The 119,094-nt window shown below is 44.0% G+C and overlaps 6 protein-coding genes and 1 long non-coding RNA gene across 29 annotated transcripts; 4 read left to right on the top strand and 3 right to left on the bottom strand.

Moving 5' to 3' along the window:
- The first annotated feature begins 3,099 nt into the window (after nt 1-3,099).
- On the top strand, nt 3,100-37,078 carry LOC113578480 (roundabout homolog 3). Of its 8 annotated transcripts, none has more exons than XM_035534424.2 (27): nt 3,100-3,702; nt 7,235-7,561; nt 16,970-17,127; nt 17,501-17,621; nt 17,714-17,852; nt 18,583-18,710; nt 22,445-22,569; nt 23,565-23,736; nt 24,036-24,241; nt 25,994-26,075; nt 26,220-26,388; nt 28,319-28,485; nt 28,602-28,723; nt 28,822-29,038; nt 29,357-29,475; nt 29,561-29,741; nt 31,264-31,482; nt 31,586-31,628; nt 31,769-31,908; nt 32,018-32,230; nt 32,362-32,488; nt 33,300-33,509; nt 34,037-34,152; nt 34,284-34,376; nt 34,480-34,623; nt 35,670-35,821; nt 36,457-37,078. In XM_035534424.2, the coding sequence occupies exons 1-27, from the start codon at nt 3,546-3,548 to the stop codon at nt 36,466-36,468; spliced, it is 4,059 nt and encodes a 1,352-aa protein (XP_035390317.1). In that variant the 5' UTR covers nt 3,100-3,545; the 3' UTR covers nt 36,469-37,078. The 8 variants fall into 8 exon arrangements, with proteins under 8 accessions (XP_035390317.1, XP_035390316.1, XP_035390315.1 ...); XM_035534423.2 differs by having other exon boundaries at nt 35,670-35,827; XM_035534422.2 differs by having other exon boundaries at nt 35,670-35,854.
- Nucleotides 37,079-41,723: 4,645 nt separating this feature from the next.
- LOC145651843 (uncharacterized) lies at nt 41,724-48,231 on the top strand. Its single transcript, XR_014117928.1, has 2 exons — nt 41,724-42,547; nt 42,899-48,231. It is a non-coding gene; the product is annotated as an uncharacterized LOC145651843 (long non-coding RNA).
- A 403-nt stretch (nt 48,232-48,634) lies between these two features.
- hspa8b (heat shock protein family A (Hsp70) member 8b) lies at nt 48,635-52,901 on the bottom strand. The gene is made up of 9 exons (XM_027011707.3): nt 52,793-52,901; nt 51,717-51,933; nt 51,395-51,600; nt 51,010-51,162; nt 50,346-50,901; nt 50,041-50,243; nt 49,721-49,919; nt 49,409-49,641; nt 48,635-49,132 (listed from the first exon to the last, which is right to left on the bottom strand). The coding sequence occupies exons 2-9, from the start codon at nt 51,919-51,921 to the stop codon at nt 48,944-48,946; spliced, it is 1,944 nt and encodes a 647-aa protein (XP_026867508.1). The 5' UTR covers nt 51,922-51,933; nt 52,793-52,901; the 3' UTR covers nt 48,635-48,943.
- A 5,935-nt stretch (nt 52,902-58,836) lies between these two features.
- On the bottom strand, nt 58,837-78,909 carry sytl2b (synaptotagmin-like 2b). Of its 6 annotated transcripts, none has more exons than XM_081699787.1 (23): nt 78,656-78,909; nt 78,311-78,420; nt 76,207-76,372; nt 75,998-76,124; nt 74,378-74,535; nt 74,131-74,221; nt 73,386-73,440; nt 73,165-73,270; nt 72,116-73,024; nt 69,138-71,804; nt 68,613-68,705; nt 68,223-68,294; nt 67,930-68,021; nt 67,095-67,205; nt 66,815-66,984; nt 66,597-66,699; nt 66,342-66,503; nt 66,099-66,177; nt 65,781-65,880; nt 64,880-65,085; nt 60,699-64,175; nt 59,852-59,985; nt 58,837-59,313 (listed from the first exon to the last, which is right to left on the bottom strand). In XM_081699787.1, the coding sequence occupies exons 4-21, from the start codon at nt 76,096-76,098 to the stop codon at nt 64,027-64,029; spliced, it is 5,424 nt and encodes a 1,807-aa protein (XP_081555913.1). In that variant the 5' UTR covers nt 76,099-76,124; nt 76,207-76,372; nt 78,311-78,420; nt 78,656-78,909; the 3' UTR covers nt 58,837-59,313; nt 59,852-59,985; nt 60,699-64,026. The 6 variants fall into 6 exon arrangements, with proteins under 6 accessions (XP_081555913.1, XP_081555916.1, XP_081555918.1 ...); XM_081699790.1 differs by having other exon boundaries at nt 59,852-59,981; XM_081699792.1 differs by having other exon boundaries at nt 72,116-73,021.
- A 1,314-nt stretch (nt 78,910-80,223) lies between these two features.
- picalmb (phosphatidylinositol binding clathrin assembly protein b) lies at nt 80,224-94,213 on the bottom strand. Of its 9 annotated transcripts, none has more exons than XM_081699794.1 (24): nt 93,660-94,213; nt 90,592-90,734; nt 90,376-90,451; nt 89,700-89,802; nt 89,184-89,277; nt 88,780-88,891; nt 86,504-86,610; nt 86,374-86,415; nt 85,273-85,284; nt 85,057-85,142; nt 84,526-84,649; nt 84,270-84,403; nt 84,047-84,138; nt 83,740-83,889; nt 83,084-83,167; nt 82,700-82,789; nt 82,263-82,370; nt 82,004-82,111; nt 81,827-81,857; nt 81,653-81,752; nt 81,513-81,572; nt 81,329-81,409; nt 80,464-80,547; nt 80,228-80,362 (listed from the first exon to the last, which is right to left on the bottom strand). In XM_081699794.1, exons 1-24 carry the CDS (start codon nt 93,787-93,789, stop codon nt 80,348-80,350), a joined length of 2,166 nt encoding a protein of 721 aa, XP_081555920.1. In that variant the 5' UTR covers nt 93,790-94,213; the 3' UTR covers nt 80,228-80,347. The 9 variants fall into 9 exon arrangements, 8 of the variants coding, with proteins under 8 accessions (XP_026867546.1, XP_081555920.1, XP_081555923.1 ...); XM_027011739.3 differs by lacking the exon at nt 80,464-80,547 and adding an exon at nt 80,950-81,061 and having other exon boundaries at nt 80,335-80,362; nt 93,660-94,212; XM_027011745.3 differs by lacking the exon at nt 80,464-80,547 and having other exon boundaries at nt 80,224-80,362; nt 93,660-94,212.
- A 3,922-nt stretch (nt 94,214-98,135) lies between these two features.
- On the top strand, nt 98,136-103,416 carry zpld1b (zona pellucida-like domain containing 1b). Of its 3 annotated transcripts, none has more exons than XM_027011749.3 (10): nt 98,136-98,241; nt 98,354-98,574; nt 98,960-99,141; nt 99,457-99,529; nt 99,759-99,856; nt 100,179-100,259; nt 101,056-101,227; nt 101,839-101,935; nt 102,050-102,079; nt 102,630-103,416. In XM_027011749.3, exons 1-10 carry the CDS (start codon nt 98,136-98,138, stop codon nt 102,788-102,790), a joined length of 1,221 nt encoding a protein of 406 aa, XP_026867550.2. In that variant the 3' UTR covers nt 102,791-103,416. The 3 variants fall into 3 exon arrangements, with proteins under 3 accessions (XP_026867550.2, XP_081556348.1, XP_081556349.1); XM_081700222.1 differs by having other exon boundaries at nt 102,621-103,416; XM_081700223.1 differs by lacking the exon at nt 100,179-100,259 and having other exon boundaries at nt 102,621-103,416.
- A 1,214-nt stretch (nt 103,417-104,630) lies between these two features.
- On the top strand, nt 104,631-107,971 carry LOC118242508 (zona pellucida-like domain-containing protein 1). Its single transcript, XM_035533973.1, is given in 11 exon segments — nt 104,631-104,667; nt 104,867-105,002; nt 105,369-105,449; nt 105,451-105,531; nt 105,749-105,821; nt 105,939-106,073; nt 106,076-106,121; nt 106,423-106,589; nt 107,267-107,307; nt 107,309-107,408; nt 107,732-107,971. Coding segments are annotated over 11 exon segments (1,137 nt in total).
- The last annotated feature ends 11,123 nt before the right edge of the window (nt 107,972-119,094 follow it).

Here is a 119,094-nt window from a genome sequence, read left to right as displayed (position 1 = left end):
AAGTTCAAGAGCATAACAGAGGAGGGCAGGAGAAGGTCTGCATTATTTCTGAGAGGGTTGCACATGGACTAGAGGAACCACGGCACTGGCTCTTTTCATACATCACTTCCACATTCTAGGGATGAAATAAATGATCGTAACTCAGAAATAAAAGTGCCAATATCAGGTAGATCGAGAGTAGTTTGAGAAAGAATGTACAGAGTAAAAAGAAAAAAGGGGGTCCAGACCCTCCAGTGTGATACATCCTCTCCATAGGCTTTGTGCCAGACTGGAGGAGGTCTGTGTAGCATGTCTGTGTAGCAGGTCTGTGCTGAGGGTCTGTGCTGAAGGTCTGTGTGTCAGGTCTGTGCTGCAGGTCTGCACTACTGCAGCATTCTGACTGCCATAACCAAGCTACACTTCCAGTCCACTTCTGGAGACATCTACATGGCAACCACAAATCATTCCTTACATTTTACAGCTTCAATTTTGTCATTTTCTCATACATTAGACTTTCAGCCTTCCAAATGTAACCAGCTACAATACTGATTGATGTCATGACCCTGCATTATTAGATAGCTTTCACGGAGGAATTTCACTTGCCATTAATATCCAGAGATAAACGTGTAAGAATATTTTCTGTACTGTCCACCCTTTTGATACTGTTGTACATCTGCCTCATTTACAGTTGCTGGTAATGTTGATATTCTGCTATATCCACTAGATGGCAGTGGTGTATTGATGCATATATAGATGCAAAACTGTCTTTATGGAAATTCTGGGATTAGGCTGGGTTGAACCAATCTCCCACACTAAATAATGTAGATGTAGATATGTATTTGTGTTTTGTCAGTAACGTGGTTTTCAATATAAAGAAGACATGTTTTGCATCAACATTGACACCAAATTAGAACGGTTTCCCTTATAGTTGAACTCACTGGAGGCCTAACCCAGGAGCGGGTTTGGTTATCATGCGCAGTGTGGTGTGGCCATGACTGCATGTAATGGTCAAACGGTGTGTTCCTATTGAACTACCAAGCAGGCACGTCTGTCTCTCCCCATAAACATCCCGACATCACACAATTTACGCTAGGGACAGACGCCCCCACTTCTGTCCTGCCACAGAGCTATTATTGTTCTTGTGCCAAGCAATAACAAATTGCTGTGAGGCTTTTGTCTTCTTTTAGTGTGTGTGTGGCTCGGGGAGCCTTGGCGCGTCTGGCCAGCAATTCCTTTTGTTCCTTTAAATGTGAGTCTTGCCCTAGAGTGACCCGCAATATGTGGCTTAGGGACCCACCCACACACTGTATACCCCTCTCCCACACTAGAGGCCCCACCCTCCTAAAAGTCTACAACAAACCTGAAAAGGTGTTCTTATGGAACGCAACACCAGATCCACTACAAATGGCCAGAAAACTTCAGTATAAACCGAGCCAGAAGACGCAGGCCTGACGTGACCCTGATCCTGTTTTTTGCTTCTCCAGAAGTGGTCGTTTAACGGTCCTCCAGATTTCGCACTTCAGAACAAAGCATTCCTCCCACAGGTCCACTCCTGTTTGGAAGCATCAGGTGGTACTCTTACAGTGTTCCAACGTTTGCCACTGTCATCTGTTGATTTCTGAGAGATGACTCATTGTTTAGTGAGGGTACAGAGAGCTGCTAGTAAAGCGATGAGAGGGACTGATATACTTCTGTCAGAGCTGTTGGCCTAGAACTGTGGTCTATTTCTCGTGTTTACTCAAACTCTTTCTTTTAAAAAACAAATCAGCAGTACTGACTAAGAGATCACACTTGCAACATAATTCCCTACAAAATGCTGTTCTCCCTCAAATATTGTGTTGGTGACAAAGAAAACCCCTAAGTTTCCATGTCCAGTGAAATGATCAGATAGTTCTCCTAAACCAAATAAGTGAAACTGAGTCTGAATACACACATTGATTCTAGGTCCTGAATGAATGTGCTAATGTATTTATGTCACCTTGTAATCAAGTTTAGTCCAACAACTGATACGAAATAATATCCTACGTAGGCTAGATAAGCGAGTGAAAATGAAAGGCGTTCAAAAACCTTTAAGCACTTATTTTCGTAGGACAGAACCACTCCCATTACGGAGCTGCTTCAGCCATGCAAACGTCAGATATACGCGACAGGATTCCGCCTCATTAGGCCGCGTTTGTGATTAGAGAATGACAAGTTGGTTATGTGGAATGGACATTTTTAGCTGCTGCAGCCAGAGGGTGTGTGCTGCTGCCACGATCCATCACGAAGTTGCGCGTAGACCAGGCTGATAGCGGGCTTCCGACGTCAAAGCATAGCTGTCAGGGAATGACTGGGAGCATTCAGCGTGGATGCAAACTGGGCTCTGCAATTAGACGCACAAAGCATACCTAATTAAAGCTTGGCAGAAGCAAACAAACAAAACTCGGATCTGCCCTTCTGTGAATTCTGTAATTCTAGCCAAAGTTCCCCTTTCCCGCGCCGTGCACTATTTCGCAGCGTGGTCTTTCATTTGAAGCGAAGTTCAATTAAAACTGCCGCGCGCCTGACACGCGCTCCGTGGCCTTTTCTCTCGGGCGTACAAGCGTATCTGTCCAATTTTGTCTTACAGCGGTTGGAACGGGAAGTTTGTTTCACACGAAGACCTCAATTATGTTGACCTCTCTCAGAAGACACAAAGTCATTGCGGTGGGGATAAGGGGCTGCAGCAGCAAGCGAGGGAGAAATAGTGGCGTGCAAGGCTCACCTGGGAGGTCGCGCACCCCCGGGGAGAAACGCGCAGATCTCGGCGAGCTGCAATTGAATGGCGCGTGTATGGACGCTGCTCTCCTCGACATCTCTCCGCATTAAGCGCTTGGGATAAAATACGCGGTGGCGTCTGAAAACAATATGGTAACTCATCCTCAAAGTATATGCCCAACGCCAATAACAGACCGCAGAAACGCTGGGTATGTTTGAATATACTATATGAGTGATAGTCCTGAGCAGCAGCAACAGCCCTGGGACTATCCACGAGTACATTTGTCAAGAGATCGCGCGTCAAATACTTTAAATTATGTAATGGGTCTTAAGAATAAGTGAAGAGTATTTGATGGTTGCCTGTGTACGTTTATTAGGATGGCAGTTGTAACGCCCACCCGAGTACTGTCACTTTAAGGTTTGTTTTGCGCCGCGCGAAGTGTCAGGTTTTGCAGACTAGCTCGAGCGCTGCATGTCTAATCGCAGAGTGGGGCGCGTGGAGACGATGCTGGACAGTGCGAGTAGAGAAGATACCTCGCCAACGCGTGGATCCAGTGGGTAGCAAAGTCTCCGTCATAGCGAAACCAGGGCGTGTGAGGTCAAATGGACACAAAGTCCACCAAGACACGCGGTTCGTCATCCTCCCAGATCCTGACCTCACGTTGCGCGTGTTCGCGGCGGAGCGATTAGTCATACAGCTGGTTTGGAAGTGGCTTAATCTCGTGCGACATGGCTATCGGAAGAGTGAAAGAGAGCTGCGGCGGGTGTGAGCTGTTTAACTGCATGAAATGTTCGAGCACACGTCTTCGTAACTACGCGCGTTTTTGTTTATGCTGCCGGCGACTTTTCGCCTGCTTTTTCTGAACATAGCGCTCAATCACAGCAGCGCCACAAACCTGCCAGGAGCGCGCGGGATACGAGCGACAATGCCGCTGCAGCCCGGACAAACCTTACTGTTGTTGCTCGCGCAGACCTGCCTGTCTGCAGGTAAGTTTAAAAAAGTCACGGAACAAAGTTCATTTTGATTGCGCATTTGACACAAAACAGGCTGCTCACAAATGTTTGTTTTTTTTACTGATACGGTGAAAGCACATCTGACCAATAGAAAGTAACGGCATTTGTTATCTTTGGTTATCGCATTCCTACCCATTTCTACATGGATAACCACTACTGGCCAGTACAGAAACGTGTTCATTACAGTGCACCTAACGATTAATACTTGAGTAATAATGTATTGATTATGATCGACTAATATATATTGATATTATTTATACTGCTCTGAAATTATTGTAATCGTTAATCCTTTATGCTACAGTAATAATATGTGGAGTCTACTGAAAGTGGTAACAAATTCCGCGTATTCCTGAGCCGTGGAGAAAAGCAGGCCTCCAGACGCACGTGAAGTGTCTGTGCCCCGTGGTTTCACTTGTTGCAGTCTCGCGTAACGGCGGAACGGTCTAGAAGCAGAACAGGAGCAGACCTTGCCAAACGCTTCACGCACAAGCCGAAGGAAAAGCCAGAAAGCGTCGAAGCATGCAGTTATGGATATGAAAATCGTTAGGTTTTCTTCCATCATTTCCAATACCTGAAAAAATAGATTTTGTACGCGACACAAAAACTTTTTAACCGCCTTTTAAAGGGTTTGAAAACAGCTGCCTGACCCAGATATTTCCCGTGATAAGCCACGATGTGCTCAATATTAGTGTGGTCTTAGCAGCTTGGACTGGAAAGAGGAGCACGCGAGTACAGTATCATCAGTCTGGTGCATCACGCGCGTCCCCTGCCGCGCCCGACTTAATGGCCTGGTGCATTAGTGGAGACAGAACCTGCTGCATACCGCGCGGTTTAGACACAAACCTGATGCCTCTGGACCTCCAAGCCCGTAATTTGTTAATGGAGCGAAAGGACTGTAAATATAGAACATCGCGAGGGCTATTGTGCAGGTTTGCACGGTTCTGTGCCAGTTACGCATATAAATACAATCTCAGTGAAACACGTACGTGTCGATTCTGTAGGTGGTGTGAAACATTTGTTGAGAAATTGCACTTTTCGACGGGCGTAAGTCAGACGTAACGGGTACTTCATGGTCCAGTTGCTTAGAGATAGGCATACCACACTAAGAAAGCCGTGACAGCACAAATTGTTGTGTTTTTTCTTTTCGTTTTTACGCGATGGATTGCCTACACTTTGTGTCTTTAGTATTTTTCAGATGTCACAAAAGTTGTTTTGCCTCAAGTTATTTGTTTTATTGTTGTTTACTTCAAATAGCCTTTTATTTTTCAGAACAGAATTTCTCTTTGTGTCATTCTGAGTGTGAGGGTAGTCTGAGGGTCAAAGCACCACTGTTCTTTAACAGAGCGCGCAGGATCGTGGCATTTAAAACGCCATTACATAGACACCCAGCAGAGGCAGACCAGTAGCAGAGGGCTTGTACATCTGTGCAGAGTGTGTTCCACTGGTTCTGTAGTCATTGCCAAGACACATACATTCATGACCTTTCCTATAAAGGGCTGGTCTCTTCTGTGGGGGTTGATTAATCGAGTGCCACGCTTATCCCTGCACATTCCTATGCATTCCTATGCACATCCCCCCCCCCCAGAAACATATGTCAAAGGCAAACATCTGAGGAGTGTTAAAGATCCCAGGACCATGCTTAATGTTTATTCATATTCATTGTTAGCAGCTACACACTGCACAGAAGTGCTCGAACCGGTTTTCTCCGGCCAACACTTGTCCTGTGCTCTGTCAGAACTGTGTGAAAGACTCTCTTGGTCTGAAGATTGGTCTCTGTGTTTTCATTGCTATACTTACTGTTACCAATACTGAATTACTTTTGTTCTGGTTTGAAGAAGTTTGAAATGTTTTGTATTTTCAAATGGCTGAATCAGAACCTTCACGGCAAAAACTCAGTATGGTATTAGGAGCCACCGTGTTTAATTAACTCATAATTCATTTGCAATCAGCATGACTTATGTAAACCCGGCACGCGCTGAAGTAACACTAGAGGTTGGGCCGTGTTCCATAAGGAGAGAAGCAGTATCAAACACACCATGCTTTCTGTTTTCTATAGCAGTACTCTTATGTATGTGAGCTCTGGCCGCCAGAATATGAGCTCATCCCAGAGACCCACACTGAGAATTCTCCCGTGGTGCATTCTCAGGGTGTGAACTAGCACTTTTATGCACAGAAAAGCAACAACAAATAGCGTTGATTTAAAGTCAGCAGTGTTTATATATGTCCTGTGGGATGCATATCAATAGAGTAGAGGTTAAATCAACACTTTAGAGTTTAAATCAACACTGTTTTTTCGTTCAATATTATGTCTATTCTGTGTACTCACACATAAAGTGGGTACCTCTGATGTTCAAATTCGTAAAAATCAAACCAATCATTTTTGAGGAAGGGACTGTAGCTCATCCTGTCTCCATGACATTATTAATGACTGTCTAATAGCAGTATTCTTATGTATGTGAGCTACGCGTGAGTGGAGCTTGTCAGTTAATGTTGCAAGTCTTCATTTACCAGCAAGGTAATATATCTCCAGTGGGATATTTTCTCTCTCCTAACTTTAGAGTGATATGACAATTTTTTTATATAGTGGTGACAAATTTTACTTAGATATTAGCAAACGTATATCCAAATTGTAATAAAAGCATACAATGTCTTAGATATTGATGTCCTAACGAAACAGTCTGTGTGAAGAAAACAGGTAACCATTAGCTTTTTCCTGACCCATTTTCTATGCCATTATCTTTAGCTCAGCGATGCCATAGCAACGGTCGAAACGGAATGGTCCATATGCGCGCACATTTCCTGGAGTATATGACTATGAGATGTCAGAGGCTTTCTGCTTGTGTTGCAGGCATTCTCATTTATGTCATCTCTTAAGGAAAGGCCCACAGCCATGCCCTAACTGCCACACGGCAGATGAATAGCAGGTGAACTCCAGAAAGTCCTGGAGTTCAAAGCCAGACCTCACAATGGCAGGCTCTTATCTCCGTCTATAGAATCCTGCTCTAATGGGTCCCGAGAGGGGGGAGCATGGGAGCGTGACCGGTTTGGTGAGCCGCGTTCCCTAGCAGAGGCTGCGCCAAAGCCTGGGCCCAGTGTCACTTTCCATTAACTTCCTCCTGCTCCCGTCTGACCCGCCGCACTCTGGGAAAGCTGAACAGACGCTGAGTCACCAGCTTCTATGCCTCTCTTCCCAGTGCTGGCCATTAGACGTCCACTCCAGGGCTGTTTCCCCAGTCACGTCACTCCAGACTGTTCTCTTACTTTTTAATTTCAGCACAAGGGCCTGTGTGAAATCTGCATAAAGTGACCGTGGAGAGACAAATATATACACCCACAGCACGCCATCCATGTTTCATCTAATTGTTACCTATCAGGCAGTCTGAAAGTTAAAAGCTTTTCGGACCACTTGTCTTACACGTGTGTGTACATCATTGGTGACTTTGGAGTGCAGAATAAGTGCAGAATAACAACCAGAGGTTGAACGGTCTGGGCCGATATCCCACAGGGTCGCGCCCCCGTCTGGAGGACAGCCCGCCGTGGATCGTGGAGCACCCATCCGACTTGATCGTGTCTAAGGGCGAGCCGGCCACACTGAACTGCAGGGCAGAAGGGCGACCCGTGCCCGCTGTGGAGTGGTACAAGGACGGCGAGCACGTGGAGACTGACCGCGACGATCCGCGCTCGCACCGGATGCTGCTGCCCAGCGGCGCACTCTTCTTCCTGCGCATCGTCCACGGCCGCCGCACCAAGCCGGACGAGGGCGTCTACACGTGTGTGGCCAGGAACTACCTGGGAGAGGCGGTTAGCCGCAACGCCTCGCTGCAAGTCGCCAGTAAGTTCCCTTTCTAATGCTGATCTACAGCCAGGAATCTTTTGCTGGATGCGTCTTGCGAGTTGCCTTAAGAGAATTTGAATTGAGTGGATTTTAAACTTTGGCACATAAATAACAATCGAAAGAGCAAAGCATCAGCAGCAAGCAGAAACTGATAAGAGCAAACTCAACAGTGACAAAAATGACAAACGTGCTAAAGAAAAAGAGCAGTACTAGAGGTCAAAGAGAAAAAGCACATATACGAGTAAAAAAAAAACAGTGGGGTTCATTTTCGGCTGGGAGCAGACCTTCGAACCCTTGAGTCATAACCAGATTTTTAAAAAATCTTTTGGTTTCTTCATCACTTTGATGAAAGCATTTCAAAGCAGTGTACTATTTTGGAAAAGTCTTAATCGTTCTGAAGTATGTGGCATAGAGATGCAGAGGATGTTTGAGAGGGCCTTCATTAAATTGGCAAAAAGAGCCTTCTAATACCTATGTGTCATGCCACGTCACAGTGCCGCGCTGTGCTTGTTTGACTCAGACACTTATTCTGGATCCCAGGCTGAGACTCGGCTTGTCTCCGCTGGAGCTACAATGCCGATTAACAAGCTTGTAGATCAGGAAAAGACTGTAAGAAATTAGACTGGCAAAATGTCCTCATTAAAAACACACAACACAGCACTATAGTTTCAGGCTGTCCTCTGCCTGACTGGGCGCCCCTCCCCTCCACTGAGTCAGCGGGATCGCTCATGGCTGCCGGACCTCATTAGGGAGACGCGGTGGAGTGATGTCACACGCTGCCGTATAAAAGGATGGCGTGGTACTGCTGTTGGCTCACAGGTTTAAGGTCACAAACTGTTCTGTCACAGCTGCTAAACGTTCCAAAAACAGTGTCCTTGTCAGCATATCAGTAGTGATGCTTATGAAAGGAAAACTTATTTATGGAAAACTAACTTTGCATGCAAAGGTCATTATGCTCTTAGTTCAATCAATACCCGCTCATGTGAACGTCTAGAAGGGGCAGACAGATTCGTTTTAGGGAGCTTTGGAGAGTCATATAAGATTACGTCTACTGCACTTCAGGAACTGAAACGATACTCCATGAAACCGTAAGAACGTGGTCATCTTGTTGCCCAGATCCGTCTTCATGGTTACTGCTATTTATTTCAGGGAATTATTTTACACCCGAGTGTTGAAGTGAGGACAGCGATGCCATAATTGTGTCGATTTCAGAAATCAGTAGTTGGATCAAGAACAGGTCAAGATACATCACTTCAGAGAATGAATAACATCACTGTTTATTTGGGCATAAAGTCCACTAAATGTATCTGTGTGACTGTGCACAGATCCTAAGCTAAGTGCACATATCCTTAAAAAATGCATAATGTATCTATTGATCCAGACCTGAAAAAGAAATTAATTATTTATATTCAACACTTACAGGAAAATTAAATTGTAGGTGGGGTCATGTTTAACCATCACAATGTATAGACTGTGCATACCTGCCACTTGATGGGCAATATACTCTATATTCAGTAGCCCCTGCGCTGCACAAAATTGAGTGTTTGTCCTTGTGGATGATGAAATTGTGAGAGTGAGCTGGTACATGGCGGACCTCTGCTGCCTGCCTCCTTGCTGGGAACCGTGACTCACGTGCTAATACGGACGGGACAGGGGTCAGGGGACCTGCATCTTGGGGGGAGCAGCTGTGTGAAAGCAGGGGATCGTAGGTTTTGGGATTGCCACCTGTACCCCCGTGTTCCTCACACACCCACCTTTTCAAAATGCGTTTACCTCATCTTAGATTGCAGCAGAAGGAAGATTGAGACAGATAGAAAATATGCTGCCTTTCAGGGAAACATGAAACCTTTGGGGGTTGGCAGGTGAATCTCTGGGGGGTTAGTAGGTAAAACTGGGGGATTAGGAGGTGATACGTGAAACTCGGGGTGGGGGGGAGGGTTGGTGGGTGAAACTCTGAGGGTTTGGTGAAACTGGGAGATTGATAGGTGAATCTCTGGGGGGTTGATAGTTGAAACTTGGTGGTTGGTGATTGAAACTCTGGGAGTTGATAGGTGAGCAGTATTAGGAATGATAACCCTTCACACTTTCCACAGAGTCTTAAGCTTCAGGAAAACAATGCAGTGCTGTCAATCCAACAAAAAAAACTAAATTATTTTTGGCTTGTAATAGCTCAGATAAATATCTAACAAAAATGTATCCAGTGATTACGTACATGACTAAATTACCTAAACATACACTATGTTCTACACATATACTATGTCTGAATCAGTATTCAGTCAGTATTCCACAGAACACAACACACGAAGAAAGTCACACAAGAATATTATGTAATTAAATTATACTTTAAATCATTATATCTAAAAATGTCCCTTCAGTTGATGTGATTAGATTGACTGATTGTAGTGAGCACAAAAAATCTTCAACATTTTTTGAGTTTAGTGGACCTGAAATGAGAGCAGATTTCAGGAAACATGGGAACAACGTGATAGTTCCTTCAGGGCTTTGTGTGCAGTTGAATGGCAGTCAGAGAATGTAGTTTGACTCCAATCTTTGCTGTTTTTTCACTGTTAAAGCATTAAACTGCAAGACTATGCAAGACACATCTCCCACTGAAGCATGTGTAGATGAAACTGAAGGCTCCTTTAACAACAGAAGGGAGACCTTGGTCAGTCGATTCTCTCTTCTGTCCTGGTGTATGTAGTCTTCACAGTAGAAAGCTTCTTTGAAAGACACTAAAATGTGCAAAACCACAAGATCAAGGACAGACAGCATGTTTGCTGAACTCACAGCACAGCCATACTGTCAAGATATTTAATAACTCTGATGCCATGCTAATTCGTTTATATTAGAGATTGCACTATACCAGTACTGTACTTGTCTGATACAGAAATCTTGCATTTGAATATTGCCCAATATGATACCGATCCAATATTGTTTTCATTAAAAACCACTGTCGAGCTGTGGTTCATCTGTTTGAGTAAAACCTAGAGTGTTGGGGATTTTTTGTGTAGTCTGTATTATATATGCTCTATTTATCAGATATCATGCATGGATATGACAGGTAAATCTAAATAAAATTAATAAAACCAGCTAATCTTTGTTTACACCAGGTACTAAGTGAACAGACAAAGAGAGGCTACCTGTACTACAAGTGTGTCTTAACTGACCTCAGTTATGGTTACCAGATGCACCACCCAAAAGAAGTCTAGTTAGAAAAGTGGGGTTAGCTGAATTTAGCTTATTCTCCAGCTTCTTAATCACATTTTCCAATCCACCTTCAGATCTAGCAGGCTAATGGAAAACAGCAGGTTTTTCACTCATGTGCTTTGAATATATTAAAGCCATAGAATAATGTTAATGAGCTTCATGAGTTTAGAGGAGGAGAGTGCTCCTTCTTTCTCCTCTTCTCTTTGGCTCGAGTTCTGTTTCTAAGACCCTTTCTCCTTTCCCTGACCCTACACGTCCTTTACTTCACACTTCACACAGTTGGTCTCGGATCTGTAGTGGTGAGCAGTGCTAAGACACGATTTTGTCTTGTTTAAACGCTCCACTAGAAGGCAGAAAGGTAACCTGTTCCCCCACACTGGGTATCAGAATTACATGATAGCAATGCAAGTCATCACATGTGCCAGTGTATGGATATTTGCATTTGAATATAATAAATTTAATCATTAAAATGTAGAAAATTTGTGTGTATAAACATTGCTCAAACTAACCTGTCTGTTATCACATGACCTGCTTAAAGTAACCTGTCTGTTATTACATGACCTGCTCAAACTATACTATGTCATATCACTAGCCTGCTCAAACTATATGATATGATATCATATATGACTAACCTGGCCGTTATCGTGTGACCTGCAGTGCACAGAGCATGGCCGTGCTGTTTTCGGCCTGGATTTGGGATGGTATTAGATTGGCTTCCTTTAAAATATTTCTCCTGATAATGGCCCAGTATTTTTTGCTGATATCGACCCAGTTCAGATACGTGGTATCGTATTGGTACATCCCTAGTTTATATTCAGTGGACCAGTGCATCAGTCCTCAGGGGTGATAGGATGCGCTCCTGCCATACACCTGCATTTAAAGCAAGTTTGTGTCATATAAAAGGACTTTTATTTGATGCGGTCGATTACAAAGAAATTCCTTACTAGAAATATTTTGCCCATTTACAGATTTAACAAGCAAAATAAAATTCCCTGGAAAACAATCTGTGTGTATCTGCCTGTTGTATTTAGATGTCTAGTAACAGTATCTGATAGCAACATCTAATAAAGACTTGCACTCTCTGCTTTTGTTTGGCTTTGTAAGCAAAGTGGAAACAGTCAGTGCATCCACTCTGTCAAGAGAACATTTTCCCTGGTATTTCTCTATGCATTTACTTAGTAGCGACAATTAGGCAATGGATGTAAAGACATTTATGCCATTTGCCCCCATATTAATTTTTAGTACAGGGTTAGCAATGGTTCCTATTCAGGAGAGAGGACATTTCTTAAGGATTCTGGCTTTTGGACTGCGCATAAGCATGGAGAGGTCCAGGCATTCTCCCCGAGAGCAGCTTTTTTAAGCAGCCCAGTGGAGGTCAGCGGACTGCCGAGAGCACCTGTCCTCTCCTACGGCTGTCACGCTGTCTGGTTACCCTTAGGCCCCATGGTCGAGTTTCCTCTGTCCCCAGTCTTGCACACTTATATGATCCCCGAGGTGTTTATTAAGGGCATGAATGTACAACGCATCTCCCTGCAGGAAGGCTTGTTTTCACACGATAAGACTCTAATCTTTCCAGTAAGTTATTGTTTGGATACACTTTTATTGTCTTTGTAGGTATTATAAGGCTGAATGATGTCAGGTCTATCGATCAGATACCCCTCACGTAAATGGGTCATGAGCTCGTTTGGAGTTTCTGTCGCATCCTTTTACTTTGCAGAGATGAAAAGATTCACCACAATTTATTACAATATGCTTCGTTTTTCATTAGTCTTTCTTTCTTTCTTTCTTTCTTGGAAAGGACGTGACATTGAGGTTTGCTCAAATCTCGCTCTTTCTGTAATACATGAAGTCATGCAACACCAGGCCTCATTATATTAAAGCACGCATCTTCCTCCCAGGAGCACGTCTGTTAAAGGCCGGACTCCCCATCCTTCAGTTCCACTGATGTCTGGATGTGCTTTTCCACCCTTGGGAAAAACACAGGTGTTATGGCCCCAAGCTCTGTAATTCTCCACCTAAAATCTGAATTTACAGCCGTCAGAAGACTTCAGAAACACTTCAAAAGACATCTCACAATGCACTTGTACAGTATTGCTTTCAGATTACAGTTATGTCACTTTTGTCAAGCCTTTTTGTTTTGTTTTCTTTTTCTTTTTTTATTCTCTTATTTCTTCTTATTGTTATTATTAATATTGTTATTGTTGGTGTTGTTGTTGTTGTTGTTGTTGATCGGTACTTGTATCTGTTTCAAAGCCATGACTGCCCTGGCCTGTTCGGGGAGCAAAGTGGCACAGATCCCTGAGCCGGGATTAACGTAAAGTAGGACAAAAAAAATCTAACTCGCTTAAAACTCTTTCAAGCCAGCTGTCTCGCTTCCTCTCCGTGTGGGATTATGAAGTAATGATCCTTTAAATGCAGCAGTATTCCAGCTGTGCCCTCCAGGGGCCAACGGTCACAGGATGTTTCGCACAATCTCAGCGGTAACGGCAAAGCTAGCCCCGTTTTACAACATTTTCCTCTGTGACATCCATGTGCGCATGATGCCAGACACGGAAGCTGACTTCTCTCCTGCTGCATAAAAGGATGTACGTCCATCAGGTTCCACTAAACTTCACGAGATGGAGCCGCTGTGCTCTGGTCGACTTGAACTTTTGTAGGATGGCAAGAAGACGACCACCAGAATGTGAGGAGCTCATTACTGGGAGGTGCTTTTATCCTCCCTCCACATGAGAGGCGGCACGCATGCTCCTGTCGGGTCAGCCCTCCTCTGGAGTGGATTTCTGATGTACGTGGCTCTCCGGCCACCGGAATCAGAGGATCGGGCCATCTCTGTGGCATCTCCCACTAATGCTTCCTGAGAGAGCACACAGCAGAGCACAGTGCCCCCTGCTGCAGATGGCATGCAGCTGCAGGGCTATCAAGTGGTCGTCAGGCAGTTTGTGCAGTGTGTGTTGTAGTTTTTTAAAAAAGTACACACGCATTCCTACTGACGTCTCCATGCTAAAACACGCTGAATGAACACTGGATGCTTTCGGAACCACTGACAGCACACGTCTGAGCTGTTGGGGCGTCTTCCTCTCATGTAAACAGCAAATGTAAATAATTCACAGGGCCTTTCGCAGGGGCCAGAGGTACATGGTAATTCAGCATGGGCACATTAATAATGCACTGCCCAGGAGGCATGCCATTTAGTGTCCCTCCGTGGTCCGTGTGCAGCAGGCTGAGAAGAAAGCTGCTCTGGCCTTTTGAAATGAGATCAACCTGTGTGGGTCCGAGCCAGAGTAACGGCCTTTCATTCCCTGACCAGAGGCTCCGGTGGGGTTGCCACATGGCAGACAGCGAACGCCGCTGGTTTTCATCACGGACACTGAAATTCAGTTAAAGTGCACTTCTCAGTGTCTTGGTGCCTGCTTGAATGTGAGCAATATGGAAGACTGAGCTTTGCTTCTGACTGCATGTGTTGCAGAGATTTCATGGACGAGTGTGAACGGACCCGCACACCAGCTGGTTATGTCACCACGCTGTGCTCCTAGCGCAGGCTGGCGCTGTCTAACGCTGTCTGCGCATGCTCTTCCCGTGGGCGGCTAAAAATAATCCTGCAACTTCGCAGAGGAGGAGGGGCAGAGAGGGGAGGGTGGGAGGGGCAGAGAGGGGAGGGTGGGAGGGTCTGAGAGGGGAGGGTAGGAGGGGCTGAGAGGGGAGTCATTGTCTCATCTGCTTTCTCCTGGCCTGGAGCTCTATTTCACCCCTCCTCCTCTTTCTTAACCAGTGGTCATGGCTTCTGTCTTCTGAGAAATGCAGCTATGTTGGGGCGATAGGTTGGTGTGACAGGATGGGGTGACAGGTTGGGGTGACAGGTTGGGTGATAGTTTGGTGTGATAGTTTGGCGTGATAGTTTGGCGTGATAGGTTGGTGTAACAGGTTGGGTGATAGTTTGGCGTGATAGTTTGGTGTGATAGTTTGGCGTGATAGTTTGGAGTGATAGGTTGGTGTGACAGCTTGGGTGATAGTTTGGTGTGATAGTTTGGTGTGATAGTTTGGCGTGATAGTTTGGAGTGATAGGTTGGTGTGACAGGTTGGGTGATAGTTTGGTGTGATAGTTTGGCGTGATAGTTTGGCATGATAGGTTGGTGTGACAGGTTGGGTGATAGTTTGGCGTGATAGTTTGGAGTGATAGGTTGGTGTGACAGGTTGGGTGATAGTTTGGTGTGATAGTTTGGCGTGATAGTTTGGAGTGATAGGTTGGTGTGACAGGTTGGGTGATAGTGTGGCGTGATAGTTTGGCGTGATAGTTTGGTGTGATAGGTTGGGATGGGAACTGTATGTCCTTGCTCTTACCTGTTTGTTGGCCTCGTGTGAGTTCTGTTTATCTCAGGAGGGGGATTGCCAGCTGTGCTGGATGGGGGTGAGCCCCTACACTCAGATTAACACTTTGTATTTTTGGTCCAAGGCCCATACTGTGACTCGGCCTCACACAGGTTGATCTCATTTCAAAAGGCCAGAGCAGCTTTCTTCTCAGCCTGCTGCACATGGAAACGGGTGCTTGGTAGAGCAGTAGCACACGCCTTTCCACCCAACCCTGCAACTCCTCCGCCCTGCTCCAGATCTCTGGGGAGGTTGGCCATTCACACACACACACACACACACACACTCACACACACACACACACACACACACACACACACTCACACACAGAGCAAGGTGGCATACATTGTCAATGAGAATGGCCTGGGGGTGGGACGGGGCACTCGGTCAGCAGTGCTGGTCACTCACGAGGGAGGCAGTGGATTATTCAGCTAACAACATAATTGAATAAATGTCACCCTCCATTGGTCACTGTAGAGCTGTTTCCTGTGGCCATGGCTGCGCTGGAAGAACACTCACCTTCTCACTCTATTTTTGCTGTACTTAGGTTGTCCTGCTTTTTGGTACATGGGGACTGGAATTACTTTATTGGATACCAAAAACTGAAGACTGACACAAAATATTTTAGGACAAATTTAGGTTCCACATTTCTAAACTTCTTGACTATCAACATTTGTTTAACATATATCTTGGGGGATTTAGTCTAATTTATTACAGCTTCATTGAAGACCTTCAGTGCTAAAACCTTTTCTGATAAAAGGATTAGAGAACAGAATTTGGGTAAAGAGATGTTGAGTTAGGAGTGCGACAGATTGCATGAGGCGTATGAAAGCCCGCAGAGCGCGTGTGTGTGTGTGTGTGTGTGTGTGTGTGTGTGTGTGTGTGTGTGTGTGTGTGTGTGTGGTTCTCAGTCCACACACTGACAGATGACCACTTCAAATGCTGCAGTGCGATATGAGACACGTACTGCTTACAGACGTCCCCCAACCGTTTGTCCCTGCTGGACAGATTTGAATATTCATGCTTCTAAGGAAGCTACGGCAGCTGAAACATTCTGCACCAGCAACGCTCGGAGCTGCTGACATTACCAGAAATCCTTAGGATGATGGACAATGTATGTGAGTAACAGAACTGGATGAAATTCTGATTAGAGTACAGCAGAGCAAGCCAGTACCAAAAAACTGAACAAACTCTGTACTGAATTTGTCATAATCAAGGATTGATGTTTAAGTATATTTAGTTTCATCACGTAAAGTCCAAACAGGAAATGCACAGGAAAAGTCTCATCGTGCTCCAGTGGTAATAAATATCACGAATGCACGTCTAGACAAGGCGGATTTGATGACTGCAGTGTGGTCACTGTGCTGTTCTAGTGCGCATTGATTGTTGAGTATCTCTGACTGGCAGGTGTGGCAGTGTGCATGCGGGGCACTGTGCCGAGGTGTTTGAGTGCTATCAGCTCCAGGAGTTATCTCATTCTTAGATGTGAGAGGCTCAAAGTGCCGTAGTCTCCAGTCACAGGCCAGCAGGCGTGGCCTTACCCTGTCAATCATCAGCAACCAGGCCTGTTTAAAATGCATGTGCATTGTTCTAAAAAGAGTTCATAATTGGCAAACTCAGAGGGAGGGCAGGTGTGCAGGGGGAGGAAACACACAGCACTCACACCCCTCACTGTGTCGAACTGATACTTTCATTTTGTCACAAAAATATTTCCCTCTTTCTTTCTCTCACTCTTTCTGTTACTCTCTCTCTCTCCCTCTGCCATTCTCTCTCTCTTTCTCTCTGTCGCTCCCCGCCTCTCTGCGACTCCCTTTCTCTCGCGCGCGTTTGCAGCGCTCAGGGACGATTTCAGGCAGGCCCCGGGGGATGTAGTGGTGGCAGTGGGTGAACCGGCTGTGATGGAGTGCGTCCCCCCGCGCGGCCACCCGGAGCCCAGCGTCTCCTGGAAGAGGAACAACGTCCGCATCAGTGACAAGGACGGGAGGATCTCGGTGAGTCACCAGCTGACTGCTGATTGGGTGGGCCCTGGGGGGCGGGGTCTGGGAGGTGGCGGGTGGGGGGGGCGGCGGTCAGTTGTGGGTAGCACTGATTACCAAGCGCTGATTACAGCCATGACATCACTTGCGGCTCCTGGGGTCAGTCTAGAGGAGCTTCAAGAAGCACTTGTAGCATAATTTGGAGCTTTTACGCGCAGGATGTCAGTAGATAGGTGTTATTGTCATTACTCTTCAAACTGGGCTCACGAATCTGCAACCAATCACCCGGAGAAGACGAGGGGCCGGTGATTGGTCCACGGGCCTCGCTGGGGGGAGAAAGGTATCCAGGGCCGGGTGCTGGGACGGTGAATGTGCTGTGCTGTCACAGATGCAGGCTGGCAAGCTCCTGATCTCTCACACGCGGAAGAGTGACGCGGGCATGTATGTGTGTGTGGGCTCCAACATGGTGGGCGAGAGGGACAGCGATCCCGCGGAGTTGGTCGTGTTCGGTGAGTCTCTGGTGCCTCCTGTCCATCTCCAGGCTATTCCAGAGTGACGGTCAGACTGTGATTGATGTGTGCATTTGTGTGTGTGTGTGCAGAGAGGCCGGTGTTCATCCGCAGGCCTGTGAATCAGATTGCACTGGCTGAGGAGACAGTGGACTTCCTGTGCGAGGTTCATGGTGATCCAGCTCCCACGGTGCGCTGGCGTCGAGAGGAAGACGAGCTGCCTCGTGGCAGGTCAGAACCATGCTATAAACATGCTATAACCCACTTATGATGCCCTTATAAAGATCCCTGTGTTATAACTCACTTTTGACGCCCTTATAAAGATCCCTGTCAGGTTCAAGGTAAAGGAGGCTGTCTGAACTACATGCAGTAAGAGGTCAAAACACATTTGTTGGAATCGTTACATGTGAGACATAACTGTCATCACCAAAGCTCATATTCCTGCTTTTAAAGCAACTTCGCAGAAGTCGTTTCCTTGGCAGTAAAAATGTTACAAAAACAAAAATGAACAAAATCTGTGATGACACCTATACATAATTTGGATAGCCTACCCAACCCCTTCGCCTTTAAAAACAATAAAATGATAATTACATAAACTAATTTACGTGTTGGCTAGAGAGTCATTAAATTGTTACATAACCTCATAGGAAAAGTAGCGCTCTGTTTTCATGACCAGATATTACTGAAGTGTCATCAAAGTACAAGAGGGTCCAAACTCGTGCTTTCTCACTGAAGGAGAGATCACTCAGAAGCACACTTACGTAACCCTGGCGTTTTGAAACGATGTTTCAGCACCGCGCTGTTGGTCTTAAACACAGCTGTGGAGAAACTTTACGGCCATGGTCAGCGGTACAGGGTAGATGTAGGGCTCACGTAGTACCTGGAGATGAGGAAGAGGACGGTGGCTCTTCCTCTTGGAGGAATGCTCCTAACCGCATGCGTCCCTCCCTGGCGTGGCTAGGTTCGAGATCCGCAGTGACAGCACCCTCCGCGTGCTGAAGGTGCGTCAGGAGGACGAGGGCACTTACACGTGTGCGACAGAGAACAGCGTGGGCAGGACAGAGGCGTCAGCTACGCTGCAGGTGCACGGTAGGAAACGCACACGCGAGCAGGCATTAGACACACACGCATGAGAACACGGAAACACACACACATTAGAACACAAAAACACACACGTTAGAACATGAAACACACGCATTAGAACACGGAAACACACACACATTAGAACACAAAAACACACACATTAGAACACAAAAACACACACACATTAGAACATGAAACACACGCATTAGAACACGGAAACACACACACATTAGAACACAAAAACACACACATTAGAACACAAAAACACACACATTAGAACATGAAACACGCATGCATTAGAACACAAAAACACACACACATTAGAACATGAAACACACATGCATGAGAACACGGAAACACACACATTAGAACACAAAAACACACACACATTAGAACATGAAACACACGCATTAGAACACGGAAACACACACACATTAGAACACAAAAACACACATTAGAACACAAAAACACACACATTAGAACATGAAACACACGCATGAGAACACGGAAAAACACACATTAGAACACAAAAACACACACACATTAGAACATGAAACACACGCATTAGAACACAAAAACACACACATTAGGACACGTAAACATACACACTGATTAGAACACAAAAACACGCATTAGAACATGGAAACATGCACACATGCATTAGAACATGGAAAAACACATGGATTAGAACACAAACACATGCACACAGAAGCATTGGAACACAAAAGCATAAACAAACACCACACACAAGTTCATTAGATGACAAAAACACACACAGGTGCATTTGAACATGAAAACATGTGCACTTTCAAAAACACTCAAAATACATACTTTCAAAAGCAAAAGCACACAAAAACACAAGACACATGCTAACACACACGCACACACACACGCACGCACACACACACGCACACACACGCACAAACACACGCACACACACACACACACACACACACACACACACACACACACACACACACACACACACACACTTCCCCAAGCTTCACGTGTGTACTCCAACACCCGTAGAACATGGATCAGAGAACTGCTACCGTCCTCTGCTCTCAGCTTCCAGCTGATCTGGTCACGGCACTTTGCGCACGGCAGGCGCCATCAGTGCTGTCAGAGTGAAGTCGTGCAGAAGTGTTTAGTGCCTCCATGTCTTTCTCGCGTGCTCCCAGCATGCACCACACTAAAGTGTATGGATTACTGCACCTGACAGGTGTTAGCTAAACAGTGTGGTCTAGATAACTGGTGGATCGCAGAGGCAGTATTTAGAGTGTGTGTGTGTGTGTGTGTGTGTGTCTGTGTGTGTGTGAGTGATCAGGTAAATAAGCTGGATGGAATATTAAAAGCATGCTCAGAGGAGGCTCTTTAGGTCCAAAGCGTAATTCTTTTGGCAGTTGGATTTAGGATGGTGTCAGTCTGTCCTTCATCTCTTCCATGCCGTGACTTCTTCTCTGATGTCTTCTGTCTGCTTGGTTTTCCTCAGTGTTTTGTTTCTTTGTATCATTTCATCCATGCCATCATCCATTGCTCTTCATCGCTCACACATTCTCTCTCACACACACACACACACACACACACACACACACACACACATTTCTGCTCATTCTAGGTCCACACTGCTCAAATCTGCTCCAGTCAGTAAGGTTCCTGTTAGCATACCTCACTGTTGGTGTGAAAACAACATTTGCGTGAGTGTTTGGCCAGTATGTGTAATAGCGTCACACATAGTTTTGTCCTCTAGTAATCTGCTCACCACCAGCAAACAGCCTACAGAAACAAAAGTGGGCATACAGAGACGTATGGAGACCTACAGAGCTGTATGGAGACCTACAGAGACATACAGAGATGTATGGAGACCTTCAGAGAGAGAGAGACTGGCCATGACAGGAGAAGAGGTTTTCCTCCTTCTGACCAAAGCTCATCACCTTTTCGCATGTCCTCTGGCCAGCCATGTCCTGAAATACACCCCAGAGTCAGTGGTGTGATGTCCTCCACTGACTGACCACGCACACAGCTGCTGAGAGCCTTGCTGAGGGTCGGCTTAAAAGAGTGTGTTTACAGCCGGTCCAACAGCTGCCGTATCTCTCATGGCCATGCACAGTTCATCCAGAATGGAACAGAAGGAGAAATGGAGTGAGACACAGATAATACATTTAAACCTTCAATATTTCACCTTTCCAAGTGTGACTTTCTTTATGACCTCAATGGAACGCAGTCCTGTCATGCCAGACCTAGCAGTGAGGCACACCAGGATCCTAACAGACCCTAAAGGCCTAGCAGTGAGACACACCAGGAACCTAAGAGGCCCTAAAGGCCTAGCAGTGAGACACACCAGGATCCTAACCGGCCCTAAAGGCTTAGCAGTGAGACACACCAAGATCCTAACAAGCCCTAAACGCCTAGCAGTGAGACACACCAGGATCCTAATGGGCCCTAAAGGCCAAGCAGTGAGACACACCAGGATCCTAACAGGCCCTACAGGCCAAGCAGTGAGACACCAGGATCCTAACAGCAGTGGGTCACTCACTAGAAGCACTGACCTCCTGTTGTGCTCTGCGTTTCATTATCTCAGCCCCTAAAGCAGATATCCAGTTTGGTTTTGCTCTCTGCATGGCGGGTACACCTGGAGTGCGATTGGGCTCCATCACACTGCCCCACCCCCTTTACGTCTGTGTCTGTGTTCGCCTTCTCACTGCTTATTTGTGTGGGAGTGTTTCTAGCTCTCTCTGAAGGAGTGTGGACTGATCAGAGTCACTTTCTCACTCTTTTTCGTTCTCTCTCTCTCTCTCTCTCTCTCTCTCCCTCTCTCTGGAGCTTAGTCTGCAGTGTTTGTATGCCTGCCTTGAAATTTCTTGAGCAGCAGGACAGAAGCTCCGTCATCAAAACAGTCCCAGACAGTCTGTAATGCCGCCTAGCCTCTGACAGATATATAGGGAGGGTGGCTCCTGGCTGGAGTTTCTGCTGCTCTTTGTGGTCCCTGGAGCCCACAGTGGCCAAGCTGTGTCCTCGTGTGCCCTGGCTTGTAATCTTCCCACTGCCTGCTGAGATTGTGATGTGTAAAGTTGCTGCGTGAACAGATGTTCTCTCTGGATTGTGTTGCCACACAGATACATAGCATTGCCTTGTTTGTCTGGAACTGGATAACTCCGAGTCCTGACTCTAATCCCTGATGAGTGCGGGGAGGCTCTGTGATGTAAGCCAGAGCTTATCACACAAATTTGGAGACCACCGCATTAGCAGAGCTCAGAAGAGGAGTGAACTTACTGTTTGGTGAAATCGTCCCTGAGAACTTGCAATAATACCGATTCACACTTCGTTACCTTCATTAGAAACCTTGTGCTGTAGTCACTGGCTGTTTTATTAGGAACACCAACACATCCAACTGCATTTTTCTGCCTTCGATTACTGAACCTGTATCCACTACCAAATGCTTGTGTTGAGCATCCGAAATTTGGTAGCAAGCTCATCGTTGGTCAGTTTTTGACCAGATGACACTGCTGTCCAGATGTCAACGCCACAGTGACCTAAACTGACCACCTATGAAGAACCGGAGGACAGGCGTCACAAACAGCCGCGCGGCAGCGTGTACACTTACAAGGTGCTTCCAGTAACATGGGAGGTCAGTGTGTATCGGGTCAGGCTGTGCTTGCCTGAAGGACTGTTCCTCATGGGTGTCTAATGGGTAGCAGCAAGTCGGTTAAGCTGCACCTTTTTGCTCCCCTCTGTCCCAGTGCCCCCAAAGATCGTCCATCCGCCTCAGGACCAGATCTCTGCCCAGGGGCACGCTGTCACCTTCCACTGTGGCACCAAGGGCAACCCGCCTCCAGCGGTCTTCTGGCAGAAAGAAGGCACCCAGGTAAGAGCCCAGGTGGCAGTTGCAGGCTGCACTTCTCACTCAGCAAGGCCCATGGGCATCCAGCAGCGCCGGGTGCTGATGAGCTATTGTGTGTGGGTTAGGAAAAACCTATTTATTTGAAGCTCTTCATTTAAATCAGTTTCATTTGCCTCTCGCCGTGTTTATCAGAGACTCGTTCTGTTCTTCCGAGTTGGGAGTGTGCTAGAGCGTTGGAATTGAGACAGGGAGAGACCCTACCTCCAATCCACCCCCCACCCCCCCCACAGTGGCAGCGCTGATTAGCTGTGCCACGCTGATTACATTGAAGATGTGAATGACGGCGTCTGCCTGCTTTAGCTCCTCACACGGATAACAAGGCAGATCTGTGTTCTCAGTGGCAGGATGACATGGCATCGGGGAAAGGCACTTCTTTAGAGAAACCAGGAGCACACAGTGGAGTGAGAGGAGAGATGAGGGAAACAGAGAGTAGAGGGAGTGGGGAGAGAAAGAGAGGGGAGTGAATGAGTCTCAGCTCCTATAGAGCGACACAAATGTTAGTGGTGTGGAACTTGTTGGTACTAACATCTGGGCAGGCAGCTACCCTGCTAATGAACTAACTTAACAAGCTAACTTAAGTACGCCAGCTACACAGCAAGGCCACTTCCTGAACTACCTACGTCAACTAAGCAGTGACTCTTGAGTCCTTAGCTTATTAATTCAGCAGATTTAGTACCAAGACTGGAAAATTTATTAATTATCAGTATTCAAACACAAAATTAATTTGGTAATTATTCAAAAACAATTTTCAAATTTCATCGCTATTGTTTAATATTCTGTAAGGTCACCTCCATCTAACATCTAAGTGTTATATCATCAACCAATCATATGCCGATCTGGACAATCTGGTTATGTTTGAAAATGTTGGTGGTGCCCTGAGTCTGGCTACTGGAGGTCCGGGTTTGGGATTTGGTGACCCGTGTCTGGGTTTGATGACAATTCTGGTACGTGTTGTATAGATGCTGCTATTCCCAGGACAGCCGCCGTCTCAAGCTGGACGTTACTCTGTGTCCATGAGTGGAGAGCTGACCATCACGGATGTCCACAGGGAGGACGCTGGCTACTACTTGTGCCAGGCCATCAGCGTAGCAGGCAGTACCATCTCCAAAGCCCTGCTCCAGGTGGACACTGGTAAACACAGAAATCGTTATGACCACAGAGCATCACGAATGATTCAGAAACCTGAGTGATCCATGCCAGCACACTCCTAAGCCGAACCATGATTGTCCTCTTTGTGGTGACACACGTGCTGTGTACAGGGTCATTTGCTCTCAACCTCTTATCACTTCCGTCTTCTGCAGTACAAATATGGTGTGAAGTTTCCCTCCTCGCCACTGTTAGTCGCGCAGCATCAGGCAAAGGAGCTGCAGTGTCTTCAGGTGGCAGGGATCCTGGAATCAACCAGCTGTGTGTGTGTGTGTGTGTGGCAGGCCCCTGGGACCTGGTCCCTCCGATCATCCGGCAGGGCCCGGCCAACCAGACGCTGGTCCCTGGCTCCAGCGCCCGGCTGCAGTGCCAGGCGGTGGGCACCCCTCCACCCGGCATCAGGTGGGAGAAGGACGGACGCGACCTTCCGAGCGATGGCGCCCGTGTCAAACTAATGGAAAATGGCACTTTACACATCGGCACTTTGCAGGTAGCTTGACGGACGCAGCAGACGAAAGCGCTGTTGTTGTCTTTCATTAGTGGGCCAGAAATCGAAAGCACTTTGGACAGATTGGCCCCTCACTGAACATCTCAGACCAAGTGAGATGTGCACAGAAACGTCTGTGTAATGGCCTCTGCCTGAAGGGATTCAACTGCTGTGACTCACTTGTAGCTGCCTGCTCTGCATCCTCGCTGTGTGTATTTGAGCTGTTTGTATGGAGAATTTGTTGCGTTTTAATTATGATGCAGTTGATTGTTATCTTTAAACATTTCTAACAATTATTACTATTTTTTAACAATTTTTAGATTTTTGAATCTATTTTTTAAATCGTTGCCCATTTGAGAAGCTTTTAACCTCTATTTTAGTATCGTTTTAAAAAAGAATCTGTTTTTTATTTTTTAATCCAATACATTTTCTATAATTTCTGCCAGGACATGTCAAAAGAAACATCACTGAAGTAATGGGCTTTTAAAGACAGCCCAGCATGAATTTGCCTGCTTGTGAACTGGGTTAAAGTGTCATAACTGGTTTACCAGGTGCTGATTTTTACCGAGTATGTTACTTTTTACTGAATGTTTATATTTTTTTCTAGGATCGTTCTTTTAACTGAAGGCTACTTTCACTACCATGATTCACATGAGATTACAGTTTCTCTTTTTTATATCTCTCTCTGTGTCTCTCCTCCATAAAGTAACTTTAATCACATAACTTAAATAAACAAACAAATAAATAAATTCTGATCTTTTCCAAAAACATAAGCGGCTTTAAACATATGGCTTTGACAGGTTATGCACTTGTGTTTAACTCCCTTGAGTCCCCTGTGGTTTGTTGCCTTGAGCGATAGGCTCGCTCATTCACGAACACTCACCGATAGGCTCGCTCATTCCCGAACACTCACCGATAGGCTCGCTCATTCACGAACACTCACCGATAGACTCGCTCATTCACGAACACTCACCGATAGACTCGCTCATTCACGAACACTCACTGATTAGAATTACAGACTGACAGGTGAAGAAACCCTTGCAGTTCCCCCCAGCGCAGCGAGGTTCACGTGCGGCAGCAATCGGCCTAAAGGAGCGTGCTCCACCCCCCGTACGTCAGAACCGGGGCCGATCTGTCACGAGCTGACAGCGGCGAACACGTGAGATGCATTACCCTCTCAACGACTGAAGACAGGAAAGGAACATTTTTCCAGAAGTGAACTGAAATGTTTAATTCACTGCTGCTGTGCAGAGCTGCCTTGAATGCTAAAGTAGCGTGTCCTTCCTCCGAGAGGCCATGTGTCCTACAAAACTACACGTGTCCTTTAAAAGATTCCTTGGCCTTTAATGGGCTTCTTCAAGTTAATAGGACATGTTTTGAGTGTTTATCTTTTTCACACATGGCATATGCAGATTAAGGATTTATGACCTTATTCCTGCAACATGTTGGGTGGGATATGCTTCGGATGCCCTCCAGTAACACGCGTGCCACCGTATACAGTCACAGCTACACACCTTACCTTGTTTACTCATTTACTGAGTTTATTTTGGAAGTTTCTTATATATCATGACCTGATTACAAGACAGATTTTGTTTGTCAGTTGTTTTGGTGCGAGCCTCCGTGACCTCTCCCTGCACCAGCCGCCAAAGCTGAAGCATCCCATTTGATCCACACCAGATGGAGAGCAGTGTCATTCGCAATTATGTCTGTCCTCTCGCATCCATAAAGAGACTGTTTTGCCTTCTCTGTTGCTAGGAGACTGACTCGGGGACATACACCTGCGTGGCCTCCAGTTCGGCAGGCGAGACCAGCTGGAGCGGCGCAGTGACCGTGAGAGGTAAGAGGACAAGCACTATGCCTGGCCGAAATGCTCCGCCCCACGCCCGTGCTCCGCCCACCCTTGCATGCCACCCGTTAGCGAGGTGCCGGCGTGATTGCCACAAGGTCGGGTCCCTTTCACTCTTCCTCGTGTGTGTGGCAGCCATGGGGATGCCTGCCTTCCCGCCGCTCTCTCAGGCCCTGCAGCTTCCCGGTCCTCCCCAGAAGCCCGTGGCGACAGATGTGAGCCAGAACAGCGTCACTCTGACCTGGCAGCCCAACCAGCACGAGGGGGGGGCCGCCGTCACGTCCTACATCATCGAGGCTTTCAGGTAAAACGCGTCTTGGTATGCGTCTAAGGATTGCTCCTTTTTAATGCCAATCATGGCAGGCTGAAGCCAAGCTCTGACTGGTCTTGTGTAAACCAGAGAGGATGTGCTAATGGGTTGTCTGAAATGGGGTTTTCAAACAGTTGTCCTGGAGGGCCACACTATGGCGTTTTCCCTTACTGAGCTTCTTAGCCAGGTACCAAATATTTCATGAGCAGGATAAACTTGCCTTCCAAGACTTTTTTTCTGCATCTCAGGAACTTTTTCCCAACTTATTCAGGGACTGCCTGGCTCTCCGTTTTGCTGGGGGAACAGGGCCAGTTTGGGGTTCCTGTTTACTACATTCTCCTGAAGTTGTGCTTTCCAGTGGGGACTAAACACCCTGAGCACCACATATGCTCATACAGACCAGTATTAATTAACACAGACATTTAGCAACAAGTGCATGCTGTAATTACTAGTGTTTGTGCATCTGTTCTCTGGCTTCTATGTAAATTATATTATTAAAAAATAATTTCAATCCAACATTTCAAAGGTAACTGTCACACTTTTTCATTTAGTGATAATTTAAGCAAAACACCAAAACAATCATGAAATGTTTTGTTCCATTATTTTAATGATTCCGGGAAAAAATCACCAAACATTTCAGAAAAGGTTTAGACACCTATAAAAACAGTGACTTACTCAGCTCAGCCTGACCTTACGCTTGGCGTATGTATGGTGGAGAATACAGGTCAGAATACTGTCAATCACCACTGTTTATATTTTTAGCATCAGGTGTTGCAAAACTGGTATTTATGCTTAACGTTACATAGTCTCCTTTACCTGTTCAGTACTAACGGAGAAGAGCTGTCTGTTTGTTGCGCTCCATCGCAGTGGCCTGTAACATCAGACGGCCTCGGTACCATGAGCTCCAGTCAGGGGTCCGTCAGTGCTCGCGGAGGTCCAGGCTGAAGTGAGGCTGTCTGCGCGAGCCCCACCCGAGCCTCACCTCAGGCTGTGTTTATCGGTGAGCAGTGAGGAGAAGCCTCATGCAGGGCTCAGCTAGCAGGCTGGGAGCAGAGTGAAGTCGTTATTTTGCTCTGCTCTGACATTTTGTTAAAGAGGTGCTCTGGTTTCTTACTGTTACCGTCCTCTGCTCAGAGTCTCACTTGCACGTGTGCAGCCTCAGAAGGCGCGGCTGACCTTATCAACAAAAGGACCCGATTGGCTCAGGCATCCTTCACCCGCTCCCAGAGTGTGTCTAGACTTAGAGTTGGTCAACAGGAACAATTTTTTTGAAACCATGTTAGATTTTTATCAGTAGTAAAAACAAACCAAAAAAATCTGTATAAAACAGAGGTGTCATGTGACATGACAACAGTATTGGATTCAGTGGCAGGATTTATAAAGAAATAAACAAAACAATATTTAGAGGAGTTTATTTAAGTTCAAAGCATGCACAATCAAGCAAAGCTCAATAGCTGTGAGAAACAAGTCCAATTCCGAAGCTTTTAGGCTCAGAAGGCTAAATACAAAGCACTAGAGAAGCACTAGAGATACACAGGAGACACAATGGAGAAGCACTGGAGATGCACTTGAAAAGTACTGGAGATACACTGGAGTAGAACTGGAGATTCACTGGGGAAGAAATGGAGATACACTGGAGAAGAAATGGAGATACAGTGGAGAAACACTGGAGAAAGGCATCTGTGGGGGTTACGAGGATGTGTTTGTGAAGTGGGATTGGTGCTGATGTGAGTGGATGTGACCAGGGCGTGACACTTCACCAATAACTTGGGGGGAAAAAGGCTTCAAAATCCATCAGCAAACTGACATTCTGCTACAGCAAAGGGTTTCATTAACTGTTGTGTATATCAACTTGTAATTGAACAGCACCAGTGGTTTGGGTCCATCTTCACCAGTCATCACAGTGGTGGTATTTTTTGTCCAGTCAGTCGGTGGGCAGCACGTGGCAGACAGTAGCTGACCAGGTGAAACAGGAGAAGCACACCACGCTGGGCCTCTACCCCAATACCGTCTATCTCTTCATTGTTCGTGCGGTCAACTCCTACGGCCTGAGTGACCCCAGCCCAATCTCGGAGCCTGTCCGAACTCAGGGTGGGTGTGAAAAGCATGTCAAAGAATGTTTTTGTTTTCTGTAAATCGCTGCGACTTGCGTGACTGCATGTGTGTGTCCGCATGGACGTGGGAATGTGTGGGCGTGTGTCTTTTAGCTGGTGGTCCTGGAGGTGCAGCTGTCGATCACAGGCGTGTGCAGGAAGATTTAGCCGAGGTCACGGTGCACCTGCACCCTCCGGAATTCCTCTCTCACTCCAGCGTTCGGATGTCATGGACCGTGAGAATGCCACTTCATTATTTGAATTGTCACTCTCCGCCATCTAGCTGTGCCAAAGCCCTGTTTCTTACAGCCCTGCATGTGCTGTGTTGTTTCAGGTCAAGCATGAGCCAGACTATATAGAAGGCTACCGGCTGCTGTACAGGCCAGTGGGCGGGGCCTGGCTGGCTCAGGACGTAAAGGCGGGGCCAGATAGCACAGCAATCTTATCGGAGTTGCGCAGCGGCATGGAGTACGAGCTTAAAATAAGACCGTACTTCCGAGAGTTCCAGGGCTCAGACAGTGAGCTGACAGTGGTTTCCATCCCGAAAGAGGGTGAGGCTTGCTCTGATGTTCAGACATTCACACGTGTGCTTATGGCTGGTGTGTTAAATATGTATACCTCCTAAAGCTAGACATGACACCATCTGTCTCCTGTTTGTTCTGTGTTACCTATATTGTCAGCTTCAACGTCTTAGGCAAGTCCAAGACACAGAATGGATTTCATACAGCTTGTCTGGCTTGGGAGTCCATATTATTGAGTCATTTCATGTTTAGCCATGTTTAACAGGTCAGAATGAGCTAATTAATGGCTTCGTGATGAACTAGTGAGTGGCATTAAATCAGGGCCGTCCTGATTGTCTGTTCCTCCAGTGCTGTGCGGCCCCCCCCAGGCTGTGAGCGCAGTCCAGCTGGGAAACAGCTCCACCGTGCGTGTGTCCTGGGAGCCTCCCGTTGCCGTCACCCTGGCAGAGCCCGTGCTGGAGTACAGGGTAAGAGCTGCGCCTCCCTCAGCGCAGACAGCCAGGAGCCGGAGCACCGAGTTAAGCGCCCTCCCCGTGCTCCGTCCCCACGCAGGTGTGGTGCGTGTGGGGCAACACCTCCGGTGCGGAGCAGCAAGTGAACCAGAGCGCTGCCGGCCACCAGCACTGGACGCTGCTGGACGGCCTGGAGCCCGAGCTGCAGTACCGCGTGCAGGTGTTAGCCATGACCCGCGATGGCGCTGGAGCACCCAGCCACCCGATCTTCATCCGCCTCGGTGAGGGGCATCCACCCACACCTGCCACTCACTGCCTGGGTCTGTAGGTCCTAGCCACTGACTCCTGCCACCACACAATGATCAAATTTGAGTGATGTTCCAAGTATTAAGTGGAGTTTGGTATTTTTTTCGAGCTCCACAGCTGATGACAGATTAAGACACGTGATTGTTGTGTAGTCCTGCAGTAGGCAGACGAGCTCTTCCTGAAGTCTAGTATTCAGCACCTGTTAGGATGAGTTGCCTTATGCACACTGCTGCCCAGATGTAATTGGACTTCGATGCGATTTTGGCTGTTTTGGCTGCGTTTACGACAAATGTAGATGAGCCCATCACACACTGAGCCCCATGCCCACCGCAAAGCATGGCGGCGTCTGCCTGAAGCTTTTAGCTGGATGCTCTGTGGCACGGCATAATTCCTGGAAAAAACACACTAATATAATGTAATAGCATAACAGAACGTACAGAAATGCCTGCTGCAGTAAGATTAATGCCACGGGGTCGCCCAGCTAAAGCCTGTAATTCCCACTGAGCGTCTGGAAAACGTTTTGAAAATTGATGCTTACTTATGGTCCCCATCCAACTCAATCCAGCGTGAGTGGTTTTGCCAAGAAAAATAGACAAAAATTCCAAAGTCAGCATGTGAAACACTGATAGTGACTTTCTCAAAGATACAGATGACAGTCTTAACAACTCCAGATGAATACTTGTACATTCAGGTTATTTATTTTTGTTTTTTTGTAGTTCCTTTGAAAAATGCATTTTCATTTTGATATTAGAGCAGGTTTTGAGTTGATGAGTGACAAAAGCGCAGCAGTGCTCTGTGGTGGAACGCCGGGGAATGCCTCGCACCGCCATCGCACTGCTCAAACCAGTCGCACATGGAACACTCTTTACTGGCCAAGTCAGTCAGCCGGCCTGAACCCCACTAAGTGCTTTCACGAACGAAAATCAAGGCTAAAAGCAAAAAGCCCTCGAAAAAAACTGGAATGGAAAATGGCCCCAGTGCCAGCCTGGCCAAGCAGTGGCAGGAAAGAAACTGCTGATGATGGGTGATGCTCATATTAGTAATATTGTGTTTTAATATTTAGTCCAGTTATTTTTGGTTTCTCTGAAGCATGTATAAAAGAGTTGAGAGGCCTATGTGAGTCGCCCACTTTAGATGCAAATGCCCTTGAATCGGACCTGGCATTTCTTCATTTGAACCTGAGTTTCATTTGGAATCCACAGTGCTGGCATCCCCATTGGACTTGTGACTGGTTTTGATTGGTCTTCCAGTGTAATGGGAGCCAGTTCTCATTTAATGGGTCTTTCTTCTGGTGCACAGCTACTTTGACACAATATCAGCCTACCATTCCCACAAACTACCCTAGACATATTTCAGCCCACTCAGATAAGCATATATATGTGTGCAACTTAGATCAGGATACATTACATTGACTGATATCTTCTCCATCCATAATGTCTCTCTCACACACACACCCCCCCTTCTGTCTCTCTCCATCTCTCCCTCTCTCTCTCTCAGGAGCCACTGTGAAGAACCCCCCATTACCTGGGCTGAAGGACGAGAGCGTGGGCCTCTCTGAACAGATCTCGGGGGTGGTGCGGCAGCCGGCCTTCATCGCCGGCCTGGGTGCGGCTTCGTGGCTGGTGCTGATGTGTTTCAGTGCCTGGATCTACTGCAGACACCGGCGGAGTAAAGAGCTTGGTCACTACGTCGCCTCCTTCGCCTACACGCCTGCAGGTAGCCTCGGGGGAGCTGGAGCGCCATCTTTCTCCCTCCGCCCTTAAACTGCTCCAGTCACACTAGAGATTACAGTATGCGTAATTCTCCCTTTCTGATTTAGTTGGGCTCTCCCATAGCGATGGATCAGGACTGGTCAGTGGAAGGTACAGATCAGGACAGACACTCCATGTCCTTTTTATGTCCATTTATGCTCTTAGTTTTGTATTTGCTTCTTAAAACTGGAAATATATATTCACATATTTTCGTATCAATTGAAATAACGTACACCGACCTTTCACCGTAGGCCGTGCATGGTTGGATCAAACATGGGTACCCACCCCTGGCTGGCAGACGCCTGGCCTTCGGCCAGCTTCACTGCTGCTGGCAAAGACACCGTGAACTGCTGTTCAGGCAGACATGACTCCTCAGAGAGATACTACAACAGTGAGCGCTCTCTCCCAAGTCCACGCATATCCCTGCACTTTAGCAGCCCGACATTCCATGGCTGACATTCCGAATATAGTTCATCTAATAGCCGTTTCTCATTCCCAAGCCACAGGGATTCCCAGCGTTTTGAACCAGAGCGATACGTGCAGCCAAGCATCCAACGAGGGCCCCATCTACAGCACAATCGCGCCCATCGACGAGGACCTGAGCAGTCCATGCTCACGGGACCCGGAACCAGGGCTCTCCGAGCTGGAATTGCGCGACCCAGACCGCAGCGCGGCCCAATACGCCAGGCTTCAGTACCCGAGGATGGACCACGGTATAGCAGCTTAGCTTCGCCCCCTTCCTTAAGTTAGTAGATGCCCACACTTGCAAGGGTAAGAGCAAAAACGTTTGGACTTGCTGACGGGTGGAACGGGGACCCTGACTGGGAGGGCGTTGTCGTTGCAGCTAGCGCAGGAGTGCAGGGCTCGCCAGGGTCACAGGGGTCGGTGGGTACCTGCCCCTGGTCTGAGGTGCTGACCCTGCCTCGGCTGAGCTCCAGAGAGCAGTGGCTTCACGAGAGACAACAACACAGGTATGACCAGCCACAGCGGCACCCCGGCACACACGGCAGAGCTCATGGTAACCCATGGTAACAGGGAAAGAGTGAGAAACATTACAACCCTGCGTGACTGTGTTTTTCCATAATTAAGGTTATGGTTTATTTTTGTAGTTCAGGTCTCTTGGTCCAAACCAAACACAAAGATGATACATCGTTGCATTTCAGTCCTAGTTTGTGCATTCACACTGACAAATTTACCATTGAACCAAATGATGTAAACAAAAGGTGATGTGGATATGTCAGATCCTGATTGGACAGTGTGTATAATGTATGTTTTGCGACAATATCTATAATAATGCCAAGCAAACTTTCAAAACAATACTGTATAGTGATATGTTTACCAGTTGAAAACTCACCAAAAACAGCACCAGGTATTCCTCTGTGCCTTGTGACTTCACATACTGGGTTTGGACCATTTGGTCAATTTGGTCTGGACTATGTTGAAACTTCAAATAAATTGCACTATGGTTTGTATGGAAGTGCACCAAGACCAACCTGCTCGGGGGTGTCGGTCGAACGGCAGCATTCCTCTGCTCAACAGACGGCACTAACAGCAAGTGCACCAGGGTTTGTTTTAATCGAACCAACACAAATACTGAAAGATCCGACTTTAAGCTACTTAAAATTAGTTTTTGACCATTTTTAAATCTTGGGCAGACGGAGTTGGGGCACAGTATTTGAGTCATAAGCATCTGATGTTTCTGTTGATCTGGAACTCACAGTCCTTGAGACCTGTCTGTGACCTGTCTGGTGAGTTTTACTGTGTTCCATGTGTGTGCTGTAGCTCTGAGGACGATGGGGACTGGTGTCCTCCGCTGCCTGAGAGGATGTATTTGATGGAGGGTGTGGAAAGTTCTGCCACTCTGCCCCTGAGGGGGGAGCAGGTCTGTCGAGTCAGCACCTACGGCCGACAGTCTACACACGGCATCGCCCCTGCAGTGCATGACGAGCTGCAGTCTAACCCACAGCTGCTGCAACCTGACCTGCTACCGAGGTACTCACACACACACACACACACACACACACACACACACACACACACACACACACACACTCACACACTCACACACACACACACACACACACTCACACACACACCCACACAGACACACACATACACACACCCACAGTCCCCCACACTCACTAAGAGTGTCATGTCATCAGATCAAAACCACACCACTGACCAGGTACTAAGAGTCACTCAGGTTGTAGCAGCGTGCTGGTGATAGTATGATAGTGTAACCGTGTCACTGCTGGGTGAAGTGATGCTAAAATTATGCTTGGCAAATGGTGGGCTATACTGACTATACACCTACAAGTAAAAAAACACATAAAATATATTTACACAGGCACATGCACACACACGCACACACACACACACACACACACACACACACACACACACACACACACACATATATAGTGTTGCTACCTTTTCATGTCAATTTAAATATCTTTGGGTTTATGTATGCCCAGCAGTAAGACACCTTACATACTCGTGACCCAGTTAAATTTGTTCAGCCCAAATCTGCTAACCAAGCTGGAGTGTCATAATGGAAGCCCGGCGCGTGCGGCAGGCCACTGGAGAGACTTTAAAAAGGACGTGCTGTTCACAGACAACAGTGAGCACTTCACAGGTGAGTACTTCGCCAGCTGTGTGCGCTCGGCTGTCCGAAACACTAGAGGTATTGCAGGACCTTCGTGGACTCATATGTTATATATTTTCGAACATTGTTGCATTTCCACCTCTGTTTCTGTCCCCAAACAGGACCGTTTGATCATTCTACTCCATCACATCCCAGACCTAAAAAGAGATCCCTCAGAGAGCGACCACGAAGGAGAGAAATCGTACAGTCAGGAGGTCAGGAAAAAACACCAAAATGTAGTGCTGCTACATGTTGTGATAGGTACCTCTGCTCCATAGAGCTGCTGCAGATAACACTCTCCTCCACCTACTTGCGCAGACCTGCCGCCTCCACCCGAGCCTCCTCCTGTAGAGGAATCCCTGAAGCAACTGATGAAGAGACTGGAGAGCAGCAACTACACGCCCCCAGACCGCAGACACACCAGTGCAGTCGGCCAAGCTGGCAGCCGGGGGGGTGCAGTAGGTCCGCCCCCACACCACCTGCACATCACCCTCACACCACACCCACACCACCCTCACACCACCCTCACACCACAACCACACCACACCCACACCACCGCCACACCACCCTTACACCACACCCACACCACCCCATACCACCCTCACACCACAACCACACCACCCTCACACGACACCCACAGCACCCTCACACCACACCCACAGCACCCCATACCACCCTCACACCACAACCACACCACCGCCACACCACCCTTACACCACCCTCACACCACACCCACAGCACCCCATACCACCCTCACACCACCGCCACACCACCCGCACCCCACACGGCCCTGCCCCCGCACCACCCCCGCACCTCCCTCACACCACACCCACTCCACCCCCAAACTACACCCCCACCGTCCCCACACTGCCGCCACACCACATCTGAAATGGATGTAGATGAAACGGATATGAGGAACTGTCCAGGTACTGAAAGTGTTTATTTAACAACATGACATAAATAAAAGTCCCTCATCATCAGGCCTTGCTGCTTCTGTCGGTTCAGATAGCTCCTCTAGTAGAGCAGCTACCTTTTTTCCCTTAATTTTTATTTTGATAAAATTATGGCATTAGAGATATGATAAAGATTTTATGAAAATAATAGAATAACTAGAATTGTGGTTGTTAGATCAGCTTCTAAAAGCCACTGAGTTTAAAACACCGATGTTTCCCATCATGCATTTAGCCCGTCCAGTTCTTAAAGAGCAACCTCAGAGTCTGACGTTGAAAACCACCTACGTTTGGCTCTTCCAAACAGCAAACAAAAATAACCCTTCTGACAGGTGATCGCACCAGCTGGCATTGATCATAGGTGACCAGTGATCTCAAACAAGCCCCATCACTACAGGAAGGGACATGTATTTAGCCTGTCCTGTTTATGATTACAGTGTAGCTCAACAGAAAACTTTATTACTAACAACTCTCTAAAGTAAGATCCCTCATGTGACTCTCTCCCTCTGAAGCAATGCCTTTGTATGGTCTGTTAATGCTAAATGGTCCTGCGTGCAGATGTGCAGCCGATCCAGCACGGATGGGTGACTGCGGTGTTTAGGAGCTCACGGCCCAGCCGCTGTTTCCCCGCAGGAGGTCCATCTCCCCTCTCCTACACAGCCAGGAGAGCCAAGGAGGTGTGGAGAACCCGCCACAGCAGCTGTGTGGGGGTGAATGTGTGTTCAAGGAATACGCTGGGGCTGGTGAATCACACTGCTGAATTCAAACTAATTCAGGGCTACTTAAATGCATGTGCATCTCATCCTTACACACACACACCCATACTCAGGTTTGTGTTTATACACATGTTTTCACACCGCTTAGTTCAGTGGGTATAAATGATTTAATTACAGCAGTTAAAGCTGAATCAGACAACGCTCACCTAGAGTTCGATGAAGAACAGGACAGCACGGCATTGTAACCCTGACATGACAACTTTCGGAGGACACACAGGGTTTTATTAGCAGTTGTCCGGGTGACACGGCAGTCATTTGCGTAAAAACATAGACAGGCAATCAAATCCAAGGCTTATGCGTAATCTCAATAGAAAATACACAAACCGCGCGTGTAAATCCACAGGAAGGCATCGAAGCTTACACGTGTAATGCACTTCTCTACGTCACTCTGGATAAGAGCCTCTGCCAGGTGCCATAAATGTAAATATAAAATACCACAGTCGTTCACTCGGCTCATGAGTAGACAGCACCATGCCTGAAGGTACATCACCAAATAACCCAGCCCAGACAGGGAGGTCGCGCTCGCTCGACACAGCAATTTATGTAATCGTGTGCTTGTTTGCTTGCAGAACGTGATGTGAGTGTACCACCCTGCTGTGTCCTCTCCAACCTACCACGCGCAAGAAGAACAAGAACCCTACAAGTGGATGTCATGCACAGCCACCTCCCCGTTTATTTCAATTAATTCATTTATTTATTTATTCGTTTATTTATTTATTGTGTTGTGTAAGCTTTTGTTCTGCGTCCCTTTACTTTCCTGCCTTTATGTGTATATTGATAATTTAACTATGTTATGTGTGAGAATAACAAAGAGGCAGCTTGTCTCTCCAGTCCAGTGCACTACTGAATGTGCTTACCATTTACATGTGTAACGTGATGTTTACATGCAACACCAAGGATTTATGTTGTGCTAAACAGTAGTGCAGCCAACAGAAGACCCAGATGGTCCTGACAGCAACAACAACAGATCAACAACAACAGAAGACCCTGACGGTCCTGACTGCAAGGGCTCCTTTGGATGCCTAAAGAAAGATTTTGATCAAATGAAAACCAGTAAGGTTGCTGACAGTGAATGAAGTTTAGCCTAGCCTGTTAGCATTGTCTGTTAACTGAACTAGCATTAACCTGATTGTGACCCACCAACATGTTTGGATTGTACAAGAAAACACAATAAAACAGATATCTAAGTCATTGTGTTTAGCACTATGGCGTTCATTGTTTTCTACAAACACTCAGCAGTTTGAATGAACAATTTTAGCAGAATGAACACTAAATGATCGACATTATCTGAAAACACCTGAAAGGACAATTGAATTCTTACTTATTAATTCAATTTAATGCTTATTAGTGCAATTAATTACTTTCTTTTAAGCAGCAATGTTCTTAAGTTTCCTTTTTTAACATCCTGACCATCCCTGAGGGGCCAGGGGCCAGCACTTGTTTACTGTGGCATTTATACTGCCTGTCTACACACTGCTGGGGCAGCTGTGCTGTGCCTCAGCCTCCTTGGAGAACCACGTCCATGTGGCCTGATCCTACCAGCCTCCTCTCCCAATTAGAAGACAGCCGAAGGCCACACAGCACAGCTGAGACTCGAATCTAAAGTGCACGACCGCGCCTATGTATCGCCGCCAGCCAGTCCCTCCAGCGCTTTTAAATCACCGTTTATGATGCACGATGCACGTCCACAGGAGTTGTTGGGGGGGGGGGTAGTTATTTTTAGGGGGAATAGCTTTAAGATATTGTCCGTGCGCCAGGCGGAACAATACGACAGATGGCAGCCTTAGCGTTTCATTCGAATTTAAAATCTAAAGACATCAGTGTTTGTAGCTGGCAGCTGATAAAAGCGACATGACAACGCGTCTTCCTGCACGATCAGTCTACGCTGGACGTCGCAAACGCATTTGCTGTGGCTTGGTAGGTGAGATGGTAGCTGGAACAGACTGCGTGACCGAAAGCGGCGAGAGGTGAAAGAAAGTTGTGTGTGTGCGCGCGGGGGCGCGACCCGACCGAGAAACGAGGAGTCACGTGTGAAACATTAAAGCTGAGGAACGCGCCCACAGACACACCAGAGCTCGCGGATGCCGTGGTGCTTCCGAGTTTGACCCCACTCGCACCGCGCACGTTGCAGAGCGAGCGAGCTGCGAACACTCGCAGGTTAATTGATACACGAGCGTTGCGCAAAGGCCGCTGCCATGGTGCATGCGGTCAAATACGGTCCAGCACGCGGGATGGCAACCACCTCGGTCGCTTAATATTTTTCAGTTCAGTTCAGCCCAACTAAAGGCCATTGCTGCAGAATCTGTAATGGAAAAACCGCACATTGGCTAATACCCCTCGGACATATGTGAATAATAATTTAGCGCAAACGAACGGGTCATCTTGGTCTAGTGGACTGCAGTATTATCTTAATGGATTTGTACTGTATGTTAGATGAATGACACAAAGTCGTAAGGTACTGCAGTACTCGGAGGGGATTCAGTGAGTCGCTATGATCAGGCTCTAATCTAAATGGGCCATTTGTTGGAATGTGGGCTGTATCGCTATCGATCAGGCTTTGAGGCCGTGCCTGGAATGAGCAACGGTTTTGGCTTTTCGCCTGCTATAAATCCACTACATTTATGCCAAACGCTTTAAGCAGATGCGTTATGTTGTTCTGTTTTGCACCACCATCATCCGTTTTTCTGATGGCCTGATGGATTAAGGGCTTGTGCAGACACGACCAGCCCTTCAGAGCAGGTGCAAAGACTCTCTGACAAATACATGTCATGAGTCATTAGCTGCAAATCACTACAGATTATAGCCGAAGAGCTGCGGAGAGACGCGGCGGATATTTTTATAGTGAAGAAAATTCTCTGAATTTTTTACAGGAGCGCACACACGGAATAGCTTGTAACTTGTATAACACTCTGATCCTCAGGTCTTCACTCTTACTCAGGTACGCGTTATATATCCCTGTACAACATATTTAGAAGAACAGTGGAGATACCATATGCAGACTCGTCTGACATATTCCAGGTAGGTTCTAGTTTAATTTTCCAAGTACTGAGATAACAAAATCTTCCATCCAGACGTTCAAGATGGATTCATTCCAGGGCGTAGGACGCGTGGTTTTTGATAGGGCCGCGGAGGTGCTGCCATCTAGTGTTGGGCCACTGACTTTACACATTTACACAGACGGCGTCGCGGCACAAATACCGAAATAAGACAAAATAAGATTCTATCGTTAAAGAACAGCAAGTACAGTGATTAAACTGAATATAAACCGAGTAAAATTCGGCTGCACCGATAGGTCTACTTTAATTACCAGCCTGGATATAAACTTCAAATATACAGATACAGGTGAAACATTTTGTTTACGTTTACGGCATTTAGCAGACGCTCTTATCCAGAGCGGCTTACAAAAGTGCTTTGTCATTTACTCATAGAACACATCCAAGTACAGTACAGTAGGTCAGAATTAAACATACCAATGAAATAGAATACTGTAGAATACAGGGATGAATGCTGATACCTAGAAGTGCAAAATACATAAAGTCTAGCTTAAACAATGATACGTGCTATAAACAATAAGTGCTAGAGTTTGTTAAAAAACACACAGTGCCCTACAATAAGTACTAAATTAGTCAGCCAATAAGGGAGCAGTGTCAATTGTCCTTTAAATATTCTGCAAATAGACGGGTCTTCAGTCTGAGTTTGAAGACTGCAAGGGACTCTGCTGACCGGACAGCAAGCGGGAGTTCATTCCACCATCTTGGAGCCAGGACAGAAAATAGTCTCGATGCTTGTCGTCCATGAGACCAGAAGCAAGGTGTTTCAAGCCGAGCCGTATTTGAGGTTCGTACTCGAGGTACGGATCGGGCTTTGACCATTGACCTCATGTATGAAGGGGCTGGTCCATTTTTGGCTTTGTAGGCAAGCATCAAGGTTTTAAATCTGATGCCTACAGCTACAGGGAGCCAATGAAGGGAGCGCAGCATTTTGTGTATGTTAATCCTCAATATTGTAGCAGTTCTTCAAACTTTTAATTTATGTGTGTCATTTATGACACAGTATACCTTTAAATTTGATTTGTGGATAAAGTCTGCATACCAGACCGTTGTCCCATGTCCTGTCTTGTGCGTTCGGGTGACTAACTATTGTTGTTATGATGTCGCTTGCATTGCTGCTCAGGGATAGAACATTTGCATTGGGTTTGTGTTCTTCATCTCATTCTGTTGCTCCTGCCCAGTGGCTCTGCTGAGGGCATGGCTGTCTACCCACACACGTTTCACAGTGTGGACACTTGGCTTTGAACACCAGTTGTAGGGTTTAGGAGGTAATAGTTGGTTGATTGTGTCTTTGCAAATACCAACAATTTTGTTCTCCGTGAATACTCATTACATTGTAGAGTGTTTTGTTTATGCTGTAAACACTCAGACCAGTTTTCTGTTTAACTGATATAGGTTAAGCCAAACAAAAAATAAACATCAGTCTAAAACAATCTCCTCCAATTCACAAGGTTAATTATTTTTATACAGGACAAAATAAGGGAAGTGAATGACATCATCATCATCATCATCATCTTGTACAAAATTAGATACTGAAACAGTTTTATGCAGACTGAGAATATGGAATGCTGATCCATTAAGAGAAGCACTGCTTGTCTTCTTAACCTGGTTAAGTTAACGGCCTTACCGAGAGCTGGTTAATTATATGTACTGCTCTAATTCCCTTTAAAAATGATCTTGAGAGGGGGGGATGCTGGGATGCCAGACCTCACTGTTCAGCCTTCTGGGGGTGTTGTGGGCGTGTACCTGGCAACCCTTGAGAAGAGTGCATGACGTTGTGGTTGCTGGAGTGAAGAGAGTGTGAAGCTCTAATGGATTAGCACAGGATATTTTTTACATCTTGTCCTGTGTGTAAATAAAATGAGAAGAGGAATAGGAAACGTAATCATTTGCACCTGCATCCTATGACACGCTGTGCTGGATGTCTGTGCCTGCTTAACCAGACTCCAATTCCCAGCATTCCAGCCACACCTATTGTTGCCTTGGTAAATCACCAGTACCTGGTGTCAGTTCTCTCCAAACAGATGTCTGTTTTCTCTGTGATTCTAAGTTTTGTTTTTGTGTTGCTGTCTCCTCATAGTGTCTCTCTTTTAATGTGCCCTTCTTTTTTACTTTTATCTGTTTACTGGTTTGTCGTCGGGTTACAGACTCTCATTATTAAATCATTAGTTTCATAGACCTGCACGCCGCATCTAACACTGGCCGTTTTGTACCTGGTTATTGGGCTGAACTGTAGCCGTGTGCTGTGTAAATAACCGGATTTACACCCTGGGATCTTGGAACGGTTCGTCAGATGTTGTTTATTTAATGTGTACGCACGTCAACATCTTGTTTACCGACAAACGCTAACGCGAGCCGTGCTTCTGAGGTGCGCGCGCGTTTGATCGTCTTTCGCTATGGCTCGCGGTCACGAGCCACAGCAAACGGACCGCCGCCCGTGCGCGTGAATGTTTTCACGCCCGCCCACGCGGTTCGTGGACTAGGAGAAGTGACGTTTGCATTTATGCCTTTAAGACCCAAGGGCGCGTTTTCTCTGAATGCAAGATCGAATTAAGTTGATGATGATGATGATTTCTTTTATATTAATAGAAAATGCAGAATTAATGTATAAAGTTTGTATTTTGGGTCTCTCTCTCTCTCTCTCTCTCTCTCTCTCTCTCTCTCTCTCTCTCTCTCTCTCTCATTATATATATATATATATATATATATATATATATATGAGTCACTGGTGGTAATTCTGGACCTAATTTTTCCATTTTAAAATTTTTTGTTTGAAACAACAACGCTTTTGACCGTGTGCTTGACAATTCAACTGAAATGTTTTTAAACAAACAAGTTTAAAAGAAATGATCTTGTCTCGTCGTTTGCGTTACAGAGATGTGTAACTTACTCCAGCATGTGCAGTCGCAAGGAAGAAGAACAAGTAGTACCACCACACTGAGTTCTGCTTGAAGCTTGGCGTGCTTCGGCAGCTGTTCTTCCATTTTCCGTGGTAGTGAAGCGGATAAGTGCCCCATACCCCGCCTGATCGGCTGCTCTACAGCTTGCAGGAAGCCTTCTCTTTAGCGGTTATTTGCAAAGCTGGAAAGTACAGTGTGGTATGAGTGCAAGTGTGCATTTATGTTGATCATTTGTTGAAGTGGGACTCTGATTTGAATTGACCTCAGAAGAGCCCAAGTCTGCTCCGGGTGCACTAGAAGATTTGATAGCACATCTGGCTGTAAGACTTGGATCCTGAAGATGTGGGTGGCCTGGGTGTGATTATTCTGGGATGTAAACTCCAGGGAAGCAGATGAAGAGCACCAAGGCATCACTGAATCACACGTTCACTTGCATTTTCCTTTAAGGATCAAATCGCAAAGATGCAGGATGCAGGAATGAATGCTTCCTGCTAAGTGTGTTTCACATGCTCTTAATGGACTTCTGATCATGCATGAAGTGTGTGGATGCAGTGTGTGTCTATCCTCTGTGCAGGGCATGGACCAAGCAGGCTCCTGGTCCTCATGACCCCTGTGCCTTGGCTTAGTGACGACTCCTCCCTCTTGTGCTGTCTTTCTGATCACAGTTATCCAGCAGCTAACACACAACTGTTATCAGGATTGTGAAGGAGGTAATGTTCCATTGAGGTCTTCAGAGGACTGTTTTTAGCTAAGGTTGAATAAGGTTAAAGGAAATAATTAAGGTCTACTGGAGGGCATAGTTTATTATGGTCCATTAAGGGTCCATCTGTGTGTTCCATGAAACAGCCTCATCGCATGGTCATTTACTTGGAACAAGGCCTCGGTGGGCAACAGGGAAGCGGGAGATGCAGTGATTTAGTGCACCGCAGTCATTAGCAGAAGCCTGGTGCATCATTAATCTGCTCTCCTTTGCTCTATACAAGATGTCCCCTGAGATGCCTGGTTAAGGAGAAAGCTGTATGTCACTTTTCATTTTCCTCTGCTGTTTTTATTTTGTTTAGTTTGCTCATACTCCAGTCTTATGCCTGGCATTGCAAATGCACAGGCAGCACAGTGAAGTGACTGCACAAAAACCTGATTTTGGAGGTTTATGGCTGACTGGAGGCTTTTGATGTGAGCACGCCGGATCGGAGGAGGTCCATGAATGGTGAGAAAGCTGTGCAAGTGCCATATCAGCTGATTTGGACCACACGGCATCCTCGTCGACAGCAGGCAGCATTCACCCCTGCTCTGCCTCTCACGGCTTTGTGTGTGTGTGTGTGTGTGTGTGTGTGTGTGTGTGTGTGAGAGAGGGAGAGACTGACTAAATATAGCCTGTACTATCAGTAATGTAGCCTGTCAGATGATGTTTGGTGTATTTCTGGTATAACTGGTATCACTCCCTTTCTCAGATGGTAGAGAATTCTGCTGTTTGTCAGAAAGGAAAAAAATTATTGGATAAATTCAACTGACTGTTTCATTTGCTTTGCTGTTTTCAGGGTCATTATGACTGGACATACCTGCTCTCATCATGTCATTAAATGTTTGTTGGTATTTTGAAGTAGATCTCTACCACTCCCCTAAAATAGCAAAAACAAAACAAATCTTTTGGACAGAAAAGGGAATTGGTTTTCTCCTCGACTATGACAAGTCATCATCCAACTCCTCATGGCCAAACTATGTGCATGGATGGGACTGTGTCTATGTATGTCCAGTGATGGTTGGTGCCGTGTTCTGGCCTTAACCACCTCCTCTTCCCCTGCACCCTGTGGAGTCCACCAGGGAGCTGTAGGTTTTATTAGAGAGTACACTGTGCACAAATTGGCAACTGCTTCTCATTTGTGTGAGTGTTTGAAAAAGCTGAAATCTGCCTGTAAAGTGGCCTTGAGTCTGAGAAAGGTGCTATATAAATGTAAATAATAATAACAATAATATAGTTTGCATGACATCACCAAATATAACTAGGAACTCCATATTGGTCAGTTGCTTTGTCAACGTTTGTCTAGTAAAAAGATAAATGGCGCCCTCTTATGGTCATAAACAGTATTAGAAAAGGCATCGATCATATTGCGTTCATAAAGTCTTGCTAACAAGTGCAAAGCAGGATCTTCCATGATCTTCTGCTCAATCTCTTCGGACCATAGCTGAGGAGGAGAACGCTCATTTTACTAGACTGAGGTTGAAGCACATGTTGAGCGCGCAAACCTCTCACCGAGCATTAGTGACACACCCTGACGGAGAATGTCTGTAATCACGCATTTGCCTGAAGCCAAGAGCATTAGCATTAACAGTATGACACACTTTTCTTTCACTTGTACCTACATGTGATTTCTACAGTCATATTTTATGTGAAATTAATCTACTTGGAAAAGGTCTTAGACTTGTTTGTTTGTTTGTTTTTTGTGGCGTTTAGACATCTGCACTTTCTTGCTGTCCAGTTCTGTTGACGGTTTATCACTAAATGTATGGTACAGAGATCAGATTGGTCATTATTTGGAAAATTACCTATGTCCTGGCAACTTTCATAAATTACTGTGTTTTATATACAAAAGAATATCATCTCTTTTTTAGTTCCAAAAGTTCAAAGCTTCAGTAAAGAAAAAGTTGTAAACAAACAAAAAAAATTATGTATCTATTATATTACTAAATTGTCACTTGAAAGTGTGTATGGGCCTCAAGTGCTAAATGCTTTTATGTTTTCAGCAGACTCTCCTAAATGTGCTTTTGGCCACAGTGATTGGCTACTGCTCTGACCTTACTGACCCTCAGTGTTGTCGTCATAGCGTCCCGCACACAAACTAAAACACACCTGAAGCACATCTGTCTACACTGGTAAAAGTGAGTTACAGAATATTTAATTTGACAAAAACAAAAAAATACATAAAATCATAAACAAAGGTAGGTTGTCATTGTTTTTATAGTTTTATGCTTGGTGTATATATATATCTGAAAAATGCTGTAAGCTTTATTAAAATTGATACCAAATATCTGATATTTGTGAAAATACATAATGTGTAATGCTCAAACACCAATTATGTCAAGAATATACAGACTACACAAATTAGAATATATATTTTTAAAAAAAGTAATGAAACCCTAAAGTAGAACAATTAAATCAGTTCAGAGCCTGCTTCTTTGGCCTGCCCCTGGTATTATGGACTTCATCGGTTGCTCCTTCTTCAATGACGTAGACATCCTTCCAGTGTGCTTCAAAGAATCCGTCATCGTTCGCATGCCCAAGAAACCCAAGCTAGCCTGCCTCAGTGACTGTCGCTCCGTTGCATCACATCAGTCGTGATAATGTGCTTTGAAAAGGTGGTCAGAGGCTTCGTCACCTCTTCACTGCCAGACACCATGTAGCCACAACCACTCTACTGATGACTCCATCACTCCTCTGCTCTGCACAGCACTGACTCACCTGGACACTAGGAGGGGTAATTGTGGTAAAATGTTGCTCATTGAGTACAGCCACTATCCCATCCAAACTCATCACCAAGCTGGAAGGTCTGGGGCTACAGTGATCCCCTGTCACTGGATCTCCAACTTCCTGAAGGACAGATCGCAAGCAGTGCGGGTAGGCAAACATCTCTCACCCACCGTCCCCAGGGTTGTGTTCTGAAACCCCTGCTGTACTCACTGTACAACTATGACAGCACTTCCAACTATACTACCGTTGTCAAGATTATTGTCAACACTGGTGGTGGGCCTAATCTCTGGTGATGAATAGAGGACCTACCTGGAGCAGATTAAACACCTGGAGAACTGGTGCCAGGACAACAATCTCCTCAACATCACCAAGACAAAGGAGCTGATGGTGGACTGCAACAAGAAGCAAGCGAGGAGATACCACTCTGTATGGATCAATGGACCTGCTGTGGAAAGAGTAGACAGTTTCAAGTACCTTGGAGTTCACATCTTGCTCGACCTGTACGTGATCTTACCAGCATCTCTACCACCTCAGACATCTAAGGGAATTCAGACTGCCCTCCAAGGTACTGTGGAACTTCTACACCCGGTACAGTACACCTGCACCATCACAACCTGGATTGGGAACAGGACAGATAGCCTCTCCAGACTGTGGAGAGGGCATCAGTCAGACCAAGACACCTAACCTTCAGATTATCTACTCCAAAGAGGTGCTGAACCAAGGCCAGGGAGTTTGAGAGCCTAGCCTGCCCAACAAGACAAAGGAGTGATTCTCTGGGCTATTCTCTCTATTAAGCTCAGGGAAGCACTTCCTGCTGACCATTCAGGCTGTGAACCAAGACAGCAGCTAGGATTACCCCACCCACACACACATCATGCTTTACTATTATCCACTTCACACACAACTATGTTCATCCCTACACTGCACTACTGTCAGTTACTATATTTCAATTTATTTTACATTTAGCTGACACTTTTATCCAAAGCAACTTTGGAATTCTGACTGAACACAACTTGAGCAATTGAGGGTTAAGGGTCTTGCTTAGGGTCCCAACAGTGGCAACATGGTGGGGTTTGAACTAGCAACCTTTTGATTACTAGTCAAATACCTTAACCACTGCTCCCATGCCATTACACTACGTTTTTTTTATCTTTAGTCTACCAAATTACACTCTTCATTCATGGATGAAAAGGTTGTAGCCTCTCAACTATAGTCTTTCTTAAATACTCAGGCTCTATTCAAACATTTCCAGTCTGGCTTCCATCCTACACACAGTACTGAGACAGCCCTCTACATGTGCTCAATGACCTTCTCTCTGCTGATTCTGGTGACCTGAGTATTCTCTTCTGTTTAGATTTAAGTGCTGCATTTGACACATTTACAGCATTTAGCTGATGCATTTATAGAAAAAAAGACTTGACTTAATACAACTTGAGCAATTCAAGGTTAAATGCATTGATCAGGGGCACAACAGTGGCCATTTTGTGCTGGTGGGGATTGACCTGGCAACTTTCTAATTACAGATTAAGTACCTTAACTACTGAGCTACCACTGCCCTATGATTAACTGTGACACACGATTAACCATAACATACTCATCGCCTGCCTCTCACTCATTGGCATTACCAATACGGTCCTTGAATGGTTCACCTCCTATATGTCTAATGGATGACATTTTGTTGTTTTGGTAAACACAAACCGTACACTGCTACTATCACTCAAGGTGTTCCCCATGGATCTATCCTTGGCCCTCTCCTGTTCATAATCTATTACCCCTTGGTTAGATTATCCACTGTTATGCGCTTATATTTATATTTATATTTATATTAACACCAAGGCTGACACCACCCTACCACCTCCTGTTTTACTCTCTTGTATCCAAGATCTCAAACAGTGGATGAACAAAAACCTCCTAAAACTAAATCCTGACAAAACAGAAGTTCTATGTATTGATTCTAAATCCCAAATCTCAAAATTCTCTGATTTTAAATTTAATCTGGACGATGTCTTGGTCAAATCCTCGTATGCAGTTTGGAGCCTTGGTGATTTGATGTACTTTTTGAATTCTCAGTCTTTCAACTCCACACCATGTCACTGGTTAAAATGCCTTTTTTCCTCTCTGTAATATCACTACACTTAGACCCATGATCTCCAAACAAGACGCTGAGTCTCTGGTTCACGCTTTCATTACCTCCCGTCTTGATTACTGTAACTCTCTTTGTTGGCAACCCAACCAAAACCATCCACTCACTTCAATATGTTCATAATTCAGCTGCCAGAATTCTCCTACATTGGAAAATCAGCCCACATCACCCCACTTTTATATCAGTAGAAATATCAGCTCCCCATTCCTAAACGCATTCAGTATAAACTCCTCCTGTTTACATACAAACCCCTGGACAGTCTTGCACCTGCCTACCTAGATAAATTCCTACACTCAATGCCCCACCCGTACACTTCGGTCTTCTGAGTCAGGTCTCCTCCCCATCATCAGGTTTAGACTGGTATCTGTAGGAGGCAGATCTTTCAATGTCATGGCCCAAATTATGGAATACACTACCTCAATCTCTCCATCTCTGCTCTTCACTTTCCTCTTTCAAACTTAAAACATACCTCTTTTCTTAACATTTATCATATCCTTTTTTCCTATCATATCCTTTTTCCAGTTAATTAATGTGTTGAATGTGTCAATTTCTTTTTATCTTTACTCTTATTGTAAAGTGACCTTGACACTGAAAGGTGCTATATAAATTAAACTTATTATTATTATTATTATTATTATTATTATTATTATTTTCTTTTGGCTAGAGTTTGTTGGGACTTTTATATTCTTATGTGAACAGGGCAGCTGGCTAAGCAATTCACTGTTAGTTGTACTGTGTATGACTGTATGTGACAAATAAACTATTATTTGATTTCTTTTTTTAAACCGCAGGTTCTCCTTGTCATTAAAAAAGCTCAAAGATCCTTATTTAAGAGAAGAGTTAACAACTAAAGCATAATAACTGACTGATCTCCCGTCACAGGTACATTCTACTTGTATGGACCAGGCAGCCCTCTGTCATGACAGAGGTCATTCTAGCTCTGCTGATCAGTGTCCGTGTGAACCTGCAGACGATCCAGCGTCCTTGTATTTTAAAACGGTCATTGGGTTTTTTGGTGGTTTAATTTATTTGCGGGAGAAATGGGACATTTTCTGCTCAAATTCACAATAAGACCCCCTCAGGAAGTAGTCAGTCTATGGATGACTTTGTACTGTTTGCCTTAACTCCATATTTATTCACTTTAAAACACTTACACACTATGGTTTCAAGACAGAGAGGGGAAAAAGCTTCAAATTTCTGATTTAATCTCAGGACAAACATGAGCACATGAACTCAGTCTTATAAGCTGTTTGCTCTAAATATTTTACAGAGGAGAAAGTGAGACCGAAACATTAGTTGTCAGTTACATCTGTGAACGAACATGCTTCTCCACCAGTGGGCAAAATGACAAATGGCCGTGAAACACATCCCTGGACTTCTGTTCCTTTGAAACAAGTAATTACCTCGCGGTCACAAGCAAAAAGGTCTGAGCAGTATGAGTTTAGAAACATGCCACCAAAGAAAAACAACCAGCGCTCTGCAAAACAAGTTGAAGCTTTAGTCGACTTCCTCGATGGTTGGTCCAGATCCTCCTCCTCCTGGCGCGGCGCTGGCCCCGGCCCCTGGGAAGCCCCCGGGCATACCCTCGGGCATGCCCCCTGCGCTCTGGTACAGCTTTGTGATGATGGGGTTGCACACTTTCTCCAGCTCCTTCTGCTGGTGCTCAAATTCGTCCTTCTCAGCAGTCTGTCACAAGGATGAAAAAGAGCAACAAGCTAATCAAAGCAAGGTCATGGTGATGAGGCATTTTTGTGAGCGATGCTACAGCTCCCCTCCAGCTGACGTTTACATTTTAAAACCACTGACAACGGTTTAATGATCTACTTATCTGAGGACTGTACTTTCAACATTGTGACATACTGGAATACAGGATAATTATTTACGGCTAACACGAGTCCGTTCTATCTTCTTCCATCATTAGCTTTACTGTGTAAGTATGAGGTGCTAGAGCCTGGTTCTTGCCTGGTTCTTGTCCAGCCAGCTGATGACCTCGTTGCACTTGTCCAGTATCTTCTGCTTGTCCTCATCACTGATCTTGCCTTTAAGCTTCTCATCCTCCACCGTGGACTTCATGTTGAAGGCGTAGGACTCGAGGCCATTTTTGGTGGACACCTTGTCACGCTGGACGTCATCCTCTGCCTTGTACTTCTCGGCCTCCTGCACCATACGCTCAATGTCCTCCTTACTGAGGCGGCCTAAGGACAAGATGGCCATCAGCAAACATTTTGATGCAGTGAGGCAGTGAGTCAGTCAAAGTCATGGTGGCTATACTACCTTTGTCATTGGTGATGGTGATCTTGTTCTCTTTTCCTGTGCTCTTGTCTACCGCAGAGACGTTCATGATGCCATTGGCGTCGATGTCGAAGGTGACTTCGATCTGAGGAACGCCACGAGGTGCAGGGGGAATACCTGTTAGCTCAAACTTCCCAAGCAAGTTGTTGTCCTTAGTCATGGCTCTCTCCCCCTCGTACACCTGGAAGACAACATCAGAATCATCTGTATTTTTGCCTATGTAATAAGGCCAACATCATAGGCTGACCCTCAGTTTCACAGGGTCAACTGCGTAAAGGGCCAATGTGTCATAGTCGGCTCACCTGAATGAGCACACCGGGCTGATTGTCAGAATAGGTGGTGAAAGTCTGCGTTTGCTTGGTTGGGATGGTGGTGTTGCGTTTGATCAGGGTGGTCATGACTCCACCAGCCGTCTCGATACCCAGGGACAAAGGAGTGACGTCCAGCAACAACAAGTCCTGGACATTCTCAGACTTGTCTCCTGACAAAATTGCTGCCTGAACAGCTATGGAAGAAAAAAAACAAAAAACACCCAAGTTATTTATCTACTATGCAAAAGTCATCAGAAGGCATGTCCAATCAGAAAGACAATAAGCTTCCAGGTTACCTGCTCCATATGCGACAGCCTCATCAGGATTGATGCTCTTGTTGAGTTCCTTCCCATTGAAGAAGTCCTGCAACAGCTTCTGGATCTTAGGGATACGGGTAGAACCTCCGACCAGGACGATGTCATGGACCTGGGACTTGTCTAGCTTGGCATCACGGAGGGATTTCTCGACAGGGTCCAAGGTGCCCCTAAACAGGTCAGCATTGAGTTCCTCGAAACGTGCCCTGGTGATGGAGGTGTAGAAGTCAATGCCCTCGTACAGCGAGTCGATCTCGATGCTGGCCTGCGTGCTGGAGGAGAGCGTGCGCTTGGCGCGCTCGCAGGCGGTGCGCAGCCGACGGACGGCCCTCTTATTGTCGCTGATGTCCTTCTTGTGTTTGCGCTTGAACTCGGAGATGAAGTGGTTGACCATGCGGTTGTCGAAGTCCTCTCCACCCAGGTGAGTGTCCCCAGCAGTGGACTTAACCTCGAAGATGCCGTCTTCAATGGTGAGGATGGACACATCAAACGTGCCACCACCAAGATCAAAGATCAGGACATTCCTCTCTGAGCCCACCTGCACATGAAATGTTAAATATAACTCAACATTTGTGCATTGTTGGTCATTGCAGCATCCTACAGTTTCTTTTCTAGAACTGCTGCGACAGAATGACAGCACACTCACTTTCTTGTCCAAGCCATAGGCAATAGCAGCAGCTGTTGGTTCATTAATGATACGAAGAACGTTCAGTCCAGAGATGGTCCCTGCATCCTTTGTTGCTTGTCGCTGAGAGTCATTAAAGTACGCAGGCACAGTAATGACTGCATTTGTGATGGTCTGCAGGAAAAAAAAACAATGTAAACAAGTGGCAAAACAGGTGAAAGTTTCATTTACACTGCAAACAACTGGGTGTGGTTCTGCTAATGTTTACAGCTTTGATATGTGCTAATATTTCCTTTAACAGGTGTCCCTGACCTACAAGTAATTTCTAGGAACTAAGTTAAACATTTATCTCAACGTGATCAGCAGCAGACTACGTTACAGAGAATATGAAAGGGTTCATTCTCACTTTGCCAAGATAGGCCTCTGCAATTTCTTTCATTTTTGAAAGCACCATTGAGGATATCTCCTCAGGATAAAATGCCTTTGATTCTCCTTTGTATTCAACTTGAACTTTGGGGCGGGAAGAGTCATTGATTACTGTGAACGGCCAGTGCTTCATGTCCGCTTGGACAACTGTATCATCAAATCGTCGTCCTATCAGTCTCTTTGCATCTAGACATGACAAGCAAGAAGAAGAATTATAAATATAGAAAGTGCACAAGATCCACTTAGTCGCTCGTAATTTTCCAAAGTGGAAGTAACACTGCAGAAGTGTGCGTACTGCTTACCGAACACCGTATTTGTAGGATTCATAGCCACTTGATTTTTAGCGGCATCTCCAATCAATCTTTCTGTGTCTGTGAACGCAACATAGCTGGGTGTGGTCCGGTTACCCTGGTCATTGGCAATGATTTCAACCTTGCCGTGCTGAAACACTCCCACACATGAGTAGGTGGTCCCGAGGTCAATGCCAACTGCTGGTCCCTTCGACATGATTTCTGCCTCCTGTAAATTCAGAGTTATTTTAGGTGTGTAGTGTTTGGATATGACAAAATAAGGCATAGCATATTCATGGAACTGTTTTGATGCCTTTTCTCGTAAGATCTTTATTTATACTCTTATTTATTCTCTAATCCACGCATGCAGAAGTCTATTCCTGAGTGTGTGATGACAGGTGAACTAAGCCTGGGCGTTTTGGTCCCCCACTCACAACACGTCAGCTGGCTTCATCTCTCATTGAGTCAGCACCTGTTCCCAGCGTCTTAACAAGGCCTTTAAAAAGGCCGGACAGTTGATGCGTAAGAATATTTGACTTGCTAAGACAAGCGGCGCATGTACCACTATACATATAATTATTTCACTTATTTCCTCAACGCAGTCTTTGCAGCGTTAACGACACAAAAGCCTTTCGGTTTAATTTGAGAGCGATTCCATGATTGTAAGTTAACCGATAACATCTGCGCCAATGATCAGTTTGCGTGTTTAGTGAGCGAAGTTTCGTTTTCCAGTTAAACGTTTATCTTAGTCCAGTACAGACAGGAAGAATTCCCTGCGAATATTACATAACAAGAATTGGGAGTGCCTTGCACGGGCAGTTTTCGAGGCAACTGAAGGTGTCCTCTAGAACATTCTGTGCATTTCGCTAATTAACGACTTTCCCCCGACTTACCTAAACCCAAAACTACCAAGCCATATCCAGCTACATATTTGGTATTATTTATATAATCCTTCACTACATCCAGTCAAGCTATATGACCAATCAACAAAACTACACATTAATTGGTCGAAATGTTATTAAAACTTTATAAGAATCTCCTTGTTGCCTCCAGTCTAGTCAGTCCAGACAAAATGATATTTGTCTTACCTGATAAAACTCTAATGTTGGACTTTATAAGCGGACACGATGCTACTCTGCCGTGCCAATGCCTCAAACCCCTCTGAGCTGGTCAGGCTGCCGCATCTTTTACTCGGTGCGGCGCATTTCCTGCGAGAACAGAATGGAAGATACAGCCAATCACAGCGCGCCGGCGTGAAAGACGTGTGAGAGAGCCAATGAGAACGCAGATGTAGTCAGGCTCTCGGCGCTGCGCCTCAGCGCTGGGTACAATATTAAAACGTTTATGTGACTTCTGCGGCGGGGTGTGTGGCGCTGAAAAGACGTTTCCACGGGTTTCTTGCTGCTTTAAGCAATATAGTCTGAACATTTTTGGCTAAAATGGGTTAACTGAGCCGAATATAAACTCTGAGAACAGCCTTAATAACTATTTGTGTATGGTCGAGTCATTGTTCACCCATGAACGATGATAAAGCCGCGATCTGAGTCGGCGCGTATCGATCGCCTATTGATCGCAGGTTATTTCTGCGCGTTAACTTGGAGCTGTAGGCTGGAGCAAACGCGTGTGCCACGCCATCGTGCAGGCGGGCTGAGCGAGTACATGTATATGTTTGTTTTATATACTACATACAGTAGTTTTGTGTTGTGGCAGTTTTTGCGGTGTGATTTGGCACATTCAAACACACCAGGACGGATTAACAGTCGAGGTACGCACGCTTTAAGGACAGGCTATCTTGGCTATGTTGCGACTTATAAATATCTACATATAGGAAGTATATGAGCATATAAAATAAGAGTACTGTAAATACAGAACTGTACGACACATGTACTGTACATATAAGAGTACTGTACATATAGGAGGCATACGTCATATAAGTAAACGTACACTAAATGCATTAGGCGTAAGATAACAGCTTATAAAGGACATTTGAGAAGTTACGTGCCCTGGAACACAGTTTATCTAGACACTACACTACTACTGCAATCGCGCCTATTTGCACGCGTATGTAAATCTGTACATGGTGCGTTTATAATAACTGTATATGGGGAAGTAGCTACCTGAGGGTGTTCCATATCATTCTGCGATATTTATGTGTAACTTGGTGTACTTCTTATATTGTTTATATTGTATTGTGATTTACCATGCTACTGGTTGCTAATATATATATATAGATTCTGAATGTCCAGTCTGGGTTCTCATATGTATGTAGAACACAGAAGGTGAAGTGAAATCTCCAACCCTTGGAGAAGAAGTTAAGCCAGGTTCACACTGCACTGCCATGAACAGTGGTTTTATACACTTATTGCATTTCACACTGACATATAATAAAGATGTATGGTGATGAACCTACGATGCTAGAAAACTACAACCCTCTGCTTTTGTCATCCAGGTGCAACTTCTTTTTGCCTAACGCCTCAGAGGAGACGTAAAAGCATCGTCTGTGTTGCCACAAACATCTTTTGGCGTCCCACACGGTTAGTTTTTGTTTCTTCGTGGCTGCTGTTTATATTATGGCTGTTGCAGGAATTCCAAGCCACTCTGTGTTGGTTGTTTCTATACCAGCCACACTGAGATTTCAGAGAATAATGTTGTAACACTACGAGAAGATAACTGCAAACTGTCTTTGCTCACAGAGGCACTAAATCTGTTTCTGTGGAGTGTGACGCATTACATGCTCAAAGACCACATTTGAACTCATGACCAAAAAATTATTTCATGATTTATGATTGTCATCTGTGACAGCATAGTATAAATTCAGCATTAAGGATCAAGAAAGATGTGCATCTCAGATTTTCTTGACCTACAGGCTTACTCTGGAATGAATAGCTACTATTCACATTTAGCTGACATTTTTACCCAAAGCAACCTACAATTATGGCTGAGTACACCTTGAGGGTTAAGGGCCTTGCTCAAGGGCCCAACAGTGGCAGGGCTTGAACTGGCAACCTTCTGATTACAAGTCAAGGCCCTTAACCTCTGAGCTACCACTGCCATTGAGGTTGTTTTCAGGCCTTGACATCTGTGCTAGGCCCACTTCATCGCCTTCTTAAGAGAGGTGTCACACGGACTTGGTGGAGTGAATAGTGTGCAGCATCTCATAAGCCTGTTAACCCAGCAAGCTAACACGTTTACTGAAGACATTCCTGGAGTGAGTTATAGGCTGTGACATTGAGTCATTGGCTGAGATGGTTGAGACATTGGCTGAGACATTGAGGCATTGGCTGAGATGACTGAAGTATTGGTTGAGACGTTTGAGTCATTGGTAGAGTGTCAGGAATCTTTTCATATCAAAAGTATGAACCTAATTTTTTAAAGTGTTTTGATATTTACAAGCAACATTTCCATACTGTTTTGATTTGACCATTTGGGACCTTTCTCAACCTCAACTGTTGTTTGTCGTAGCCGTAGCTGTATTACATAATAACATTGACATTGCACATTTATATTGTTGCATTCTGTGTCCCCTTATGCATATTGTGGAAATTTATTCCTTTATTCATATAATACTCAACTGTCCTTACTGGAAAAAGAATGAATAGCAACAAGAGTAACATTTCAGCTAGCTATGTGTGGTAGGTTTATATATGATATGAAGAAAAACATAAAGTCTTCTCTGTGTAGTCAGGTTTTGAATAGTTTCAGAAAATGGCCATCTTAGTTACCTCTTTTCATATTCAATATGAAATTTATCAAATTGGTTTGTCGGGCAACCCTTTATTAACCACCCTCACTATTTTAAATCATCATTGTACCTCTATCTTTTAATTACTAAACTAATTTCAGTACAAACATTCATTAATTTTCTCCCAGGGTTGTGCATGTACCCTCTGATAGCTTGGCACCCTGCCCAAGGTTGTGCATGTACCCTCTGATAGTTTGGCACCCTGCCCAGGGTTGGGCATGTACCCTCTGATAGCCTGGAGCCCTGCCCATGGTTGGTGCCCCTTTGCACAGAGTGCTGATCAGATAGGCTCTGACCCTCTGTGCATGCTCTATATACTATGCAGTTACAATAAGTGCAAAAATACCACAGTTTTTGATTACTATACTACAAGTTCTTTTGGGAGAACCCCTCCAGTGGACAAACTTGGTTATGGCTTGACGGAAATGTGTTCACTTTAGGAAGGTTGTTTTTTTTTGTATGCCTGTCTCTATCTTCACCATTGTAATGTGTAATTTATCCAAAACTCAAAAACTATGACTATACGATCCTAAAATTTCAGTGCACATTATTTGTATATGTGCATTGTGCATGTGTAAATTTTGTTCTTTTGTTCTTTGTAATCTTTTTGTTCTTCATATTTAGGTGCAAAAATGAGATGAATTGTTTTTCTTTTGTTTATTTAAAGATTACATTTCAGTGCTGATGCAGATCACTGCCTACGCTCTGGTACCCTGCCTATACTCTGGTACCCTGCCTACACCTTGGTACCCTGCCTACACTCTGGTACCCTGCCTATACTTTAGTACCCTGCCTACACCCTGGTACCCTGCCTACACCCTGGTACCCTCCCCTCTACTGGCTTCTCTCCTGCACCTACATATCTGTCAGACCTTCAACAGCAGTAGCTGCTAAAACAGAAACACCTGTGACTTTTGATATATTTCACATTTCCACCCTGAAAAACACCTGACCTCCATGATGATATATCTTCCTAATAAACTTGTACTGCTGTTTAACCCACATTTGTGGGTTTTTAAAGGCAGAACCTCTGTGTGTACAGTTAAGATTTTGGCTTTTTTATGAATATGAATCTGAACAACCACAAAGAGAAAAAAAATGACGCCACTTTCTGCCCTCTAGTTTGTAAAATGTTAGGCACTAGGTTAATCAATTTACTGCTTTTTTTATTAATTTCCTTGGAGACAACCACTCAAGCAACAAAGAACTGTGCTTTTGGAATATATGACATTTCACTGTGTAACATGAAACTTGAAAAGGGGAGTGATGCGATAATTCAAAGCAGTCACATTACAAAAGGCACCGATCACACAAAAGGGTGGAATAGATAAGGTGAAACGGTTGCATGTTTTCTTTGTTTTTGTGAGCAAGAAAGAGCTGTGTGTCCTCGTCCTGCCTCCTGATTATTTCCTCCATCTCCTGTCCCAGACACATCACAGTTGTGCTGGGTTTGGCTGCATGTACGTTGCCATGGATTCCTCTCTGTTGCTCAACCCTCAGTGGCCAGGAACAGATACAGCATCAGGTGCTCCTGAAGCTACAACATGAACACCTGCCAGCTCAGGTCTTAGGATGACAGCTGGGTGGTACTCTGGAGAAGCCTAGCTCACAGCCTAGCAGGGGAAGGTAATCCTTCAGTGGCACTCACAGCAGTTCATCCTAATGTTCAAGGAGTTCAACCTTTGCACATAAGAATAAAAAATAAAAGCTATTCAGCTAAAACAGTTACAAACTGAACTAGATCATAAAGTAAGACTTTAAAAACCTTAGGAGACTACCATGTATCTAGTTCCAGTTCACTGATGCGCAATAGCTAAAAGCAGTTACTTGGCTCAGTAAAAGCTCAGGGAACTTGAAGTGTAGGAAAGTCATTTGAGTGGGTTTGATAGTCTTTCACAATGATCATGGAGATCATACACTCTGGCTAGAGATCATCCGATACTAGATTTCCTGTACCAATCAGATACTGAAATCTTGCATTTACACTGCCTGGCCAAAAAAAAGGTCACACACACTAATATTTAATTGTACTGCCTTTAGCTTTGATTACGGCACGCATTCACTGTGGCATCGTTTCCATAACCTGTCACAACATTTATTTCTGTCCAGAGTTGCATTAATTTTTCCCCCAGGATCTTGTATTGATGATGGGAGATTTGGACCACTGCGCAAAGTCTTCTCCAGCACATCCCAAAGATACTCAATGGGGTTCATGGCTGGACTCTGTGGTGGCCAATCCATGTGTGAAAATGATGTCTCATGTTCCTTGAACCACTCTTTCACAATTTGAGCCCGATGAATCCTGGCATTGTCATCTTAGAATATGCCCATGCCATCAGGGAAGAAGAAATCAATTGATGGAATAACCTGGTCGTTCAGTATATTCAGGCAGTCAGCTGACCTCATTCTTTGGGCACATAACAGTGCTGAACCTAGACCTGACCAACTGCAGCATCCCCAGGTCATAGCACTGCCCCCGCAGGCTTGTACGGTAGGCACTAGGCATGATGGGTGCATCACTTCAGCCGCCTCTCTTCTTACCCTGATGCACCCATCACTCTGAAACAGGGTAAAGCTGGACTCATTAGACCACATGACCTTCTTCTATTGCTCCAGACTCAAATCTTTATGCTCCCTAGCAAATTGAAGCCATTTTTGCCGGTTAGCCTCACTGAAGTGGTTTTCTTAAGGCTACACAGCTGTTTAGTCCAAATCCCTTGAGTTCCCTTCACACTGTGCGTGTGGAAATACTCTTACTTTCACTATTAAACATATCCCTGAGTTCTACTGTTGTTTTTCTACGATTTGATTTCACCACACGTTTAAGTGATCGCAGATCACGATCATTCAAGATTTTTTTCCGACCACATTCCTTCCTCGAAGATGATGTTTCCCCACTGTCCTTCCACTTTTTAATAATGCGTTGGACAGTTCTTAACCCGATTTGAGTAGTTTCAGCAATCTCCTTAGATGTTTTCTCTGCTTGATGCATGCCAATAATTTGACCCTTCTGAAACAGATTAACATCATTTCCACGACCACAGGATGTGTTTCGTCATGGTCGTTTAACAAATGAGAAGCTACTCACTGCATCAGTTAGGGTTAAATAACTTGTTGCCAGCTGAAACATAATCACCCATTCAGTAATTGTCCAATGGGAGGCTCTTACCTATTTGCTTAGTTAAATCCAGGTGGTGACCTTTTTTTTGGCCAGGCAGTGTATATGTCGCTTGATACTGATCTGACTTTGTCACCAAAACCACTGTGGAGCTGTGCTTCACTTGTTTCATCGAAACTTGGATTGCTGGGGGTGTTTTTGTGCAAGATGCATGTTTCAACCTGGTCTAGGCAACAAATCATAACCACAATGAGAGACAGTGAAAATGGGGGTAGTTTTAATTACTGAGTAATTTATTCATAGAGGGTGTGAGTGTTAGGAGATGGCAAGGCCAAAATAACAAACAGAAAAAAGAAGCAGCTAAACTTGCCTCCAATAAACCAAAAAAAAAAAAAAAAAAACCTAACCAGACTCCCTGCACACATACAGAACAAAACCACAGTGATCAAAATAAATAGCTCCAACTCCCTATTTCCCAACTACACACAAGATGTACAACAACAAGATCCAATAGAGGAAGCAGTAATTGTAAACAGTATAATGAAGCCAAGGTCAAAACAACAGTTCACTGGCAAAAATGCAAATCACAATTGTTAAGGTCTACAGCCTAAACAAAACTTTGTCCATGACTATCATTATACACTGGGATGAGGTGAGGCAGCCAGTTAGGATAAAGGTCACATCAATTAGGAAGGACAGTCTACACCTGAAGTACCGTGAATAGGAATGAGAGGCAGGAGTCACAGAACCTGGAACACAGGAAAACACAAACAAAACCCAGCCATGGTAATAACATGTTTTATATATGCTATATTTTCACAGATATTACATGTGGATATGACAGACAAATTTGTTTACAAGACTAAAGCATTTAATTTTCTTCCTTCCATGTCCATGCTGTATCTCTCTTAGTGAAATGATAGTCATTGCCTTGGTCATCACCTGCCTGGTTTTCAGCAGTACGTTAACCCCAGCGGACATGTTCACTCTCTGTGTGTGTGGTTGTAAGTGTCTGGTTCTGTCCATGTGTCTGGTTGTGTGCATGCACTTTAGTGTGTGTGTGTGTGTGTGTGTGTGTGTGTATGTGTGTCTGCTCAGTGTAGTCATCTCACTCACTGACTCCTGAAATTACACTATAGTTAGATTTTTTTTCCCCCCCTGACTACTGAATGTCCTTGTAATTTCCCTCAGGTACTACCATGCCCCTATTAGCTACGCCCCCAAGAGCAATCCTCCAATCAACCTCGCCGGTCTACTACTTCCTGGCCATGCCATGCAGTCGCACACCTGTGGTTCATTAGCTGTACTCAAACGTCAGGCTCATGTCTCCAGGTGTCCCAACTGGGTTCTTGGTTGGGACCCGGTGGCAGTCCCCATCGTTCCAAATACGCGTGGGGTCCATTTTCGCCTGTACTTTCTACCTAGAAACAGTACAAGCTTGAATATTCTTGTTATATCATGCAATCTAGGCAAGTAGTCAAAACCGAAAATAGCTAGCCTAAGATATGGTTTTGTTCAGCACTGTTAATACAAATTTATCCAGAACTGTCTACTCTTATGAACATTTTAACCTTTCGAAAGAAAATCATGACATGTTATCTGAACAGATGCTGTTTTAGATTAAAAAGAAAAAACGACGTCACCGTTAACGAGTTATTACCAGATATTTTCTTATTGTTCCCACAAGAGTAGTTGCATAAAGCTGCCCCGTTGCCGTTCCCACTGCGGGAAAAGCTCACACGGACTACTGCCGAAAAAGTCCTTCACTGTGCGCCATATGCATGCACTACTGCAGGAAAACGTCCTTCACTGTGCCCCTTACACACGGACTACTGCGGGAAAAGCTCTGCACTGTTCCCCGTTCACACGGATTACTGTGGTGGGCGAGTCCGAGAATTTGTAACCGAACGCTGTCCAGTGCGCGGTGGCCTTTAACTAATGCCTTTATAATCATAAAGGCGTTGTAATCAGTTGAAATGAATCATAATGTCCATGCAGAATTAGCAAGGCGTATAATTTCCATGCATCAGCTAACGCAATGACTTAACACAGCACTAAATTATAACGTTACCTACTGTGCCGGCACGTTTTGAAAGCACTTAAGCGAGAATTTGCTGCTACATTTATTTATTACCCGTGCCTAGGGAAGACTGCTGCTGTTTGAGGGTCTCATTCTCTTGGTCCATGATTTCTTAACTGAATAGATTCTGAGTGCAGACTAAAATATGTTTTCATTTAATAATAATAGATGTATTTTGTTGGAGTCGGATCTCCTACATCCAGGACTTCCTCTCCCAGTTTACCCTCTAGAATACTGAGGAAATGCAGTCTCACGCTTACACACAGCACAGAAATATCTCCAGTGTAAACACCTACACCCTTTCCTTTTTTCTTTTTTTTACTCCTAACAATCACCAGTGCACACAAACCCTTCAGATTCCAGAAACTGGGCTGCAGTTGAAAACGCATGTGTTTGTCACAGTACGGCCCCTCCCCCTCAAATATGTGTGCGTGTGTGCGTGTGTGTAGTGCCCGCCCATGTCGTTCACCTGATCCTTGTTGTGTGTAATTGTCATGCGTGTACATAAGTCTTGTGTCGTGTCGTCGAAGTTTAACCCACTGTGTATCGTATGTGAACACACAAGAAACCTAATGTATACGGTCGTTGTGTTGTTAATGTTTGGTGAGTCTGACGTTATTCTTTGTGTTTGTTACTTTAAATAAAGACCAGTTTAATTGAGGAGAATTGTCTTGGCATCCCACTCTCACAGCACGAACATTACAGAAACCCAGACATGCCTGTGTGAGCCCTCATTTACGCTTGCAGTCAGAATTGCTCACCAAAGGACAAAATTGGAGTTTAATTGATGTAGTTTTAGTAATAATAATTCAAATCTGAATAAATTAATTTAAATTAGCAACATTGATGGAAAAATAGGAAGACAAAGGGATTGTTTTTATCTGAAACTCTGCTGGAATAGCTAAGGAAACAGTGTGGTGGCCTGACCTTGACACTCACTCTGGTGAGGCTAAACGATGTAGATGTCTTATATATTCCACAGCTCGTCCCTTAACTTCAAGGTTCATCTGATAACATCAATTACACATTGTATCTGTTTAAATGTCTACAGAAAGGTGTTGCACCTTGGTCACGTGATCACAGTGATGAATGACTGTTGGACCAAAGATATTGACAAGGTGAGGGCCCCATTTCTCAAATAGTGTTAAGGTCACCTTAAATGAGAGAGCCGGTGTTTAAGACACACTCCACCAGTTAGACATGTTACAATGCTTTTGGGAAACCAGGTCTTCACTGATTGCTGAGACACCAGTGTGAAGTGAAGAGCAGTTTTTAGGAAGTGGCAAGGCTGTTTCTGAAGTGTTAGAAATGCACCTGGAGGGTGAGTGAAACCGTGTAACCTCTAATGTGATCCTAATTACATCCACGGTACTGCCTCCCGAGGTAGGACACACTGTGGCTGTGTCGTGGAGATAAGAGGGGGAAATGCAGCTCATTTAATGCGATGTGATTCTTTTCCTTCCCTTTCTCTGCATCTGATTCAGTGACACATAAATCTAATGCTAACCTTAGCGGTTGCCGTGGTGACCTCCATCACAGGAGCTGGTGTTGTCGGATTGGTTGTGTTCATGAAGTACGCTCGGTACAGATGTGTTAACAGTTGCTAAACCACTGTCTCACGCGGCCCTAGAGCAGATCTCTGGGACTGTGCATGTCCAGAAACGTCACTCTTTATGAAGACAAACCAATTTCATTCTTCATTCTTCACTGTATTCACATTATGTAATATTATAGATCTCTATACATATTCATTTCCCCCCAAAAAAACAAAACAAAACAAAACTATAAACTATATGGATTTAAGACAAATGTAAAGTATATTTCCAAAACAGCAGTGCCCTTCTCTTTGCGTTGTCTGTATGTGGGCAGATTACGCCGGTGGTGTGCACGCTCTTTCAGTGTGTTTTTGAATTATTTAAATGCAGACAGACAGACAGACACACACACACAGAGACAGAGTTCCACTGTCCATGACCCCAATCAGTGAGGAGCCATTGGTCAGACTGTGCTGGCTTAGTCAGACTCTGCTGTCCTTAGTACATCTTAGTACATCTTTTTCATTGTTAGTAGTTTGCAGATAAAGTTAATCAGACCAAAGCAGATAGTTCTAGAGAGATTAATTTAATTTTGATTACTTCACATCCTTTTCAGTATTTTTAAGAGTGCTGAAGTTCCTCATTAGGTGTTACGTTAAAACAAGTGCGGTTACATGCATGCAGAAGTAGAATCCCTGTGCCTGGTGTTGGCCTCTGAGTGGTCTGAAGTTGCAACATCTACAGCCCACTACCAGGTCTTCTGTGATGCATCACTGCAATGTTCAGTTAAAATTCTCACTGACAAGTATTTAGTCCTTAATAAACCCATCTTGTGCAATGTAACGATTAACCCCACTTTTCACCGAAAAATGTATTTTGGCTCTTTCCACTCCAACATTTTGTCATTTACCTAATTCAGCACACACCACTGGTTACCCACATGTCACTGGAAGCATCAGGACTCTGTGGTCATTAATTCCGTTTACCAGACGCTTTTGCTATGAACCTAAAAAGTAACAGTGACATACAGGGCAGGTTTCTAGCTGCTACGATGACCTCTCTGTATATTGCATATTACCTTTTACTAGGATAGACTTTCCATGTTTCAGCTTCTCCTGACACTGACATTCAGTGCTCCCTCATCTGGTAAAGGTACATGAAGAAAATCCTTTGGGTATGTCTTTGTCCCAAGGCTGATAATGTTTCTGAATTCAGAGTAAAGGTGTGGTTTTTTTGTTTTATATGAGGAGTGTCAAAAGATTCAGTACAACTTTGGCTTACAATAGCTAATAAAGATGAAAAGATCCCCCAGGAGTAAGACATTTTGTAAGTTACTGAATTTAAGATCACCTAATACTGTGCTGTCTGAACTGTCTCCACTAGGTGGGGCGAAAGACTGGCGGTTCCCTCTCTGTACCTAGCGCAGACTAGTTATGTTCAAGATGAAAGTGGACAGTGCATTGGCCACTCCTCTGAAACCATAACATCACAATTAAGACTATTAAATCTTCATTTTAGGAATTATGATGAATATTATAATTATGAGAGTTTGTCTTTATGCTAATTTAAAGATTAATTAAAAAAGATAATTGTAACTGATAACTACAACGGGCTGTGACCAAGTAGCCCTATTCAGTTAATCACAAAATATTCTGTACAAATTTATTCAAATGTACTTTGTACCCTGATATGCTGTGAATAAGATAAAATCCATTTATATGTAAGTGTGCGAGTGTATGTCCATTTTAAGAATGAAAAAAACTGTAAATACACACTCAGCTCATTACATGTCTCTATGTAATCTAGCCTCCTCATTAAAAGATCATTCACCCTGGTTTCATTCCATGTTATTTTCTTTTAGTTTTGGCTGTGGCCACCCTTCTCAAAGGCAACACGTCCTCTATCCACTCATGTGGCGAGTTCATCATCCTTTCCCACAAAGCCACTTCCTGAGCAGTGGAGTCCATCCAGGTCACACTCACACCATAGCTCGAGCCTGGAGAGGAACACAGTAAGTGGAATCACAGTTTAAACTTCACCTAATCTTCAAACATTATTCAGTGCTACTTTGTTGCAATAGAAGTACAAAACATTACTACTACTACTACTACTACTAATAATAATAATAAAATGATATTCAAATGAAACACGAATTCAGTTTAATTACTATTTTAAGAACAAAAGCACACTTGAATGAATCATTAGATCAATTTAATTACTGTTCTAATAATTAAAGCACACTCAAATGAAGCACTAGTTCAGACAGAACTGTGTTATGTGGCTTTCTTTTAAAAGCTAATAGCTTTATAACAATTAAAACTATATGCCTATGGAGCCAACTTAAAAATAAACATACTTAAACAGAAAAGAAAATGTTATTCAATTACTTTTCTTATGTTATGTCCTGTCACTAAAGACAAGCCTACATCTACTAATCTTAAATGGGGGCGTGTCTCATAAATGTTGTTCATCATTCCTAAATGAACCATGCACTGAACGGATGCACTGATGTTAAATGGACACACAATTCTTCCTAGTTAACACTTCACCTGCTTGTGCAGTTATGAACCAAACCAACATAACCAAATGCCATCATATTACACCAAAACAGCCCATTCATGTGCCTGACCCAAGTTTACAAAGTTAGAAACTTCCAGGCTCCAGTAAGGGTCCTGTTCCTCCACTAATGGTCCCCTCTACCTGTTCCCAGACTTAGCCGTAGCCCTCCGATCAGGCGATTGGCCAGCCGGTTCTGGTCCCACACGGTTAACTCCACACAGGCCTCCTTCAGGTCCTCTTCTCCAAAGCCATCGTACACCATAGTGTGGTTAAACACGGGATTCGCTGTCTTCTTCAGCACCCGCGTCTTCTGACGGCCCTTTTTACTGGTGTCAGGCAGTATGACACTGTGGAGGCAAACGTATAAACATGACCGGGGCACTGGGGTTGGGTGTCATCCACACTCTGCATTCCTGAGATAACAGGTAAGGCCATAATAGGACAGAGGCCTAATCTATAAAGCCATCTCCTCCCAAGTCCCAGCAGCAGGTACAAGCTTGCATTTATTACTCTTGTAACTAACTGCACGCTTCTTGAACACGGTGACTAAAAATTCATAGTATTACGCCTTCAAGTTAATAAATAAATATTAAGCATAAAAACATATTTAAGATTTTAATCTAGGCTGAACCGCTGCTATAATGACACAACTCAGGTCAGTGTATCTTCAAATACGTGCACGTCATAGAAGGTAAAGAAATATGAAAGATTCAAGCACAGCTGGTACATTTGTTTTCTATTAAAGAATACAAAATATAAAATACTTTTGAGTGTTGTATGAATTATAGAAAAATAGCACCACACTATCCATTCCATCCATTTCAATGGGGTACACTCTAACCCCACTAAGTAGTGTGTAAGTAGTGTACTAAAAAACCCAACTGGATTAACATGTACAGTGTTCATATAAGTCCAGGTGGACACAAATCAACACTTTATGCATTAATTCCTTGAGTAATTGTCACAGAAGACAGATGGACAATAATGGACAGATGACAACAATGCATCCTTCATAATTGTCTATGCGGTCTGTAGACTTTACCATTTCAAATAGGGATCTACAGGTGCACCTTTGACCAGAGGAAGGTTCTTGCAGTTTTTGATCCAGATATGCACTTCGCCCGAGTTAGGAAGCATCCTTGCTGGATCAGACAGAAAAGAACCCCACATGAAGCTCAGAAATATGATCAAAACGAACATCTGAGCTCTGCAATTCTCTTCAGTTTGCTTTTGGTCTTCTGTTTATGTCCAGCTGTGTTTTGATGTTTAACTGGCATCAAAAGCCGAACTTAAAAAAGTAGGAGTCAATGCTGTTACAAACATCAGTGAGAGATTTGCTGTTGGAAACATGGCCTCTCACCGTGGGAAACCTGGGGCAGGTAGCGCACAGCCAGTCTCATCTCACCGCTGTTATCTGCTGGCTGGTCCCCATTGGGGGTCTGAGAGGGGTGATGCCAAGGCAAAAACAAACAAATAATTGGTTCAGATGCAGGACCTTTAAAACTTGGCATTGATCTTGCCAGCATTTCAGACGATTTATTTTCTAGGCCCAGAGAAAATGACATGCAGGTAAATGCTGAGTGTGTTGAGAACAGTACAGTACCCTGGGTTTGAGGAAGAAGGAGTTTATGTCAGTGTTTCCAAAGTCCCATGTGGAGAGATCGACCTCCGTCTGTCCCAGGAAGCAGTTACGACCAAACATGTCATTATGCCAAACGGACAGATAAAGGACCTCGGTGCGCAAGTACTCCATTTGAACTCGATACTGTATGAAAAAAAGAAGAAGTTTTACTAATGTATGTGATTCTCTTCCCCAAAAAACAGTCACAGTGATGCAAACGTTCCTTGCGCACTTTACCATAAGACTCTCCTTGTATGTGGGGTTTAACGTCCTCTTCTTCACTGAGGTTTTCCTTTTTCCCAGATTGGCAGAATCAGGCACAAGGTAACTTTTAACATACCTACAAGGAGTGCAAGTATTGAAAAAAGAAAACATATGAACATGTAATTTCTGTAACCACTCTTGTATAGTTAAATGATGAAGTACAATAGTGAACGTGGTTCTAGGCTACCCACGGGTCAGTCCGTCTCCGTTTGGGATCAACGATCGCTAGGTTCTGGCACTGAACAACGAAGATGTTGAACTCCCTCAACCTCTCCACATAGCTGATGGAGAACTGGATGGTCCCTTGGACTTCAACACCTGTGAAGTCTGTGCTGCACACACTCAGAACACTCCCACTAACCTGCGGGTTTCAGGACATGTATGCTTAACCAGCAGGAAGGAGGCTTGGAGGAGCTCTCCAGGCTCTGTGAGCCAAGAGCGGGGTGTGGCGCTAAAGCAGTACTGACATACCGAGGACACAGAGGCCATGCCCGAGTTGCTGCTGGGGGGGTGGCCATTTCTCCAATGTGTGCTGCTAGGACAACTGCAGTCAGAAGAGCAATCACTGATCCTCCCATCGTTCTAGATAACAGGGCAGTGGAAAAGTGCAGTTACGTGTAATAATTCTGGGGTCGTGCGATATACAGTACGTTGATCAATATCGGTGTTTTTATTCAGCATCCTGACCAATTTCTTGAGTTTATGGTACATGTTTCAATGAACAAGGCACTCATGTATATGTATTAAATCTAAACTGTTTGGGCAATCTTGTTCAGGCCAGTCTAAATACATACTTCAATTGTAGTATTTACCAATATATCCTGAGTTGTCAGTTTATTAGGGACACCTATCTAGCCAGTAGAGCAGCATGAATTCAGCTGGGCATGAAATCTCCACAATGCGGCACGTAATGTGGAGGAAAGCTGCTCTGTGTGGAAACTGGATGGCTGTAAACAGCCCCTTCTAGCTCCTTCCCCCTCATGCTCAGTAGAGTTGAAACCTGAGCATCGTGCAGGACACCGAAAACTATCACCATGTTGCGCAATCACACTTATAGTAGCTACTATCACGCCACACTCAGAGTCACTAAGGTCACTAGTGTTGACCTTTGTGCTGCGCCGTTGAACGCTAACTGACGTGAAGGAGGTCCATCTCATCCAGACCACCCACCGCTTTGAACTGACGTATGTTGGAATGCACGAGTTGTGTGTAGCAGATGGGTGTGCTAGACAACTGTCGTGTCAGAGTAGTATCGCTATCGCCCAGGCCTTGGTCAAGCGGGTTGGGGGATAAGAACCTAGCGTACCTCCAGCAGGAAGGACGGGACAGACTTGCTGAGGTTCTTCAAACGCTCCGGGTCGGAGAAGGAGGATGAGGGTGGCGAAGGAGTGTTGCAGTCTGATGGAGAGCAATCATTTGTAACCATAGATTTTTATAAAATATTCACAGGATCATTTAGCATATTCATGTGATTTATTTAACATATGCATGTATTCATTTCACACAATAACAAAAAAAGCACTAACTTTTTTTTACAGCATTCACTTCCTGAGCATCGCACCACTGTCCAAAAAGGGTGAAAAACCCAAACATTCTTACTGTCATAGGCATGTGGTTGGAAGTCATCCACCAGATTGCTTTTCCTGGATTGATTGCTTTTCCTGGGTCGTACTAGGAAAGGAGGTAAAATGACAGAAAGTGGAGCCCACTTCAGAGCTGTGGCCGTCACCTGAACTTTCCATTCTCAACTACACAATGACGCGTGCTACACAGTGAGGACACAGACAAAGGGCGGATAGCGTTACGACATGATAGTGTGGACTCATTACACTGAACAGAAGAGTTGAACATGGATGGAGGATCAAGTACTTTTGGCAAATATTTCTGTGGTATTTTAAACGCTCAGCTGAATTCTACTCAGTCGAACACGATTTTCTGCATTATCTCTCTTCACATCCCGTTGCTGCAGCAAACACAACCAATGCTCACTTGGCCCCGCTGTGAGGTTCTCAAGGCTCTTGTGGTACACAGGTCTAGCAGCAGCACGTCTTAGTGCACCCTGAACAAGGCTCTCCTTATCACCTGCCACAAATGGACATCAACATTACAAAGGAATGGTTCCACACAAAATCAAAAGAACATATTTCAAACATAACCATAAAAAATTCAACTGCAAAGCTTCAAGGGTTGTAACACGGTGTCTATTGATTAAACAATGACTATGCATTAAATGAACTTGGAGGGGCTGGTGAAGAATTTAATGATTACATGCAGCAAGTTATAAAAATTAGCATGCAGTTTGTAATTAGAAAATCTAATTGCATGGCATGTGGAGCCTATCCTCCCATTATAAACTTGTTAAAAATGTGAACTATTCTGTAAGCCTGGTTTAATAACGTAAATGTTTTAGTTGTATAATAAACACGTTCAATGCTGCTTTATTTTAGAATGATGTGTGCTTAAAAGTTCTTAATTACAGTGTTCAAAAACAAGATAAAAACATGCACATCTCACTGTTTGCCTGAGAGTGGGTCCAGTCACCAGCGTCATTTACGGTCTTGCGGTCGAGGTCTTCATCAGTGTGCACGCTAGGGTGCAGTTCCAGGCTTCCCGTCATGCCACAGGGCGCTTCGGTGCACAGTGCAGTGCAAGCTTGCACACTGGAGCACCTCAGATTGCAGACAGTCTCTGGAGATCTCTGGAACGCCGTGCAGACCAGTTTACTTGTCTGATCGCTCACGTACGTGCCACTGTCCTCTGTGCCTTCTAGGTCCTGATGATAGTCTCCTGGTACAAATGACCTGACCAGATGCTGAGAGAAGGTGTCCCCAGAAGTGTGCACGCTTGTTTTCCCATTTATTATCTCTTTCTTCCTGCTGCTTTCTGGAGACTCTGTCAGCTGTAAATTAGCTTCTGACATTTTCCTAGATGGTGACATACCAGCTTCTGTTGTCATTCTGAGTGGTGGGAGATTTGTTTCTGGGGCTTTCTTCGATTGCATGTGTAAATCGCGACCTTGGTCTTCATTATCCATGAAACATACTTCAAACATACTGGTGGCACGTTGAAGAGAATTTCTTTTTCCATGTATTATTCCTTTTCTGCTCGTTCTAGCAGGGGATTCCATATTGAGCGTACTTGGAAGTGGAGTAGGCCCTGTATCCTTCAGACATGCCTGTGAGCGTCCCTGTAGCCTAGGGAAATGGGACAATTCCAGCAGCTCCGCTTCACCTGAAGGTTTATTGGCGAGATCATTTTTGGTGTCAGAATCAGGTCTTGTGTGAGCAGTCTCTTCTTTCAAAGATGCTTGAAACTCTCTCTGTGTCTTTGCAGGTTTAGTATTTCCATTCTCATTTCCAAACCCCTTAGGATTGATCTTGTCCGACTGGTTTGGGTGAAGACTGTTGTACAAACAGAGCGTTGAATCCGCAGGGCAGTACTCACTGATCTCATTGTGAGCATCAAATTTCATCTGATTCACTTTTGGTAATAAGGGTCTTTCGATTTTGCTTCCAAAGCTGGAGGATTGCTCGGAAGATCCTGCCCAGAAATCGCGGAGGGTCTTGAACTGTGAACTGTCAATGCTTTCTGCTGCGATTGACCTCTCTGTCCTGTCCCGCAGTTGAAGTACATTGAAATTTGTGCCAGGCACATTGCCGTCGAGTTCATCATCTATCTCTGCGCCTACGGATGTAAGATCAAACTCTGATTTGCTTAATCTTTTATTCAGCTTTGTGGCAGAGGACACAGATGAATTAACATCATCTGCTGCAGCTGGTTTGACATATATCCTGTGTTGCCACTTCTCTTTCTCCCAGAATGATCTGAGACGTTTTATTTTCTCTGACCTGCTGTTTTGCTCCTGGTCACCCTGTTTTGCTAATGATATTGGACTTGGTGGAGACTGAAGTTCAACCTCTGATTCCTTTTGCTCAGACTTACTTCTGTGGCTCAAATTCAGTTTTGCTGGAGGCTTGTGCTCTCCCTCACTGCGATTATTACTCCAGGTTTCATTCTCACATTCACTGCTCTTGCCCCCTAGTACAAATTCTCTATTCAGTGAAGTGGAGCGTGACTTCTGCAAAAGTGGAATAACATTTGCGCCTGAGAAAGATGTCCAAACCATTTCATCTTTCTTTTTATTAGCATAACTCCACGGTGGTTGCATGTCTTTTGCATCATCGTCTTTGATGATGGTTCCGTGTTTATTTAAGTGTTCTTGGGTGACATCACCACTTTCATCCACATTCAAAATTTCTTTCAAGCTTACCTGTTTCTTTGTCTCAGCTACTAAAGATTTGGGCATTTCCTCTCCATAGTTTATATTGTCTCTGCCAACAGCACAGTATTTCTGAGGCTTGTTATCGTTTTCACTACTTATGCCTGATCTGCTGACCAGTGTTGTTGGACCAGTGATGCCTCTCTCCGAGAAAGACAATAAATTTGGCGTTTTTGGTGTCTGAGCCCCCATGTGGGTTATATTTTCTTTTAGTCCATTTCCACTGAGTTTATCCTCCGTGCTGTCCATCTCTACCACCTTCTCTGCTGATCCTGCTTTTTCAAAGCTGTCCATCTTTCTGTGAGTAGCATTCTCTGCCATGACAGGCAGTGGTTCCAGGCTCAGTGGCTCAAGATTCCATCTCTGTCCCCCAACACCCTGAATTTTCCCAACAGGCAGTGGCGTATCTCCATTCAGTTCTTTTCCCCAACCTTTTAAAAAGACATTATTCACCTGTGGAGTTTTTTCTTCACTCTGTCTGGGAATAATCACGTAAACATTGTCTACTCTTTTGGTCCTTAGATCTGTCTCATTCTCAAAATCGATATCCTCCATCTTCATGTCATCGTCCATGTCTTGCACATTGTCCTCGTGGTAAAATATATCACTGCTGTCCAAGCTCTTGCTAAACCACTCTAGAACTTTAGCAATGGAGGCTCCCTGTTCCTCACTGGGCTGTGGACTCTGAGCCTGAACCATACAGGGGTGCTTGTCGGTCTCTGTTTTTACATGACGAGTCTCTCCATGCATCCTCTTTATATTGACTGCAGTTGGACTGAAGCTGCTTTTACAGTCAAGGGAGACATCAGCTGTTTGAGAAGCACCAGCCATGTAAGAGGCGTCGGCCTGGCTGGAGGCATCAGTTGTGTTGATGGCTTCACATCCATGATGATCTGGAAAAACTAAACAATATACATTTTTAAATGAAAGAAGTGGCATCTAGTGAATATATATACAGACACAAATAGCACAAATGTAAACTCTATCATGAATATGCCATAACACAAATATTCCATAGATCAATTGTAAGTGCACATACCTATATTTTCATAAACGTAATTAAAATTAAATGTTAATTAAAATATGTTAATTCTGGTTAGTTACTATTTTACTGTGTCATTTTCTCAAAGAGTAAATACAGGTTTGTCACACTGTACATGTTTCATGTACTGGACACTGTGAGCAGGGCATAGAAAGCCATTTTTAATCATACCAACAGTATCCTGAGGACGGTCTCCCTGTTCTTGTGCCTTTTCACTTTCCGTCTTGGACAACATTTTTTCACCTTTCTCCGGTCTGGGAAGTGAAGCTTGAGGAACAGTGGCAGTACTTAATTCTTTGTCCATGTAAGCTTCTAGTGTTGACCTGACACTCGGACTAGGAATGGTGAGAGGTTCCTTCATGGTCTCATCAGACATCTCTTGGTTTGCTTGTTCAGCTGACCAATTAATGCTGTTGTTATCATATTTTGGATTAGCTATATGTGTTACATCTGTGGTCTTATGCTCAGTGTCTGACAGATTCAGCTTTGGGAGAATTGTTGACTTCTCTTGTGCTGTCTGCAATGGGTTACTCAGAGGCAATCGCACTGGCAATCGTGACTTTGGTAATCCAGACCTCAGTGGTTCTTGGTCTGTTGAACTAAGGAAGGCCTCCTCTATCTTCTCCTCGGATATCGTGTGCTCATCGAGAATTTGCCCTGCACCACTGGCTGCGGGAAACAAACCGAGCCGTTTCAGAGGTTGCGGCCGTTGGCCCTTGACCTTGGAGCCACTGGAGCTGCAGCTGGAGTTGTGTTTGAGGATTCCTCTGGGTGGAGGGGACCTGATGCCTGAGCTTGTGGACATACTTTGCATGGACATGGTGGACATGGTGTCTGAGCTTTCAGACATGCTTGGGGTGGACTCTAGGGACATGGTGGACATGTCTGAGCTTGCAGCCACACTCTGGCTGGACACAGACCTGGTGCTATCTGACACTGTGCTTTGGAGTTTGTAAAGTCTGGTTCTCTTTTTTGGTATGGGTTTTTGACGGTGGACGGTTTCTTCCAAAGTGTCAGAAACTTCTGTTTTTGTTTCCATTTTGACTGTTTCATGACTTTTTAGTGGAGACTGCACTTCTGCTGAGGATGTAAAGTAAGTGAATCCAGCGCTTAATTACAATAATTCATTATTAGTAAAACTTAATAAAATTCTTAAATTACATATGTGTAGGAATACATTTTCATTTTACACATTGGCCAAAATGGTAAATAATCTCTACCTGATGCTTTATTAGCTCCAGGTCCTGTGGTTCCATAGGTTAACTGGCAGTCAGTCTCCTCATGGTCCAAATCCATTGGTTCAGTATTAAAGGGGTTGTGCCTTGGCTGGAACCAAGAGAAGACTAAGATATTTTAACAAAAAAAGGTTGATGTGTTTAATATTGTAATCCATTTTCTGTTATAATTAAAATTGATAGTGAGCAAGAAACGCATGACATACCCTGGAGGCTGTCCGCATGCTCAACCTGCCTTGCTGAGTTCCCTCTAATGAGCGACTGTTATTTACACATAGAAGACTGAACATGAATACAAATCCCTAAAAGTGGCTTAGGAATTAAGCACTTTAGAGTCTAACCATGGTGTGGTAATCACAGAACCTGTGAGTCTGAATATATCCTCTGTGTATGCACCCCATATCAGAGCTCTGAACTTAGTACTGCAACCCCATTTTTTGTGCAAATTTACACAGTTCTAATTTCTCCAGTAAAGGAGAACACCAGCAAACACTCCCAAACGTCCGGATCCCAGGGCACGTTACGCACATCCCTAGCAATAAAATGCAAGCTTTTAGGTAAAAGGCTTTTAGATGAAAACATGGTATGCAAACGCCTCTGTTGATTCTTATATGAGTCATCCGGCACTTAGCATCATAAGACATCCACGCCTAAAAAACACACAGCAGTGGAGTTGGAGAGGACAGGACTGCTCAAACAGCAGCACTGAGCACGCCACAAGGCTCCAGCAAATAACAAAGAATAACTATTAAATTGCTCTGGCTCGACTGACAAACACACAGCTGTCATCAAATGCATTAACTTCACTAATAACTCTAAACTGTGGCTGCTGTATACAAGAACCTGTAATCCTTAGGACAGTATCTCCTTAATGTGGTTTTGGGCTAAGCAGACAGAGGAGGGGTATAATGAACACAAATGCTGAAGATCTGTTGAAGCTTTGTGGATCACCTCTCCTTCAGAGTGCCTGATGACTCCATTTTTGGTGTCATGACATTGTTACTTCTACTGGGTTGGTCTCTCCATGACTGAGCCAAAACATCTAAAGGGCAAAAAAGATTTTATTGGATCCAAGCCAAACATGGAGGGTTGTGCACAGCAGTACCTCTCTAATCAGAGTGATTTAAGTGATATTTCAACACTTGTCAAGTAGCTCAAACAAACTTTTCTCAGTTTCTATGGGATTACATCATCGTACCCACTGTCATGGGTTTCCTCTGTTTCATGGATGCCATGATGATATCAGACCCATGGGTTCTGTCCTGGTGTCTCTGAGACTTCGCATCATAGAACCAGTCTCCTGTCAGGTACTTCAGCTCGTCTGCCTCTGGACTCTTTTGCAGCTTTTGCAACTGTCTAACGTTCAGAAAAACGAAGGTCTTAGAAAGTAGGGTTACGTGGTCACAAAGTCCACACAAATGCAAATGGTTGGGTTCGTGTCTTCAAAGTCAGAATACAACGCTTTTTTCCTCTCTCACTTTTAAGTGCATGAAATCACTCAGGCATAACAAGACCTGCAGTGGTTACCGTGGCATCGCTGCTGTTGCTGATCCATAGGTGGAGAATAAGAATAATGCTTCATGTCTATATGGACATCAGCAGGGAAGTTTGTGTTAATATTCAAATTATTCTTGCTTATGTTCTTTCCTTTTTCCTTCTGCCAGTGTGTGCCAAACATGAGTGACAAACACGTTTACTTCACCAAACATAAAGCACACTGACTACCTCTACTCAGCTCACTGGACTTTATTAGAAAAAAAAAGAACAAATCTGAAATGTTCTGAGGGCAATTTTATTCTCATTCCACCCAGCTGTTTACACTAGTTCTCCTCCACGCGAGTGGGGCACCCTGTTTTAGATGAGGTTTGCGGTAAAACACCCTAACACTTGTCTGAAAAATACAATTCCACAAAGCTGAATTCAACTTGATGACTGACTATCAATCCAGAGCCTCCTACATGACAAACACCAGGTACAACGGCTTCTCTACAGCTATGTTTACTTTATGAAGCTAGAGAACTTGGTTTCCTCTCACACACGCACACAATGCAGCATTGTACAACATTACAACTCTGCCTGTATCACATACTGCCCCACAGTTTCCATGCTACAAGCCTAAAAGTTTCTATCTGGCAATATAAGCACAACTTCAACACACTTGTTCAAGTACATTTTGAAAACAAGTCTGCTCTCTTGGTAACCCAGTGGGACTCTTGAAAAGATTTTAACTACTCACAATTCTAAAAACTCAACAACTGCCAAATACTAATAATTCAAATGATGTGCTAAAAGTGATCTTCAAATCAGAACTCAAAATGCATTTCATTAAAATACCATAAGCCACAGCAGCTAATCAACACAGTCTCATCTTACTATGATCAGTTTCATTTTCATGTGAAATAGGCAAGACAATTATTTCACAAGGGCAGACTTAACCCTTTAACCCTGGTCTGTCTGACATTGGCACTTCCTAATGGTTCCTTTTTCTGTTCTTCAGAACTTGTCAGCTCTCCTATATGAGGTATTTTCAGCCCTATTGTGAGCCAATGTTTCTCTCTTGCTCGAAGCTACATGGCTCAGCCTGAATGATAATATAGTTAGCTAACTAACTAACTAACTAGCTAACAGCCGTCCTGTAAGTACTATGTAGTAGATGTCCTTCATTATAATAAGAGTTATAATAATAATTATAATAAGAGACAAACATCACTTTCACACTTTTGGTTGCTCTCATAAAGAGATCCCTGGGCTTTGAAACAGGGGACTGTGTGGGTTTACATGTGACTATGCTGGATGTCTGTAGAAGTGAGAAACATACTTCACCCTCTCCTCGTTTGCCTTCTTCAGCTCCACGTCCCGTTTCAACACCGTCATAATCATCTCCTGCTCTTCCTCCGTCAGGTAGCTCAGGTCTATCATGGTGATCTCCTCACTTTACTGCTATGCTTTTTAGACACAAAGACACCAGCACTCATAAGATTGTATATTTTTTGTATATTTTGATGTGGTGTAATTATTTTTGCATACCAGTGAAATCTCCTCTGGTCAGCGGAGGTGTTGGCAAAGGATCTCAGGCCAAAATTTACTGACTGTAATGGATGAAAGTTCACAGCTGAATCACGTCTAACATTGTCTCTGGACCACAACGCTCATCCCATCCACTCTACTCCAAAGTCCTGCAGCAACTCCACATCTGCAAAACACACAATCACAGGAGGTCATCTGCTCCCCCACCATCTGAGTCAGCTCTCTCCTTACCAAGTGCCATTTCTAACATCAGGAAGAAAATCATTATTATTCAGCCATTTGATGAACGACCAGAAAGTACACTGGTTCAATTTATTAATATACCAGCTGTGTATTGAACTGGCAACTGTTTTAATTTCCCTCTATCTGTATGCCAGAACAAAGTGTGATCCAGAGTGTTCTGAGACTGAACAAAAGCATGTGACACCTGTCCTTGGCTAAGAAGTGGTCTCTTCATTCCAGCAGTTTAAATGAACAAAGCACATGGCCTAATAGAGGCCTCTCAGGGCCTTTCAGGGAAAGATTTTCAATTAAATTACATGTTTCATCTCGCAACTGTGTATTCTTATATTTTCAATATACCCAGGAATTCCTTAGTATCTATAATGGAGAGATCTGGTCAAATATTTTGCACTATTTATAACTATTATCACTAAACTATTTATATGGAATAGCACTTTACTGATTCTGAAGCTTAACTATATGAAGTGCCTCAGCATAACTGAACTCTTTACCATGTAACCTAATCCTCAGGAAACCCTTCTGATTTTAACTGTTTTCCATTCAAAGTATTGTTATTTAATTCTTAAAGATTAGCACTTTAATTTTAGGGACAACTTTAAACTCAGGACTCAGTCATTTTCAGAGATACTCTTACTTAACCCTGAGAGCTACACCAGCTTCAAATGAACTTCACATGGTTAAATCTAACATCCAGAACTTCAGAACGTCTGTTACATGAGCAAATATTTGAACAACAATGTTTAAGATGTTATTTACTCAGTTTTACAGCATGATTAAAACCAAACAGAAAAGCAATGTTAGATACGGCAGAGAACTGGGGAGGGAGACAATTGCACAACACCTTGAAAAAATGTTGGTAGACTAAAGACTCAGCAAGCATCACAGCAAGGACAGCTGTCGCCAAACGACTGAGACCAAGTCATTAGTTTCCAAGTCCTATTAGCCTTCATGGAGCCTATGAACCTCCAACCCCAATGAAGTTTTGAGAACTCTGTAATTACTTCGTATATGTTAGAGGACTGACAATTGTCTGACAATTGTTTAACTTCAGGTTAAATGTACTGGCTGACAAATATTGTGCTATAGGTACATAATGTTACATATACTTTGTAGAAAAGGGCTAGTATACGTATGTTTATTAATAATGTGCTATCCACTCCACTGGGAAGGTCTGTTCTGCAAATCTCTTTAGCATGTACAGAATAGCTCTCCTGAAGCAAAGAGAGAAAGTGAGCATAAGACATAAATTTGGTTCTCACATTCAGTGGTGTTTTACTGAGCTTTTGACAAAGAGGAGCTAGACAAACCTGATTCAATTCAGTAAGTTTCACCTGAATATAGACAAACTAAATTCAATTCAGTAATTCTCACCTTACTTCGTAAGGAGTATTTAGAAAAGTGTTACAGAATAGCCATATGTCACAATTAGGCATCCATTTTAAACAGGAAGTGTATACAATAGTATCAAGGTAATAATAAACTAAGGCTAATTCTTGAACAGAGTCGATCACAAGGCCTTTTGCGTGTTGAGTTTTTGTGTACTGGCACCTGTTATCAACTTTCAGTAACAGGAAAATTAAGTTATATTAGTGATTTCCTCTGGTGTCTAAAGATTCCTGATTTGCTGAGACCACTTGTGGTTTGTGTTAAAGGAATCGCTAGAAAATCACGGTTGTTCGGTTGTTTTTATGTTGAGCATATCCAAAGCTGAAAATGCATTGTCTGAAGAAAGTGTTTTGTTGAACACATTACCAAGCATATAATATAATATAAAAACTAAGTTGAATGGTTATACGACTTTAGTTAAAGTTAGCGAAATGAAAAAACAAACGTAACGCATAGCACAAATAATGCAACATACCGTGATGTTCCACACTGCATGGAATGACTTTCATAACCTGAGCTTCAGATACAGCTCCATCGGTCATGACAAATCCTCCAGCGCAGCGAGTTGGCAGGAGAGCGGATCACCTAGGATGGGCGAGAATCTTCTCCTAAGCACTGAGCTGTCCGACAGAGCAGAGCAGACTGCACCAGCTCTGACCCAGGAGAAGGCTTTTCAGCAGGTGCCAGCCCATGCCTGCTGCAGAGTTTTATTCCACGGAAATATCCTGCGCACTCCGAGATCGAATTCCCACACGGCGCGCATGACTTCCTTCTCAACTGTACGGTGTTATAAATGTAGGAATGAAGCGTGTTTACTTACCCAGTCGTAAGTCATGTTGACGGAAGACCCTGGTTTGGGTTCATCCAGTAGCAGTTATGATAGAGTTGAGACTGCCGAAAGACGACCGGAGACTCGCTTGAACTAATCTCCACCTGCACTGTGTCGTGTGAGCCGTTCACTTCGTGGCGACTCCCTTGAATCTTTAGGTTGCGTCAACTCTTTAGAGTTGACCGTAACAGAGATGTCCAGAGTATCCAGAGTTGACCGTAACAGAGATGTCCAGAGTATCGAGCGACCCCTGAATCGTACCTACTACTGGACAACAGCCGTGCTTTTCGCACGCGTACTCCAAGAAGCACGAAAGACTCACTTACTGTCAAGCACTCCTAAATGAACAAGTCATAAAAAGTGCATGATTTGTGGAAGCTGCACTTTATTTGAAAAAGAAAACGTTCACTATTTTTCTTACATATTTTAAATACGTAAACAAAAGAAAATTATCCGTGAGGACAACAATATTCAGTAGATCGTCGGTAAAGTCAGATTTGACTGAATTGCCTTCATATTTCAAACCACCCTTTACTAACCAACTAGACGAAGAGTCTATTCAGTATATACACAAAGCACCGGTCAACGGTGCTCACATTTTCTCTTTATCAAGACTTGTTTTTATTATTTTTTAAATTTTACACGATAAATATACAGTGATAACTATGACCTTTGTCCATGACCAATATCGCGTGAGGCAAGCGGCTCCCCATTCAGCTAGCAGCCCTGGTGAGAAGTGCTTGCTTTCTAGAGGTCTAGAACACGAGGGCAACTCTTCTCCGAGGTTCAGCTCAGAGGCAGCCATTTCAAACTGTGAAAGGATGGCATGCCATGCATAATACAGAAACACATCTCTTCCCAAGTGCAATACCTTGCAACCACTTGCTAGTCCGATAGCTCATTGCAAAAACCCTAGGCACTGTTATGACTAAATAGATCAACAAACCAGGTTCTAAAGTTTATCCGCCCAATACTGTTAGCTTGTGAACACGTGATCTACAAAGAGTATTTCTAGACACAAAACTTAGAGAATATTTAGTGTTCTATAATGAGTCAGCTTACAGGTTTATTTTGCACATAGCTATTTTAAAATTCTAATTACCACCCTTATACGATCCATCACCCATGTGTAATGTTGAATTATTTAAAGTTTTTCCAATGTACTTCATAAACATTCTCATTTTTTGAGTCAAAAACCATAAATAAATACAAACAACACACAAGAGAGGTCTACCTGTGAACACAATTAAAAAGACGAAACTAAATGGCAAGGTAAAACATCACTTCTTCTTCCTAATGTATACTATAGGAGTAGCTGACTGAATTGGAACAGTGGGAAACCCTGACCCATTCGCTCCCACTTAAAAAAAGATCGTAAAAGAAAACTGCATGAAGGGTCATTAAACTAGAAGTTCTCTACACCAAAAATCTTAAAGTCTTTCAGTCCCCTGTATCTATCTTTACAGATTATAAAATGTATGAGGAATCCCTATCAGGGTAGAAGAGCAGCATCACTTGATATTTCAGCCACAGTACAAAAATGATTGCAATAAGCTCCCAGTCTTATTACACCTTCAGTTCCTGCCCAGTTGACGTTAGAGACACGTTTAGTTCCTCTGAAGAGCATGGGCACACAGCTTCTCTGCGTGGTGCTTTGACTTCAGGGAGTGACTTCATCTTGTGTTACATAAACTGCATCTGAAAGCAAAGTCAACAAAGGTGAAGGTGCCACTGTGTGCTTTGAAATGATCCATATTTAAATTAAAAGAAACTATTAAATGCATTTTTTTTTAAGTCACCTGAATGTATGGCAAATGACTCACAAAACGTTTGACCCTTTTTGATTCATGTTGTATACTGTTATATCCTTTTATATACCGATTCTAGAAAGATAAAATATTGCATCCAACATTCAAATTTTAAACCATTAAACATAAACCAAAGTGGCCTGAGCTTGTTTCACAAGAACAAAATGATGAAAATGTACAAGACTTGCAACCACGGGCATGACCATCGACAAGCACATGTCAAGCAGCAGAGACACAGACACAGGCACAAATACAGATACAGACACAAGCATGGACATGGGAACAGCCACAGACAGAGACAAACACACACAAAGGTACAGATACAGACACAAGTATGGACACAGGCACAGCTACAGACATACACAGGCGCAAACACAGGCAAAGGCACAGATACAGACACAAGCATAGCCACAGCCAGTCACAGACACAGGCACAGGCACGGACAGACGCAGGCATAGAGACAGGCACAGGCAATACCTAGACGAAAGATGAGGTTCTACAAGAAATCCTTTAGAGAGAGCTGTGCAAAGGGGTCTTGTCCGGGGGCTCTGAGAGGACTCTGGCTGGAGGGGCTAGAGGCAGCAGAGGGCTAGTGGAGAGAGAACAACACAGAGAAAGACACAGAGAAAGGAGCAGCTGGGAGAGACATGGACAGGAGTTGATAAAGGATTAGAGAGACGGCCTGCACTCGGACAGAGAGGCCCATGGGAAGACAGTGGGGCACGGGACATGCTCATCATGGGGAACGGGGGTTCCGGAAAAGCTGCGCTCATCGCAAGAGCTAAACAGCGTATGCCGAGGCTCAAAGAGGGTTAATGGGGGATTGGTCATGGGAGGCTGGCGGAAGGCTGCATACCTGTGCGCTAGACACGGATCCGAAGGGGTTGCTTGGCCTCATGACCGGCTGGGTGTACATCATCGAGGGGAGCTGTGGGGTCTGAAGACATCGGAGCGGCGTTGAAAAACTCATGCCACTTCCAACAACAGCATCTCTGTCAGTTTTCAGGTGCAACAAACCAACTCTGCAGCTATGCGCTCACCATGCCATACGCCATCAAGCCTGTCGGGGTCGTGGCTGGGAAGGCCATTACTGACGGAGCCTGTGGAACACAAGGGGACCAGTGAGACGTCAGGAAATTCACTTCACCCAACTTCTTATGCCACAAAGCTCCAAAATTACCATGGAGACGGGGTTCCATGTGGTGGAGGGGGCAGCTTTGGGCTGCCAGTTCATTCCACCAGTCAGTTTTTTCTCTCCAGGCTGATTCCAGTGGATATCGCTGCACATTAACATTCATTTAGTTTTTCATCAGAACCACAAAGTTTGCTTTAATGATCTTTTTAATGAACTTACTTTTTGGTGGTACCATTTCCTATTCCTAGGTCTGAAAGCAAAAATCATAGAGATTACGTGATACGTTATGTCAAAAGCGTGCACAAGTATAAACTGTGTCTATTTTAGGCATTATAATGAAATCTAGAATGTAATATTACAGGCATCTGTTGGTCATTTCTATGGAAGAACACTTACTTCCAACTAGATTTGCTAGGGAGGAATCCAGGTCGTCTGACACGAGCTTCTCTGGGTGCTGAGAAGAAAGCTGACTGGACCCTGCCACTGTGGGCTTCAGGATCCCACCTGGAAGGGTTGTATGTGACTCATTTAAACTCATGCAGAATGGCAGCTTATTCTGATACAAACAAAGGAGAATATCAGTGACTAAGGGTGTGGGGTACTGTGGGTGTAGGGTACTGTGGGTGTAGGGTATTGTGGGGGTATGGATTTATACCATCAGTGTCCAAGTTGGAGGAAGCAGCTTTGTTTCCAAAAACAGACTCAAAGTCAACATGAAGCTCCCCTGTACTGTGTGGTGGTGGAACTGGAGGTGCACCAAACCCTTCACCAAAAAAAACACAGACATAAAACCAGCTCCTGCTTAGTTAGCCACATCATTTACTTATACCGTCATTTTACAATGCTATGTTATAATGTTTACTCTGGCAAAATTCACAAATAAGCTTGCAGAGTTTATGAATCCAAAGATCTCGCTCACGAACTAGACTTAGCGTTACCATTTTAAAGGTGTGAAGCTACAGAGACTTCAGCCGTGCCCGGTGTTGGAGCAAACAAAAAGAACATTAGACCGCACCGACAGAATGTGGACGAGAGGTGTGCGCAGGCCACAGGAAGAGCCGTATGAGTGCCTTCACCCGCACGACCCCCTACCTCGGAACAGGCCTGGTACCGCTGCCGGCTCGGTCTGGAAGGGGGACGGGTTTGGCAGACGCTGGACCATGGACGCTGGGCTGAAGGAGTCTGACATACAGGCCGAGGCGTCGGAGGAGACAAGGAGAGAGACAACAGCAGATGTTAGAGGGACCTCAACACCACAGACGCTGGTTGTATTAGTCTGAGCAGTTAATATTAGAGATGAGGCCAACATATACACGAAACAGCAGCGCTGGTTATCCGCGTATATAGAAGAGGCAAGCGGCATTCTGTGGAAATGGCTGTAGGTTCTCTACTTGTGCACATCATCCATTTGCACTGACTCAGTGCCCTATGTTTTCCCAAGGAACATAGGAGGAGATGGCTTGCCATCGGGGGTACCTGCGATAAAGTGTTCTATCCGCACTGCTCGTTTGTAATTGGCTGATACAGATGAACTTGGATCAATAAAGGGATTGTATTGATCTATAGTGGAGAAGGAAACAAAGTCATTCACATACTTTATGTCTTACAACCAGATCTCACGCTCATCGATAAATGACTTGGCATTTACTGTTTGTGCTGGACGTCTGAAATGGCACTGAGTTAAACTAAGAGAAGGAATAGCAATGCACTTAATGGACGGTGGTGTTGTTAATAGTGTTATGGCGTCTATGTAATGTACTTATAACCTGTCTCACTGTACTTCTTAACAGAGGTAAGCACACATTGTGCACACAGGCAGACTGGGAAACATCAATACATGTCTCAGTACTGATTACTTCAGTAATCAAATGCTTTATCATGTACGTGTGGATGACATGGCGTGTGATGTTTGATGGGGGTTTTTTTTGTTGTTTTGTTTTGCTTTTTTTTTGGTGATGGTGAAATATATTGGGTGCTTTTCCCATATCACAGGTGAAACAGTCGGACATAATGCATTACTAATGCTGCTGTAACAGCAGTGGGAACTCTTGGTCACCAGAAAGAACTTTTATATATATATGGATATATGGATGGCTGGATGGATGGATGGGAGGAGATCAAAGTATGTTTACCACCAAATATCTCATGACCTGATGTCCTAGAAAAACTAACACCATCGGATGACACGACAGGCAGATGAGTAGGATCGACAACGAGTTTGGTTAGGAAAGGATTTAGACTGGGGATGGAGTCATCGACAGCCTCAGAGGAAGAGAAAGGATCTGAGCAGGCAAAGGAGAGAGAGAGAGACAGAAGAGAGAAAAAGAAGAAGAAAGAGAAGAGCACAGTTGAACAGGAGGGATGTTAGAATGAGGCCAACGTAAGCATGCAGTATCTGAGCTTCACCCCCCCGCCCACACACACACAAACGTGCTCTACCTCCCCATGGTGTGGGTGCTGAGGGCCCAGCCTGCGCAGGCGGCTGGAAGGTGGTCTGCAAGTCGAAGAGGTCGCTGTCCATCTTCAGTGCACTGTGCGTATATGAGAAAGAGTTAGGTTTTGGAACACAGCCGTGCTGCACAGCAAGAAGCTGTGTTCCAAGCTGTGAAGAAAAGCATGAGTCCTCTGTGCTGAGACGTCTGGGCTGTGGGGAAAGACTCACCCATTAGAACAACTGGGGGTGGAAAAGAGATCAATGGCAGGGGCTGTGCAGATGCTGGCTGCCGTCGTGGAAACTGGAGACGTGTCTGTGGTGGCAAACGACGGCCTCTTAGACAGCTCCTTCAGCCTCTGCTCCTGGTGCAAACAAGACTGTTGTGAGTCGCGTTCACACATCCCTGCCGTCAGGTTACACGTACCCAATGGGGAGTGGTTCATGGTGGCTGTTGATCTGTGCGGGGCGGGTTCTGGTCGGGTACCTTCAGGGCCTTCAGCCGGGCCTGCTCCTCCTCCAGGGCTGCTTGTTTCTCCCTCTCATCCACCTTGGTGAAGGACATGCCAGTGGTGGCCAGGGACGATACAGCGTTGGAGAGCGTGCTTGCCCTGTGAAAGCCCAGCACAGGAACACTGAAGCTCTCTAGAGCTTACACCAGTGATCTGCCACTTCTGGACACTTTGAATAGTGTTCCTTTTACAAAAACAAACCACACACATCAACTCCGGGAAGACAGAACAAATTTTTTAAACAGAACAAATGCCCTATCCTGTCCTCGCAATTCCGAATGTATATGTATTCACATTAATACAAACTGACAGTAAGTCGTGTGAAATCTCACGATTGGTTGCACTGAGGGAGGAAGGGACTACAGCACTCTCTAGCCTTTTTACTTTACAACTTGAGTTATATGAAGTCCAGAAGCACATCGCTGTTCATGTTGGCCATGAATTCTCTGTGATTCTGGCATGATCCTGAAAGGCCACGCCCATAGGGCCTACCTGCTTGAGCCTACCTGCTGGCCGCTGTGGAATCCTTCACCTTCTTGCCCTCCAGAGAGGCCAGGTGCTGCTCCAGGGCTTCCAGGAGGCTGCTGGGAGCCTGAGACAACAAGAAGCCCTTATTCAGCTCAGCCTCGCACGCCGCAGGCAAACAGCACCAACAACAACGACAACGATAAAGATGAGAATTCCACCGAAGTGCAGAAGAAGTGCAGTAAAGAGGTACTTACACACACGGTAAACTGAAGGTGAACAGGAAGTGGACAGATGGAAAGACAGGGATAGATACAGAATATAAAGGTGGTATTGGTCAGAGATCCAGTGCACTTGAAAAAGCAACGATCCATTTGTTTTATTAATTGTGTATTCATCTTTAAGTACATCTAGAGTATTATAGAATATTAGAATATTTAAGTTTTCACAAGACACACTTTACAGGTTATAACTGCATGACTAGCTATGTCACCATGTAATTTTAAAGACCAAATCTTTCATACACGGGGTGTTTTCCAATCACCCAGTCAGCTGCACCCAAAACACCTTTATTTGCTGTAGGTAGTAAAAAGTTAAGAAAAGGGAAGTGGAACATTCCTTCGGTCACATGCACACCTCTACGGCCCTCATGCACTTGGCATTCTCACAGCAGAGAAAGGACAGCAGCAGCAGCTTGGCGAATACATGGAGTACATTACTGCTTTTAGCTAAGGCCATTTATCCAAAGCAACGTACAATTATGACTGAGTACAACTTGAGCAATTGAGGGATAAGGGTCTTGCTCAGACCTTGGAAGTACTGGGATTAGTTAATCATACCATGGGAGTACTGGAGTATTTAATCAGACCATGGTAATCAGGCCATGAGAGTAGTGGAGTAGTTAATCAGACCATGGGAGTACTGGAGTAGTTAATCAGACCATGGGAGTACTGGGATTAGTTAATCAGACCATGGGAGTACTGGAGTAGTTAATCAGACCATGGTAATCAGGCCATGGGAGTACTGGAGTAGTTAATCAGACCATGGTAATCAGGCCATGGGAGTACTGGGAGCAGTTAATTAGACCATGGGAGTACTGGAGTAGTTAATCAGACCATGGGAGTACTGGGATTAGTTAATCAGACCATGGGAGTACTGGAGTAGTCAATCAGACCATGGTAATCAGGCCATGGGAGTACTGGAGTAGTTAATCAGACCATGGTAATCAGGCCATGGGAGTACTGGGAGCAGTTAATCAGGCCATGTCAATAAGTTTATCTAAGCATAGACAATCAAACAGTCTGAAGCTCTGGGCAACTTGCAAAGAGAGCCTGCACGTCAAGAGCACGTGGTCTTACCTGGGACAGGTCTGGGATGTCCCCTCGGTCAATCCCCACCTGCTGTCAGAGCAGAGACGCACGAGTGTTACAACGGTGTCCTCCGCTAAACACACCCTCAGCACACTAACAAACAGCAGAAGACAGTCACCTCTGCCACTTTGAGGAACTCTGAGATACGAGTCATTCGGGTGAGGAACTTCTTGTAAATATCCAGGCCTTCTTTGCACTGAATCTTCTTCATATCAAAATACTTCTCTGTAAACAGAAAGCAAACACTTTACCCCTCAACAGCTGATAAAACCATAGTGGTCAGGTAATGGCGGACTGTATGGAAGCAATATCAAAATGGAGGCAACAACTAAAGTTAATCATGTCAATCTAATTTGCAAATGATATTTCATAATAGTCCTGTGAGCAGAATAGTGTGCTCTCATCATTATGAGTCAGACAAAGAGGACACTCATCTCCTCTCATTGGAGGGTTCATCACATTAATGGTGGAACCACGCTGAATCTGACTTTAAACACGAGGTCAAGCAATATCCTCTACACACACAGCCATTTCAGCCTCCTCAATAAATGAAATTGGTCATAGTCCTTGAATCCTTGTTTTGATATTGACAAAATAAGATTTAATCAAGAAGGAAAAAAAACCTAACTTTCAACCAGTCTTACTGCTATTATTTAGTTAGGTGTACTTAAGATTACAATGTGTTTCTACTTCTTTGAGAATTTTCAAATGACAGCACTCATACTGGGTGACCACGTGGTCTATAGCGCTACCTAAAGGGTGTCGGGTCATTTCTGGTAACTCAGAAGTTATCTGACTGATAGTATCTTGCTTTGTCCACTACCTAACTGTGCTGTCTTTCCAGTGGCCTCCTTATTTAAAAAAGCAAGAAGTAATATCTGTATATTTTGTGTTGTTTACAAATATTTACCTATAACAGTATGTGTAAGGGCACTTCCACTATAAATGTAAAAGCTTGTGGCTTATTCCTGCCTGTTCGTCCATTTACATTTACAGCATTGTCCACACCAGCTCACTCATGTAAAAGGTCAATAAAGGTTAATATATGACTCTGAAACAATCAGTCAACTGACTTCAGAGTGGTTCAGCTCAGCTTATCATTGCCTGTAAGACGCATGGCAGCCTACTACGCACAGCTGTATAGGAGGTGCACTAAATAAGGTGCTGTCTCAATGCATACTCATGTAAAGTTGTGAAGAAGGGAATTGGTTTTTTACTTCTTTAAATTCTGAGTCCTTCATGTTTGGATACTAACTCTTTATTTGCACTTTAATTTAATTAATGTGAAAGATTTGATCGTGTTCTGATGGTGACTGCATTGGACTTCTGGAAACCCTGTTCACACCTCTAATACCTCATCATATGTTGATCATATGTTAGATCAACTTTATCAGAAAACAGAAGAATACTGCCTAACAAATTTCAGTTATATATGATCATTCATTTTGTTATGAATGACAGCTGTCCGTTTTTCCAAAGGATTTTGTGAAAAACAGTGGGGCAAAACTACCACCAGCAAATAAAACTGGTAATGGTTTACCTGGTAAAGGTTTTAAAGACAAAGGTTTATCTGGTAGAGGTTTGTCTGGTAGAGGTTTATGTGGTAAAGGTTTATCTGGTGAAGGTTTATCTGGTAGAGGTTTGTCTGGTAGAGGTTTATCTGGTAAAGGTTTATCTGGTGAAAGTTTATCTGGTAGAGGTTTATGTGGTAAAGTTTTATCTGGTAGAGATTTTAAAGGTAAAGGTTTATCTGGTAAAGGTTTATCTGGTAAAGGTTTATCTGGTGAAGGTTTATCTGGTAGAGGTTTATCTGGTGAAGGTTTATCTGGTAGAGGTTTATCAGATAAAGGTTTATCTGGTAGAGGTTAATCTGGTAAGGTTAATGTGGTAAGGTTTTATCTGGTAGAGGCTTTAAAGGTAAAGGTTTATCTGGTAAAGATTTATCTGGTAGAGGTTTGTCTGGTAGAGTTTTATCTGGTAAAGGTTTATCTGGTAAAGGTTTTAAAGGTAAAGCTTTATCTGGTAAAGGTTTTAAAGGTATAGGTTTATCTGGTAAAGGTTTTAAAGGTAAATGGCTTGAAGCTAAACGTGCTGTAAAAGGTTACTCTGTGTGTGAATATAACATTCTTATATTTCACTTTTAAGTGTTTTATATTACAGCTATATCTCATTTGTCAACTTTACAAATTTGGACCTCAGCCAATGCCTGCATACCTTTCAACTTTTGCAAGTCAATGTACATTGTTTTATTAGTATTGTTGTTGTTGATGTTGTTGATGATGATAATGATGATGATGATGTTGCAAATAATAAAAAGTGAACAGAGAAATACAAGGACTATTCTGACTATAACCTGAAATCTTTGTTTGTCCTGGCATGTGCGGTGAGCCTTACCTAAGAGATTGATTATCCCCTCGTTATAAGCTGCAAAGAGTCTGATTGAATCTTTGAAGAGGAGCATGAAGGCGGCATTGATGACCCCGTTGGTGAGCTCATTGGCATTGACCTGGACAGACAATAATAATGAGACTGTCTCCCCCACAAAGACCAAACAATGACGTAGACAGTCTAACAATTTCACCATTCCACCATTTCACTGCGTGTTGTACTGTGTATGACTATGTATGTGACAAATAAACCAAACTTGAAACTTGAAACAACAGCTGGGTCATCGTTCCTCAAACAAAATTGGTGTTAAGGAGTAATGGACTCTCTGAAAGGTGTAAGCATAACGTGCAAGAAAATGAGAATGTAAAGTATAAAAAGTAAGAGCTCCAGGCTAAAGGATTCATACTTACGTTGAAGTCTAACAGGGCATCCATCTGGTTCTGGATGATGGGGATGGTTTTCAGCAGCTTTTCTGTGTTCATAGTTCTCATCACTCCGTCAACACTAAAAAAATAGGTCAAATGGCAGATCAGGGGACCAGCCGGTTGGGGGTTTTGGTACGTGGTCTGTTTCAAAAGCATCATGTCCTATCAGCACAACCCATTCCTGTCTGTCCTATCTGTCCATTCCTGTCTGTCCTATCTGTCCTGTCTGTCCTATCTGTCTCTCTGGCAGACAAGCAGACACTGCTAGAAGTTCACCTGCAATATCTGCTCCTTGTTTTGTTTCCTAAGAAAAAGATGGGATTGTTTACCGAGGTTTGACTTAATCGAGCAACTGCTACATAATAATCCGAGGTATTTTCTCATGGATCCAAAGCAGATTATACACTTTGAGATCTTATATATGCAAACATTCTTATATTTACATATTTATATTTTAACGTGAGATGAGCAATAGAAAACAGGTTTTCTCAGATGTCTTACCCACGCTTAACTTTTGTAAAATCGAAAGCCACCTGTCGATATGACACTGCTTTCTCATTCAGATATCGGCTGTATCTCCGAATGAATGTGGACATGTCATAGCCTAAAAGAAGATATGATACATATACATAAATCAGTACATATACATAAACACATAAACCCCTACACATAAACCAGTACATATACATCCACCCTGCTGAACCAATCATCAATATACAACTTCTGCAAACACATACTGCAATATACTATGTCATCAATATAGAACTGCTCACATATTATGCTTGTAATATAATGAGATTACATTTGGAAATCAATTTGTAATTATATGCAAACTGATACTTTGATTACGATCGAATTGCAATGTTTAAATTGCAGTGTTAAAGATGTTTTCCTACATCAGCTGATGTGCACTCACTCACTACACATGCATGTATGTACACGCCTGCCGAAAAGAATCAGCCCCTGGATGATGATAACAAAAGTGGTGGTAACAAGGTCTCTGTTGCTTCGGCTACCTAAGGAGATGCCTACATCATTTCTGCAGTAACAAGAACAGTCAAACCACAATGGCAATAACGCACAGTCCTCAGACTGTGCCTGGACTGAAACACGTCCATAAAGGACGACCAAAAGTCTGATGTCTGTTTATGTGCAAATCTGAGATGATACACTGCACCTTGTAGCCCACTCTTATCCAAAAAGTTACTGAGGTTGAATAACGTATTCCTAGAGGCCAAGTACTGGACAAAACGCTGCAACACAACACAGAAGAGAAGGGAGTTAGAGACTCCAGGGTTTCCTAGCAGTCCCACATCTTACCTTACTATTAGATATTTAAGTACATTTAAGTAGAAATCTCTGAATGCTTAAGGAGGTTGCCAGTTCCACTCACCTCGTTTCCATAAACCATGAGGTGATGTGTTGTGATGAGGGATTTGAAGACGACCACCCAGCTGGTGTTAGTGGTCCTTTCGAACAGCGAGTCAGCCAACTGAGGGATGTTTACGTTCATCTCATTGGTACAGTGGATTAGATCTATAAAACAGACGAAACCACACAGCAAACAAGCTCTAATAAGTCAACCAGCAAGAAGAAGACAGTGCTCACGAAAAAACAAATCACTGTGATCAGCGTGGTACAGAAGATGTGATTATTCATATATCATTAATGAAGATATTTGTGTATCTGTGTATGAAGAAACTAAGAATAATAGTTATCTGTGGAAGAAACCAGATCTGTTCAAGATAATCTGATAAAGGGCAACAAATGTGATTTATATGTAATTTTATGATATATTACAGGTATTGCACAACACCTTGAATAATGTCTGATTTAGACAATGCAGAATGTAGCAAGAAGACTTTTACAGTGAAGTGCCAGGTAAAAACCAAACACTTCAGATGTCAAAAAAGACAACAATGCCATCTGAATGCAGGCTTATAATAACTAATGCATTACCACATAAATTATTACCATTTTTCAAAATTTTACCTATATAAAAAATTCACATTTGGGCTGCACACTATATAATTTTTCATTCACTTTCCCGATTCTTTACCATTTATTTTATTCTGTGCTGAAAGGATTCTGCCAAATTTCAGATGAGTGTTCTGATTACATAATTTGTATAGTCCTACAAAGGTAAACCTTTTTTGGTCAAAATAATGCATGCTGGTTTTTAACCATGTTATGAGAAGACTTCACCAGTGTATTTTAATACAATGCAAGCCATATGACAATCGCAGTATGATTTATTGCACATTATTACCAACTGTAATGGGCCTGTATGAGTTCTCATATCGTACGGCCTTTGTTTCATAATTATGCGTTTGCCGGAGACTTCGGGTGAACTCATTATTCAGTCCCCAAACAAAACACCACTAATCCTTGATTAAATGTGACAATTAATTTCAGCCTTCCCAATTAGTTGAACATTAAAGGGCAGGATGAAAATATTCCATGTAGCAGTAGGTCCCGCTTCTGGTGCTTTTATTTAAATTCTAAAGTTCAACGAAGGAAAACACAAGCACGAGCTGTTCACCTTAGCATGTTAATGCCGCCTTCAAGTCGTGCGGGAAATATCGTATTTAGGAGAGGAGTAGCTACATCAACGTCGCCTTTCCTAGCGGGACACTCGCAGTTTTCAATAAGGCCCGACTTTCCGAGTTGTGGGCGGCTGCCGGTAGACGGTAAAAGTGTAAAGCTTATTAGCGGTACAGTTCAAGCTTTTATACACTGTGTGGACAACTTGCACTTATGTTGATGAGGAACAGCGACAAAGCTTATCATAAAGACCCTAATGTGTCTTCTATTTTCTTCATTTTCTTTCAAAGTAAGGCAAAGTAAACTTCAAAAGTACAAACAAAAGGAGTTTTCTCACGCCGTCCATGTTCTGCCGACCCAAAAGCACCTGAACGCACACTATGCCGTAATTACGACCTCCGAACTAGTCAGAGGGATTTCTGGAGGACTTGAAGGCAGCGTAAGCAGTGGACGGTCCCGGCTAGCTGCTGTGGTGGATCTGGTACCTGCTCAGGTGAATGCTCCAGGGTGTCTTCATCACACGCCTGCCTGGGCTACTCACCAAAACGTCACTGATAACTCTGACAAGAAACTCTCCACCTTGCGGGCTTGGTAACTGCTGAAACACTGAAATTTAGACAACAATACCCTGCAGGCGGTCTGCTAAGACGATTACAGGCCAGATAACTACAGACATGCCTACCACAAGCCTAGCAGTGGCTGGAGTCGGATGCAGAAGGCAAGCGATGAAAACATGGATTTGTTCAAATGTTTACTGTCCAGTGACTCTCGGGTGACTACAATCCAATAAACCCCCCCGGCTCCCATGATGAGAGACGTTTGCAGTCATGTTTGTTGCTACAATCTGCAAGATGCTGTACCTGTCACTACCTGTGGTAGGTCTACCGGAACAATATGCACTGGGTATTAAAAGGCGTCCGCTCGTGGCTCCACGCGCACCGAGTGAGAATATAGCTATTTTTCACTGGAGCTTTTTGTTTGCAATGGGAAAGCAGTGGGTCTTGGTGACTTACTACATTGACATGCTAGCTACAATGTGAGATGATGCTCGACATTTACAAGCCCAGTCTGAGCCCTCGTGCTAATGCATTCGGCACAAACAGCCTAGATTTAAAAGTAAAACGAATCTGTCCCTTATTAGCATCCATTTAAATAATGATCCATTTAAATAATGATCCATTTAAATAATGATCCATTTAAATAATGATCACTGTAGGGACTTCTAGTAGGCAAGGCGGACACGGTAGCCTAAGAAAAACCGGCATCGGTTACCTCGTGTAGCTTTGCTGGAGGAAATAAAGAGGATCAAAATGTATCGAATAATTTCAAACTAATGTAGCGTGATTCTGTAACGGTCCCACATAAACCGGACTACAGTTACGCTTAGTGCTCTGCCTGATGTGAAATTGATTTAATTCACTGCAGTTGCAAAATAAAATCCTCCATAGACTATTTTAACCACCCCTCAAACATTGTCTACTTACTATAAAAATTATATATATATATATATATATATATATATATATATATATATATATATATATATATATATATATATATATATTTCTAGCTTGCATGATTTTTTAGGAGAGCACTGGCATTATACGAATATATATATATATATATATATATATATATATATATATATATATATATATATATATATATATATATGTATGTATGTGTATATATATATATATATATATATATATATATATATATATATATATATATATATATATATATATATATATAAACATCTCCTGCCTCCACTAGTACAATGGTTCACTATTAGCCTAGCATTGCCGGGCCTGCCCATTGTGGGATCCGTTAACGTCGCCATAACAATACAACCATGAGCATCAGTGCACCTTTACCGCACCAAATGTCAGAAATGACAGCACGAGCGATACTTACAATCCAGATGTTTTTTCTTTGGGCCCATAATTTCGTGAGTCGTTGCCTTGCACACTGTTTTGGACACTGCTGATCCGGTAACGCTGTGCTGAGCAGCGGTTATCCTGTCGGTAATGCTCTGCCCCGACATCGTCAGTGCGTTAAAGCGGCTACGGGTAAAATGTATTTATCGGAGTGAAAAATGACAATGCTCGTATATCGTCCCGTGTGCCGAAACTCCGTGGGCGACCCCTTTGCCGTAAAATACGGGAGAGGATCAAAGGAAATAGGCACGCGGAGGAGAATAGGAATGGGCTCACTATCCACACACCGAAACGACGAATCCTGCACCGATGCGAGTAAATATCCCCTACCGAATCGTTACATTGTTAAAATCCTCAGAAAGATGTTTTACAGGTTCGTTCGCTGACTCATCGCTTATCTCTGTCTCGCCCCGAATCCCACCGTCTTTCCTCTTGTTTCTCCAAGCCTGCCGGGTTTAAAGGGCCAAAAGCGCTCACTGAAATGGCGGGCCTGCGCTGTTCCCGTAGAGGCGGCAGGCAGGATATAGGACACGCCGTTACATGCTGATCTTGGGTCAGTCAGTGACTGGGATCCCCACCTTAAGCTGGGTGGAAGGAATCCATCAATGCACTTGTTCTATAACGAGTAAATGTCCATGCAAAATATATTCCCTGCAAAAGGACGCGGGGAATTATTTTAGCTATGAGATAATAAATAGTTCATATTAATGCAGACTGCTTTCAGTGTTTTTAGAACTCGATCTTCGTCGGTTGCTTTTCACTGATATTGTATAAAACTGTTTTTAGTTACACTTTAGTTACACTTTTAGTTCTATCACAGAACTGGTCTTCTGCTTTCAAATAGTCACAGTAGGCAGGCAACACTGGGCTAAATAACCCCCACTAGATGTGCACATTATAACATTAAATAATATGTTTAAATGATCGGGGGCTCGCTGTTTGGTGCAATATAATTGGATACCTACTGTCACACTATTATAGACACACAGACACTGAAAAATCTGGACATTCGGATTCTTCCTCAATTTACAAGCAGATTCAACAGTCCAACAGGCTCGTGAAACGACTCCACAAGGGGGCGATGGCCCATCAATATGCCAACGTCAAAACACCTGAATAAAGTCACCTATTTATAGAGTACATTAAAAGACAACATGACAAAAGACAATATATATTTAAAGCATAGAAGGCAAAATCTAAAAAATTATCAGATAAAAATAGGAAAGGGCGATAAAACGAGAGTTATATCTGTGCACCCGTGATGTCAGTACACCTGTGTCCTGACAGCCGTGTCTTGTGGGTGCTCTGCTCTATTGAGCAGTTTCCATCACTGGAAACAGGAGAGATCATGTCCCTGTGCAGGGGGAATCTGTACCATTTCCCTTTTCACAGTATAGTTCGGGAACATTCTGGCGGTCACATTCTAACTCAGACATAACAGGTCATTACAGGGAATAAAAGCAGAAATGATACGACTGTAGTCTAGCAATCAATGTGCCACCAGTGAACTGTAGAACCTTGACATCCAGCATTTGATATCTTCTACACAGTAAAGGTTGATGTGGAAGGAGCTGTTATTCCCAGGTGTAACGGTTGGCTGGTCTTCCAGCAGGAGGGACACACCCACTCCTGCTCACACACCTGCCCCGCTCCCAACCACCTACCTACTAATCCCTCTCACTTAGTCCTTGTTTCTACCTCTTACTATTTTAACCCACAGGTCCCCGAGGACAGTGCTGCAGATTAGCGGACTACGCCACGTCCGTTCGCCTTTTGTTTCCTTCGGTCGTTACTTATCTGTGTTTTTGGTTATGGATAATAAAGAGCACCTTCTTTCAGACGCGTCTCTTGCTCGCTCTGTGCCATCACCGTCACATTAGGTCCAACTGTGTTTTGTCCTGTGTAACCATTATGAGAAATGTTATACTTTTAGAGTCGCCATAATCAAGCTGCATCCAAAAATTGCAAACTGCCGTGTTTTGTATTATGCCAAAATAGTACAACATGCCATTTAACATAACTTGCAACAAATGTGTCCAGTGTGTCCAAGCAGTTTGCTCTTGCACTAACGATACAAACTCATAAAACAGCAACAGTAATTTTTACCAAGTAATCTGCCCATAGCATAAGTATTTATCAGCAAGAAGGAAAACAATTTCTGTTAATTTCACTACACAGACTAACTAAAAACTAAAACTAGTTGCAGCCTATTGGTATCCTACTGATTATATACACACAAAATATTCCACAGTGGTTCCATTGTCTCCAATATAAATTAAGATGCTACAGACTGGTAATTCCACTATGATAACTGTTGTGTATGATAACTACTGTGTATGATAACTATTGTGTTTTTCCATCACATTGTTTCAAATGTTCAATAACAGTCTCCCTCAACATAATGTATCTGTTTTAGATTAATCTGCAGCTAAACTATTTTAATTTACACTATAAGAGTAATGATTTTAAAAAGTCTAAATGATTTTTATCAGGTTTATCCAGTAATCCAGTTTAAACATGAATGAGCCTTTCCTTCTGGAATGACCCTTTAGTGTAATAGCACTAAACTAAGGATGAACCAATATATCAGCGAACAACTGGTATCGGATGATAAAAATTCTGAACATCAAAAATGATGAAAGCAGAACCACCAGCCTGTTGGTATCGGTATGATTAGTGGTCAGTAGTTTGACTTGTGAGGTGTGTGACTTGCAGGCAAAAATTTACAATGCAAATTTTATTGCAGCAAACTGTAATTAAACGGTGTATCTTTTCTGTAACAGCAATGTAATGTGGGACTGCTGTAATGTGTAATGGTGAGCGGTAAGGAGGCGGACGCATGTGCGGAGAAGAGCGAGATTTATTAAGGGCAAATCCAGAGTCATAGTCAGAGTAGTCCAGGGTCATATTACCAACGTAGAGATCAAGGGGATACATGATAATCAAGACAAGGGCTAGGATAAATGAAAGCTAGGAAACACAAAGCAAAAGCACATGAAGGCAAACAAGGGAGGCAGACCATGACAAAGACGAGAAAACTCAGGGCTAAGAAACATGAAAACTAGGACACATGGAGAACAAACTTACGGGGATACAGAGACAGGCTTTCAAAAACATTCAGACAATGAACCTAACACACACATTCAAATAAACAATGAACAGACAAGGCCAAGGCCACAAGACAAGGTTTAAATACATGAACTAAACAAGGGACAGTTGTGGAAAATCAACCGAGGGGCGGAGAAAACGAAACTATGGCATGGAATTAAAATACGCAAGACAGGGAAAACACGAGACACGGAAGCTGGGAGGGACTAATCGTGACATAATGGTCCTATAATGTTATATCTGTGTAGCTTTCACTTGGTTTAATTTGCCTGCTTATTTTTGAGTATACTTTCTAAATCATTTACCATGACAAGTGCTGTGCGAACCCTGCACAGGTGCAAGAACACACAGTCACTGGCCCAGAAGGTCATCACACAGGTGGCATTAGTACAGTAGGGGAATGCTTTATGGTTCCAGTTCACGTGTATTTAGGTGAAAGGGAATATTTGACCCCTGTGAAGAGCGAATAAGGACTGTAGCCCACATATATCATTGCAGTCGTATGTAGGCAGAGATTTGACATAACCCAGACGGCAAAATGATTCCAGCCCAGGTCTGGCCCACATGCCGCCCAGATGGGCGCCACATCCTGTCCCAGTTGCCAGATGAGGCCCACGTCAGCCGAAAGTGAAACGCACAACAGATCAGCTTTGTAATGCATGGTTTGTTTTCGCATATTTGGGCCACTGAAAGGCGCTGGCTATATAAATATAACTTCATTCATTCATTCATCAGCAATGTGCATGTGAATACAGCTGCTCCGTGGGTTTCTGTGTTAGCCGTGTTGTAGAGCTGGAGCCACAAGCCCCCGGCATCAACAGCAATCGCACACCCTTCTCAGTGTTCCCCAGCCGGGAGGCATGGAAAATAGCCCCTTCAGTCCCTTCAGTGGCCGATGAAAACATGATTCCCCGCCTCGACCCCCTACCGAGCGCGGACATTAGCAGCTGATGACAGGAGCGGATCGGAGCGTAAAGAGATGAGTGGGAAATCGCCAGGGCTGCTCAGGTTTCCCGTCTGTGAAAAGATTTGTTCAGGGCGCACTGATTTAATGCATTTTCCCATGGGGTGCCGAACAGCTGGTATTGTTAAACTGTTCTGATAACGATGGAGACGCGGGACTGGCCGCGGGACTGGCCGCGGGACCTGTGATGCACTGATTCGCTCACATGCTGCAAGGCAGAGCACATGGGGCTCTGCTGACTCCCCTGTTTCAGCTGACCTGGGTAAGACACGTGAGCTGCATCTTCCACTTTCCACCTGGTGAAACGATGTTCTGGACGGTCTTAACCATCGTGCTCAGTGGGTCAAGTGCCGTCTTTTCTCCTTCTTTCCAGGTGCTGAAATGGAGCTAATATGTATTCTTTTCCTTTTAATAAATGGGATGTCGTTGGCTGTTACACAGTTCAATGGTTATAACTGTGATCCTGCTGTCCACAGCAGATTTCCAGGTGAGGTAATTGCAAGAGCCAAAACTGGCATGTAACTATACTCAGTCCATTTCTCTTTCTACACTATGTGCTTTTGGGGGGGGGCATCCTCTGTTTCCATTTTTCCCCGAAGGTGACCGGGACATCAGTGTGTACTGCGGCGTGCAAACCATCACACTGAAGATCAACTTCTGCCCCGTGCTCTACTCTGGCTACGCTGACAGTGACCTGGCCTTGAACGGTCGCCATGCCGATGTCCACTGCCGAGGCTTCATCAACAACAGCACATTTCCCACGCTGCTGCTTTTCAGTGTCAGCCTGAGTACGCTCGAGGCTTGTGGTAACACACTGGTGGTGAGACACACAACACTGCTGGACGGTACACTGCAGGGTACACCACCCAGCCCAGCAAAAGGACAGAGAATAGTGTTCGAGCAAGTTCCATAGGGTTCCATTAATAGGATAAAAAATAGGGTTCTTTTGGTTTCTTCAGCAGTTGCAAGGCAGTTGTGTGCCCTGAACAAATGTTGTTATTGGTGACATTTGTTTTAATGTGCTAAGAAATTATTTAGCCACTGCTGCTCTTTGGAAGTGAGAAGGATGCATGAATATCTATACTTCAAGAAACGCACGATTTCTGGAAACTCAGTTGCTACCCCAGACTGTATGAGATGATGAAATAACTCTGTTAGCCCATGTTACATTGCATTTGTACATTTAAAGCTGCATTTCTCTACAGGTTTCTGCCATTCAGGGCAACAATGCCTATGGAAATGTGTCCCTGGTCCAGATAGGGAGTATATCAGGCTACATCGACACCCCTGACCCCCCAACTATCATTAGCTACCTGCCTGGCCTCCTGTATAAGTTCAGCTGCAGTTACCCTCTGGAGTACCTGGTGAACAACTCCCAACTGGCATCGTAAGTTCACTCCTCAGTAGTGCACTGCAAAAAAAAAGAGGGTTTTAACTTCAAATGTGAAGTAGTCAAACACAGATTTATAGCGTTTTTTAAGAGTGTGGACTAGAAATTTGTATTCAACATATTACTTGCTCTGTGTGCATTTTTTATGACTGAAAAAGATAAAACTGCTCACTTGTTATTTTAGTCAAACATTTCAAATGTTAAGACCACAGTATTTATGGGGAAGGTTTTTACTGCTATGAGATGACCTCAGACCACATCGTCTTAAAACATTGATGTGCTGTCAATATTATGTATTTTGTGCTTTTCAAGATCATCGGTTGCTATATCAGTCAAAGACAACAACGGCACCTTTGTGAGCACCTTGAGTTTGATTCTTTACAATGTGAGTTTGCATTTGAGTTGTTCACTTGGCACTCAAAACAGTGTCTCTAGCATACAAAGCAGTCTGTGTGGGCATTTTGTGTCATACATTTGTGCAAGATAGTCTGACAGAAATAAAAATATCTAAGGACAATTTGGTTAAAATGGTGTATTACACACATAATATAGCAGTTGTGTGTTGATCTCAGAGGTTAATGTTTTTTTGTGCATGAACTCTGTTTGAATGACAGGATTCATCCTTCAATCAGCAGCTGTCTGTCCCAATGGCTGGACTGCCTCTGAAGACCAGGGTATTTGCTGCAGTCAGGGCTACCAATCTGGACAGGAGGTACTGCCAATTACAGATCTCCATCTTTTAAGATGAGCTTTACCAAGGCCTATAGTCATGAACGACCAGTAACAAGCCGTGGTTTCAACTTTCCATCATAAGAGCCTCTTTAAGACTGGAACTTGTCATTGTGTACAAATGCAATTACCACGATTATCCTGTCCATGATAGTGGTGGAAGGGTAATAAAACATGAGGTGAATACTAGAGACTCTTTGTCACCAGAGCTATTTAGAATCTCCCAGGACTTTTTCCTATTCTACATTAAAAATGTTTGAGCTCAGAGATGTGATTGCCATCAGTAACACAAGTTCTCTTCATAGGTGGAATGTCCTGATGGATTACTGCTACTCCACGCCTTCTGGGAATCCCAACGACGCAACACGCTATGACCTTTTCTTCAGGTAATTTCACCTTCTCCAGCATGATGTATGAAAATGGTGCACATTAACCAGCAGAGAACTCATTACCTGTGTACTGGACCACTCACCATACAAACCTGTCACAATGGCCTTTCACAGAACATTTATGTGTGTGTGTGCGTGCGTGTGTGTGTGTGTGTGTGTGTGTGTGTGTGTGTGTGTGTGTGTGCACATGTGCGTGTATGTGTGTGTGCACATGTGCGTGTATGTGTGTGTGCTTGTGTGCATGTGTGTGTGCGTGTGTGTGTGCATGCGCGTGTGTGCGTGTGTGTGTGCGCACGTGCATGCGTGTGCATGCGTGTGTGTGTGTGTCCGTATGTGTGTGTGTGCATGTGCATGCGTGTGTGTGTGTGCATGTGTGTGTGTGTGTGCGTGTGTGTGTGTGCATGTGTGTGTGTGTGCATGTGCGCGTGTGTGTGCATGTGCGCGTGTGTGTGTGTGTGTACACGTGTGTGTGTACACGTGTGTATGTGTGCATGTGCGTGCATGCGTGTGCGTGCATGCATGTGTGTGTGCGTGTGTGTGTGCATGCGTGTGGGTGCGTGCATGTGCATGCATGCGTGTGTGTGTGTGTGTGCGTGCGCGCGTGTGTGTGTGTGTGTGTGTTATGTGTGTGCGCGTGCGTGCGTGTGTGTGCATGTGTGCGTGCATGTGTGTGCGTGCGTGTGTGTGCATGTGTGTGCGTGTGTGTATGTGTGTGTGTGTGTAATGTGAGATCACTCCTTAACTGATCATGGCTTTTATTTTCATAGTTACACTTTTGTTGAACTTAATGCAGATGCCAAAAAGACCCCCAGACCACTGTTTTCGAGAATGGGAAGAGTCAGTTGGGCCGTTTTGCATTCGAGGTCTTTCGCTTCGTAAAGCACAAAAACCAGAAGATGTCCACTGTGTTCCTGCACTGCGTCACCAAGCTGTGTCGGGAAGATGACTGTGTCATGCTAATGCCGGTAAGGGTCCCGTTTATCCCTAAAAACGCAGAAATATACGCACACGTGTTGCTGTGTGAGTGTCACACACAAGCATTCTAGCAGGCTCAAGCCTCGACACTGCAACACTGCAGTGACAGTGACAGATTGATGGAAGTAATAACCAGGGAGACACTGCACACTTCTTTGAGGGAATTTCAGTCTGGAAGTGATGGTCCAAGGATGAAAGTTCATCCAGTTCTGGCCCTTCAGGAGAAAGGCACTAATTGATTATGGTTATCAGTTAGCTACTGCACAGAAAATACAATTGTTTCCTCTTGCGAATGGCAGAAAATAGTGAGAAATAATCATTTTTAAATGTAGTGTAATACAGCGATACCACTGTCCTTCAACACTACTGTCCTTCAACACTACTGTCCTGCAACACCACTGTCCTTCAACACTACTGTCCTTCAACACCACTGTCCTGCAACACTACTGTCCTTCAACACTACCGTCCTTCAACACCACTGTCCTTCAACACTACTGTCCTTCAACACCACTGTCCTGCAACACTACTCTGCTTCAACAGTACTGCTCTTCTATACCACTGTCCCACAACACTACTGTTCTTCAACACTACTGTTCTTCAGATCTGCGGGAAGAGAAGGAAGAGGGAAGAAAGTGTCTCTCCTGGTCCCTCTCCCGGAGACGCTGTCATAACTGCAGGACCTATTATCACCCGGGGCGGTAGGAGCCCACATATCTCATATATCATGCAGACTTCTGGCCTGAAACCACATAGACCCCTAAAACCTTCTACCTTACTACAATGAACCCCTGGATTTTCTTCTCTCTTTGCAGATGAAACTCCGACCAACAACTCACAGCTTGGTAAGGGCTTGGCGTATCTTTTCTGCGGAAGAGTATTTTGTCCCAAGCTGAAAACCTTGAGCAAAGTACTGTGTGTAGTAAATATCCACTGTGCTAATGCTGGAGAATGCATATATACCGTCAGCTGCGCTAATGGCGTACCTTGCCTTGTCTGTTTTTGCTGGGCGCTGGCAGCTATGTACAAGGCTTTGTTGTGCTTTATTGTGGGAACCTCAGCCTTACTTGATGCATGCTGTGGGTAAGAGGATAATGGAGCAGTCATTTCTTTCACCTTTTCTGATAGCACACCCTCCCCTTTTCTCCCACTCTGAATTCAGTTTATTGGCATGACAATTTACAGCGTTGACAAAGCGTCGTCAAAATGACAAAGTATCCATGTATCAGTTACAATCAAATGTGCACTATATGCAGTACCTACAATTATCAAGAAAAATGGAGACAATAAGTTAAAGTACAAGAAACTGAATAATACATTTATAGCTGAATTCACACATATTCTCTCCTTTTTTCCTTTTCTCTGTCCCTCTCCCACACCTGGCAGCTCTCGCAGGTGGGAGCTCTTTCCAGCTGGACACGGTGGGCAGCGCACTGGTGTCAGGGTTGGTGCTGCTGGGATTCATCAGCCTGGGCTTCTTCCTCCTGTCTGTCCGGCTGCTGCGGAGGGCCAGCCCCGCCACCCTGACCGCAACCTGCAACCCCAGCTTCAAATGACCATCTCCCTCCTTTTCCCACCTGCGTTCCCTTCGTGGAGCTCAGACACCACCGAACTCTTCCAGTGAACTCACGTGAGCTGCGCTTTGAACTCAAATTTGGTATTGCTTCAAGTGTCCCCCCTCTGTCTAGTCTTTTCCTTTTAAAATCCCAGCATGTTATATTGAGATGTTTTTCAGGGTCTCTGATCTGTTAAATAAATTGGCGGAGTTGCTTGAGTTCTTTCTTTTCAAATTAATTGTATGATTTTGTTTGTGTATGTCCAAACTGGAAGTGTATGCCTGTGCTAGTGTAATAATATATGTATCATGCAAATGATATTGTGGTCTAATGCAAAATGTATTTTAGGTACAAACTATTGCCATTGTTAAATGGTATTATTTACTGATTGTTATTTTTTTGTATGAGATCTGCATTGACCTATCATAAGCATATCTCCTATAAACACATCAGATTTAATTATTTTTGTTTCTTCTAATGATCTTCCCGAATCAGATTAACACTGAACTTTCCGCATATAAAAACTTTGAATGCATTTCAGTGGGTGGGGGGTGGACCCCTCTGATCCCTGGAGATGTCGATGGAGACAGAAACGCCCAAGCAGATGCACGTGCTTGTGTCCCACTGTATCGCTCGAGATCGTGTAGAACCGCGGCTTTAATGAGGCTTTACACCCATTCAAACCCCGACAACTGTTCAGAAAAAAACATCACTGTGGGTTTTTTTTTTTAATGAAAGTTATTATTGCATTAAAGTTGTTTAGAAAACAAACCCTTTCCCCCGCTTGTTCTTATTGCACAACCCGAAGAACGGCACGTCGACCTCACGTGCGCTTCGATCTTAACTGCACATGTGATAACCATACAAGTATGTCTGGATGTCTGAAATGGTTCCGGTGTTTTGTACCTTTTTTACAATGTCTTTCCAAAAGCTGAAAACAAACCCCAGCGCTGTGGTTTGGACATTAGCAGCACGTGCTCCTTCCCAGGGGGGTCGGCTAACAGGCTCGTATTACACTCCAGCCCTGCGAGCTTAATTTCACTTTCAAAATTTAAAAAAGCCCATAATACGGATTCCCAGTCACTTGGAGATGGATAGTGTTTTAAACTGTCAGAAATGCAAAAAGCAACTTTCAGTATTTTCTGATGTAGTTTCATTATTATAGTTCTATTCCAAGTACCCAACATCTAATTTTTAAAAGGCAGTTTCCATGCACCACTAGAAACAGGTGCTTGGTTAGAGTCTGACAACTTGTTTGTGTGTTTGTGAGCTCTGACAGTTTCCTTCCAAAATAGGCCTATGGCAGGTGTCACTGTAGAACGCACATATTTATATCCATTACCAAAAAGAGTACATATCTAGTTTATTAAATTACATATTTGTACACAACATTTGCACATACATAGTTCATAAAATGACATATTTGCATGCAACATTTGCATGTACCTAGTTCATAAAATTGTATATTTGCATGCAGTGAAAACGCAGTGTACATAGCATACATTCAGTGACAAGGTCAGGGGTTATTGTGGTTTCTCAGTGATGGTGACGCATTAAGTTGAAACTCAACACAGTTTATTTGCCTCTGTCCACGGTACCGTGTACTCAAAAGTGAATTGTTCAAATGCAACCCAAGCAACCGTGTAAAATGAAAATGACCTTGTTTTTTGACCAATGTCAGGGAAGTGTTGTGAACAGAAGAAAATTCCACATATATGTAAAATCAGACTGATACTAATGGGATTTAACACAGCAGTCTGGATAGCCGTAGAACAAGACTGGGAATTCTCTGGATATAATAGAGTTTCTCCCAGGTGCAGAGGAAGGTCAAATAGACGAAATGGCTTTCCACAGCCTCTTTATCCCTGTTATACTTGGTAGAGGTCACCTTGCTCTCACTCTCGCTGAATGTGGGCCCTACGCCAGGCGTCCATGCGTGTCGTTATTTATCTAATTCGTCACTTTATTTACGTCACTCTTCTGAATAAATAGATATAGATTTTAGTAATGTGGTGATAGTTTGACGGCATCTTAACCATTTAACCATTGTTATCCTTCTTTTGCTTATATTGTCAGCTTACACAGACACTCCGGTGCAGTGTGGAGCTCAATCTATCGACCTGGCCATCCAGATTTGTCCTGTTCTTTACACAGGATATAACGAGAACCTGCGGACTTTGAAACAAATAACGGGCGTTTCGGGTTGTCAAGGGTAGACGATCACCTCCGTGACTTCGTGACTCCTCCGGTCGTAAGATCCGGTTCCCCACTCAGGCGGACCCGTGCGGTAGATGAGTCGGGTGTTGACTAATATGTCCTTCACAACTTGGTACAGCAGAGGACGCTACTGTCCTTTTTTTATTCAGACGTTACAGCAGCGCAGGGCTGTTTGTTTGAATATATAGATCTGTACGTGTCCTTAGAGTTTACAGCGGAAAATAACGGAAATGGGAGGCTACATGTATAGAGACTGAAAAATACCCTCACACAAAAATCAAAGAGTCCGTCAACTTTCACTCAATCTGCTTTCGAAGATGAAAGCCATTTTAAAAACTGTTTTGTGTGTTCTTTTTTCCAGGCTTGTTCTGAGTGCTCCGGGCTCTGGCGCTTCCTCAGACGTGTCCAGTACTCAGACGCTCAGCATTACTGGCCAGGTTCAGGTTCAGCAACGCACAGCTGAAGTATTTGCACTCATGTTCCTATCCACTTGAACACCTGATGAACAACACACAGGTTGATGTGTAAGAAAAGCCACAGTTAATAATACGCAAAGACATGTTTGTTTATGTTAATTAGAATTACTGCATCATTTACTGAAGTCTAGGAAAAGCCACAAAGAGTTTCATGTTCAGACTAGATATTGCGGGCCGTAGCTGTATAATCTGTAATTATCAGTGCACAGCTACAGGTGATCAGATGGCCACTGCTCGGATGTGAGCTCTCTACCGCCCCCTGCAGGTAATCCACCTCCATTGCAGTGAGGGACAACAACGGGACATTCATCAGCACACTGAGCCTGCGGCTCTTCAAAGCAAATCACCCTCAGGGGTCTGAAGTTCTCATTGAAACCCAATACGTGTGTTTGGCATCACCACAATGCTTTAGTCTTTAGCAACAAATGACCGTTTTTGCTTTTTGTTTTCTGCAGGACAGCAACTACACCCTGCGTTTGATTATCCCTCCTCGGGGTGTTGATCTGAGAACTGACATTTGTGTTCAGGTCATCGTTGCAAACCTCTCAACAGAGTATAACGTGCTGTTGGAGAGATGCTTCACCTCCATCTCTCCCCACAACCATCCAACTCCACCTTTCTTAATCTTTTTGTCTCATAATCCAATGAAAAATGAAACATATGGAATTGAGTCAGATCATATTTCCAAGTCTTGCTGGTGTGTTTGGCTTGTATTAAGTCCAGCTATTCATATCTCTGTGCTACAGAGTGATGTCTGAACAGCACTGTCGCGATTCAGTGTTCCAACACATGCTCTTCTGTTGACCTACTTAAAGGGGCTGATTTCATTGCTGTACCTATGTACACTCTTTACTCCTACATACACTCCTATGTACACTCCTTTGTGCACTTCTATGCACACTCCTTTGTGCACTCCTATGTGCATTTTTTTTCCAACACGTCGGAAGGACCAGCACACCACCGTGACAGAGAACGGCCAGTCCCAGCGTGCCCACTTCAGCTTCCCGGCTTTCCGCTTCACCGAGTATCAGAAGCAGATGGTGTCCACCTACCACCTCCACTGTGTCGTCAGGCTGTGTGAGCACAGCACCTGCAGGGAGTTCAGGGTGACACGCCACACTCTCTACCCTGCTCTCTCTCACCCTCTCATCCTCTCTCTCTCATTCACTCTCACCCTCTCATCCTCTCTCTCTCATTCACTCTCACCCTCTCATTCACTCTCACCCTCTCATCCTCCCTCTCTCATTCACTCTCACCCTCTCATCCTCTCTCTCTCATTCACTCTCTCTCATTCACTCTCTCCCTCTCATCCTCTCTCTCCCTCTCATTCGCTCTCTCTCTCCCTCTCATTCATTCTCTCTCCCTCTCATTCGCTCTCTCTCCCTCTCATTCATTCTCTCTCTCTCTCATTCACTCTCTCTCTCCCTCTCATCCTCTCTCTCTCTCTCATTCACTCTCAAGTACTGGAGATCATGAGATTTTAGCCCTAAGATCCAAATCCAGTCCTGTTCTGTTCTGTTTCTCTACTAATGATTAGCAGAAAGTTTGAGCTGTGCAACTGTTTGGCCTGTGTGTCATCATTCCTGACTGCCAGGCAAAGGAAGAATCTTCAGTATCTCACCCCTTGAAGACAGCCCCACAGTTTCACCACTGTTTCTTAGTCAGGCCTTTTTGAGGCATTTCTGAAAGCATTAGTCTTTGGCTTTAGTGTGTCTACTGAAACAGAGTTGGTTCGTGTCTTCGTGAGTGTGTTTGTGCCTGTGGCTCTTCCTGCACTCTGCAGCAGTGGAGGAGACGGAGGTGTGAGAAGGCAACACTGCGGGTAAGATAGCATCTCAGATTCCATGTTCATCGCCTCCTTGGCCATCCTGACATGAGCACCATCATGTATGTCCAGCAGGTTTCATTCAGCTCGATTCAGTTCAGTTAAGCCACAGAGATGTGAGTCTAGACTCCATCACTAAACTTCCCTTTATGCAATGGGAAGAAACCTTCATCACAGATTGACTGCAGCGGCTGCGCTTACAATTCTTTTGTTTATTCTTTCAGCCCTTGTCTCCAGCACGTTTTATTCACATAATTCATTTATTTCTTAGACCAATGAGTGCCCCCAAGCAGTCTGGGTAACAGCAGTGTGTGTGTGTGTGTGTGTGTGTGTGTGTGTGTGTGTGTGTGTGTGTGTGTGTGTGTGTGTGTGTGTGTGTGTGTGTGTGTGTGTGTGTGTGAGCGCAGCAGCACAGGCTATCAGCGGGAGCAGCATGTCCATGCTGCTACAGTGGGACTGGGCATCGCTGTGGTTACCCTCATCCTAGTGAGCATGATTACTATAGATTCAGGATGTCCTGCTAATCGACAATGGGGAGGGAGTGGCTTCCTGCAGGATGTCCAGATGGTACAGGACACCTGGACTACACCCTGGAGCGTGACCTTGCGTGGAAACAGCCTTGATAATCACCTACAGGTCCATGCAAAGAGAACAGACAGATGAGTAAATGAGCAATTATAGAGTCTCTTCATTTCAGATGTGGTTCTTGAGTTAACCAAGTCCTTAACTCTGGATAGGGAGGAGCAGTGTCCCAGATGACCTTAAGGCAAAAGTTCAAATAGGGGTTTTGTTTGTTTGTTTGCTTTAAAGCATCTAAAGATGCTGCATTCAGTGACTTCTTTTAAAACATCTTTTTTATAAAACCTACAACCTTCGTCCACTCAAAGGTTTCCATGTGTTTGTTATTTGGGGTTGTTTGGGCTTTTTGGACTTGTGCACAGGTAGTGTTGTTTACTAGGAGCAGAGAGCTGTTAGAATGTGTGCATGCTCCCAGCTTGTGAGTATATGCATGAATTCAAACGCAGCTCCTGAAGTATCATCGCACATGGCAATGAACAGAGCACTTTACTATAAGTACAATTACTCTTTAAAAAGATCTCTGTGAGCTTCCTTCTGAAGATGTGAGTCTGGTGTATATAAAATAGTTAAAGTTTTGCTTTTACTGTCGTCTACAAACTCTTTTGATCATTGTGAGTCTTTCCGATGCAGTTCTGTTGAAACAGTAGCTAAATAATTCTGTGTGAAAATGCTGTTATAAATTCAGACTTCCCCTGTATTCATTCAAATTTTATTTTGATTATGAATTTTCCTTTGAGATGGAAGCTGCTTTGTGAAGTGGTTGGTATGTACGCGTTTCTCCACGAACTGGTAAGGTAATGAAAGAAAACGTTAGCACTGAGACAACTGCCCGGCGACCTCGTCTTTTCGTGTACGTCGTTGTTCATTGCAATTAATGGCAGCAGGGTCTTGAAAGTCGAGAATGGGCGACGTCCCCTGAGTGTTCCGCCGTAGACCGGGTCGTCACGCCTGTGAAACTGACCAGTAGGAGGCGCCTTAACATTTCTCTAGGATTCAGGTCATTATCAACACGCACTGGTCGTTTCTTATCTGACTAAAGTAGTTGGTACTGGTGGCGCTGGTGGCACTGGGACTAAATGTAGACTAATCAGTTATTCATAACAGGCTTTCTTAGTTCTGAATATCCTTTTTTTGTACAAGACCTTACAAATGTTTTAAGAGCAATACTCTGCTTGCCGTTATGTGTTCAACCTTTGTTTGTTTGTTTATTTGTTTGTTGTCATTTAGAACATGTTACATTTGTCAGCGACGCAACAGTTACATTTTTTTTCAGCGCTGTACGGGCGTGGGAGGCCAGGACACCCGCGGAGGCTTGCACGTGCCATCTCCTCGTTACATGACAAACGATCGCGCTGCTATTAATGAGTAGATCTGAGGGGGATATATCGGTCATTATCATAAAGATCATCATTGCTTATTAGAAATGCAGACTGTTAATGAAGACGGAATAAATGCATGCGTGGAACGACCAGCTAATTAACTCATGGCAGACAGCTATGCTAGGTGTGGCTTGTTTCATTTCATAGCGCGACACATTATTGGTGAGCCGGTTGGTTAGTTTTCTGTCCTTGATGAGATTGGTGCAGTATATTATACTAGATAGGACGGCCTGTGTATGACACTGGAAGAGTTACGCTAAAAGGGTCTTTAACGGCACTTGAGCTGCCTTCCTTGTGCATGATTGGTGAGAGCTGTAATACAGCTGTTGCTGTTCTCCGCGAGGATGCGGATTTATTGTAATTTAATGCATTTTTCGATAAGGGAATTTTATTAGACGCTAAATTGTAGTATGGGGTTAATCTGGTTGATGAAGTGCATATACCGCAAGTGGTAGTGATGTCATTTTCTAGAGAAATCTTAAAATGACCAACCAAGAAAGGAATAGTATCAAATATTGATGCCCTGTCCAGCAGAAGGGAGTTCTGACACATTCAGCTTCAGGAGATCAAGATGAGAACATAAGCACTGTGCGAAACATCTTGTATATTCAATTGTAGTCAGCATGGCCTGATCGTGCAGCCCCACAGAGGGCTTGTCATACGGCATGTTCTGACCCAGGCCGTGGAACAGCGTGTACAATTGAAAACATTGAAGTTACTACTGCAGGTCCGCCTGACACATGGACAGTTCATAATCGTTTTGTTCTACCTCCATGTGCTACCCCTTCCCAGTGCTCTAGAGGCAGTCATTCTTCTCTCAGGGGGGGACAGTGGACACTGGGGAACTGAGGAGCTTGACAGACCCTCTGCAGTCAGCCAATGAAGGTAGACAGTCGTGTCAAACAGGTTCATGGGATTTATTTATTTTATTTTATTTATTTATTTCGGATGTGCGGGTTTCTTGGTGAAATAAATAAAAAAGAAAAGTTTTCTCTCATGTCTCTTTCGTGCTGCACACATATAATGGCAGGGGCCTCAGCCCAGATGCTTTCTTTAAAATATTTCGATGACACACTCATCATAGGCAAGCCGGTGGCAGAGGGAAGCCATAAGCCCACAATGGACAGCTTTGTGTGGAGATGCAGCAACCACTTCCTCCATCTAAATGTCAATAAAAGAAAGACATGAAGGGAAGGCCAACCCACAGCCCTGAAGCCAGAACCATCAATAGCCCCACACTAAAAGAAACGGACAGCTATGAGGCTAATCGTAATCGATAACCAGATGATTTCGCTTAAATAGGCCTAATCGTAACTAGTTACTGGAACTGCTATTTACTGTTTTTATAACTAATTTACTAATTTACTGTAAACTGATATTTTTCTCACTTTAAGGATATCAATGAGAGCTGTTGGAATATCTTAATACTGGGAACTAAGCGGTATACATTTTTTAAAATTATACTAATAATAAATATAGTTGTAAGTGGCAATCCACAGGGCCCACATAGTTTAACATGTCAAAGTGAGTTTCTTATCCACAATTTAAACAGAACGGACTGATTCACTTTTCTGTTTTGAAACACGTTTTCATATGTAACAGTAGGTCATTACCAATAAAATGTGTCAAAGCTGGCAGGCTACCTTAAACACTATAAATGTTACTGTCAAGTTTCATGAGAATTCCTCAACGAATTCTTGATATACTGCTGTTTTGGATGAATAAGCACACTTCGGAAGGACTGACTGGCATGCTGAGGTGATCCTGTGTACAAGCATCAGCATGTGTTTGATTAATATTGACAATCAGTTTCTTATGAATATTGTGATACCAACTTTGTGAGCAGTGAGCAAAAACCTAAATTACTTCAAAAAAAGTGACTCAGGCTTCATTGATTCAGCATGTCAGTGTGAAACAGAAGAACACTTTTGTATGCCACTCTGAACCATAATGTTGTTACAAAACTGTAAATACACTGTAGTGCCCTAAGTAATTTTTTTTTTACCTGAATCACAACTGTGGTACCTCCATGAGGTTAATTCCATCTAAGATTTGTCAAATGTCTTTAGAGTGTAATGCTATAAATATGTACTTCAGCAACAGTGCTCCCATTGGTCAAATGTTATGATATTTTACAGGCTTGTAGAAAATGTTTCCTTATACAGACCATTCAAGTTTCATTTGACCTGGCCAATGTTAAACCTGTCAAATGCACACTGCAATCTAATTTGCTAATGGTGGCCATGGTTTTTCAATTATTAGGTCATCCTTATGACTCTTTCAATCAGCCTGCCACAGAAACAGTATGCAAACATTTCAGATTGACTAGACCAGTGGTTGCTGAGAAACAGTTAGCAGCCAATTATAGTACCCCCTATAGACAAAAATCTACCAAATTTAACGATTTACCTCAAAATCAGTTGTGGTATATATCGTTCACATTTCATGAAAGTTGATTGTTCAGGAGTTACAGCTGTTTATGTAAAGAAAGGTGCAGCCTGGACTTTTAATTGGCATATCACAGTCATATTATTAGCAAAAATATCAAAATACTTTTGCTGCTTATTAGCATTTCAGACTCTTTTGAGTATTTTGACATCAACATTGTGCAGATCAGGACTAGGACTAATGTGCATAAGTAGATTTAACATATTATGCAAATGATCAAATATCCATCATAGTGGAAATTGAATGGGCAGGGCCTTGAGGAATTCAGCAGAATTAAAAAAACAGGAAGTCTTTGAGTCTGTGACTTACTGTACGGCATTTATGGGAAAATGTATTTAACACTATACTGTAGCACCCCCTTCAGACCAATGTGGGTGCCTGTATTTGCTTGCAGAATTGCTTTATTTTTACTGATGTGTAATTTAAAAGTGTAATTGAGGTCAGGTGTTCCAGTCAGTTCAAGTTTCAAGTTTCAAGTTTGGTTTATTTGTCACATACATAGTCATACACAGTATAACTCGCAGTGAAATGGTTTGAGAGTGCTCTGTCCAAACTGAGGAGAAAAAACAGGGGTGCATAGAGAAATATACATCTATATATATACAAAAATATATTAACAATGTATGTACAATATATGTATATTATGTTTATATACACAATGTACAATGTATATATGGATATGTATATATGTATGTACACAATGTACAGTTCCATCTTGCAATTGAACATATTTACAGTTACATGTTACATGGTGGTGGTGGTCCCCACAGTTTATCAGTTTCCCTGATTCAGGGCCCAAATGGCCTGTGGGAAGAAGCTCCTCTTCAGTCTCTCTGTCTTGGTCTTCAGGGAGCGAAAGTGCTTCCCTGACCTCAACAGAGAGAAGAGCCTATTGTTGGGATAGGTGGGGTCCTTCACAATCCTCCTGGCCTTGGTCTGACACCGATTGTAGTAGATGGTCTGCAGGTCAGGAAGTTCCGTATGAGTGATGCGCTCTGCTGAGCGCACCACCCTTTGGAGTGCTTGTCTGTCGTGCTTGGTGCTGTTCCCAAACCAGACTGTGATGTTCCCCGTGAGGATGCTCTCGATATTGCAGGTGTAGAAGTTCTGCAGTACCTTGGAGGGCAGTCTGAAGTCTCTTAGGCATCTGAGGTGGTAAAGATGCTGACGAGCCTTCTTTGCCAGGGAGTTGGTATGGCGGGATCAGCACAGGTCCTGCGAGATGTGAACACCAAGGTACCTGAAACTATCTACTCTCTCCACCGTGGTTCCACTGATCCTCACAGGTTGGTAGTGCCGCTCCTGCTTCTTGCTGCAATCCACAATCAGCTCCTTTGTCTTACTGACATTTAGGAGGAGATTATTTTCCTGGCACCAGTTTTCCAGGTGTTTAATCTCCTCCAGGTAGGTCCTCTCATCGTTGTCTGAGATCAGGCCCATGACAGCGGTGTCATCAGCAAACTTGACAATGACAATGGAGTTGGAAGTGGCTGTGCAGTCGTAGGTGTACAGTGAGTAGAGCAGGGGGCTTAGGACACAACCCTGAGGAGCTCCAGTGCTGAGGTGAGGGCGGATGAGGCACAGTTGCCCACCCGTACTGATTGTGGTCTGTCTGTTAGGAAGTTGGAGATCCAGGTGCACAGGGATGTATGCAGTCCTAGATCTTCCAACTTAGTAGTAAGTAGGGAGGGGATGATGGTGTTAAATGCTGAACTGTAGTCGACAAACAGCATTTTAACATAATTAGCCCTCCCTTTGTCCAGGTGGGTCAGTGTGGTGTGGAGCAGATGTGCAATTGCATCATCAGTGGAGCGGTTGTGGCGGTATGCAAACTGCAGTGGGTCCATGGAGGCTGGCAGTGAAGATGTGATGAAATCTCTGACTAGCTTTTCAAAGCACTTCATCATGACTGATGTGAGGGCAACAGGGCGGTAGTCATTGAGGCTGAGGGGTCAAGGTTTCTTCAGGATGGGGACGATGGTGGGTCGCTTGAAGCTGGACGGGAGGATACCGAGCGTCAGGGAGAGATTGAAGATGTTGGTGAATACCGGTGCTAGCTGGTCTGCGCAGGCTTTGAGTTCGGAAGCTTTTCTCCATATCATGAAAAAAACAGACAGATTTTGCCATATGTACTAACAGCCAAATTATGTTGCTATAACAAACATAAAAATATCGTAACTGTGAAGACTCCAAACATAAATATGTCATTGTAAACGTGAAGACTTCAGACATCAAAATATCATTATAACTGTGAAGACTCCAAACATAAGAACCTCATGGAAACTGTGTGTCATGGGATGCTCCCCCCTACGAGTCACGTGGTACGGCCTGCCGCGTGCAGGGGGGTTCACTCATGTCTGTAGCCACACATCCGTGAAGACACGCACCTGTATGGGGTTAAGTGTTAGCGTGTGTCTGTCTATTTAAACCCCTGTCAGTGCGTGCCTCACCATTGGTCATTGTTTGTTTGTTAGCATCTGAATGTAATACCTGTAATCATATTTGTCTAGCCTGTGTTAAATGTTAAAGGCATTAGTGTTAAGTGTGTCTGTGTGCATTGTTAATGCTATTTGTGAGTGCCACCATTGTCTTTATGTTTTTGTATCATTAAATTTTGCACTCCGTCAAGAGAGTCTGTGCACCCTGCTCCACGACCTTCGGCATTCGGGCATTCATTACACTGTGAAGCATGATGGAGGAAGTGTAGTGGTGTTCAGACCCTCGAGGGCTTGCAGTCACTGAGAGATCAATAAACTGCTAAAATGCTACAACAGCATGCAGGATATTTGTCTGAGATCTACATCTTAGGAGGTTGAGGATAAACATCTCAGGAGATTGAGGATGAACATCTCAGGAGGTTGAGAATGAACATCTCAGGAGGTTGAGAATAAACATCTCAGGAGGTTGAGGTTGAAGATGAACATCTCAGGAGGCTGAAGATGAACATATCAGGAGATTGAAGATGAACATCTCAGGAGGTTGAGAATGAACATTTCAGGAGGTTGAGGTTGAAGATGAACATCTCAGGAGGTTGAAGATGAACATCTCAGGAGATTGATGATGAACATTTCAGGAGGTTGAGAATGAACATCTCAGGAGGTTGAGGTTGAAGATGAACATCTCAGGAGTTTGAGGTACACAACACTTCAAGAATCCAAATCCAACAACAGAGTCCTGATCTCAGTCCCATTAAATTGAATTGGTCTGAAGCTGGCTATTCAAGGAATACTCTACGAATCAGAATTACTTTAACTTGCCAAATATGTTACACATACAAGAAATTTGTCTTGGTGATGACAAAACAAATAACAAAAATATATAGAATATCAGCAGAGTAGATATACTCAGAGTAGATAGATGGTTCTGAGCAGAATATAGAGACAAACATTACAGGATATCACAGGTTAATATGAAGAAATTTACATTTTTTAAGTGTTACAGTGCAGAGGTGCATTACTGTGCAGAACTGGAGAAGCTACAACTTGGGCTACAGTGCTGAGGTTTGGGAGTTCCAGTTTAGAGGGCTAAGTGTTAAATACACATAGTAATTCCAACAGCTCCGGGGAAGAAGTGGTTTCTATGTCTGGTTTTGCTGGTTGTGATAGCCCTGAGTCTTCTACCATAGAGAAGTAACCACTATTTGTCACTGGCAGGTGGGACCTGGGATTGACAACTGGGATAGTTTTTTGAGCTTAGGAGGTCATGCACTGTGGCGTTAGCAGTCAAACTGAAGTTCACACGCAAAAGTCAGGCACACATCGCTGCACTGTCCAAAAGATCTCGCACTGAGTGCAGGGCTGTATTAATGCATCCTTTACAGATTGGTTTGCTCTGTATGCACACTGCACGGTCTGTAGCATCATTGAGATGGCTCAGGACCAGGCGCTCAAAGACTTTCATAACTAGAAAGGTCAGGGCGACTGGCCTGTAGTCACTTCATCCTGTTTACGTTTTTGGGAGTTGGAGTGATGGTGGAAGACTTCAGCAGTAGGGAATGCAGCAGAGCTCCAATGAACAGTTTGGTATAGTGGAATATGTCCTAATACCTTCTAACACAAGACTGGTCAGCAACCACAGAGCACATCTGGTTAAGGTTATTGCTAGTAAAGAAAGTTCCACTAGATAACCTTAGTTGTTTATACCATTTGTTTGTTAATATGTAGCATTGTAAAATGTTGTCTGTTAAATAACACATTGCCTTTATATAAATATTATGATAAATTCCAAATGGCTTACAAACCTTTTCTTGCAAATGTACACAAAGAATGAATTCAGTTTGCCTTTGTAGTAACTAAACCACACTCAGAACTAATATGTATTGTAATTAATGAAGCATAAGACATGCACAAGTGTTTCTATATTACCTAAAGAGTGTCTGCTAATCCATTGGCATCTAGAGAACAAACACTCTGTAACACAACCACTCTGTTACACAAACACACTGTAACACCGCCACTCTGTAACACAAACATACTGTAACAACACTACTCTGTAACACAAACACAATGTAGCACCACCACTCTGTAACACAACACAACCACTCTGTAACACAATCACACTGCAATACAACTACTCTATAACACAAACACACTGTAACACCACCACTCTGTAACACACTGTAACACACCACTCTGTAACACAACCACTCCATTACACAAACGCACTGTAACACCACCAATCTGTAACACCACCATGCTATAACACAAACACACTGTAACAAAACCTCTCTGTAACACACACTGCAACACAACTACTCTATAACACAAACACACTGTAACACCACTACTCAGTAACACAAACACACTGTAACACAACCACTCTGTAACACAAACACACTGTAACGCAAACACACCATAACACAGCCATTTCAAAATGAGCTCCTGTTACTCTCTAAAGCAACAGAGATGACTGATCATTAGCATGGCATTCGTACAGCAGGGAATGAGGGGTGATGCTTAGACGTCGGCTCTCGCCTGTAGAAACCAACTTTCTTTCTGCCAGTTGCATACTGACTCACCCACTCTCCTCCTAGCATGACTGCTCTGCTGATGTTTGCCTTTCTATACATTACACATTCTGTTTAATCTCAAATGCCTGACTGGTAGGCTTTTTAAATGGGGAAAATATTTCTTCCAAGTGTATGTTCAGCTGTAGCTTTTTTTAAAAATGGCAAATCAAATTTTGAAGCACACAAACGTGTGAGACCACACAGTGTCTGTGCTTTATAGCAGAGAGAGCCTTATTTCAAATCCCCCTCAGAGTGTTCATGCTTACTCTATCTTTTGAATGGTTACTCCTGGGCTGTTGCAGATGGATGAAAACAATGAATTATAGGCAGCTCAGAAAGACCCCCTCAATTCTCATCAATAATTCACTGCATCTGCTTCAGTTCATTTTAGATTAGAGCGAGTACGTCATTGTGGTATCTGCTGTAATCCAGCCTCCCTCTGACAAATGCTTTGGGATACATTTGGGGGCTGTGCAAGGTGGAGTCTTTTTTGCACAGGCTCCATCTGTCTGAGCCTCTGTGTGACCGTGTGTAATTGGCACTGCTACGTATGTACGACACCGGATCACTGGATCAACCCCCCCCGATGAACTGACCTGGCACGTGCATTTAACGGGGAGTCCATCAGGGGCCAGCGCAGGTGCAGTGCACCACTCCCAAGGAACGCCTGGCCCCTCGACCTGCTAATGGAGAGCAGGTTGGCGGAGCCCATGCCAGCCCTGCAGCTGTGGGTGGGGGCAGCATCCCCACTCGGGTGGGCCCCTGCTGGGTCAGCCCGACCCCTGCCACCCTCCCCTGCTGCCTGAGGAGCTGACCGACCGCCTTTCATAATTCATAACAGGGACCAGACAGCACAAACATGCAGAGTGGACCGGTTCCTTCCTGAGAGAGGAAAAGCCGTGTTGCATTATGCATAGGCTGCGCTGTGTCCTGCACATGGATCGGGGCAAAGGCCCTGGTCTCTGCAAGCACAGGCGAGCATACAATGAGAGGGAGGGCTATAGAATCTTAGATTTAAAACACATGTGAGACCAGAGATGCAACATCGTTCAGTTAAAGAGGAAGAGGTTATTACCTGATGAAGGGCAGGAGGACTTAATCAAGGAATTGACCAAGGCTGCCTTTTAAGTACAGGGAAGATACTGGGCTTCTTCCCAAGGTTAAATAACATTTGAACTATAGGAAGACAATAAAAATCAATTTGATGGGTCTGACTCATCCCCATGCAGGAAAATGTAATATTACCAAAAGCAAATTAATATTTTTGTTACCTAAAACCATGAGGTCAGTAACCATTAAAACACAGAGCAAAGCTAATTGGTTTTATTACATATTCTGTAAGGTCTGGCAGGTCTGTGATCAGCGTTCTCTGTGCTCTCAGTGAACGTTAGCGAGCCTTTCCCGTTTTGTATGTTTCAGAGGGATTGCTCTGTCTGAAGCAGACCACTGTTTGATTTGAGATTTTGGCAATAGCCTCTGGCTATCAGGAGAGATTGAAGCCTTTCTGGAATGCTGACAATGAAGTTATGTCCTTTATTCCTCCATTCTAGCTCCCTTCACAAAAACCTAATTAAACATTTTTAAATATGTAAAAGATCATGGTTTTAATTTCGCTTGGTGGTTGCAAGAGAGAGAGGTTAGAGAGATTTTTTTAATGTTCATAATTGTCATCTTTCGAAGATTTTAGACTAGAAAGAGATGCAGTTAAGAATTAAGATGACACAATGATCTGTCGACATCAAGAATATGAAATATTCATAAGATCACTCCTGACAGTGATCTGTGGTTGTAATGGACCATAAGAGAAAGTCACCACTAATGCAGCTGAGAAAATCCAGAACAGATCCAATCACAGGCAAGGTGAAGCAAGAGAGAGAGAGAGAGGGAGAGAGAGAGAGAGAGAGAGAGTGTTTTGACAAAGACACAAAAGAGTAGCAGCGATGGTGGGGGTTGGTGGTGAAGGTGGGTGCTCTTTGGATGAGAACATGTTTGGGTTTTCCATGTAGGGAGGCTGGGTTTTGACCTCTGCTTGGAATGTGACCATCGCTGGAAAGGGCAAAGCGCAGTTTTGTCTCCCAGAAATTGCCAGGGGGCTTACGAAATTCATAAAGTGGAAAGCAGGACCCCAGACAGCATGTCATGGCATTCAAACAGCTCTCCAGTGCATTGGCAGTCATTGCCACTCTATGGAATGTTTCACTGATGTTCACGGTTGCTCCAACAGTCCTAATGCAAAATACCAATACAAAATTTGCATCAGAATATTTTTGATAAAAGTTCAATATTACTAAATATTTCATTTAAAAATTTTATATGAAATTGTCTAAATGGCATTCAGTATGGTCTCATGCTTGTATCTAGTGATTTATGCT

This window comes from Electrophorus electricus, chromosome 17 (assembly GCF_041902795.1).
Source record: "Electrophorus electricus isolate QZ-2024a chromosome 17, ASM4190279v1, whole genome shotgun sequence".
In the NCBI taxonomy this organism is placed as follows: domain Eukaryota; kingdom Metazoa; phylum Chordata; class Actinopteri; order Gymnotiformes; family Gymnotidae; genus Electrophorus; species Electrophorus electricus.
Note: the sequence above shows the minus strand (reverse complement) of the source record. Positions and strands in the feature narration are given on the sequence as shown.

Bases quoted from the DNA above. Each gene is read 5' to 3' on its own strand.
- LOC113578480 (XM_035534422.2), top strand. From the start codon at position 3,546: ATGCTGCCGGCGACTTTTCGCCTGCTTTTTCTGAACATAGCGCTCAAT. The intron at 23,737-24,035 runs GTAAACACAGAA...TGTGTGTGGCAG, and splicing joins CCTGCTCCAGGTGGACACTG to GCCCCTGGGACCTGGTCCCT. The intron at 29,742-31,263 runs GTGAGGGGCATC...TCTCTCTCTCAG, and splicing joins CCCGATCTTCATCCGCCTCG to GAGCCACTGTGAAGAACCCC.
- zpld1b (XM_081700222.1), top strand. From the start codon at position 98,136: ATGGAGCTAATATGTATTCTTTTCCTTTTAATAAATGGGATGTCGTTG. The intron at 99,530-99,758 runs GTGAGTTTGCAT...TTTGAATGACAG, and splicing joins TGAGTTTGATTCTTTACAAT to GATTCATCCTTCAATCAGCA. The intron at 102,080-102,620 runs GTAAGGGCTTGG...CACACCTGGCAG, and splicing joins GACCAACAACTCACAGCTTG to CTCTCGCAGGTGGGAGCTCT.
- sytl2b (XM_081699787.1), bottom strand. From the start codon at position 76,098: ATGATAGACCTGAGCTACCTGACGGAGGAAGAGCAGGAGATGATTATG. The intron at 73,441-74,130 runs GTGATCCACAAA...TGTAAATAACAG, and splicing joins TCAGGCACTCTGAAGGAGAG to TCGCTCATTAGAGGGAACTC. The intron at 71,805-72,115 runs GTATGATTAAAA...TATATTGTTTAG, and splicing joins CCGTCCTCAGGATACTGTTG to TTTTTCCAGATCATCATGGA.
- hspa8b (XM_027011707.3), bottom strand. From the start codon at position 51,921: ATGTCGAAGGGACCAGCAGTTGGCATTGACCTCGGGACCACCTACTCA. The intron at 50,244-50,345 runs GTAACCTGGAAG...TTTCTTCCATAG, and splicing joins GGCTGTCGCATATGGAGCAG to CTGTTCAGGCAGCAATTTTG. The intron at 49,133-49,408 runs GCAAGAACCAGG...TCCTTGTGACAG, and splicing joins GCTGGCTGGACAAGAACCAG to ACTGCTGAGAAGGACGAATT.
- picalmb (XM_081699794.1), bottom strand. From the start codon at position 93,789: ATGTCGGGGCAGAGCATTACCGACAGGATAACCGCTGCTCAGCACAGC. The intron at 89,278-89,699 runs GTAAGACATCTG...CTATTTTTTTAG, and splicing joins TTTACAAAAGTTAAGCGTGG to TGTTGACGGAGTGATGAGAA. The intron at 81,858-82,003 runs GTAAGTGTTCTT...TTTTGCTTTCAG, and splicing joins CCTAGCAAATCTAGTTGGAA to ACCTAGGAATAGGAAATGGT.